The 144,179-nt window shown below is 40.9% G+C and overlaps 1 protein-coding gene across 2 annotated transcripts; it reads left to right on the forward strand.

Annotated features, from left to right (window-relative positions):
- Positions 1-38,600: 38,600 nt before the first annotated feature.
- slc38a11 (solute carrier family 38 member 11) lies at positions 38,601-94,971 on the forward strand. 2 transcript variants are annotated; one of them, XM_028806378.2, is made up of 12 exons: positions 38,601-38,915; positions 39,055-39,178; positions 39,671-39,745; positions 46,714-46,848; positions 48,616-48,681; positions 51,298-51,404; positions 68,227-68,306; positions 73,224-73,294; positions 76,875-77,036; positions 83,078-83,190; positions 87,700-87,831; positions 93,891-94,971. In XM_028806378.2, the coding sequence occupies exons 1-12, from the start codon at positions 38,865-38,867 to the stop codon at positions 94,179-94,181; spliced, it is 1,407 nt and encodes a 468-aa protein (XP_028662211.2). In that variant the 5' UTR covers positions 38,601-38,864; the 3' UTR covers positions 94,182-94,971. The 2 variants fall into 2 exon arrangements, with proteins under 2 accessions (XP_028662211.2, XP_051786875.1); XM_051930915.1 differs by lacking the exons at positions 38,601-38,915; positions 39,055-39,178 and adding an exon at positions 39,280-39,517.
- Positions 94,972-144,179: the final 49,208 nt, after the last annotated feature.

The following is a 144,179-nucleotide window of genomic DNA, read 5'->3' on the forward strand; positions in this document are numbered from 1 at the left end:
AGCGGCAGACCAGGTTTCAATTCTATTACTGGAAGGACCATTAATCCGAGGTGCAGACAACTCCAGATGTATTAACTTATAGAAGGAGGGCTGCCGCCAGTGCCGGATTAACCAATAGGCACATGTAGCATATGCTACGGGCCCCGCAATTTCGGGGGCCCCCAAATGGTGGACCCAATATTTAATGAAAAAGTGTAGCATTGAAAAACTGGCCTTTAAAAATATTATCTTTACGTTTTTAAACTGTAAATGTCTTACACAACAAAACTTTAGGGGCCCAACACATAAAATTCATATAAATATTATAAGATTCTTATTATAATCGAGAGTAAAATAATTATTTAGTCCGGTTTGAACTGTTCAGAATCTAAACTTCAGATGATGCAGACCAAAAGGACCCCCAAATTTGAAATGTGCTACGGGCCCCCAAAGCTCTTAATCCGGCCCTGGCTGCCGCACAATCTTTCATACATTTCTACATGCTTTGAGTTGCTTTTACGTTTTACTTTTCCAGACATGACCACCATGTCACATACCTGCTTCAGTTTCAAGGAGCAGGAGAAGTGAGCTGAGGTTGACTGAGGTTTGCGTAAGATGCTGTGAAGCTGCAGAGATGGGTGTGGGAGGCAGCAGCAGAATGTTAGCATATAACAGGACTTACCACTATGTTCTGGTACCATAAGAGATGATCATGAATAAATAAGTAATACAATACTTCATCATTATTAGAGAATTACATAAATAGTAATCACAGTGCATTTTATTTATATAAATACTCATCTAGCATTGTACCTTCCTTGTATGGTAACACTCATGTAAGAGCCAATCTTTGAAAGTTAAAGCTTTGAGTTAGTGTTTGCTCAATTTGAATAGAATATAAATTTCTTTTCATAGTCATAGACAATGGTATAGTCTTTTCCCCTGTAAGGTTAGTATGAGATAGAACTTTCTTGCTATAAGTAAGATACAGTGTGATAATTGAGTCAGTTGTTATTTAGAATAGGTGGTTCCGGTGCACAGGGGCTTAAAAGACCCATTTTCAGCATATAAATGGGATAGGCCTACAGTATTCGGATCGTTCTTAAATGGTTTTAGAAATGTTTAGAAGTGAAACAAGACTCAAGCTTTGAACAGAGCTTTTCATAACAAGAACTTTCCTTTTTTTTGCTATCAATTTCCCGTTTTACTTTGGATTTGTACTGAAGCTTTTACAAACGAAGATGTTTTGTCTGTGGAATCATTTCGACGCGTCAGGCTTTTGCTGAATCCCATTTACAAGCTGGAGCAGCAAAAATTTGGTAATTTTGGGAAAACGCAGCTATAACTCAGTTATCCAAACATGCCTACCTCTGACTCCGCCTCCTATGACCCCACCCCATCCCATTTCCTGACACCTGGTGTGCTTGCTTTGGCATTCGTGACTGCAGGTGTTTCATCATTTTGCTGCAACTGGGTGGCTTTTGAAAGAGTAAAAGAACAAAATATAAAAAATATACAAGTTGAGGTAACTGCTCTCAAGGGAGAATCGAAGCAGTAGAATAGTTTGTAGTTTTTCTACGCAATCCGTGCTGTTTGTGCACAGAGAGCTTAAACAACTCAGCACATCCACATGAAAATGACAAGGGTAAGCTTTATATATAGAGTCACACACGGGTGCATGGGAGGCAGCTAAAGGGCTCAAATGAGAGTAATTCCAAACTACACCAGGGGGTGTCGGAGTGCACTATCCCTTACTCTCTTTCCTCTGCAGATCAGTTATGGGAGATCCCGCCTGGCCCCGATGACAACACTTTCGGTTCCGGCCTAGATGACCTCATTTCCAGTTCCGACTCTGCTGAACTCAATTCCTCTGTCTGACCATAAAACTGCCAAGTCAGTTTTGTTTTGAACTCAGTGACCATGATTGCTCATATTTTTGCAATTTGAACCCAATCTCCATTATACAGGGTGGCTACCCCAAACATTTTTGTGGTTTTTTGTCTGTTTTTTTAACTACTGTATATACTTGTGGATAAGTTCTCCCTCGGATAAGTTGTGACTTGATTTTACTGTATAATTTCTGGTATTTTATAATATCGGTTGTATAAGTTGAATGTGGAAAACTAACGCTATTGGTCCAAGAGATTATAATATGCTAACGCCCTCTTGAGAAAGTAACCACGGAGCACACTGCCTTTTTTTTCTATGTGGGTACGGAAATGCGCTGTATCAGCGTGTGCTCCTAACCTCTCTTTCTCTATTGTGCCTATGTGACCACACGGTAACACCCAAACTATTCCGAAGCAACGTTTGCACTGATTTGTGTTTTTTGTATCTCACACCCTCATACACCTTATCTACGATGGAGCGTTCGACCAGAAAAAAATATAAAGCTGGTTTTAAACTAAACGTTGTTGAAGTAGCGAAAGAAATTGGTAGCTGCGCTGCTGCAACAAAATTTGATGTGTCTGAGAAACTGATGTGGGATTGGAGGAGGCAAGAAGATGTAAAAAACAAAAAATGAAGTGCCACATTTTTGAACAGGCGTATAAGTCAGGGTCTGATTTTATGATCGATTTTTTGGGTTTCAAAACCTGACTTATACATGAGTATATACGGTATATTCTTTTTTATATTTATAAATATTTAAATATACAATTTTCTTTTATTTTGCAGCCTTGTGATTTTGATTTGATTTCAAGCACACTTAATCCACCTAAGGTTAAGGTTATCTGGAAAGCACTGGGCATAAGTCAGGAAGCAGCTCTGATCAGTCAACCAGTCCGTCCGTCACAGACTCACGTATGTACACCCTCACGTTTGCACAGGGCCAATTTCGAGTCACCAGTTAACCTAATCTGCTTGTCTTTGTAGATGTGAGAGGATAACAGCAGCTTAGATACAGGGAGAACAAGCAGACTCTACACACAGAACAAGCAAATGAGGATTTAATAGGCAGAGGACTGGATCAGCCATCATTGTGCTGAGAGAATTGGCAGCTGTGATGATGCATTATTCATTTTTATTATTTTCTTAAGCTTGAAGGCTCCCATTCAAAGAAAGCTGCTTAATGCAGCCAATGTTTATTCTGTGTTCTAGGGTTTTCAGATTTACTGCTGTAAATTCTTACACAGCCATCCATGGGGTGAAGAAGCTCAGGTAGTACCAAAAAAACTAGCTGGTCAAGAAAAGATGACACCAACCACAACTAACACTTTTATGTATAGAGCATTACAAATAATAGTGTCACAACTATTACCGTGTTTCTTCCATTTAAGCACCTTCACAATATATACACCTCATTGGTGAGGATGAATGGAAAAAGCCTGACGTTTACAGTTCAGTGCTTTAGCCTCAAGGTCAAGGCCTGCAGTCTTGTAGTGAGGTATAATGTAATGCCTACCAATTGGATGGATTTTCTCCAGTTTGGTGCATCAGCGTTAGGTCAGAAGAACCTGGTGGTTCACATTTATCCTTTAGGATTCTAATTTTGTGCTTGTAAAAACAAAACCTCTGGCAGTTGCTTATGGTTAAGTTCATAATTCATAAAGAAACAGGCACACAAGTGACTTTGTTAAGGCTGGAGATGCATGCAAATAAATGATAAGCTGGTGTCATGTTGAACACTAAACTCTATTTTGAACCAAGCATACTAATCGGGATGTTCTGGGAACAGGCAGAAACATCTGACAGAAAGAAAAAACACAACAGTGAAAGTCCCCTGAGGAAAGCATCCTCTTAATGCCATATGCCATAAGTTTAATAAAGAAGAGTCTGTCTGCATCGGGAGATATTTTAAGATAAAACAAAGATGTATTTTTATATGACTGGATGCTTAAGATAAGGTTCCTTTTTTAACGAAAGAAATGTTGTAGCACAAAGCTAACCAAAGATAAAACTGGGAACCAAAATACAAGTGAACCGATTGACTCCCAAGTATAATTCAGTGTTGGGCACTATGACAGAAACAGTAATGAAAAAATGAAGCAAAATATGAAAAAAAAATGACATTCAGTTTGATCAGGAAAACTTCAAATTGTCTGGTAGGGTGAGGAAAAGGTGATTCAAAGTCACAGATAATTACTAAGTGGGTTCCAAAAAAACAACACAGCTTTCAAACTGTTGCATAAGTAACTGAGGCCACAAGCAGGGGTGAAGTCTCTACACTGCCACATGATAAAATATCTCCATGAGGTCTACAAGAGCAGCAAGGACATGGCATCAATTTTAAAAATAGGGATGGCTCAGACTGGAGATGCAAACCTAGGACTGTTTTACCAGCTTTACATTTTCTGGACTTCTGAAGTGGGCACAGCTGTCATCAAGAAGGTTCACCAGTGCCTTTTGGTCGTCTGAGGAAATCCTCAATGTCTCTATCTGGGCTCACCTACATCTATAGGTGCACAGTAGGATTCACACCCTCAGGCTGCTTTATGTACTGTATGACGCTTTGCATAGAATTTACACTAAAAAATGCTGTATGGACAAGATTAGAATTGTGCGTACACATAAAAAGATTCAGATGCATAAAACTGTGCATGAGCAAAGTTCTGCACACTTTTCCTTTATAAATCCCAATCAACATGAATTTTAACTTGCATGCATGTGCCTATAGCCCCACCCCAATTCCTCCCAGAATTTTACCTATTTGCATATGCAAATCAATATAAATAGTCCCTTCTGTTCAGTGTTTTGTTAAAAGACAATGACAAAAGTATGTGTAAAAAAGAAGAATTTCAGAGAACGTGAAATGGAGGTCTGCTTAATGAAGTGGAGGCAAGGAACAATACACTATTTGGTGGCTTAAGCAGTGGTATAAGCAACAAAAGGAAACTGATGGAGAGGCAGATCATGGTGGAGGCACTCAAACGTTCCAAGTTCAGAAAGTCGCACAGTGCCCGAAATATAAAAGAAGTGGTCAGATAACAAAGTCGACATGCAGACACGAGTCACAGCCCCCCACTATCTAAGTATCAGCACCACAGCAGGAGGTAATGGAATTCCGGGGCTCACACCAGCAAGACACTTATAACTGCCATTTTAACTTCACCCGAGCCAGAGAGTGGAGGTCATTATAATGTCGCCCTTGTTCAGCCAGTGGGTTAGCAAATGAGGTGAGACATCACGTCCTTGGTCGGGTACCCGCTGTTACATCATACAGTTTGACCAAATGGGTAATATTAAATGTCTTATCTTACCAAGAACCTAGCCATTACACACAACACCATTTTCAAGTTTGTTCCCAACACTACTGTTTCTCATATTGAATGTATTATGATTTGAGCCAGGCTGTCTCTCCACTATACCATTAATGAGACGTATTTTCTCATCACATCTAATTTGCACATTAATAGAGTGGAAATGCTTTCTGTTTATATAAGCAAATTCATTCTCTGAATGTGGCTTTATAGCAACTTGTGTGCTGTCGACTGCTCCAATTACATTTCAAAGCCCGACATTGCTGTGAATTGCACTTTGATGTTTGCCCGTTCAACCACAGTGTAAGGAAATCTTATATATCTGGATGACAAGCAAATAATACCATCCCATACAGCTGGCATGGCTCGACTCAGTGATGACTGAGAAATACCTGATCAGACAGCCAGTTCACATTGAAAAGCTCCTGTGGCAGGTAGAGCACAATTCTTCAAAGTCTGCCTTTGTAAGGCTGGTGCCAGTTCAGCACACAGCTCCAAGAGGATAGCTCATGGAAATCTAAATTGACTGAGAAGCCAGTCATCATCATGGGACAAGAACAACAACAACATTTATGTATATAGCACATTTTCATACAAAAAACGTAGCTCAAGAAGTCAGTATAATCTCTAACAACGTTGTAGCAGCTATGGTAGTTGGAATAGTTTGGCCATTCCGTGCACTGTAAAATTGTTACAGATTGATTACAATCAAGTGCCTTACATTTGCAAATGATATGCAATTAATTTAGATGTATTTGATAAAGCTCGCATCATGTATGCAAATCTAAAAAAGAAAGGTAAGTCACACAAAAACAGTAGCACTGCTTTGATGCTGGGTGTCGCCCGTTTACAAAACCCAGCAGAAATGTGTTTATGCCTGGTCTCAGGCTGCTATGAAAATGTGCATACCATTAGGCCAAGTTTTGTTTTTATATATTTCGAAGTAAGTGTGGAAACTGCCGTAGGCAACATTTTTATGCGTACGCACTGTTTATACATGAGACCCCTGGTCTTTATAATGTCACACGCATACACATGAGAGACAATTTAAAAGCTCAGGAGATGAACAGTGCTGTGTGATAATGTTCTCTCATTTCCTTCTTCTGCAGAATTGAAGATTGGAAGCTGTCCTCCACCAACGTCAATTCTGGTGTCCATCCACCTGGACCCACCTCTTCTTGCCCGGTTGCCATTATGACTTGGGTAGTCACAACAAGACTCCAGTCGGAGAAGAATCAATTTTTGCATTTTCATGAGCTTTACCTTGGAAACAAAATATTTTTATTTATATGAGGTTTACCAAAGGGTGCCCCAACACTCTGGCTGTCTCTGTTATATTATTATACTGTTTACAACTGGCATGCTTCTGCTGGGAGCTGTCATTTGATAACATAACATTTATTTTATATTCATATGCAAATGATATTCAGTTATACCCTTTTTTTAACAAATGATGTTTCTATTATGGTGTCCATAATTAATTATGTTAGAGTGGACACATAATAACTATTTTGTTCTGCAACATTGAAATGAAAACATTGAAATGTTATTAAGTGGGAGGAATGATTCAGCCCACAACAATATTCTCTCACTGTTTAACTCAGTTGGTCTAAACATTAGTTCTACTATATGGACGTTCAACCTAAGCCCTATTGAGGTGGGATAAGCTTTCATGACATATGTCCGTAATGCCACTATTACTGCAGAACGTCAGTAATTTTTACAACAGATTTGCATGGGACAAGATAGGTCTAGAAAAAATACAACGATAGATGTGCCTTCTATGATTATGCAATGTTGTCACCTTAAAAGAGCCACACACATTGCAGCTACATAACTATTACTCCTCTACATAATAAGGTCTTTGCCCATAAACTCATCCACTTGACTGATGTGGTATCAATCAGTTTGAAATGGTTAAATGTGGGTTTTTGTTCTGTGAAAACCTCTAAAATACCCGGGGAAATGCCATTTTTACACAAAATGACAGGATTTTACGGACAGGTCCATTCACACAAAACTAGTTTAATCTGAGATTATTTTTTACAGACTTTTTATAGAACATAAAATGTTGCAAAATCTTTACTGATAGATTAACATCCAGACAGGACTAAAATCACAGCAGTCCTCTGGTAATAGTTACTTTACCCAACCTCCTAGTGTAAAGTTAATCCTGTCCAAACATGGCTTACCCCATTACCTTTGACACCAGTATGTCAAACCTGTTTTTTAGGCCTAAAAATATTGGAAAGATGCTAAGAATTAAAAAAAGGAGACACAAATATTGCCTCCAAAAGTGCTACAGAAAGTAGGATCTTCACTGACCAGACCAGAAGAAGCTCACCCCAACCCGGTCAGTCCGCAACTGCTAGCTAAGGCTTTCAAAGGATCCAAATTGCTCACAAAGGTCTCAAAAAATATATAAATGCTTCACAAAAGGGAGAAAACCATGAAAACTCTGGCTTGTTACAAAAAGGCAACAAGGTTCTTTATTAGTTAATATTTATTTACAAAAATTAAGAACAACAAAAAATAAATCAAAATGAGTAAAAAGGAGATTCTAAAAGACAATCCTAGGCAACCAAGTCCCAATGCACAATCCAGAAGAATAATCCATAAACCAGAGCAGAGAGTAATCAAGAAACTAGAATAACTGAGAGTGTGTTCCATAATTGAGTCTGCCTTCTTAATTAGCTTGTTGATTCAGTGGACCTCTCTTGAAGTGATGCTACCAGCCCAGCACACCACAATGGCCTTCAAAGAGTTGCAGAAGTGTGAAGGATGTCTCTTCACACATTAAAGGAACACAGTCTCCTGAGGAAAAAGAGCCTGCTCTACCCTTTCTTGCATAGTTGCTCTCTGTTAGGAGACCAGTCCAACCTGTCATTGATGAGGTGAGTTTAACAATGTTCTTCTCTTGGTCACCTCCAATGAGCTCCTGCTGCCTGTTTCAGTGTTAGGTATAACAAAGTTAAGCTTAGTGTGGTTTCCAAAATGCTCCTCCTTGCATATAAAACTTGAAATGGCTAAGGCCCTTCTTACCTATCTGAACTTATCATTTATTACAAAACAGAGCGCATGTTAAAATTTCAAGATGCAGGCTTACTAAGGACTCCCGGGCCACTCTGAACAATCTATATAAGAAAAGCCCTTTTGGTCTTCTCAACTTTAATATCTGGCTGAAGAATCAGAGTTTAGTCTAGAATACCCTGATTAGAGCTGCTGATTAACTATGTATATTACATCTTTGCTTATTAGGCATTTGTACAAAAACATAAGGAATACTATAATTATGAACTGTTACTAACCCTCCTCTATTCTGTTTCTCTTCTCAGTGTCCTACTGTGGCATTTGTTACTACTGATATACTGCAATGCTGTTATGTTGTCCATCACAAAGACATCTGAGATAATGGGAGCCTTGGATTCCAAGAATGAAAGAACTCTCTCCACTTAGTAGATGGCCCAGCTCAGACTTTACTGAAGAATGGCCAGGAGAGGGTGGGTGACCAGTTGGACAAGGTCTCCAGACTGTGGATGTGACTGACTTTGTCTGTTATAACTGACCTTTGACACCCAGAGATTTATTTTTAGTGACACTGCCAAATGGAGGTTATTTGTTTTCCTATCCTCCTTTGTCAGCTGGCTGTAGCTCAAAAATAATAATAACAGACAGATATTGTTAGGATTGCTTTATGTTAATCACTTTAAATTGTTTTGTTTTACTGTGTGTTTAAAATAAACCACCTCACAATAAAAACACAATAAAGAAAGTGATAACTTTATGCAAGCTACTGAATCAGGTCAAGTCAAATCTCGTTATTGTCACATCACTTAACACGAATATACATATGAGCGAAACCTTACATGCAAGGTCCACAGCAGAAGAGCAAAATTAATAGGAGTTCCAATTTACACAGTTGAGTATGCACACAAAAATACATTTCAATATTATTGTCACACTTTGTACAAAATATACTCATTACATAAGTAAACAATTAGACCTACCGATACGCAATACAATGCACCTTCTTCTTGCTCTTCTTTTGGCAGCTCCCATTAGGTGTCACCACAGTGGATCATATATTTCTATATCTTCCTGTCCACTGCATCTTGCTCTGAAGGAACAGCAGCACTCTTCAGGCAGAGGGGTGTGGTGATGGTAAGGGTTAGTACCAGTCATTATCCAGAGTTCATTATCTTAACAGCTTAATGGAAAAAGCTGTTATGGAGACCACTGGTTCAGATCCTAATATTAAGGTATAGTCTTTCTGAAAGTAATGACCACAATAGTTCAACCACCACATTGGGATCATTCATGATATGTGTCTTGTAGGATATGAATGTCACCTCCAATTGAGTTGTTGTGCGGAAACATAAGAAATTTGACAAACAAATTGAGATCATTCAGTCCATCTAGCTCTTTTGTTTAGCTAATACAGTAAGCTTTCCCAATATCTCATCCAGATTCTTCTTAAAAGTCATCAAGGTTTCTGCTTCAAACTACGTCTATGTGGTTTGATATATCAATCTATCTATCTATTTATCTGTTTGTCCCAGATTCCCACAACTCTTTGCATAAAGAAGTCCTTCCTAGTCTCAATCCTAAATGTACTTCCCCTTAATTTTCACTGGAAGTGCACACTGCCCTCTGCAAGGCTTTGCAATTGAAAACAGTGCATTTCCCATACCAGTAGTGATGAATCCACTTAGGATGCTTTCAAAAGTACAGGAGCAAAATTATCTTTGGGTGTGTAGGCTCTGGCCAAACTTTGTTGTTGAGACTTCTTCACCATTTTTTCAGTGTGAACACTTCATGTGAGATCTTCCTGGAGATGCCCACTGAGAAATATCTGTAAAACTGCTCACCCTCTCTCCAGTAATCCCATTGATGGTAATACGCCTCCTTGCTTCCTGATTTCTACTACTATCTCTTTGCCCTTGGACACATTGAGTGTGCCAGGGCTCTGATTTCCTCTCTGTACTTAGACTCATCGCTGATGGAAATAAGACCCACCACCATTTTGTCATCTGCAGATTTCTCAATGATGATACACCTGTTTCTAGCTGTGAAGTCATGGGTCATGGGTGTAGAGGGAATACAGCAGAGGACTTGGTATACATCACCAGGAGGTTCCTGTGTTGAGAGTGATTGATTATAGAGGAAGAGAGGAAGTTGCTTGCTTTTTTCTGGAATGAAAAATTGCAAAGGAAATCAGTTATATGTTGTTAGTTACTTTAGCTAATATTTTAAGACTCGGTGAGGACTTGATTCTTGTTAGTAATATCCTGATACTGAAAACCATAACAATTAAAAGAAGGCCTTTATAGTGGCTCAATAGCACCACTGCTTGTTTCAGTGAGCAATTTGCTTTGGCCAAAAGCTCTCAAGGTTTTTTTATAAGAGACACTAATCTTCAACAGGTCTCATCACATTAATTTATGATGTCCTCTTACAAATTCTCCTACTATATCCCCAATATTTTTACATATAAGGAGCACTTATCTACCACCATTTATGGATTACTGTATCTTAGTTAGCCAGAGGTGGTCAAACATCAGGAAGCAGTTAGTGGATCTCAATACATGATAATGTATCCTGTATCAATCAGGACGAGCCACCATATTCCCTGAGGATCGACACATTATAAAATCAGTCACAAAGCTGCCATTTGGTCAGATGCATCAGCACAGCCAAATCATCCACTATGATTCACTCTGTTAGCAGATTTTGCCATTCCTATTTCAATCAAAGTTTGGGGGTGCAATGATACCAAGCTTTTCAACATGGAGTTGGCATATTTTTCTCATACTCCTGTTGTTTTCCTGTGGCCCAGACATTTAATGGTTATTAGCCTCAATGAAGGACGGTGAGTTGGAGTGACTGGTGACTGACAGAATTTCCTAATGGGATGGAATCATCTGCTGGGTGGAGAAGTTACTTTAGTGAATGCATAAACGGCAGAAGAGGTGCCATATGCAATTCATGAATTTTATGAATTAGTGGCTTTTATTCAAAGCAATTTACAGTCCAGTTAATTTGTAGGAAGTATAATATCTTGAGAAAACTGCCATAACACATTAACATAAAATACCATATTCAGAGAAAGGACTATAAACAGAAAAACTGAACTAAAGAGATCAGAATATCATACTGGAAATTCTTATTATTATTATACATGCATCTGTATGCTTTAAGCTAAAAGGGAAGCCAAAGAAGTTGGAAATGGTATCAGAGAATGTGAAAGGAGTGGACTTTACCCCAAAGGATGACCGGGACCTTCAGACCAACAAACTAACCTGGTAAATCCAAAAACTATGTGCGCAACCAATGATGATGAGGATGCTTTACTTTTTGCACCAGTTACTAATAGTTAATGCCATCTAAGTAGACTTGGTTGAGTTGTTACTATCAACAGCAACCTTACATAATAACATATTTCCACAATAACTAATGTTCACCATATTTAAAGGAAAAGTTTGGGAGATAGTGAGACGATGCTTGTGGAGGAGGGCCAAAGAAGAGGAACGAATTGGTGTGTGCTTTATTATTAATTTGACCCTTGGAAAAGGTATTGTTGTTAATAAATCTTTATTTATAAAAACTTGGAACTGTGTGTGGGTGAATTGTTTCTTAGGGTAGGGCAACGAGTCGCCCCCTGGTGGTCACTATATATACATACATATACGTACATACATATATATATATATATATATATATATATATATATATATATATATATATATATATATATATATATATATATATATATATATACTAGGGGGCTGTGCCCCCTACTCGCTTCGCTCGCACACTCCACAACCCCCACCTCCGGGGGCGCACTTCACGCTAGCCACTTTGCATCTCTGCCGCTCGTGTTGTGAAGGGGGGGGCTGAACACATGCTAACGAGATACGGACGGATCAGCTGCTGGCTTGCTGCTAGCTGCTACCAAATTGTGTGATCTGCATGTCGTGCTGCGCGTCGATCATTTAAAAGTCTGTACAGCAGCTGTCCTTTTGTCTGACTTCCTTGTCTCACGGGACTTCAAAGTGTCTCTCAGAGATGATGACGTCTCGACCCAAGATTTTTTTATATAATAGATATATAGTATATATATATATATATATAAATACAGTATATATTGTGGAGCTTTGGAGCGGACACAGACAGGCAGACACCAATGGTTACAACACACATGCATTTTATTTACAATATTTACAGTTCCAAACACAGTCCCGCACAGCACACAGTGCCCCTGCACTAATCATCCTCAAAGTCCGGGCCTTCCAACGAGCCTTCTCTTGCTTTACTGTCTCCACTCCTCTCCTCTGAGTGTCGTCTTCCTCCTCCTGACTACGGCTCCTGACTGGAAGGAGGAGCTTCTTGCGGCACTTCCTGGTGTGGCGGAAGTGGCTGATGTCCAGTACTTCACAGTCGTCCGGGCGCCCCCTGGCAGTAATCATGGGCCCCTATAGGGTTGAGCTTCCATATAGGACCCCTATAGGGTTGAGGGCGGCTGTCCTCTCGTGGTCCGGGGGAGGCGTAGTCCCTCTCCCGATCCTTCTAGACAGGCAACGCTCCCCCCATTGACCGGCACCCCGGCACTCACCACGTCGGCACCCCCTCCGAAGTCTCTGTGCCTCCCAGACCGGGACAACTGATGGGACCACTTGTACCCCTGTCTTCTCAGCTGCCTTCGGGGCTTCCCTCTGACACTGCAGAGGACAGCCTGTCACCGGACGTGAGCTCCCAGCCTCATGTCTTTCCTTGCCAGATGAGCTGGCTTTCTTCCTCTGGATCATCTGCTTTCTCTGGGGCACCCTGACAGTCTGAGTTTCCCTATGGGAAAGGAAGAGACCCCGCGCCATCTGCATCCCTGTAGATCAGCGTGAGACAGACGCTGGCTCTGGGCGTAGGGCCCTTTGACACCCGCCACACATCAGCCAGTGTCCTGACTGCCCTCTTGTTCTTTCTGCCCTCACCACACAATCGGCCCTCATTGCCGCATCCACTGTCGGAGGTACGGCTACTCGGTACCCGGAACCGACCAGTACCAGGCCCCCTTCGCACGATCCTCCTTTTCCCTTTATGGCACAGGTATTACTTACCTGCTCCAGCCGGAGAATCCAGCGTTGCGCTACTTCGTCCACTGGCGTAGAATCTTCAGTGACGCAATCACCTTCTCCTCCAGCTTCTCCACTGTCTCACGGAGGACGCACATTGCCTGGATGAGCGTCTCTGTGGGCTGAAGGCAATCATCCAGCACGCGCAGAGCCACTATACAAGACAGAATGTCAGCCGGCAGAAGACTTACCCTTTGATCGATTCTACGCGCCAGCTGCGTGCCGTGGAGCCTTCCCCCCCGGCTCAGTCAGGTCCTCCCCTGGCTCAGAGCAGGCATTCGTTCAATATATATGTATTGTGAAAAGAATGAGTCTCCAGACATTATAATGGTTTGGGGAAGCCACCCATATATTATATCCCAGCTGCAAAGGTTTGAAATAACTGAACAGAGATGTTCACAAGACTGAGTCCAAAACAGAACTGAATACTTGGAGGTAAGATGGCAGTTTTAAGGGCTGGGGAAGGAAGTTATGTCATCTATGCAGGAACCGGAACTAATGTCATCAGAGGTGCCAGAGCCGGAAGTGACATCATCAGAGGTGCTCGGACCTGGTGAGATTTCCTGGGAATGGTCTGCAAGAAACTGAGAGAGACAGTCAGCACACTCTGCCACCCCCTTGTCTGGTGTAGTATTACATTTACTCAGGCCCTTTAGCTGTCTCCTACTCACACGTGTGTGACAATATACATTAGCCGTTCCCTGCGGTAGTGGTGAAACAGGACAAACTTTAAAAATCAATAAACACAAAAGTATTGCTAGATAAGCTGAGGCAAGTTACGCTCTAAAACACAGAAGCAGACCGACTCCCCACTCCTGACGTCACACTTCCCCCTCCCCTCGGCCCGCAGCCTCTGTCTCAGATTAGCGGGAATATATCACTCCATCAAGCGAACTATGATTCATAGCACGATGAGAGAAGTCACAAAATCAACTGGAATGTTCAAGTGAATTCAAGAAAAATACCTGATCTAAATCTGTTAGTAGTTCTCTCATGAAAAGCAGACAGACATACAGACAGACATCAAATTTTATATATACATATATACTGTACATATATATTGTGGCAGATTGCCGGGGTCATTACCTGGCCGGGATGCCAAAAAGGACCGGAAGGTGGCAGGAATAGCTTCTGGGCCACGAGGGGACAACCGCCCTGGAACAGGAGAGGACCACGGGAGAAGAACAAACAGCTTCTGGCCTGTTGGGACCCGTGGCCACGGGTGCGTCCGGAGGAGTTTTTCTGGAACCGTGTCAGTGGCAGGGGTGTGCTTATATGGTCCGCGAAGCCGGGACAGTGTCGCTAGAGGAAGGGGAGAATCCGCCATGTCTCTAGAAGCCGAGGCAGAGTGGCTGCAAGGAGTCTCACAGGCCCCTCAGGAGAATGGAGAAGATGGCCGAAGACTGGAAGTCCCGCCCCATGACAGGCGAGGGATTGGATGGTGTGTGCCATGTGCCTGTCAGTAATTGGCTGAAGACGGGACAGGTGAACGTTCATCTCGAGCGAGGGGAGGGTCTGGTGGAACCCGGAAGAAAGCTCCAGTGCGTACAGCTGGTGAGTAGGACCGAGTTTAAGGTAAGTCCTCCACTGGCTAACACTGTATTTATACCTGCAGATCAGGACCTACTGGGGAGGATACTTCGATTAAGGCAGATGGTCGAGCAGGTAGAACACGACCTCCGAGTTTGTATGGATAAGAAGAAGACGGCGGTCGCGTCACGTCAGACGGGACATCACAGGGCGGAAGAGCGCGATGCTGGAAACTTTGGCCGGGGGTTTGTGGCGGTAAAGGTGAGTAAAACCGATACCGTAAATGAAAAAGGTGCGAGCGAATTCGTTCCAGGATCGCGTGGTTCCAGGGACTTAGTAGCTGCATCTCCGACAGTGGGAGCGGCGCGAAGCGCTGATCGCTTGGAAGGGGTGGAGCCAGGACGCCAGCTGACGAGTGCCGTGGGTCCTAGTGCTCTACCGCCAGAGCCAGCATCAGTCTCGCATCATTCTGCAGGGGCGCAGACGGCAAGGGGTCCTTTCCTTTCCCGTAGGAAGACCCAAGCCGTCAGAATGCTCCAGAGGTACAGGAAGAATTGAAGGAGGAAAGCCGGTTCTTCCTACAAAGGGAGACGTGAGCCCATGAGCTCACGCCGCATGATAGGTCGTCCTCTGCAGAGGCAGAGGGGAGCTCTAGATTCAGCAAGGGCGATTCCCCTAAGTACCCGGATGAAGGGGAGTGGATCAAACTGGAGCGGGTGCTGAGGTTTTGGCGACCAGGGCGCTGGTCAAAGGGGGGAGCGTTGGCCCTATTTCAGAGAGGGAAAAGCCAGACAGTGGCATCAGGGCAACGTCTCCGCCCCGTGTCTATTTTATTTTATACAGGACCAGGCCATGGAAGACAATCAATTATGCCCGCTTTGTTTAAATTATACACTCGCGGGACAGGCCGCTATGAAGGACTGTTCTTCACTGGTGATGGGGCACTGTGGCAGATTGCCGGGGTTATTACCTGGCTGGGATGCCAAAAAGGACCGGAAGGTGGCAGGAATAGCTTCCGGGCCACGAGGGGGCAACCGCCCTGGAGCAGGAGAGGACCACGGGAGAAGAACAAAGAGCTTCTGGCCTGTTGGGACCCGTGGCCATGGCCAGGGGGCGCCTCAATCCTCGTAGCACTTGGAAATAGTTACTTCCGCCACACTCTGCAAGATAGCGGAGGAACCTGCCAGGGACACCCGGAGTGCTTCCGGGGCAAAGGGCAGCACTTCCGCCACACCAGGAAGTGCTGCCAGATGGACGTCATCAGACACCTGGAGCACATCCGGGCAGGGATAAAAGGCGCCGCCTTCCTACAGTCTGGGAGCCAGAGTCGTGAGTGGGAGCAGGATGAAGCTCCCAGGAGGAGAATAGAGGCGGTCAAAGACTGAGACAGAGAGATATTTGGGGTGATTATTGCTTTGTGCATTGTGTGTAGTGTTGGGAATGTCTTTATTAATGTTTAATAAACGTGTGAAATTGATAAAGAAATGGTTTCCGACTGGTGGTGTCCGGGCAAATCTCACAATATATATACATATTATATATATATATATATATATATATATATATATATATATATATATATATATATATATATATATATATATATATATATACATATGTGTATAATTGTGCATATGATGTTGCATACGATGTACTTTTGGGGGGTTTGTGTCTTTTGTTGGCATTGTATGATTATTACTGTTTTAAGGAAACATGTAAGTAAGACTCTTATTTTTCTATGTATGGCTGACAATGAAGTTGAACGCCCAAGCATGCTAATTCAAACATTGTCTTCAATTTATTGGTTGACCCTGATAAACTAACTTAACTTTCCTGTGTGGCTGCTGCAGAAATATGGAAACAGCTTAAGTAAACTAAGTGTCCACTGTATTAGGGATACCTTACATTATGCTGAGTTGGTCACCTGTACAACCTCAGAACTGTCTAAATTCAGTGACCATTGACACAACAAAGGGTCCAAAGTGCAAGGATCTTGCTTCATGCCTTCTCCAATGTGTGTGAGTTCCACCATTTCAAAAATTCTGTTTGTTCCATCTTTTATTTGAGATGCTTAAAATGACTGTGGTTTGTTGGCTGGGGAGGCCATTGCTTTAAGCCAAATTCACTGTCATATTCTTGATTTTTCTGGCCTTGTGGTATGAAGTGTTCTTCTGCTGGTTATATTTGTTCATGGCTGTTACAATGGCCAGAAACCCTGTGGTCCTGCAATGTGACACTATTTATTTCAAGGGACCCAGTTTATGAATTTAGAACACACCTTAAGCTATTTCAGCAACATCATAATTTTGCATCGTTTACATACCAGAAGGTTTAATCCATGGGCTTATGGAGTGTTGTTCAGCATTCTATTCAGTGTGAATCACAGGGAGCAGTAGACACCAGGATTCGTCAGATGAAGTGACATTTTTCCTCTCCTTCAGTATCTATGTTTGTTTTGTTTCAGCCCACTGTGACTGCATTCTCTTGTTTTGTGCTGACAGGAGTGTCTGCTGGTTTGTTGGTTGTCATCCTCCATCCATGTCAAGATGGCAGCACGGCGGCTTTTTGTTTTGATATGCCTCTTTCAGCATCAATATAGTGCACAGTTGCTTGCTGCCTGTCTAAATTGTGTTCACCTACAGCATCCATTTTTATCAATGGATAGCTTTTGACTTCAGGCCTGCTCTTTGCAGAATGCATTTTAGAATGGTGGCCCATTTTCAATGCCTAAAATCTTGAGAAGATTTGCTGTTCCTGATACAACCATGTTGGCACACTTGCTGGAGCCTTCTACCAAACTATGTTAAAAGCCACAAAAACTTTCAGTTTTTTTTCCATTTCTGAATTGCACAGAGACATGATCCTTTGGTACCTGCTAGTGTTGGACCAATACTAAGTTTGGTATCTATACCAGCTCTCACGCCACAGTACTGATACCAGAACAATACCAAAGCCAAGAATGAATACCTTCCCCGACCCACAACCCATTCCTGGCTGCTTTGTTCCCCTGGCCTACATACACACACACCATCCAGCTTTGCTGCATTCCGCTCACCCAGGAGCTTTGCCCCATGGAGTTCTGACAGCGTGGATTTGCAGATATTGCTACAAACAATGATCTTCTTGGAGTTTCGAGATTGATGATATATGCATATCATAATGTGAAGTGAGAAAGCAGGGATTCCCCTTTAGAGTTTTTAGCATGCTAATATACAAATACTGCTTCTTGAAGTTGGGGGTTGGGTTAGCTGAACAGGAGGCATGATATGCCAGTATGTAACCATGAATTTCCAGTACCAAATTTATCATAACACTACTACTATACCATTTTAAAAAATAGTATTTTACTATTTTTTTACTGTTATACAATGCAACACTAGTATCTGCCCACCAACTTAAAATTACAATATCTGCAAACTCCATATAATCCTGCCACTGATTGTAATATTACTTATATGGGAAGAGCAGATGAGGATATTAAGTGACCACTTAAGTGTATAATATAATTAATGGTGGGATGGGTAGCAATAGTGAGAAGAGAAAGTAGACACAGCACAGTGAACACTCATTATATACAATAGTATAATACAGTATTGTAGTCTCAAAGAGACCCCTCATCAGATCTACACAACACCAATCACAAAAATATATATTGGACCATTTCCAAGCATCAGATGTTCCTTTAACAAAAGGTGCAAATATTATTAAAAAGTTTAAGGTCCATGGGACTGTAGCCAACCTCCCTGTACGCAGCCGCAAGATGAAAATTGCCCCGAGAATGAGCAGAAGGATAGTGACAATGGCAGACGAAAGCCAAGGACAACTTCCAAAGAGATACAAGCCAAACTCGAAGGTCAAGGTCCATCAGTGTCTGGTTACACCATCTGTGACAGTGAGCTCAACGGAAGAAGACCCAGGAGGACTACACTATGAAAGAAAAACAAAAAAAAATGCATATTGACAATCCAAAATGCTTCTGGGAGAAAGTCCTTTGGATAGATGAGACAAAACTGGAGCTTTTTGGCAAGTCACATCAGCTCTGTGTCCACAGATGAAAAAAAGAACACCATACTTAATGTGGAACATGGAGGAGGCTCGGTTAGGTTTTGGGGGTGTTCTGCTGCATCTGGCATGGGGTGCCGTGAGTCTGTGCAGGGAACAATGAAATCTCAAGACTGTCAAGATATTCTGGGGCGAAACTTATTTCCCAGTCCCAGAAATCTCTGTCTCAGTCACAGGTCATGGATCCTTCAACAGGATAATGAGCCAAAACACACAGAACAAAACCTTGAACTATTCTGAAGTGGCCTACTATGAGCCCTGATTTGAATCCTGTCAAACATCCAGGGAAGGAACTGAAACATGCAGCCTAACACAGCTGGAGCAGTTTGCTCAGGACGAGTGGGCCAAATGACCTGTGGACAGGTGCAGAAGTGTCATTGAGAGCTCCAGGAATTGCCTTTTTGCAGGTTGTGTGACAAAATATTAAGTTAAGTCTTCTACCATTTTCTTCCATGTCATTTTTTTGTTATTATTTGACAGATTCAAATCAATTGAAACTCTAAAGCAAAGTCTGATTTTTGTTAAATAAGAAGTAAACAATGATGGGCACCAACTACTTTTGTCGATTTGTTATTTCAGAGACAATTTTTCGTGAAGAGGTACCAACAAATTTGTCCATGTTTGTATAGCATAGTACATTGTAATACAGTATAGTAACCTGAAGGAAATGTTTGAATTAAACAATCAACATAACAATTTAAACGGCTCCAGACTTATTAACATACATCTGTGATGAACACAGAACGGCGAATGAAGAGGGCACCTGACAGATTTCACCCCTACCAGGAGTGCACTGCATTTGTCCTCCCTGTTAATTTGGTTTCCCGTCCTGTCCAAAGTCACGGCTGACTGCTGATTCCATGTTTCCCAGTGTATGAGTGATGATGTCTCTGACAGATAGTAATGGACCGACAGAATTTTTGCATTCCTCCCATTTCTGTAAGGAGAGGATTCCAACCTCCACTACCCTGAAAAATTCAGTGAAAGATGGTGTATGATTAATGAGTTTTGTTTAGCATGTATTTAAATATTAATTAATGTGTTAACATGTCAGAGAAAATAAAGTGTAATCTAGAGCCCTCGCTGAAAAAAATACATTAGAGGAGTCATAAATTATTAAGGAAATTCCATTTGTAGTCACGTTTTTGGAATTTGTGACCTGGTGTAGAAATTTGCACTTTAGCTGCACATCGCCTTTTATCTCCCAAGAGATCTCAAGTTATCTTACAGAATCTGGAATGAATCGAGGTACATCAGCCATTGCTGAAGAGTCACGTGGATTTCACAACTGGTAAGGCTGATGAAGCATGAAAAATTTTAGCAGCTTTTTCCACTGGCATATAATGAGTCCGAAAGTTTAAAAATCATATTCTGACTTTTATATTTGGCCAGGACATCCACCCGTTTCTGAAATGGATTAAAAAAGATGAATACAGTAGATGGAAGCCCCATTCTTCTGGCTGATAACACATTTCTAATTCATAGTGGTCATATCCCCAGAGCAAGTTTGTTTGCAGCAGCTTCAGGATTTCTGGAGCTCTTCTCATACTAAAAAAAACATGTGCAGCATTGTCTCAGAGAGCACAGCCAATGTGTAAAGGTGTAATTCTGTATCTTATACACTAAATGACCCTTGAGGAATCTCAAAAAAAAAGAGTCCAGCAGAAGCTACAAGTGAAGAAGAGAGAAATCTGAAAGGCTGCATGGATCAAGAGCAAGATGTCAGAAGCAGGGAGACAGGGGCATAGAGTCTTCCAGTCTTCTATTATGTACTGAAGATCAGAATAAGTTATTATTCCTTAGTACCTGATACATGATATCAATATCCACTAGGGGGACGTGCCTTAAACGTAAAGTTAACACATTTAAGTACAGCCCTAATCATCTACTCTATATATATAAGTAGGGGTCTCCGCCCATACACTCGCTTTGCTTGCCAACAACCGTGTTTGTATTTTCCTTGGAATTGTTACATATGCTTTATTTTTACTTTTCCTTTACAACTTCAGTAAAAACAGTCTTTGGAATTAACTTTTCTTCAAGATTGAATTGAATTTTGATTCCTTGTTTGGTCTTACATGGACATAACACAACGTATAACTGGCCGTGAGTGAATATTGTTTCTTTCTCTAATAAGACTTCTCTTACTGGTAGATTTTGAATTTGAAAGTTTCCAATGTCTAGTAGCCAAGTGGTGAAATAATCCGAATTTTGACTTGCTCACATATATTTTTTTAATTTGAATTGTTGGAACAAGGACCATAAAGACCCACTCTTTAGACTTGCATCGTAAATCTGCTGTCGGCCTCCTTTCTTGACTACTGGTAGATAATTCAGGACAGGTTTCTCTGTTTGGAATCTCAGCACAGACAAACCCATCTACATCATCAGCAGTTAATCATTTTTTTGCAGAGTAATCAATAAATTCATGTGAGGCAAACCCCATTTTTGAAATTCAATCGTGTAAATGTATGCTCTGATGTGACCAAACACCGTTTCTAGTTCATTGAATAAAAATAAGACTTTCTGATAAAACAATCTCAATATGAAAGTGGGAATATCCAGAGCCAATGTAGCAGGTGCCATTATTCTCAAGAATCTGCGTATTTCTTGCCATTGTGGATTGCACGTCATTGTAATAAATAAATCTGGCCGACCGATATTTTGGTATATTCCCATCGCATCACACCTGATTTCTTCTCTTGTCTTCAGTGCACGTCACTCTCTCATGCTATCCAACCACACACTCGGACATCACATCCTCTCACAAAGCCTTGTTCTCAAACTTGAATGAAACCTGCTTCCTGCTCTATTTTCAACACAATTCACTGATGAAATTTGTGCATCCATATACACTTGTGTGTAATTACTACAGTGCCGTGACATGCACCTGTGGTACAAGACTGAGAACACTCCAGCCACCATAAAAAACTTCATGCAGCTCCGAAACAGCAGACAGGACTTCTTTCTGCTCTTGGTGGGAGTACCTCTGCTGCACCCACCCATAGGAAGGCTACTCTCATTATGAAGGGGATGGGGAAAAGCCCTTTGGAGCCCCATCCCTGGAAGAGTCAAAACCCCCATGCGTCAATGGGGTCAAGCCTGTTGGAGAGCAGAACTGTAGTGGTGCTGAGGCATTGCCCGCTGTACAGCAGCACTTGGGTTCCAATTTGAGACGGCTCATCCAGGTAGGCACGATGAACGTCTCGTCTCTCCGGTATGATGACCATCTTCCTCTGCTGTCTGAGGAGCTTCTTAAACTCTACATTTCAGTGGCAGCACTCCCTGAGGTACACAGACCTGGGAATGGCCACATTACTGTTGGTGGGTACACCTTTTATTGGTCTGGTTGCTCTGATGGCTGTCATGCTCAGGGTCAGCTGTTGTTGTGGCAGCCCATCTCGTTCCGATGGTGTCCAATGTCACTCCTTTCAACGAGCTAATAATGAGACTCAGATTACGGCACTCTCTGGGTGCTTTGTCTGTTATCTCAGTGTATGCTCCGAATGCGGCGAGTGCCGTCTCGGTGATGGAGACATTTTATTCGCAACATTGCTCGGTGGTTGAGGAGTGCCCGTGAGGTGACACTCCTCTGGTTATGGGTGACTTCAATGGGACCACTGGCACTGACAGGGGCTGGATATGAGGAATATCTCTGTCCCCATGGGTCTGGCGACTGTGGTGAAAGTGGCTCCATGTTCCTCAACTCTGCAAAAGGTCAGGGGCTGTGGATTGCTGGATCTCGGTTCCAGTGCCCTGAGCCGCACTATTGGACTCAGTACTCCAAAACTGGAGGTACAGATGCTGGAAGCTCTTCAAGAACAGAGGCTCTTGTGAATTCTGATGACAGATTTATTGTTGATACTCTGAGGATCCAGCTTAGGTCCAGTAGGCTATCAATCAAAGTGATCGAGAGAAATGGTAACTCCTGGCGGGTGTGGAGTAAATGAGCCAAACCTGCATGTCTGTGAGATTTGGGAGAAAAACTACAAAAAAAATCAGCACAGATGTTCAAACTCCACACAGGCAGTACCAAGCGTGGGACCCTGGAATCTTTAGATGGCATAAGTAAAAACTTCACTTTATTTTGTATTTCTTTGTGTCTTTTGATCTTCTACAAAGCCACATTGTTCATTCACCATCTCACTTTGTGTCCACTTTTACTGCCTGCAGGCAGTCCATGCTTATGCACGTCAGCTGACTGGTAACCCTCGAGTGCATGCCACTTGCTAACTTTCCACCAAATTACTGATAAGTTTTTTTAAAGAATACAAAGCGCCATTAGATTCAAAGATATTTGTATCCTTGGTCACATTTAAAGTGTGAATTTCCCCCTGGGATTAATAAAGTATCTATCTATCTATCTATCTAATCTATCTATCCATGAAATCTCTCTAAGTTATCACTCAGGATTTGCCATTAAGTACAAAACTGCTTAATCAGACATTTTTCTGTGTTTTCAGTGACTTATGGTTTATTTTTGGAACTTTGATCGGGACCTAAAACAATAGAGTTTACATACCAGGGTGTCTTGGTTAAGAAAAGCTTCTAAACATATTACATAACATTTTTTCCTTGAATTATTTTACAAGTTGTGCCAGGCCAGTAAACATAATCAGATGTACTGATTGGCTGACAGAGGGATGCTGCAGCAGACGTGGCTTGTGAAGAAGACATTAGCATCACTGAAGATGGCCTAATAAAAGTTCACAGAAGCAATGGTAGGTGTGGCACACAGCTGGGGGTGGTACCCAGCCGGGACGCCCAGAAGGACAGGAGGAGGGCTCATGCCTCCTCCGGACCGCCAGGGGGCGTCCCCATGCCTGGAGGACTTGGGACCTCAGCACTTCCGCCACACCAGGAAGTGCTGGGGGGAAGAAAAAAAGGAGACACCCGGAGTGCTTCCGGAAAGACAGCCGGCACTTCCGCTACACAGGGGCGTGTCAGGGGAAGATTGCCGGGAACCACCTGGAGCACATCCGGGTGACTATAAAAGGGGCCGCCTCCCTTCATTCGAGGCTGGAGTCGGGTGGAAGAGGACAAGGTCTGAGAGTGAGAGTGAGAGTGAGAGTGAGAGTGAGAGTGAGAGTGAGAGAAGGAGACGGCCTGAAGGCATATTGTGGACTGGCCTGGATTACTGGGGTGATTGGTGGTGTGGCAGTGGGTTGTGCATATTTGGACTTTGTGCATAGTGAAAGTAAAAGTGTGTTGGGCCTTTAAAATGAAGTCTGTCTGTCTGTGTCCGGGCTATTTCCCACATAGGTTAGATAATGAAAGCCATGATCTGAGTGCCTACTCTGCAAGACATTGGCATCTGGTCCAAATGCATCTTGTTTCTGTTGATGATAGAAAGTGCTGACATAGACTCTGTGATTGACCTGTAACAATGTTGTTCTTCTTAGAGAGTCAAGGCTAGGGGTTGTCAAAAGGCAGGGCCTGTTAAAGCCCATTGTGGCATTTCTTGTGTGATTTTGGGCTATACAAAAATAAATTGTATTGTATTGTAGTACTGCATTATTACAGACAAAAATTGAATAGAAAAAAAGAAAAAAATACAAGGTGGCAGATTTTCTTTTTTCTATAACACCACTCAAATTCAATCAAATAAGCCAAAGCGTTCTTCAAATTTTGGGACATTTCGTTTTTCTATTGGGGGTTAACCCAGAGATTTTGAATCATCAAGATGTTCTTTCTTAGTGGATACCTACTGCTTTAGATGTGCCATTCTGTGAAATTGCAACTTTCTAACGAAATGTGAGACGGTGTTTTTGTTGATAAGTGAGTTAGCCAGTCAGTCAGACAACTTTACAATACAGTATATGCGTATAGACTGCTCCAATTTCTAATAATTTCTTGCTTTCAACATTACTTTAGTGCACACATTTTTACAGCTCATTGACTGCACTGGGCAGGTATCACTCATTCTTTTGAGTTTAAACTGATTCCATCTCTGACATCACTTCCGGTGTCCATTCACCTGGACACACATCTTCCTGCCTGATTGGCTTTTAACTGGAAATGTCACCATCTAGGACAGTCGAATCTGAGACTGAAAAGCGGCATTTATTGTTTTGCCTTTACAATATACAGGGTTGTGGTGTCACACCAAATCTTAATTTTTGTCTTGTCCTCTTTTACATAATACATATTATATATATATATCCATCCATCCATCCATTTTCCAACCCGCTGAATCCGAACACAGGGTCACGGGGGTCTGCTGGAGCCAATCCCAGCCAACACAGGGCACAAGGCAGGAACCAATCCCGGGCAGGGTGCCAACCCACCGCAAGACACACACAAACACACTCACACACCAAGCACACACTAGGGCCAATTTAGAATCGCCAATCCACCTAACCTGCATGTCTTTGGACAGTGGGAGGAAACCGGAGCGCCCGGAGGAAGCCCACGCAGACACGGGGAGAACATGCAAACTCCACGCAGGGAGGACCCGGGAAGCGAACCCAGGTCCCCAGGTCTCCCAACTGCGAGGCAGCAGCGCTACCCACTGCACCACCGTGCCACCCTATATATATATATATATATATATATATATATATACACACACATATACACACACACACATACATACATACATACATACATACATATAGTGAACTGGACGCTGTATAGTGCCCGACCCAGCACAGACTGACACAGAGGCACGTGTAAAATCCAACCAAAGACTTTAATTTCTCTTCAGCTGGAGGGCACATCTTCCCCGTAAACCCCCCAGCCACAACACAGTTCCAAGCACAGTTAAACACAAACCACAACCCTTCTTCTGGCACCACCACTCCTCCCAGGCAACCTCATCCTCTTCCTCCCAATTCTGGCCCTGAGTGGTGGTTGCTAGTCTTTTTTATTGCCCACCCGGAAGTGCTCCAGGTGCTTGATCACCTGTTGCTAATTGCACTTCTTGGCGGGGCTGTAGAGGTGTCCAGGTTGGTTCCGGGATCCATGTGGCACTCCCTGGCGGCCACCCCAGATCCCCACAGGGTTGTGAAGAACTCCATCTCCCATGGAACCCTGCGGGAAACTGAGGCACCATCGTCAGCCAGGAAGGCTGCCACCAAGCGTCCTGGGGGAGGTACTGAGGAGCCCATGGCTGCTCCCCCGGAACATAAGTAGAAGGGGCGGGCATAGGACCCGGCTGCCACAATATTATATATATATATATATATATATATATATATATATATATATACATACACACACACACACACACACACACACACACACACAAAATAATGTATGAATTAACAAATTGTTTCTAATATTCAGGTACCAAGGAGGACAGACAGGACTCCCCCAACAGGAATAGACAGCGATTTCTTGCCCGGCTGGTACACCACAATGGAAGGATGTTGAGAGAAACAACCTGACCAGGATGTCCTGCAATCTTACTCTCAGTTGAAAACAAAAATATTGGATGTATTGGAGGGAAGGTAGATGCCAGCAACAGCTGATTCCTCCACATGGCAGGTGGCAGTGTTCCTCTGGGCTGAACCCAATTAGGACACCCGCAGGGTGGTATCGGAATTGGAGTTTGGAAGCACAGCCCTCTTGTGGTCCTTGTGTGCTGGCAGAGGGCGCTACGTGTGGAGGATTGCCCTGGTTTCCACACGACCCATAAGTACTCTGGATGACTAATACTGTGACACTGTTGTTTCAGGTCCGGTTTAAAAGAAGCCCACAGTACTAACCTCGGAGAGTCAGAGTCGGGAGGTAGCAAACACTATGGAAGAATAACTTTAGAGCAACATGGCATTCATCTTAAAGAAATAGCATAAAGGGTTAATAAATGTCAGAAATCTGTTCAGGCACACCAGGAAACCAGATAAAGGTCAAGTGAACAACAAAATGTACACTGAAATATAAGAACTGGTTTAGGAAAAATACTGAGATGGGCAAGTAAATAAAGAATGTACCAGAAGAAAGGTTGATGTAATTTATAAAATATACTGAAGGATGACTAAGAAATCAGCAGATGTACTAGAAGCAATGAGAATGGACAGTTGTTTACTGTATATGCACAGAAATTTCAAGGGTGGTGGCGCAACTCAAAAGGTATAAGAAGAACCAGAATATAATCTAACAGACTTTTATTTTATATAAATCATTTGGGTGTAAACCAATGAACCAACAGAGTAAATGTATGCATTGATTGATACTGTATGTAAATTCAATAGATTATAAAATTACCTTCTATTCTTTGTTTCACTGATCATTCTGTCCATGCCATAACAGACTGCTTTTGTAGAATGCTCCCTCCAAGGCATTTTGCTGAGGAGTAATTAAAAGATACAATGAACATCTCCTCTCCTGCCTGATTACTAATTTGTCCTGTTAGGGGATGCTTCTTTCTTTAATAAGATGTTAAATTTCTACCACAACACTCAACAGGAGGAGCAGAAGGAAAGGAAGAGGATTCACTTGTTTTGTAACTGCGGCTTTGGAGGGGTATTTGGTACATAAAAATCCTTTATTAGGACCTGGGGCTCTGTTGAAGGACATTGTGTTTGAGGTTTGGGGCCCAGTGGTGCCCCATTGTGGTTACAAATAGCAGAAATTAACACAGTGAGCAACACAACTCTTAACAGGAAAAATAATGATAAAAACAAAGTGTAAATATAGTCAGAAAATATACAAAATCACATCATGACACTTACTTTATTGATGTGCAGGCTTATAGTATTGGTTTGAATCTGAATTATTGATCTGCATACCCACATTATTGGTTTCACCACTTACATTATCGTATTGTTCACACAGATGTTGCTTTAGTCCCTTTCCTGCCTCTCTGCATGACATAAAGGAAGCTGCCTTAATCTGAAATATGCAAACAATGAAATACAAGATAGCATTTTAATAAGCGTGTAATTTACAAATCTATTTAGATTGTAGAGTCATCTAAGTAATTAAATGGCAAGTTCATGTAAATGGTTCCATATTAGTTAAGGATTCCAGGCACCCTAAAAGAGGGACACTGTGACCTAACAAATTAACAATGTTTTCTTTTCTTGAAATGCATTGGCTTCCATCTTGACAACTTCTACACAACAATAGTTAGTGACTTGCATATTATTGGGATGTCGTGCCACCAGCTGCGCTCATTCACACTCGGCACTCAGACGTCAAAGGCAGTGAATTACATGTAGGCCTCCCTACTATGTGTCACTGGGGCATTGTGCGGCAGAGCTGGGGATGGCAAGCAGCACATAACACTCTTTTTCTGGCCTTTCTCTGCCAGCTATTCAAAAATAAACAATGAAATGTCTTCCACGTCTGTGATGTGTGCATAAGAGCTACTGATCACATTTTTTCTAACTTCTATTGACATCTGTCCTTTTATTTCTAATTCAAGTCTTGAAACATTATCTGCCACAATGTGACTCTTGGTGCAGAGGATCTTTCAGAAGACTAAGATGAAGACTGCTGCAGGCCTTTTAGCAATGAAGCACTGCAACATTACCACTTATGATGACAGTGAGATACTGGGGGAGTGGGGGTGGGGGGGGAGCGACTAAAGTCAGGAGCTTCCTCGTCTTCCGAGACGCTTCAGGCATATCTGTTATGGTGACAGAATTGCTGTGTGCTCCTGTTACTTCACACCTTCGCTGGATGTGCTTGCCTCATTATATGCCCTGCATTGCTGTGTATCAGACTCGCTCAGATCCTTCCTACCAATTTTGAATGAGCCCTACAATCTGACTAATGTGACAAGTACAAAATAATTGCAATCAAAATAAAAAAAAAAAAACGTAATACAGCCATGACATGCCTTTCTTTAAATTTACAAAATGAGTACAGGTGCCAATTTATGAAAAAAATATGCAAGATACACTACCACTATTGCACTGGAAAATTTTGGACTTTAAAAGTGCAATGCTGGATCTGTGCATTGAACTCAGAATTCATCAGTCTTTATTTAAAAAAGTCTTAAATTCATATGCCACATTCTGTCATTTTCTGAACATATTACAATCAGGGTTATTTCCCTGGCTTGTACTTGTTGTCTGTTTTTCTATCTGTATATATAAATGTTAATGGTTATATGCAGTTACACGCACTGTGGCTAGATCCTTCATCTTGGTTTTGACCAAATACAAACTGGGGAAGCAAGAAATTTAGGTAGGCTTCCACAAAGTTACCAGGGTTAGCATCATTCCTTTGGTAAACTACTCGCAAACTGCTTGAGAAGGTGACATTGCAGAAAGGAAAAAAAAAACAAAAAAAACACCACAACAGCAACATCTGCTAAGCCTGAAGAGCATTGCTAAGGCCACTTATAGGCAGAAGAAGTAGAGCAGCAGTGCCATCTACTGGATATAGAATGCATACATGACAAAGACAGACAAATGGCTGCACAAACTGACCTTCGGCTCGTATCCTCACAGCAAACTGAGTGTTTCGATCATAAGATACAGTACTGCATACCACGATGGAACGAAGAAGAACTCTGGCGGTGAGATCTGCTGAGCAACAAGTCAAATGCAGGAGGCACTTCAGAAAGAAAGATTGAGAAATAATAAGACAAAAAGACACTGAGGCGCATAGCAAACCTGAATATGAGCAGCTGGCTAATACTGTGTCTCATCAGCATGCAGACTCTCCCCAAAGTACAGAATCTAAGAATAACAACAGCTTGTGTATCAATAGGAGTCTCTACCCTCAGAACATGGTGCATACACGTTCACAATTCATAATCAAGCTTCTCATTATATTGGTGGACTGCAGCCATGCAGGGGCCAGCGTTGAGCCTACACCAATCTTTACATAATAGATTCTGAACACTGAACTACTTTCAAGGCCTAATAATATAGGCCTCTCTACTCACGGACTTAAAAAACAATAGATTTTATACAGTAGATGCATAAAGTCCTTAAGCATAAGCCTTTAAAACTATGAGGCAAGTTGAAGAACAACTAGAAACACAAATGGTGAGCAGACAGGTTCAAGGAGTTAAAATGTACTTCTTAACCAATTTCATGCAAGAACAACAATGTTATACTTAATTAGATTAGATTAGATAAAATGTATTAATCCCACGGGGAAACTCAAAAAGGTGATAGTGTAGAATGAAGACAAGGTCCTCCAGGACGCAAATGTGGAGCTCTTCAATGCCAGGCAGCAGCGATAGCTCAGTACCGCCATGAGTTCTCCAACATCAAATGATACAGTAAGAGTCTTCAGGTATGAAGACATTGCAGTCTGGATAACAGACGCTTCTCTTCAAGGAAAGGTCGATGACCATTTTTACACAAGCAGTGTGGTACGGTCAATCCGCAACTGTGGCAGGAGTTATGTTCGTAGAAAACGACACAAAAGTCGAAGATGTGAATGTTAATACATTGAACCTATGGGCAATAGGAGGTTATGGTCCCACGACCACCAAAAACTGTAACCTTTAGCTAGATTGCTCAAAATATACTTTTCTTCCTGGAATTCTTTTTAATATGCACTTTTCATAACACAGAGGCCATGTGAAAAAAATAAATAAATAAAATGCAGCACACAAAATTCAATCGATAACATGCATACCATTTTTTTCTCAACAGTCATTTCCTAGAATTCTACAAGCTTTTGTGCCAACATCTCAATGGAAAAACAAAGAAAAAACTTTAGTCGCTTTAGGCAAAAGATGTCTAGACTGGCAAGGACTCGAAATCACCACTGGCACTCAGTCCTTCATGGCTGGCGGAAGTCGATGGAGATTGGGAAGGACACACTGGCTTGAAAAAATACGTCAACAACATCTACTTTGCGCGCTGCTCGAGATCCTTAAGGGTCTCGGCAAATAGGAGCACAGCAGAGGGAAGATGACGGGATTGGTAGCCTTGATGTCTCTAGCCGACATTCCAGGACAAAGTGCTTCTCACTATAATGCATTACAGACGTTGCATGCTTGGGCTTAGAGGCCAAAGGACTTGCACTACACTTTGATACCATAACGGCAAGAAAACAAATGAATGCAGCACTTTACTCTACAACAGAAGGGTGAACAAGACCAGTGAAGCAGCTATTAGGATGCTAGCTGCTCCCCAAACTTGAAAGTGTCGCACCGCTTCATTTTTTAATATTTTGCTCATAGTTGTAAAAGTCCGTGAATGTGCGAGACTGCCAACATGAAAGTTAAAACAAGGTTACAAATAAAACTGTGCAAATGCTTATAAAAGTTACATGTTGTGGACGATAGCGGGTGCTCCAACCATCCCAACCCGACACAGACAGACGCCAGAGGTACAAGTCCAAGCACACCGATTTTATTTTTGGTTTTGCTGCCCTTTACAGCACAGTTCCAGCAAACACAACACTCTCTTTCTTTTCTTTTGTCCTCCACTCTTCCCCAGCAAGCTTCGTCCTCCTCCTCCTGACTCTGACTCTCCGAGTAGTGCCCACTGGCCCCCTATATAAGACAACCAGAAGTACTCCAGGTGCTCGGTGATGGACTTCCGTGTGTGCTAGAAGTGCTGTGCTCCAGGGCTCAGCGTCTGCTGCAGCACCCCTAGCAGTGCCCACAGACCCAAACTCCAGCCATGGAGCCCTGTGAGAGCCCAGGGCGGCTGCCACCTAGCGTTCCGGTGGAGGTAATGTTCTGGCCACATCTCCTCCCCTGCTTTTTCTGGCATGGAGGCGTCCGGCCATCCACAACAATGTAAATATTGAGGAAGAACTGTGTATAAAGATTTTTTGTAAATATTTCTGTGTTCTGTTTTGTTTGACTTGAATATTTTTACAGCAACTACTTGATTTCTTTTGATAGTTATTGTTTCATGCATTATTTTGTGTTTGTATTTTTCATGCGTTTTTGGTTGCTTTCAATAAATCAGTTTTTTTCATTTTGCCATTTCACGGACCCTCCCCTCTGTGATTATGTTTTCATTTCCCTTTTATTTTAGGACCAGAGGTCTGTGTGTTCCACTAGTTATTGTTAAATTTGAATTATTATTATTTTTCTGATCTTAATGCAGGGTAGAATGGTGGTGTAAGGGCAGCATAGCTGCCTTGCAGTAAGGAGACCAGGGTTTGCATCCCAGGTCATTCCTGCATGGAGTTTGCATGTTCTCCTCCGGGTGCAAAGACATGCAAGTTAGGTAGATTGACAAGGGCAATTTGACCTGCGAGTGTGGTGTGTGAGAGTGTTCATCCTGCAATGGCTTAGTGACCTGTCCAGGGCATTGTTCCTGCCTTGCTCCCTATGCTTGCTGGGATAGGATACAGCCTCCCATGAACCTGCTAATGATTAAGTGGTGTCACGGATGCATGCTTAGAGACCCTCTAGAGCAGGGGTCCTCAATCACAGTCCTGGAGGGCCGCAGTGGCTGCAGGTTTTTGTTCCAACCCGGTGGCTTAATTAGAAAGCAATTCTTGCCAATAATTTAATTTCATGGCGTGTTGGTGCTTTAACTCTGCTATGTCAGGCCATTCTCATTTCCTCGAATTTCTTCCCCTTTTTAAGGATATCATCCAAATGATTTGAAGGCTAAAATGGAGGAGTAATTCTCAGTCCTTCACTTATTTCTCTTCACTTTCCGTCCAAGTATTTAATTAAACCCAATAGTGCCTGATAAATACACACAGATGTAAATGGTGAAATGCTGGTCTCTTGTCATTTGCATGTTATTGCTAATTAGGAGCAATTAAAAACCAATAATACAGCTGTTTATGACTAAAATAAGCAAAAAGGGCTCAAAATCTTAACGAGTGAGACAGATAAAGTGAAGCAGAAGTGCCACTTGAGCAATAAGTGCTTCTTATTAAGCAACTGGGTTGGAGCAAAAACCTGCAGCCACTGCGGCCCTCCAGGACCGTGATTGAGGACCTCTGCTCTAGAGAGCTCAACTAAGCTAAACAATCCCACCCCAAAACAGAGGAGGACATTTTCAATAACTGTGATTTCTCCACAGAGTCACCCAGTGACCAGGAGATGTCCCTTAGCCCTGTCCCCTCTTGGCACTGCAAGGCCTGGGCCAGAGGAATATATAAGCTGCATGCCTGATTATGGAAATCATCTTTTGACCGGTTGCGATTCACAGAGAATTTGCATCCATGCCAATATGATATTTGATGAGCATGTGAAGCTTTATTGAGTTAATAGCTTGTGTTCCCCGTGGGACTGATTTTTGCTTAAACTTTTCATTTTCTCTGTCATTAAATAGGTGTGGTCCAAGGAACTAGAGACACATCAAAGAACCCCAAAGACTTCAGCATTCCTCGCTTCACAATGGGCTTAGAAAATGGTATATCTTAGTTATTTTATTGGATTCGTTATCCTCTAATTATGTACTGTCTCTTGAAATGTGCTAACCTTTCATGTGTTCTGTGGTGTCACCATTCCAGAGACCTCCCTCTGCTTTAGTTTAGTTTTATTGTTTCTTTTGGAATTACTGGCTTTTCAACTATTTTTTACTCTGAAAATTTGTTGAGGACAAATTTCACATAAAAGGTAGAACATTTTTCTTCATAGAAGGAACTACAGAAATTACCAAGTAGTGTGGTGGACAGCAGGTCTTTAGGGAACTTCAGATCTTAACGATGTTATTTAGGAAAATATCCAGGACGAATTGGATGGATGAGCTGTTTGGGCTGAATGGCCTGTTCTCTTCACAATTGTTCTAATGTTCTAATAAAAAACTAAAAGTCTTGACTCATAGAGTTTGTCATAGCAAACCCAAAGAAGTTACTTATTATCTTAACATCAGACTTAATGAATAAATAAACCCCACCATGGCAGTTCAACTCATTTTAGTACTCTTGGTTGAAGACTGATGCAGTTTATATTGTACAAAGTGGAAATCAAGCAAAGGTCAGAATGTGTTGAGCAAGGAGCTGTGACAAAATTGTAAGATAAAGCTATTTGAAGGTACAGACAGGGGACAAGGCGGCTTGAAGAAAATGTCTAATGTCTTTGAATATATCCCTTGGGGCACTGTCAGGTTCATCATTGTCAAACAGAATTTGTTTGGTACCACGAGGACGCTGCCTCAATCAGGCCATCACCTCAGCATCAGCAGCTGGGGCCAACAGTTTGTTTAAAAAAACTCCTGATATTTCTGCACAGAATTGTGAAAAATAAAGCCTGCTCAATAATTTTGATTTGACTATTATGTTGTAATGTCAAGATAAATGTTAAAGTAAAGCATTTATAATAAAACATGGAGCTACCGCATGCATGTGGTGGTTGGGGACAATACAAATGGATCTTTTTGTTGTCGACGTAAAGCAATGTGTGCAGCATAAATCAAGGCTGACGCAGCAGGCTTTTGACAACATCCATGCAATAAAGCCAGGTGACGGAAGCATGATGCACGGTGCTAGAACAAGCTTTGCATTGGGAAAAGCAGGAAAAGGGTGCTTGGAGGAAAAACTGTTTCAGTCACTCTTAGTATAAGGGCTGGGGAAACAATTCAGCTTTCACTGGGATGATGAGTGAAAGGAGAAAGAAAAATAACAATATAGTGGCCAATCAACTTAAAAAATCCTAAACTATTACATCTACAAAATTAAGCAGAAATGGCACAGTCCTCACCAAAAACCTCTACAAATGTCTCACCAATATTATGCAATTGACAGCTTTTCGGCATCTGACAGACAGACAGATAGATAAACATTTCAGCTAAGTAGCCACGCAATCGATGACCACTGTCCAGCTTCCTTTCAGCATCTTCATTACAGACATAGCATAACAATACTAGTGAATCTGATTGGAGTTGCTAAAGACATATACAGTAGAAGGCTGAGACTAGAATAATGAAGTAGATAGCCATACCCACGTGCAAGGCCCACAATGCTACACACAAAAATGTAGCATTGCCAAAATTTCCTTTCTTTCAACAAAAGAAATATATCTGTATCCATGCCATGCCATAAGAGTCAAGCCAGGTTATTGTATGGGAGTGAGGGGTCAAGGAAGGTGAACAGTCGGAACTGAATTTAAAAAATATTTGTACAAAAACCGTTTCAAAATTGCCAAGAACAACACAGAAAGAGAGAGAAACATAAATTAAAAGAGTAACAAGGAGTGTTAAAACAGCCCTGACAAGGCTGTATTGTTAACCTGCAAAAATTAGCTAAATTATGAAATGTTTTGAGATCAAAGCTGCATGGGCCTACACAGGCACACTAAATCTTTCAAGGATGGATTTTTGTACTTTCCTGATACTAACTAGCTCCTAAAGAGCAAATAAAAATGGCAAGATATTTCAGTAAAAACACACAAACGGGAACACAAAAAAATAATATATTAGCAGAAAATAAAAACAGAGTAAAATGTAACTTATGTTCAAAATACACAGATACATATTGTCAATAAGGCAGAGTGTATCAAATTCCAAAAAGATGAATAGTGCTGTCAGTCTGACCTGTACCCCAGATACTCTTTTCCAGGGGGTAATGGCCACCATGACATCATATGCCAGCGTATGACCATAGATGTCACGTGATTTCAGTGTCCCATAGCCAACTTGGTCTCCAGAAATAAAAGAAAATTGTCAGACAAACCAACTCTGTTAATAAAGATGACAATAGGCAGGAAATATAAGTCACAGCAATATATTAACAATGATAAACAACAAAAATTGAGAACAATGATATCTTTATAGGCAAAAGCAGTGATCAACAATCAGTTAACACATAGAAAAAAAAAATAGATTATTCAGTGCTCCAGAATGGAGAAAGCTCAAAAGCAATATATTTAAAAATAATAATAAAGAACATTTGCCAATTATGCTATCCTCATAAAGAAGCACAACAATCATTTAACAAAGAGAGGAAAATGAAAATACAGATTAAAAAACAAACATTCAATACTACAAAATATAAAAAAATTAAGAAAAAGGGAGAAACTGGTATTAAAAAAATAAAAACGTATATATTAGTTTTAAATATATATACACACAACTATATAGATGAGCTCCTTTTTATTATGTCTTTCTCATTTTTATTGTTTCACCAAAAAAAAAACTACAATGCTTTACAATTTCTAATCACCTTTTCTATTATTGCATTTACTAGATTAATCTCTTATGTAATGATCTACTTCAGTATCCCGGACCCATCGAGTTTGTGCCACTTATATTACTCCTACAAGATATTCTTTGCTTAAAAAAAAAGGTATTCAATTTCAATGTTCCCTTTCTCGATTTCTATTTTATCTTTTTTGCCTCTTACAGCATTTACTTCTTCCTCATTTAGAAACAGGTCTACACCCAGCATTAAAGAGGAGGGTTTTCTCTTTGAAATGTGTTGGCCTTCCCCTTTTTTTGATCACTGCACCCCCAGGGCTGCCAAAAAGGAATTGGACATTTCCATTCCACCACTATATCTAGAAGGAATACATACATATAAATTTGTATATATTATATACCTGTTTTGTACATACATTTTGGTGATTATTATGTTACTGATATTATTCTGTTGGATGCATACAAGGACTTATCAGTATTAATATGTTTCGGGTTAATAATCCATCTTTTGTGTATTTCTCATCTTCTATTCCTCACAGGTGGCACAGTGGTAGTGCTGCTGCTTTGCAGTAAGGAGACTGTGGAAGATTGTGGGTTCACTTCCTGGTTCCTCCCTGTGTGGATAGCGCTTTGAGTACTGAGAAAAGCGCTATATAAATGTAATGAATTATTATTATTATTACTTTTTCCTTTATAGATAATGTAGGTAACGTTCTCCTGGCATCCTCTAACCCCAGATTGGTCGATCAGTCTGCTAGAGAGTGAAGCGTGACTAATCACCCCAGAGAACATGTTTCCACTGCTCCAGAGTTCAATGGCGGCATGCTTTACACCACTCCAGCAGACAGTCTTGTGTGCTGCTTGACTATGAAAAGACATTTCTTGCAGCTCCTGATGCACAGCTCTTATGCTGATGTTGCTTCCAGAGGGCAGATTGCAACTCTGTTGTAAGTGATGCAACAGAAGAGAGAAGAGGCGATTTTTATGAGCTTCAGAGCTTGGTGGCCCTCCTCTGCGAGTTTAGGTGGTCTACCACTTCATGGCTAAGCTATTGTTGATGCTCCGCGACACTTCCACTCCCCATTTTAGCACTTGCAGGTGAGCAGGACAGATCTAGCAGTGAAGTAATTTCACATACTGCCTTATGGCAGTGCCATGAGCTCTTCAGTGTGGCTGGTGATGTTTGTCAGTGGAAACTGCTACTGGATTCTATGCACGTACTAACAATAAAATCACATGAACTCAAGAATTTGGAGGGGTGTCCACATACTTTTGGCCATAAAGTGTAAATGTAACTATGGGAGGGAGATCTACAATACAAATGTTTGGAGGGTGGGATTAGACCACATGTCTGCCTGGGGGATTGCCAACTGGGATTCCGAGCTATTTCGTCGTGTGGTGGGTTCAGCAACACGCTGTACCAGTGCATGCTCCCCAACCTGATCTGACCTGTTGGCAAGTGTTTGCTGTGAGGAATGGTGCCCTGCCCACACTTTTGTTGTTGTCTTGGTCCCAATTCCGTTGGGAAATTATGCCACCCATATGATCTTGAATTATGCTCCATGCCACCCTGACCTAAATTAAGTTAGTCTGCGAATGGAAGAGTCTGTGCATAATATTTATAAGCAAGGAAAATTCGCCAAACTACAGTAGTGTGAAAACAAGCAGTACAGAATAGATGTCACCATTGGCAATTTGGTCTAAAAAGTGACTTGCGGAGTACATAGTGATTCGAAGAACCTGAACTCAGTCATTTGGCAATGTTTGACCATAAACATTTTATGATATCTTTAAGGAGGAGGTTAAGAGCATGCATTGATACAGCACATTGCCACACACACCACATGTCAAACCAACTCAGGACCCCATATTAGGACCCGAATGCCGTCAAGCAACAGGAGACACCTCCGCACCACACTAGTTCAGATGGAATAGAAGAACATTGTGAGGTTTTTGTTTATGGTGGCTGGAGTGCCAAATCTGCTACCGACCCCCAGGTTTTTCCCAGCAGGTTGGAAGGTCTACATGCAAGGCTGGATGCAGATTAACGTCATACTCAGGATGGTGCAATTGCCAGTTAAGGGTTGTTGCTCAAGGGCCCAACGAAGTAGAGTCACTTTTGGCGTTTTACAGGATTCGAACGGACAACCTTCTGATTCCAGTGCAGATCCCTAGCCTCAGAGCCACCACTCTGCCCTTCTTTTAAATTTAACAAAAATAAATAAAAAGTTATTTTAAACTAATGAAAAAACGTAAAACACAACTGCTGATGTCAGAATGTTTTGTGATAGTAAAATAACAGAGTAATTTTGATATATCATGAAGTGCACTGAGGTGCCTCAAATATACTTTGTTCGTTTTTTAAATAATATTTTAAGTTATGTTTTCGATGTCTTAAAATGAACGTAAAAATACATTAGCATATTTGCAAAGATATAACAAAGTGGATGATAAATGATTTCAGAATATGCTGAAACGAATAAATGCTTGATAATGCACTTCATGCTTCTTTAAATTAAAGTATTACATGATCCAATTCATTTGAAGATATTTTAAAATTCATTCCAATATACCATAAAAATGAATTTTTTCCCTAAAATAATCTGAATAGCAATGTTTTCTAGGAATGTGTGTGGTCTCGTTTGACGTCATTTTAGATTTCTGAAAGAACTTCACTCGTGGTCTTCCAAACTCCGCAGGCATTAAAGACTGGATAGAGTAGTCACAGTTCAAGGATGGACAGCCAGCGCTATATTTAAATTCCGTTCATTAACACCATCGCTCAATCATACGATTGTTTTCATCCCGTCCCGAGGCCCCTGCAGAGTTCTTGGAAAGGTCATTCCGTGCACTCCTGCCTTATGGGCGGACCTCGCCTGGAGAGCTCATAGCCACCGAAGCCCTGGAGATGAAGGCACGGCGTAGCGCACTCCGTGGGATTGATGCTGCCCTTCATTGGCTACTTGCACAGACCTTTGCAATAATCTCTTTTCAGCGAAATGGAGGAGACGCCAGATCTTAAACAACCGAATGATTGCACCTCGTACCAGGTAAGCACTTGAACCCTGCACTGTTCGAGGCTTCGCCGCATCTCCGCTTATTTGTGACTCCGAAACTTCCGCAAATCGCGCATCACTGTCTATCCTCACATCGTGTCCTTTCTGGCTTTTTTTCCAAACTGTGTTTTAGGAAGAAATGGGTGACAAGAAACCGCTTCTTCCATCCCAGGACGAAAAAGGAGAAAGGGGAAAAAGTAGTTTATCTTCGGCCAGCTTTAACGTCATTAATTCAATCATTGGATCTGGAATTATAGGTAAATAGTCGCTAAAGTTGAGCAGAGCATCTGACGAAAGCACCGAAGCGGCCTCTGCGATTGCCCTGCCGTTATCATACCTGAGATTGTAAAGAAATGCTGCTTCTGTTTGGGACTCGTTGATCCGGTCGGCTAATCTCGCCATCATGTGATCCGGCCGGCATGTGCAAAGAAAAGAAAAAGTCTCACCTCGGCCGATCTGCTTCTTGCGACCACGCTTCAAGTTAACCCAGGGGCTTTCCTTACATGTGTTAGAACAAATAAGGGAGCAGGTGCCGCTTTGCACATGCGAGGCAGGGTGGGGGAAATTAGAAAGAGATGGCGTGCCGGAGAATGGCGGTATGGACTGCAATTTGTAGCCGTGACATTTTTGCTTTGCTAGAAAAAGTGCGGTTTATTTTTTACATTTAATTTTTGTGTCCGTTTGATATCTCAGTAAATGCAGAAAAAACTGATAGGTTCATCTAACATGTTATCCCTGCCCATAATTAGGTTTACCTTACGCAATGAGACAAGCTGGATTCCTTTTGGGGATGATGCTCCTTCTAGCGGTTGCTCTGATAAACGGTGAGTGATTCCTCCTCGGTTCAATTAAGGTGAAGTCGAGGACTATTTATGTCAAAAAAGACACCAGTGCTCAGTTTTATTCCATCTGTTTTCTCCGCCTGCATAGGGCATTTTAGTCGCAGTTGGTAAATTACAATGTATAATAGCAAGTACAGATCATAAAAGAACTGATTGAAATGTAAAATGTTTCTAATTTGGACTGTATTCACGTATTTTACCATTCATACGCGTCGTGAACCTTAGCTGGATTAGAACAAAGGGAAAAAGAAGAAATGTGACAAACGACAGAAGACTATTTAGTCCATCAAGCTCGTTTTGTTTAGCTAATAGCTAAGCTTTCCCAGTATCTCATCCAGATATTTGTTAAAGGTTGTCAGGGTTTCTTCTTCAAATATGTGTTGTTTCAGGTTCCCACAACTCTTTACATAAAGTAGTGTTTCCTGGCTTCAGTCTTAAATGTACTTCCCATTAATATTCACTGGTGCCCTGAAGAATTCTGCTGAACCCACATTATTAATGCCTTTAAGAATATTGAAAACCTAGATTAGGCTGTCAAGCATTCTCCTCTGCTCAGACCTAAACAAGTTTAATTCTCCCAAGTCTGTCACAGGAGGACATGTGCTTAGGTCCCTAGATGCACCTCCTTGCTCTCCTCTGCATAGCTTCAGGTTCTGATTTGTCTTTCTTGCAGCCTCATGACCTGAAGTGCACACCATACACCAGATGTAGTTTTCTACTAAGACATTACACTATATATTCTAAGCATAACTTTCCTTGATTTATATTTAAGTTTTTACTGTATAACCAAACATTTTTTTTGCCTTTTTAATCACTTCTGCATATTGCTTAATGATGAAAATGTGTCAACATAAACCCCTAAACCCTTTTCAGAGGTTCCTTCCTGTTGGACGGTTTCTTCCATCTTGTATTTATAATTGATGTTCCTTTTGCCCAGGTGTAGCACTTTGCTCTTTTCTACATTAAAGTGCATTTTCCAATTATTTGTCCAGTTCTGAAAATGATCCAAGTCTTTTGAATTGTTTTAACTGTCTCCTCAGTGTCTGCCATGCCTCCAGATTTTAGTGTCATCTGTAAATTTTGAAGACCTGGATTAGGTCTCCACAGAGTTGCCTCTGCTCCGTCACACGGCACATTTGCACTGAGGCTGCTTATCATTTTAACTTAAGGTTCTTAAGCTTGGTTCTTCATTCTAGCCACTTTCTTAATTAGTACCTAATTACTGCTGCTAATTGAATGTACCCTGTTGCTTCGATTTAAATTGACTTGCATATTACAATTCCAAAACTACTTGTTTTTTTTTGTTTTTTTTTCCTTGTCCATCTCTCAGTTAACAATAAGAAGTTAGCTGCTCCACATGAAAAGTTGTCTAATCTCAGAAAAAGAAAAAACTGAGTTGTCAAAATGAAAGCATTGCCTGGCACTGGGGGTCTGCAATGGCTTTAGGTTCTCACGACATCCAGTTTTATAATTCAAAGGCAATTTTTGATGCTAACAATCCATGCATGTAACTTTTTATTCTCTTATTGACCCGCAAGTGAAAGGTATGTTCCATTAGCAGCAGTGATTGTCTACTAAATACTGTGAACAACTAGCTGGAATGAAAACCAGCAGACCCAGTGACCCACCAGGAACAGCTATGGTTGTAGATCTCTAGCCAAGCAGATTGTTACTCTGGGGATGGAAACCCACCCAGCTGTATACAGTACATGGGGAGAATAAATAGAGAACACTTTAGATGTGCCATGGGCAAAATAAAAAACAAATTTGTTTTTTTGTTTTGTTTTTTTTACCGAAGCTCAATAATTTTTTTTTAACTGTTATTTTTATTATGACAAACAGAAACCCCCACTCTCAAATTCACACCAGTGTGACCAAACGGAAAGAGAACTAAAAAGAAAGAAAAAGTCTGGACTTGGGTAATGATAAAAGAGCAGTCCTAGTCCCAGTGAAGCACTATAGAGGCATATTGCCATTTTCATGAAGGAGCCCCAGCAGTGTTTCTTGATACCCTTCTGCTGAATAATTTGGAATATTCAGTTCGCACGTTATTTATTTCAATTGTTATTTCATTCTTAATAATGTCTCCATGTGTAGTTCCTCATAGTGAGTTCTTTGTTACAAGGAAATATAAGTGCAACCAAAGCTAGCAGGCTGGTGTGGTGGGGAAAGCTAAGGCCTTGCTCCCGAAAATTGGTCTTGAAAACCCCCACAGATTCTTCTTAATATGTCTACAAACAAGCATAGAAGTGGGATTGGAAAAGATTAGGATTTTTTTTCTTTAAGAGACACTGTTGTTTACATCATTGCTGATTCGGTCTTTTTTGACATTTTCCATTGAAAATAAACTGGGATTAAAATTGCAACTGTTACAAAGTTAAATGAACTCTTAAAAGAAAATTAAAATGCATTAAAGGGTAAGTTTTTCAAGTCAGTTATTTGTTCTCTGTCATGGTATGTATTAATTTGGTACAATAATCTATGTTCTAAGTAAAGCATATTTCAGAAATTAAAAAAGTACGGTAACTAGCTTGGCCTTAAATTTCACAAATGGACAACTGGGTTCCAATGTGAAAAAGGCCTTAAAACTTACTGAATACGTTCATTTTCTTGAGATTACAATTATATTGCAGAACAGGGTGTCCATATCTTTTTAGGAAGGATAAAAAGCCAAATGTTCTTGTGAGTTTCAGCCATTTTAAAAGCAGGCCAGCTGTGCACGTCACTTAAGTGCTCATCTCCCACAATAGCAGCCTTTCAGGGTGGTGTAAATTCACCTCGGAAAGTCAATATAAACATTTATTGTTGATGCCCAGAGGACAATTATGGGCTCTGCAGTTATTATTGTTGAGTTGTCTACAGAACAAAGAAGTCGCACGATAGCTTACATTTTTTTCACTACATGGTCGTTTATTTTATTATTTTGCAATGATGATTCCTGGTGATGCCTGTATGATAATACATATACGTGCTTTTGTGGTCCAGCGAGAGAAAAATTGAGTGCCTGCGTCACATTCAGTCAAGTGACAAGAACTGAACAGACGTTATAGGCATACATGTACTTTTAATAGGGTTGAAATTCAGTAAGTGTAGTACAGATGTTTTACAGTAGACACCGTGGTAGCGCAGTGCTGTCTTTCCTGCTTCATAGTACCTGGCTCTGCATGGAATTTGCACATTCTCCCTGTGTATTTATGGATTATTTGGTTTTGGTAAGTGTCAATGAGATTACTCTCTTAAAAACATTGTCCTCGGCTCTTTTATTATCATACTAGCACAGCAAATTGCCTGTTTAGTTAAAAGGACACAATAGTACAATGGTAAGTTGGTTTCGTTCACATTATGCATTTAGGAACCTCTGTTCACTGTGTATGCTGGCTGTTATGTCTCTTTCTATATGCATCTTGTTCCCTTTGTTGTTCTGACATTCTCACCCTTACATCTGTCTTTCTTGTTGCCTTTTTTTTTTTTTTCCATCGGACATTCCATCCCTCTTGTGGACACTGGGCAATTTTATTGTTATATATAGATCCTCATCAAGAGCAATTCATCATGTCTTTAAAAAATGTGATAATTAGTTTGATAATTGTTAGTTTCTTTGTGATTGGAACTTTATTGGACACTTTGCCATGAAAAATGTAACATGCAGAGGGCTTGGGATTTTCGAAAATCTAAAGCTTTATTAAAAATACAATGCAGTGTAATCAGTTCAATTCAGATTTATTATAATTTATGCAAAGTACAATGCTAATTATACACACTTTTCACTTTGCTTCCACTTGGCATGAATCTTAGTTTACATAGCAGGCAAACTCCACAAAGCAGGTGCTGTTTTGTACAAAATAATCATATGACTTGAGGGTACATCTATCTGTTATTGCAAACCATGGCAGAACAAAACCACTGAAGAAACAGAATTGCCAAAGCAAAAATAGGATAATAAGCCGAATATACATTAGCTTGGTTAAGGGAGGGTTATTATAACTCAACCACTGCGAGCAGATAAATGACTTAAGAAATGTGTCTTTCCCTCAAGAAAATAGTACCAAGAATCCCTAACATTTATTATTTCCTGTTTGGTTTTCTTGTTTCTTGAGGCCTGCCTCAGAAACACAAAAGGTATGTTTTCTTAAATCAAAACCATTGCTACTTCAATGTTACACGCTGCATAAGTTTGATAAGTGAGATTGCGGTCTTTTGGACATTCATTATTTTTTTTTCTTTTATTAAAACACACATTGGGACCATGTTGCTGATTAGGTCCATTATAAATACACAACAGGGAATGTATTTATTTACTAAAATGTATTAAATAAGCTTTACTTTAGAATGCATGTGTGGTGTAGCAGGTCCACAGCTCATGTCAAAAGGCCACTTTTAAAATAAAAAATCGCCGCACTCGCAGCTTAGCGAGGGGGCATGGTGTGTGTGTGGCTGAGCGGTTCCTGGGGAGTTTGTGATGCAGGTGGTTCTCACTTAAGTGCACAGGTGAGGAGTCGTCCGCATCCGTAATTGTTCCCGGGAGCTGCTGATTGCCACAGCTGATCCACGTCTCCGTGATATATAGAAGCGCAAGGCAGCTAGTAGAGGGAAAAAAAGAGATGAAGCAAAGAAAGAGACAAAGGTTGAAAGGAAGAAGGTGTCAGGGAAAGGATAGCTGGTGAGAGAGAGCGAGCGAGTGAGCCTTGATGGAGCAGAGGCAGCTGGAAGGAGAGCCCCAAGAAAGAGTGTTAGGCCGACCCTAGGTGGGGCTGAAGGAAGCGGTCACTCCAGCTGAACGATGAAGGAGGTGGAGTGACCGGTGATGAAGATGACGGGCCGTCGAAAGGCAGCAGCAGTCGTGGAGGCTTTGGGCTGGTTTAGCCCCAGCATGAGCGCCCTGGCCGCTGGGGAAAGAACCCAAGTCTCGGTTCAGGTGGAGCTCAACATAGCCAGGGATCGGAGGGCTACCGGACCAGTGTGGAAGGCAGCTGCACCAGCAGGTAGGGCGACTCCTCTGTTCCAAAGCCCGATGGGAGAAGCAGGGGAGCCGCCAGGTAGAAAGAAGGCACCGTGCTTTGGATTTTTTAGAGACTGCTTCATGTCATTTTTTTTTAACCTCGTTGTTTTAAAGGATGTTTTTTTTTTTTTTCTATTGTGTTTTTTTAACCTCCACCCTTTAACTTGTTTTTAAAGATTATTTATTTAATGGAGACTTTTGATACACTGCACTTTTTTATTTTGAACACTTGTTTTGTTGGATTTGTTTTTAATAAAAGCACTTTTTGCACCATTCTCTTGGTTTCATTTGTTGTGCCTCACTGCCTAGCTCATCGGTGACATTACCAATGGTGTCGGGTTCAAGGGCTCCTAGAAGCTGAATGTAGTAGAATCCACATGGTCACAGCATGTTCATGTGGAAATTAATATATACCATGATTGTGAAGAAATAAATTCAGCTTGCAACATACCAAATTTAACCTTTTTTAGAGCATCTGTTTAAACAAAGGAAGATTAAGTGGTGATACGATTGAAATTATTAAAATTCTGAAAGGATTTAATACAGTGGATCTAGGCTGTCTCTTTAAAATGAGTTCACAAGAGTAAATTTCGCACAAATTTTAGAAAGGGAACCATAGAGACCTGGAATAAGTTGCCCAGAATTCTTGTAGACAGTAGGACTTGATGATATTTTTGTAAGAGTTAAGTGAACTGACTGGTTTTGTTGGGCTGAATGGCCCGTTCTTAACTTTTTTTTTCTTTTTCAAATGACAATTCATCCATCCATCCATTATCCAACCCGTTGAATCCGAACACAGGGTCACGGGGGTCTGCTGGAGCCAATCCCAGCCAACACAGGGCACAAGGCAGGAACCAATCCCGGGCAGGGTGCCAACCCACCGCAGGACACACACAAACACACCCACACACCAAGCACACACTAGGGCCAATTTAGAATCACTAATCCACCTAACCTGCATATCTTTGGACTGTGGGAGGAAACTGGAGCACCCGGAGGAAACCCACGCAGACACGGGGAGAAAATGCAAACTCCACGCAGGGAGGACCCGGGAAGCAAACTCAGGTCTCACTACTGCGAGGCAGCAGCGCTACCCACTGCGCCACCGTGCCGCCCATGACAATTCATTGTATGTTTTAAATGTCGTACTTGTGCCTATTATTATGATAATAATACAATGATTGATCATTTTCTATGTCGTTTGATCTTATCCTGATAGCTTCTGGTTTGCAGAACTTCATATAAAAGTTCAGCAAACACTGAGACAGAATGAAAACAGAAATTAGAGAGCCAGTTAAGTCTAGACTTCAATTAGCTGCTTTGAATGATCTATGACATAACATTCGCAAACCTGCTTAATCCAGTTCAGGGTAGTGCCAGCCAGAATCTGTCCCAGCAACATAAGGTGCATCCCATCCATTGCAAGCCCCACACTCATAATCAGCAAGTTAGAGTTGCAGCTTAGCCTAACTTACTCCTCTCTAGCGAAAAAGGGAGGAAAATTGGAGTATCCAGAATATAACCCACAAAGACAAGATGAGAACAAATAAACAAACTCCACACAGGAGGCCACAGTTTGTGAGATTCAAACTCAGGATGCTATATCAGTGAGATGACAGAGAAGCAGCTAAAGAGGAAACGCCCAGACCAATTTTAGAGGTAAACATTGCAGACATTGAGTGAAGGTGTTTGGTGCAGCACAGTGCACTTTCTGGACAAATGCTGGTCCAGTGGGCCTTCCCCGTGGCTTTCTCTTATGAAAATGTTATATATACACTGTGTATATATAACTGTCAATTGCTTTTGTGTGAAGTGAACAGTTGTACATTGGATTTCTAAGTAGTAAAGCCTTGATGTTAACTCTGTTATTCTGTATTTAGCTGAGCTTGTCACATTTTCATTTGACAAAGTGAGAAAACTGCTTGACTGCATTTGTATGTTTTTCATTCAGATTACTCCATTATTCTGCTAATCAAAGCTGGGAATTTGTCTGGAACCAACACCTATCAAGCACTTGTTCGTAAAACATTTGGTCTAATTGGCTACATTATCCTCTCCATTCTGCAGTTTATATATCCTTTTCTGGGTAAGAAGCTTGGGGTATTAAATGTGATGATATGGATTGCATATAATAATTATTAATTATTTAATTAGCTCTTTTTCTAACCTACTGAAATAATGTTTATAACAACAGTCTCGGACCTGCAGAATCCAGTTCAGGGTCAGTGCTGTCCCTGCAGCATTAGCCACAAGATCATAAAGATAACGTTGATAGATAATATTGGTTTTCTTGATTTTAATCTCAGTTTGCTTTTTTAGGAACACTCGAAATAAATATTGAAAGAAATGAAAGATAGGCAGGAAAATTTCAGTCTTTAAAGGTTTATGGAAGAAACTTGAATTCGAACAGATTTTTTTGTCAAGGTAACAGGCTTTTCAGCTACTTTTAGTTTAGAGTATTTATACAGTGTGTGTATAGTAGGAATGATCACATCCTGCTGGGAGGGTCACAGTGGGTGCAGATTTTTGTTCCAAATTATTCCTCCATTAAATGGGCTCCTATCCTAGATGAACCTGCAGATACTTGCCACTTTTTGTCTTTATTGTAAATAGTAAGGAATATGTTTTAATTTTCAGTACAGTGTAGTGTTCGTATAACCTCAGGAACCTGTAACTCTGGATTACACAAGTGTGATAGTAGATGGATGGATGGCATTTCCATATTACAGAGCTTTACAAGGACTGATCCATAATACAACTGTCTTGTGTATTGGGTGGTATAGTGGGTAGTCTGGCAGAATGGGCTAGGATTCCCCAGCCCGGCCCAGTCTTTGTCTTGCTGGAGTTTGCATATTCTTCCCATGTCCTCATTGGCCAGTATCAGTGTGCTTGGTGAACAATCTTTGAGTGGACTGTCCTCCATTTTCTTGCCTTGGTCCTGATTCTGTTGTGATAGGCTCTGGTTCAGTGCCACCCTGAAGTGGATTAAGTGGGTCTGAAAATAGAAGTGTTTATGCATTATATTTATAGGCAGGCTGAATTGTCAGCATAAATGTTAAAATAACCATTAAAGGGGAATATATGGCTCAATATTGTACATACTAACGATTTGTCCTGAAAAAGCAATTGTTCAAAGTCGCATTGTGAGTCAGTGGTGGCTGCCACTCAAGCCGGCCTGAACTCCTAAGCAGGCTTTCTTTCTTTTGGAGTTTAGAAAGTATGCATACAGTTTTCTGATCTTACCTGTTATGATTTTAAATCTCATTTATTATGAAACATCTTATTTTAACCCATTGATCTTGAAAAGAGCATACACCTACAACTAACAACTAAAGTATATCTGTTCTTCAACTTCCATTTGTGTGTTCTTTATATTTGTTACTATTTGAATTTGATTAATAATGACGAACTCAGTTGACCGACAGTTCTTCTCCATTCATTCTATTATGTAAACAACACTTCAATTTGTATTTTCTGATTTTAATCCATGGGAGTTTTTCTTTTGTTTTTAATTTACTGTCAGATAATGAGTAAAACACAGCAGGCAGAGATATAAACCACTACAAATTATGAAAAGAAGCACCAACTTCGGTGTAAGTGCCACTTGTGTTGTCATTAGCAAGTAGGGCTTAAATATCTGGAACAATAATTGATCACAGTGCAAAGTGTTAATAAGGAAGATCAGAAAAACGTAACTGGCTAGGTGACATTTTGTATTGACACATAAAATGCAAAAAAATGTTTTTAATTCTGTATACAGGCAAATATTCACAGTTTATTTCATGTGTGATGTCATTCATAGTCATTTTCTATTATTGTATAATCTTTTCTTTTTTTTCCTTCATGTCCTTAGCCATGGTCAGCTACAATATCATTACAGGCGATACTTTAACAAAGGTTTTCCAACGACTAGCTGGAGGTACTGTATAAAGAACCATTAAATATTTTTTTATTTAAAGCACAAGGGAATTTAAACATAAAGGCACTGCGGTTTTGGAGTTTTGACCCCATGTCCCCATCCCCCAGTCCCAAATGTTACAAGCTCCCTTCCCGATGAAATTTTAGAAGCACAGTGTAGCCGATTTTAAGTTTGTTCAGTTTTATTGTACAAGCAAAATGTATTTAAGATTGATATTTTGGAATAACACACAGTTTTTGGGATAACCCCCCATTACATACATATTCCTTCTGAATTTTTTGCAATGCCACATAGGCTATATTTTAAGTTAGATCAATGGCGGTCTACATGCAAAAGTTTGTGAAAATCAGTTTTGGCATGATTTGCAAATGGATAAAATGCAGTCTAAGGGCTGAAGCAAAGTTCTTAGCATGCCAAAAAGATAAATAAAATCAAATGAAGTTAAGAAATTCAAAATGCAGGCAGACGGTATTACGATTTTATGTATATATAGACACATTTTTACATTAATGCAAGGATTTTGGTGGTGAGCCCGACACAAAGTATTTCACAAAACATTTAAAGATGGTTTTGCTGAAACAATTGGGATGATCCAACAATATTAACATACAGTCATATGAAAAAGTTTGGGAACCCCTCTTAATTCTTTGGATTTTTGTTTATCATTGGCTGAGCTTTCAAAGTAGCAATTTCCTTTTTAATATATGACATGCCTTATGGAAGCAGCAGTATTTCTGCAGTGACATTAAGTTTATTGGATTAACCGAAAATATGCAATATGCATCATAACAAAATTAGACAGGTGCATAAATTTGGGCACCTCAACAGAGATATGACATCAATACTTAGTGGAGGCTCCTTTTGCAAATCTAACAGCCTCTAGACGCTGTCCTCCTATAGCCTTTGATGAGTGTCTGGATTCTGGATGGAGGTATTTTTGACCATTCTTTATACAACATCTCTCCAGCTCAGTTAAATTTGATGGCTGCTGAGCATGAACAGCCTGATTCAAATCATCCCATAGATTTTCGATGATATTCAAGTCATGGGACTGTGATGACCATTCCAGAACATTGTACTTCTCCCTCTGCATGAATGCCTTTTGTAGATTTCAAACTGTGTTTTGGGTCATTGTCTTGTTGGAATATCCAACCTCTGCGTAACTTCAACTTTGTGACTAATGCTTGAACATTATCCTGAAGAATTTGTTGATATTGGGTTGAATTCATCCGACACTCGATTTTAACAAGGGCCCCAGTCCCTGAACTAGCCACACAGCCCCACAGCATGATGGAACCTCCTCCAAATTTGACAGTGGTCAGCAGGTGTTTTTCTTGGAATGCGGTGTTCTTCTTCCGCCATGCAAAGCGCTTTTTGTTATGACCAAATAACTCCATTTTTGTCTCATCAGTCCAAAGTACTTTGTTCCAAAATGAATCTGGCTTGTCTAAATGAGCATTTGCATACAACAAGCGACTCTGCTTGTGGCGTGAGTGCAGAAAGGGCTTCTTTCTCATCACCCTGCCATACAGATGTTCTTTGTGCAAATTGAGCTGAATTGTAGAACGATATACAGATACACCATCTGCAGCAAGATGTTCTTGCAGGTCTTTGGAGGTGATCTGTGGGTTGTCTGTAACCATTCTCACAATCCTGCGCATATGCCGCTCCTGTATTTTTCTTGGCCTACCAGACCTGCTGGGTTTAACAGAAACTGTGCCTGTGGCCTTCCATTTCCTGATTCCATTCCTTACAGTTGAAACTGACAGTTTAAATCCCTGAGATAGCTTTTTGTAGCCTTCCCCTAAACCATGAGACTGAACAATCTTTGTTTTCAGATCTTTTGAGAGTTGCTTTGAGGATCCCATGCTGTCACTCTTCAGAGGAGAGTCAAAGGGAAGCACAACTTGCAATTGACCACCTTAAATTCCTTTATATCTCATGATTGGACACACCTCTCTAGAAAGTTCAAGGCTTAACAAGCTAATCCAACCAATTTGGTGTTACAAGTAATCAGCATTGAGCAGTGACAGGCATTCAAATCAGCAAAATTACAAGGGGACCCACATTTTTGCACAGCCAGTTGTTCACGTTTGATTTAATTTCATAAAACTAAATACTGCTTCACTAAAAATCTTTGTTCAGAAAACGCCCCAGTACTCAGATGTTCCTAGGAAATGAAAGACATACCACTGTTATCTTTTTTTGTTGAAAGGAGAGTAAATTATTATGTAGGCTGAGAGGGGTTCCCAAACTTTTTCATATGACTGTATAAAAGATATCAAAATGAGCATTGTATTGACTTGTAAAACTATTTTCTTTTCATTTGAAAGTGTTAAGAAACTTAAGATTTTCTTAAAAACATTTATAAGGGTTTTAAACTGCCCTGTTTTTCTTTATTCTACAGTTGTGTTGGAGAGTGAATTCTTTCAGAATAATTAAATCCGCAAAACAAAAATATAGGAATAAACCGCATTGAGCATTCTCTCAGGGTTTAAAAATGTTGATTTACTGCAGAAAGAAAGCATTGGTTGCTTGTCAAGCAAAACCTTATGTTTGACTATAAAATGTATTTTATACATAGTCTTTAACGTATTTCATATCATTCTTTTCTAGTTGGTCCTGGGAGTATTCTTGCAAATCGCCATTTTGTCATTGTGATCACCACGCTCCTTTTTACACTTCCTTTGTCTCTTTATCGGGATATATCAAAACTTGGCAAGGTATCTAATTTCTTCTTTTACTTTTTTTTTATGATCAGCATCCTATAATAAAAATTCTGTGCCTAACATGTTTTTGAAAAATATAAAAGAATCTGTAGAATTATTTTTTTTGCTGCTTCAATTAGCAATTTGAAATTGGGGCTAATAGTGCTTATTAAGCTGGTAATAGAAATTAATCATTTTAAGAAGACATTCTCAAACCTGAGCAGTCTAGCTCATGGTCATGGGGCCAAAGCCCATCCTGACAACTTTGGGTACAAGGCAGGAAACGGCCCTGGGTGGACCAGTCTGCTGCAGGGTTCATGCACCTATTCATCCCTACTCACCCAGGACCAGTTTAGGATGTGTGTCTTCACAGATATGGAGGGTAAACTGAGGCACCTAAATAAAAAACCCACACAGACACAGGAAAACATGCCAGCTCCTCACCCACAAAGACCAGCCTCAGGGTTAAAACTCGGGATGCTAGTCCCACCAGGCAGTAGGACTAACCACCCCTGAATAATTTTTTAATAATGTTTTTGTGAGGCTCAATTGTTTTAATCTGATGCAAGTATCAAGCAAATGGGAAATTCATTGTCATCTACGTGAAAAACTGATTTTTGCAACTATAGTCCGAGTTCATTGGCAACTTACTTTTTACTCCAAATTATTTCACATGGCATCTGAAATGAAAGATAGCTACAAAATGAATTTGCAATCACCAAGGAAGCACTTTTCAATATGGAACAGCTGGTAATCTTTTAACGCAAGAAGAGAAAAGCAGAATTCCTCTGTAGCAGCGGCAGTGCTGTGACAGGATAAGTCACTTTGAACATTGGCACAGCAGATGGAGATACTGAGGATTCTGCCAAATGTGGTAATGGCCCAACAGTGGAAGCAAATTTGGATGACTGAAATGTAAAGGGCATTCAGAATGATGTAGAATTTGATTGTGGCTTTGGGAAAGGCCAGGCAAAGGGAATCAAGCGAGTTTACTGTTGTATGCAGAAAGAGCCGAGGTTGATGATGTAACTCCTTGTGTCCATCCTAAATCTTGTTCAAAAGCTCTGTTTTTGTGTTGTCTGGTGATGACAAATATTCTACTGTCCCCTGATTCCCATTAAGAACTACTGGTTTTTATGATCACGTTTACTGTGTTGATAAAGAAAAGTGCAACAACATGAGTATATGTGTTATATACTAACAAGAAAAACACTTTGCCACCTTCATCCCCATACCTTACCCTACTATACTTTGAGGTGTCAACAACATTAAATAATATGAGTCATACTGTACCAGACAACAGGCTGATCACCTCCATCACAGCAACAGAGGGCTAGAACAAGATGGACTCCAAGTAGAAAATGGAAGACTAATGAGACATCTGAGCTACCAACCAAGTGACCATGTAGTAATTTTGACAGTAGGTGCCCTGGCCAGCTGCAACACAGAGAGAAGGTGCCCGTGAAATTTGGCCTTTCAAAGAATAGGAGAGATGGACCCCAGGCAGTTCCTTTAGAAGGTTAGCAGGAATTCAGCTGCCAGCATGACCAGGACAAGGAGCAGACTGGAGAGAAGAAAGGGCCCTTCAGGGGATGAAAATAAAAAAAAGAACATTAAATTCAAAATAGACAGCTAAAAAATACTGTATAACGGCAGGTAAAGAATGTTAAGTATGTTTAAAAGCTGCCTGTATTTAAGCAGACTATTTGCACCAATTTACTACTTCAGTGATAAGTGCCAAACCTTGGTTTGTGTCTCACTTTTCTTGTACTTTACTCTGTCTTCACTGATTTCCCGAATCTCGCCTCATCATGTCTTTGCCTGCTGCTTGTTTTCCTTTTTCGTCCACCGTCACTTTGTTGACCTTTGATTGTGCGTCCATTTTCCTCTCCTGGTAGGGCAAACCTGCAAGTTCAATTAATCTTAGGATACCAAAGAGGGAGTGAAGTCCCTGCACAACAATATTTATTTGAATAGCACATATTTATGCAAAAATGTAACTCAAAGTGCTTTATAAGAAGTAAAATAAAGAATTACAATTACTATTGGAGAGAGACTAATCTACAGAATACAAATAGTGTTAGTAACAAATGGAAAAATCCCCCAAGTACAATCCATCCATCCATCCATTTTCCAACCCGCTGAATCCGAACACAGGGTCACGGGGGTCTGCTGGAGCCAATCCCAGCCAACACATGGCGCAAGGCAGGGAACCAACCCACCACAGGACACACACACACACCAAGCACACACTAGGGCCAATTTAGAATCGCCAATCCACCTAACCTGTATGTCTTTGGACTGTGGGAGGAAACTGGAGCGCCCGGAGGAAACCCACGCAGACACAGGGAGAACATGCAAACTCCACGCAGGGAGGACCCGGGAAGCAAACTCAGGTCTCACTACTGCGAGGCAGCAGCGCTACCCACTGCGCCACCGTGCCGCCCATGACAATTCATTGTATGTTTTAAATGTCGTACTTGTGCCTATTATTATGATAATAATACAATGATTGATCATTTTCTATGTCGTTTGATCTTATCCTGATAGCTTCTGGTTTGCAGAACTTCATATAAAAGTTCAGCAAACACTGAGACAGAATGAAAACAGAAATTAGAGAGCCAGTTAAGTCTAGTTTTTTATGTCTCTAGTAGTTCTAGACCAAGTCCAACGCTATGGCCAGAGGACCAGGGTGGATAGAGGAAAATGGAAACTCCAGCCAGCCGAATGTTGGAGAATGTGAATTTTTAGGGGATCCAAGAGCAAAAGAACACCCAGCCATAATTTGGCTTTCTGCACAACATAACTGTGATTAAAAATGCCATCAGTCCATAGTAGCCTAGCAGGTTATATTTCTCTTGCACAGAAAATAGGAAAAAGTTTTGCAACATTAAAGTCGGCATTTAAAGCATATGATAAATATAATATTGCGTACAAAAATGTTACAAAGTATAAATAAGAAAATGTCCGATCTGCATGTCATTTGGAGATCTGGTTAGCTGGTTTAAAACATGGATAATTTTTACATTCTCTAGTGACTTCATCAAAGTGCTTATTTTCACAATTTTGTTTATTGCATTTTTTTTGTAACTGTGAGTCATGTTCAAAAATAACAGTGTGTGGTCCGAGTGACAGAACTTGAAAGACTCCCACAATAAGTAGGGGTGCTAACCCGGCCACCCAGTTTAATGCAGGCAGCAAAACCAAAGAGAAATAAACAGGTGCCCGATGTCGGTGCAACACGGCTTCTCAAAATAAAGTGGATCAGGCTTTGGGGAAAGCTCCGTTCTCTGAGCTCATCTTGTCAAGAAATGCAACGCTACCTTCCAGGAGCATCCAATCTTTTGTATTGTCTGGTTCAGAAGGGGCAGGGCTTCTCTGGTTTACGTGCCCTCATTGGGCAGCTTCTCTGCACTGTGAGGGGGGAAAAAGGAGACAAGACTATTAGTAACAGTCCCCAGAATGATATAGTATACCTCAGGTGAGCCCAGAAGCCAATCCTCTGCTATGCATGTGTGACAAGTGATAAAAGAATGTATAGTCGTCCCTTGCGATTGGCAGGTTTACAAGTGGATTTACCTATTCACAGATTTATCATCAATAATTAAATGGAAATTATTTTGCCATTTTTGTAACCTATCTTTGGAAAATCGCAAACAGCATTGTAGCAACGCTCCTTAAGTGGACTCCAGATTCCAGCAGCCCTGGGAGTGCTGCACCATTGGGCAACTTTGGTGTTTACAGGAAAGGCTACAGGATGAAACAAGATGAGGCACTACTGTTAAAAGGGGGCCTTAACAAGCTGGCAACATTGCGATCATCTGGGGCCTCATGCATAACGCCGTGCGCAGAATTTGCACTATAACATGACGTAAGCACAAAAGCTGAAATGTGCTTACGCACAGAAAAATCCAGATGCAGGAATCTGTGTGTTCACCAACTTGCACGTTCTTCAGCTATATAAATCCCGCTCAGCGTGGAAATAAACGCACATGCACGCGCTTGCTGTCCTGCCCCAACTCCTCCCAGAATTACGCCTCTTTGAATATGCAAATCAATATAAATAGCCCTTAAGCCCAGCGTTCTGTGAAAAGGCAATGGCAAAAATACGAGGACAAATAGAAGAATTTCAGCGAATACCAAATGGAGCCAAAGAAAAACGTACTCTTTGTTGGTTTAAACAGTTATATAAGCAACAAAAGGAAGCTGATCGAGTGACATAGCGTGTCGGAGAAACTCGAAAGCTCAAGTTCACAAAGTCGCACAGTGCCCGAAATAAAAAAGTTGTCACATATCAAAGTCGGCGTGAAAAAGGCGAGTCGTAGCCCACCGTCTGAGTGTCATATGAAAGCTTATTAGGGTACAGTGGGGGAAAAAAAGGCACACAGTGTGAAAAAAGCACAAAATGTCAACTTTAATCTCGAAATTTCCACTTTAATCACGTAGTTTATTTTGTCATTAAAGTAGAACATCATAAACTTCATCTTAAAATCGTTTAATTTACTAGTTTCTCAAATCCCATCGTAACTAAAGTAGCACGATAAATGCTTTGTTTTGTATTTGATCTTATATGTGCTCTATGTGCCTGAATCACTACATGCTCTTCCTCCAACATGACACAGAATCCATTACACTCGTAATATTACAGCTCTCTGAGTAATTAAAATATTGAGAAGTATACGTGATATCCTTTTCATGATGATATGAGCATGTTATTAAACATGGGAACACGGTGGCGCAGTGATTGTTCATGTCTTACAGCAAGATGCTTGCTGCGCCATGCGCGACCTTCAATGAAATGCTTTATTACAGAAGTACTGTCTTTTTCAAACGTACTAACCTCCAATTCCTGTCCTTACTTTTCTTTCTCTAAATACCCAATCACCACACAATCAGCTCTGTAATAGACGTTAAGCCATCTGTAAGCTTAGAACGCAGATTCTTCAAAATGTTTAAGGAACAATGAAATATCTTTGTAATGTTTTAATTATTCTATCCATCTATCCTTACAGTGTCGCACCAGCCACAGCATGAAAACAGCGCAAGGCAGGAACAATCAGTGAACAAAGCTTAAGCTCGCTAGCGCTGCGGCACCGTGTAGTTAAAGTATTTTATCTGTATAATCAACATATTTTGCTGCATTTCATCTTAAAAATGATATCGTCATCATACGTAAATACGCACTTTATAAAGTGGCTCAGGATGTGCAATGTTATAATTGTCTCATAAGTACAATTACCTCACGGTAACTTGCAAGTACAAACAGTTCTACAAGGAGCACTTGAGCCGCCGTCATGGATGTGGATCTAAGAAAGGGTAACCACACAGGAACAGTAGCACTGCTTTGACGCTGGGTGCCGCCAGTCTACAAAACCTAATGGAGAACTTGCGTACAACAGGGTATGAGGTAACGTGGAAACATGCGTGGCTTTACACCAAGTGTAGGTTTTATACATCGCAATTTGAACGTGGAAACGTTCTGTGCGTACGCAACGTTTCTGTGTGTACGCACCTTTTATACATGAGGCCCCTGATGTCTTTTTGTTTTAATCTTTCACTACACAATTACTTTACAATTATACCGTTGGATTACAGTTTTTATGTTCTTGTCCTGTGCCTGACTGTTTATGTGATTTTTGCCTGGGTTAGGAAACACCTTCGTCTGGAAAGCACTCCCGTCTTCTACAAATGTTCACTTGCATCCGCATCAAGGTAGGACAAAGCTTTACGTAACTTTCAGGAGGCTGTTCACAAGGTACTTCATAACTAAGGTACTTCATAACTACACGACCATGATCTGCATCTGGGAAATTGGACTGTGTTAAGAGTATTTTATTGTTTATCATTTTCTGCTTAATGTTTTGTTAATTTCTTTTGTATCTGTGTTTAGTTATATATTATTTATTGCCATTGGACTTTTCAGTGGGTTTCTGCATACGCGATATTTGTTTAATTGCGTTTGCGTCATTATTTATTCCATTTATTCTTTTTCCTATTGATTGAACTGCTATTTATTGGTCTCTGCAAGTTTGCAAACCGAGTCAAAGCTAGGTGTGTTCCTGGGGTCTCCCCAAACCCCCCATAAAATAAATAAATCACTGTTTTAGGACAGTTAGAATCTAATTTAGTAAGTCATAAATGCATAAAATATGTTGTAAGTAATATTAATCATTTTTATCATTTACTACCAAAAATATATACACTCATTTATTATAAGTAGTTCAGTTTTTGTTAAGAGTTACCGTTCTCTAAAGAGCTGTAGAACTACACACTTTTCTGGGTGATGCTATGCATCATTATCTCTGCAGCCACCCTCACAGATGTGATGTGCTTGCACAGTGATCATTCTGTGTTGAGTTTCTCAACTTTTTTGCAGTGATTTAGTGCAATAAACTTAGAATATAATTGTGAACCCATAAAGAATTTGAGAATTTTTGCATTAATGAGGGCCCTACACCACTGACCACTGTAATACATGTACTAGTTGTGGGCATAATATATACAGTATATACTCTGTGTGTGTGTGTGTGTGTGTGTATGTGTATATATATATATATATATATAGACCCCCGCAAAGTCGCAGTTCAGGGTTCACGGACTCAGTCGTTTGCAGATTTTTTCTTAGAACCTAACTATTAATTGTTAGCAGAAAGCGCAAATATCCTCCGCAATTTTTTATGGTTTGGGATGGTGAAAGTAGCCAATCCTAGAGCGTTATTCATTTCTCCTTGCTGTTGATTGACTGCTGCCCTGTGACACGTCTCCAATTGAGTGTCCTCGTGTTTTCCATTTTGCTATTATATTCATTTTGTTCTGCTTAAATGCACAAGATGTCACCGAAACACCCTGCACATTCTAAGGCTTCTGGCACTGAGCCTAAGCACCAGAAGAAGTTTAAAACACTCCAGGAGAAGGTTGAACTACTGGACTTGCTTCGGGAACTAAAACGTTATGCTGCAGTAGCGCGCCACGATGGCATTAATGAAAGCACCGCACGCTACATAAAGAAGAACGAAGCAGTGATCTGGAGTACCATTTCTGTGATAGTGCCAAAAAGGTAACGACTGTAAAGAATAAAAATATCGTCAGGATGGAATCTGCCTTGGCATTGTGGATCACCGACTGTAGGAAGAAGAACATCCCCTTGGACGGTAACATCATCCGTGAGAAAGCACAGAAATTGTACCAGCAGTTCGCTCCAGGAGACAATGTAGCAACTTCCCATCACAATGTTCCTGAAACCTATAAAGAAAAGCCAGCACGAAACCCCACCAGAAGAAGACCCGTCCAAAGATACGACTCCTCCTGAAGCACCTGAAGAAGAGGCGCCACCCAAGGAGTTTTAAATCCTTTGCATCGTACTGCACAGCTACTTCATCATCAATATCATTCATCATTGGTGAGTACCCGTACATTTTACTGTATTTTAATTAAATGAAATTATTATGTATTTACTCTGCTTATAACAAAGAAAACGACAGCGCATACCAAAGAGAATGCGCTTGCATGAATTACAGTACGTATAGCAGTAACATTGGTATTTTACGTTCTAGCACCGCGGGAGACCTAGCAGTACAGTACTGTACAGTATACGGGTTTGCCTTTACCTTCTGTTTTTAGGTCATGTATTGAGAATTTTTTAGGTAATGTATTAATGTAATAAGTTGAGTCTGCAACAAAATTAAAGGCATACTGTATTTAGGGTTTAAACTATAAAAATAGGCATTTAAAAGGCATTTTTTAACCACATCCAAAAGTCACGGTTTTTCACAATTCGTAGGTGCTCTGGGAACATAACCCCCATGAATTTTGGGGGTGTACTGTGTGTGTGTGTGTGTGTGTGTATGTATATGTATATATACAGTATATATATAATATACCATTTTACAATATCATGTGCCTAAAACTTTCAAACAAGTACCCAATGAAGATTTAAAATTTTGTGTTGCAGTTTCAAGCTGAAACTGTTGGCTGCATCCAAACATGATAGTGAATCATTGTAACATTTTGTCAATAAATTGTGTTCTCTGAGAAATGTTAAATCATTATTATCTTAGGTAATGCAGCCATGAGGTTGTTTTTAGTGTATTATGGGAATCCTGAGTGCACATTTAGTCATAGCATAGCGTAAATTGTCACTGAGCCATCTTTCACACATTTCTACATAAGTTCAGCTGCTTTTATTTTTACTTTTGTTGACATGTCACTTAACTGCTTTGGTTTCAAGGAGGAGAACTGAGCTAATGTTACTAAGGTTTGTGCAAGCCATGTAGCTGCAGAGAAATGGATCATTATCACGAGACCTACTGCTGCATTATGGTACTGTAACTAACTGTGATGAATAAATATTATTATTGCCACTGGAATAGTATGGTGTTGTACCATGTTAGCCATTATGGATGCAATGAGAAGTCCTGCAAAATGACACCTTTGATTAGCTAACTGAATCAATTACAATATACAAGCTTTTGAAGCAACGGATGTCCCTTACCACCTGCCTGAAGAAGGGGTCTCAGTTTTCGTGAAAGGTTGTATATTGTAATCAGTTCAGTTAGCTAATAAAAGGTGTCATTTTGTTTGACAGTTTTAAGATAGGCAAGCCGGTAAATTTGGCAATGCTTTCTAATGGGAATTTTTGAAATTTCAAAGCTGTGTGCATAGCGCTGTAATTGTAACGTCCTGATGAAAATTAAACTTTCCTAACAAATTTCTTTGAAGAATACGAGCTTCTTTGTACTTCCCATATGAAGCCTGCACGCTGACCACAGGGCAAAGCACACACAGTCAGAGACCAAAACACATTCTTACTTGTTGCCGCCTGTTCGATCAGCATGTTAATATTTTCCTAGTCCGTAGATGACTATATTTGATCGATGCTGCGCTCCTAATATATCACAGCAGAGGAAGTGAGACTCTGCTGATGGAAGAAGAGTTTTGCTTGTTATTACCGCCTTTAAACAGGAAAAAAGGAGAAGGTGGCATGTCCAGAAGTGACAAAGGGAGGGCATGTATAACATTCTTGTGAGTATGTGAGCTAGATGATGAACAGATGCACTTTAGATATTTTTGCATGGCCATCTTGTGCTTTGATGATCAGTTGCATCATATTCAGCCATTCATTCATCATTCTGCGACCTACGTAACCACCCTGTCCTAGAAATGGACATTTTGGATAGATGGTACTGAATGCACATCACGGCATAGATAGAAAAAAAAAATCTGTGTGCAGATCACGACAAAAACCCAGTCAAGTCTGACGTCATCTTCACATTGTAACCCTCATGCCCAGTGTTGGCACAAAGTATAAGCTTGCCTTAGTGTGGCAAGTTTCAACAAAATCAGTTCACTGAGAAATCATGCATGGACGGACTTACAGACATACATGGCTTTCACGGTGGCTGCTTTTTGCATTATTTGTGAATGCGCCTAACGAGCAAATTTTCTGTTGACCTCTGCATACGACTCCAGACTAAAATGAAAATAGAAATAGCTGTCGTTAACTGTTTAAAAAAAGTTGCTCATTCAACAAATGCAAAGTCTTACAAAAACACCAAAAAAAAAGAAGAGGAGACTTTCTGAACTGCTTTAATAGTAAAATAAATCCCAGATTTCAAAGTCCTCTTTTAGGCTAATATCATATTGTCAAACCCTGTCTCTCCTTGTGTGCGCCATTTTAGTAATTTTAACTTTAATAACCGAAAAGAGAATCATAGTTTTTCAGAATGAAAAGACCAAATAATAATAAAAGCCATTATTATCAATAATAGATCGTTATAGACTGGCACAGTTCCTAATGGGCTAAAAGTGCCAATTATCAGATCATTTTAGGGGGAAAATAGAGCTAGATGATTAATGATTATAGACCAATTTCGTTTTTCTTTCAAAAGCACTTTGAAACCATAGGAGCCCCTCCACTTTAGTCTCACCTCACACAGTTTACATGAAAAGTTCAAGTCCAGCCTTCACACTGCTCAGTACGGAAATGGCACTAATTAAAAAACATTATAATATCTTGTGAAATTCTACAGTGATTATGTCTTTGCTGTAGATTTAAGAGCAGGTTTGAACACTGCTGACCTATCTACTATGTTACACTGGCTTAAAAGCTCTTTTGGGCTCTCATGATTTGCGTGATTTAGTTTCTTATCAGATCAATTTTTAGAATGCACAGAAGTATAAAGAGAGTACTCAGTATGAAACAATGTGTTTCTTCTATTGTCTGCTTAATTAATTGTGTCAATGATTTAAAGAGCTAGGTGTGTGTTTACAGTGTGTCTATTGAAAACAGAAATATGACTACCAGAACACTCTAACATTATGTTTTTACTTTTCTGTTCATTTAAAGCTTCATATTTTACAAAGAAGATTTTGAAATCAGCCCAGTACTTAACTGAAAGCCAGTATAAGGACTTACTATACGTACAGGGGTTATGTAGTCCCACTTCCTAGTTCTAGCAATGATTCTGATGGTTACAAATGGAACAATTTGAGTGTGCCATAAATGCATTGCAGGTGTCAGTTATACTGTGAATGAATGCATGAATAATACATTATAATAAAACGTTAACGGCTTTTTTCAGGATAAAGAATATATATAGAAATTATATTTTTTTAGCCTAATAAAAACAGGTTATCAATAGTATGGTAATGTGTGTAGTTCTCTTATTTGGCATTAACACAGAGTATGACTCGGACTCAGAATTCTATGCAAATATGGTTAACCATGAGTCAATCTCAAGGTGACATTAAATGATCTGCTTTACATTTGTAAACCTGAATAATGCTCAGGATAGTATTCTATTGCTCTCTAATGGAAAAAATAACATCATGCTGTAAAAAAGTTATGAATATTTCTATGCATTTTACCTCTATAAGGTTTCTCATCAATATTTATGAGTAAAACACAATGGCGTCTAAATGAGAGACTATAAAGTAAATTTTAAAACAACTGAAACTGAGCCATTATTTGAATCAAGTAATAGTGTGTCTGAATTAGTCATCAGATGTTGACACTGATAATGAAACAGATGTACAGTGGAACCTCGGTTCACGAGCGTCTCGGTACACGTACAAATCGGTTTACGACCAAAACGTTTTTGCCAAACTTTTGCCTTGGTTCACGACCGCACACTCGGTATACGAACAAGCCAGTTTCCCTTTCGGTTTGTACATGTTCAGTCTCTCCCTGTGCATTTCCTGTGCAGCGAGCAAGAGAGCGTGACACACACACACACACAGGCAGCGCGAGAGAGAGAGAGCAGGACGCGTAAGGTAGGAAGGCAGTTAAAGAATGCACTGGGCTTGGTTTTGTTTTCACTTCTGTTTACAGTAATCGGTTCGTAGAGTACATTGTTGCAATGTTACTTTTCTTGGTGGTTTATTAAATTACAGATTTTTTCAAATGTTCATTTTTTTCCCTGTGCTTAAAACTCGTTAAAAGAAAGTGTTTTTAGCCAGTGGTTGGTAGCGCTATAGCGCAAACTATTGCAGTATTCGTTTTCTCTGTTGTTCAAGGTTTTCTCAGTGTTATTCAATGTTTTTACATTTAGTTTACTATTACGATGTGCATTCTATGGTTTAATTAACTATATTTGTGCTTAAAAACTTAAAAAATATGTATATTTACATACAGTTCGTATGGTCTGGAATGGATTAATTGTATTCACATACAATCCTATGGGGGAAATTGCTTCGGTTCATGACGAAATCGGTTTACGACCAGAGTTTTGGAACGAATTATGGTCGTGAACCGAGGTTCCACTGTATATGGCACTATATGACTGAACCGCCGTGATATCCCTGGCAACTTCAGTCACGTAACACTGTAGGGGGGTGTATGACAAAAAGGCAAAATGATCGTGATCAAGTAGAATGACAAGAAAGACGCTTGAACCCTAATGCGGCAACCGTTTGTGTCAGGGAAATGTGGAAATCACTAAGCCGTACACTGTGATATGTTGATCATGAGGGATTAGATGCTGACATTCCACCCTCTCATGCACAAACAATAGAAATTAATATTATAAAAAAGTGCACAAAGAAATGCACTTCAACTGTCCTGATTGTGACTCCAGGCCGTGTGTTAGTGACTCGGACTCAAAGGATGGGTACTAAATCTGCATCAGTACAGCACTGGACACTAGACGTACCTTTCCTACTGTTGATATTTTGGTATTTGCAAGTTTGTTACACATTTTTAATTGTTGAAAGAAATTGTTTTGACTTGTGTTGTTTTTTGTATTTAGTTCACTGTATTAATCCCGAGGGAGAAGTTGTATTTTGCATGACCTGTGGGTGATCACAGTGCAGGGTCAGCCATTGTACAGTGCCCATGGAGGAATTTCCAGTTAAGGGCCTTGTTCAAGGGCAAAATGGAGTAGGATCCCTTCTGGCAGAAACTTGATTTGAACCAGCAACTTTCCAGATACCAGTGCAGATCGTTCAGTTCCAGTGATAACAAATATGTTAAACTTGCGCTGGGTAAGAGTGTTTTGAAGCACTTGCACACTTGCAAAGAATTATAGGAAGAGCTTGTTGGCTTGAGATAATTTAAATTGTCACAGCAGCTAGATTCTGAACACCTCAAGCCAAATCAATCTCTGTGTAAGACTTTACTATGGCTGAGAGGATGGGATTACCAAGAATACTAAAGTTCATCAACAGATTGACAGGTCAGAGTAGGGTTGCCAGATTAGAAAATTAGAAATATGGGACACTCTTAAAAAATCTCTATATATATTATTGTATATAGATTTATACATGCCCCCTACACACCCAGACCAATATATTATATAAAAGTAGAGACATAAGTTAACCCATTAAAATCCTTGCTTTATGTTTTTATGAGGAAAACAAAAGTAAAATCATCTGAAATTATTTAATACAAGCTTAAAAAAATTCTGTAAAAGTGAAATCATTTGAAAATATTTATTTAATACAGACAACAGAGAAATATTATTATTTAATACAGGCAATTAGAAAAAAAGTGGGCCGTGGCAAGTAGTAACAACACACTTCGTTGCCGCTGTATGTTGCAATGCTGATCTAGAACTGCACAGCAGGGCGGCTGGAGAGCAAAACGATAAGAGTGTCGCTGTCCTCAGCCAACCATAGAAACTGAACGAGTTGCAAACAGGCAGCAAACACGAGTTTCCTCGTTACATTTGGGTTATTTTCATCAAGAGAATCTGAGAAAAGAAAGTATAATTACTTATAATGTTACAGCTAAATACTGTAAGAAGTTAGTAACAATATATTTTTATTACAAAATTTGATAATGAACTAAATACGGGTCATTTGGGTGTTGCTGAAAGATCAGTACAAGACAGGGGACAAAATGATCGAATATGGGACATGTCCAGTATATAAGGGACGTTTGGCAACACAGCTAAGGGCACTTTGCAAAACAACTTAAGTTTATAGTACAAGAAAAGGGGCTTTGGCCAAGTGTGTTGTTAATCCACAGATTTGCACCTTTGTTGGTGATACCTTTGCCTTTCTATGTGAGCGACCAATAATACCCCACAGAAATGAATAGTCGGGAGCCATTGATCTAAATAGAGAACGTGTCTAACTGAAGCAGAGTATGACTTCTAAGGCTGGCCTTGAAGAGGCCAACTGACCTAATGTGTGTCCACATATCTTTGCCATACAGAAGTGATATTGGCGCAGTTCTTTTAGAAAGAATCCAGCAGATGCAGAGAAATGATAATATGGGATGACAGACTCATCATGGGAGAGACTGGTGCTGCATGTACAAGAGCCGAGTTAAATACTATTTTTCAAAAAGCAATGCACTGATGTGGTCTTTAAACAATAAATTATAAATAAACTGAGTACCTTGCATTTTCATCTTACTGTGAAAATGGATATCGTAGTCGGACGTGGAGGAGAGTTCCTTTCCCAGGACTTCAGCATTCTTACAATCAGCAGAAATACAAAATGATTCAAAGGATGCAGTTGCTTTTTAAAAGTATATTTACTCCCGGATGGCAAGTAGAAAAGCACTGCTTTTCCTACGACACAACATATAGTGAGGATTTGATTTGACACGTCAATTCAGTATTTTGTGGCAATAGGCGGTGATACCAGTGACGAGCACCTTGTAGCAGCTGTATTTCATAAAACTCTATATGCAGTGGGTCAGCTGTTAATTGATTTATCAAATAATTTTGACTTGATTTGTCCCTACCGTCAACATTGTTTCCATTACCTGCAAAGACAGAGTGCACTCTATTGATTTACAGAGTAATCACAGCTTCCATTACAATGTACACACCCATACAGCTCACCCTGGCCATAATAGTCCTAGTTAGTATTGCACAAGGACCTCGTACAAACAATGGTGTGTTCTCGATAACATTTGTTAGCAGAGGGAACTAGAGCTGCAAGAGTCATGGTTTGGGGTCACATGGCAGGTCACCTAAGTGATTCATTAGGAGCAGTTTGACCATTGGAGATCTTGTGACCTATGGAATAACCTTTAGTGACCGGTCTGCCTGGTGCCAGTTTTCAATACAACAATATGAAGCCACACTAGTCTGCAGCCTCTGCCAAGTGTCACGTGATGGTTAAGGGTTTAGACTTCAAACCCTGAGGTTGTGAGTTCAAATCCTGTGAACCCGAGCAAATCGCTTAACTTGCCTCTGCTCTAATTGGGGAAAAACAAAAGAAATATAACCACTTGTATCATAAGTGCTGTAAGTCACCTTGGACAAAGGCATCAGCCAAAATAAGTTAATGTAATATAATCTCTCTGGTGCTGCCCGGCCATGCACCCAGACCTGTTTCCAAAAAAGTGTATGCAATACTCTGGACATCTGGTACATTCCACACTGTCCACAAATTGTTGCCTTCCTATAGGTGCTGATGTTGGATGTGGTGTCATGATATTTTCAAATATATATTGTTGTTAATATATTGTGTATTGAAGTGTGTGAATAAATAAACACACACAAAGTGAATTCAGAAAGTATTCAAACCTCTTCACTTTCTTGCACACTCCTGCACAGTAATTGTTGTAGATTTAATTTTAAATTAATACATTTGAAATTTTGCCTATCAATCTCCATTCAATAACCCATAATGACAAAGTGAAAGCATGTTTCAGAAAGGTGTGCAAATCTATAAAAAAACAAAAAACTGGAGTCTCTCAGTCCTAGAAGTATTCAGACCCTTAATTCAGTGCTTTGTAGAAGCCCCTTTGGCAGCAATTACAGTTTCATGTCTTCTTAGGTAAGTCTCTACAAGCTTTGCTTCCCTGGATTTGGCCAGTTTATCCTATTTTTCCTGGCATCTCCTCTCAGGCTTTGTTAGAATGGATTGGAAGTGTCTACAAACTGCTATCTTCAGGTCTCATCAAAGATGATCAATGGGGGTTTAAGGTCTGGGCTTTGGTTGTGCCACTCAAGGACAGTCTGAGACTTGTGCCAAAGTCATTCCAGTGTTGTGCAGAAAGGTGAAGTGTCACCCCACTCTAAGGTCACCTGCACACTGGAGCAGATTTTCTTCAAGGACCACTCTGGTTTTGACTGCATTCTTTCAATTTTGACCAGTCTCGTTGTCTATAGCATGATACAACCATTTCTTTTCTTCACCGTAGGGAAGGCATTAGGCAGTCCGTAAACGGTACCTGGTCATTGCTAGACATAGTGCTTGGAGTTTTGTCCAAAGAGTTCAGTTTCTGTCTCATCAGACTAAAGAATCTTTTTTTCCTCATACTTTCAGAATCCTTTAAATTTGTTTTACTCAAGAGTGCCTACTGTGTGCCCACTCCACCATAATCACCTGATGTTGACATTCCAACATGTTCTCCCAGTTCAGCAGAGGACTTCTTGGATATCTCCCTGACCAAGGCCCTTCTTTCTGCTTAGTGTGACCAAATGGCCATTTTTAGGAAGAGTCCTGGCAGTTCCAAATGTCTTCCATGTCACAGTTATTGAGGCCGCTGTGCTCCTGGCAACAGTCAAAGTTGTACAAACCGTTTTATAACCATGCTCTGATAAATGCCGCAGCACATTTCAATTGTGTAGACCTACAGAGATTTCCTTGGATTTCATGGCATGGCTTTGGTCCTGACATTCACAGGTGTGTGCCTTTCTAAATGATGTCAATTCAATTTATTTGTGCAGGTGGACTCCAATCAAGTTTTAGACACCGCTCAAGGAGAACTAAAAGCAAACGGGATGCACCTGAGCACAATTTGGAGTACCACAGCAAAGGGTCTGAATACTTCTAGAAATGAAAGATTACAGTTTTTGATTTTTTCAAAAATTTGCAAAACTTTCAGAAAACATGATCTCACTTTGTCATTATGGGTTCTTGACCGTAGAATATGGCAAAAATGTTACGTCTAACCATTTAACATTAAATCTGCAACACAGAAAAGTGTGCAAAAACTGAAAGGGGCCTGAAAACTTTCTGTATACACTGTACACATATATTTATAATGTTGCATGCCATGTATACATGTATATGTGTGTCTCTTGTTTGTATTCTATTATTGCTCCTCTTCTGAGGGGAACTGCAAGTAAGAGTTTCATTGTACTACATGCACATTAGAGTTGACCAGAATTTGAACTTAAATCTGAGCCTGATAACATTCTGGTCCTATAACTTGTTCCTTTTATCTGCTTTTTAAATTGCCTTTTTTCTTTCTCAGATTTCTCAGATTAAATGAAAAGTGAAGCCACTGCTTCCGCGAGTAACAGTTTATTATCACTCCTTCACTATGAATTTTAGATTTGTAGATCTGGCTTATAAGTTAATCCAGCGACACGTGTTTATATATTTGAACATGCCTACTGTATAACTATACCTGCCTCTTTTTCCGCCACAGGTTTCTTTTCTTTCTCTCCTGCTTACCTTGGTGATTCTTGTGATTGTGGTGGTGAGAGCTGTGACATTCGGGCCACAAATGTAAGTCGGAAGTAGCTTTATTCTTCAAGCCTTCAAAATCAAACGCATCTCCTTTCAGTAAAACTTGGCATCTTGTGTGCACAGTTGGGATTCTTGTATCAAAATAGAATTCATTGAGGAAATTGACATTTTAGCCTAAACTTCTTTCCCCCACCAAAACTTTTTGATGACATAATTGAAATCTTGCTCATTAACATCTTTAATAAGTTGAAATTGTGAAAATGTAAAAAAAGCACAGCTGACCATTTGGCTGCTCTGGCCATTTGCACACCTTGGCCCAGGGCCATTTGATTTGGCCAAGGGAACCATTGTTGAGTGTCTGCTTTATTCTCCATAGTCTGCATAGATTTTCCTGTAAATAAAGCAGCTAGCTTTTAAATTCATGTTTTTTTCCATTAAGAACATCTTACACCATTTTTCATTATATATTAAAACATCCTTTTTTTGGGGGGGGGGGGGGCATTGTGAATTTGCAAGCACTTGGATTTTTGTAGTTGTGACAGTGGACTGGGGGCCTCATGTATAACGGCGTGCGTAGAACTCACACTATAACATGGCGTAAGCACAAAAGCGGGAATGTGCGTACGCACAGAAAAATCCAGATGCAGGAATCTGTACGCACGCAAACTTTCACGTTCTTCCACTACATAAATCACGATCAGCGTGAAAAGTAACGTACATTCAAAGAATTACGCCTCTTTGAATATGCAAATCAATATAAATAGCCTTCTGTGAAAAGACAATGGGAAAAGCACGGGGGAAAATATAAGAATTTCAGTGAATACCAAGTGGAGGCAAAGGAAAAACGTACTACTTGTTGGTTTAAACAGTGGTATAATCAACAAAAGGAAGCTGATCGAGTGACAGAGTGTCAGAGAAACTCGAAGGCTCAAATTCACAAAGTCGCACAGTGCCCGAAATAAAAAAGAAATCACATATCAAAGTCGCCGTGAAAAAGCGAGTCGTAGCCCACCGTCTGAGTGTCATATGAAAGCTTATTAGGGTACAGACAAAAAAAATAGGCACACAGTGGGGAAAAAAGCACGAAATGTCAACTTTAATCTCGAAATTTCCACTTTAATCACGTAGTTTATTTTGCCATTAAAGTAGAACATCATAAACTTCATCTTAAAATCGTTTAATTTACTAGTTTCTCAAATCCATTGTAATTAAAGTGGCACATTAAATGCTTTGTTCTGTATTTGATCTTCTATGTGCTCTACATGTGTGAATCACTACCTGCTTCTTAAACGGGCTTTCTCTTTCTCCGACAGGACACATAATCCATTACATTCGTGATATTACAGCTCTCTGAATAATTAAATACTGAGATGTATACGTGATATCTTTTTCATGATGATAGGAATGAAAGCATGTTATTAAACATGGGAACACGGTGGCGCAGTGATTGTTTATATCTCACGCAAGAGGCTTGCGGCGCCATGCGCGACCTTCAATGAAATAATTTACTACAGAAGTACTGTCTCTTTCAAACGTACTAACCTCCAATTCCTGTCCTTACTTTTCTTTCTCCAAAAACCCAATCGCCACACAATCAGCTATATAGACGTGAAGCCATCTGTAAGCTTAAAATGCCGATTCTTCAAAACTTTTAAGGAACATTGAAATATCTTCGTAGTACATGTTTAATTATTCTATCCGTCTAGCATTCCAGTGTCGCGTCAGCACCAGCAAGAATATAACGCAATGCAGGAACAATCCCTGAACTAGCTAGCGCTGCAGCACCGTGTCCTCACATGTTTAATTATTAACAATACAGATTATTTAAATGAAGTTAAAGTTGTATCTATAATATAGTCAGCATATTTTGCTGCATTTCATCTTAAAAATGAATACCGTCATCATATGTAAATACGCACTTTATAAAGTGGCGCAGGTTGTGCAATATTATAACTGTAGTGCACGTTTACAGTGAGGTAATTGTACTTATAAGTAAACAGTTCTACAAGGAGCACTTGATGGACTGATTGAGTGCGTTTAGAGTTCTTGGGATGAAACCTTTTCTAAACCGCGAAGTCCGTACTAGGAAGTCTCTAATGTGTTTTGCCGTGGCTCAGGCAGCGTCTGCTTCATGCTGTATACCGATATTTCTCTTTCCGATCAGCTGCTGCTGTGACTCCTTACTCAGATACAATGATATAAATACTCCGAGTGGTACAGTGAAAGTAATATGGAAAAAGATGATCTGCTGTGGCAACCCTTAACGGGAGCATCTGAAAGAAGAAAAAGATGCAGTGAGAGTTACAACGCTAAAGCAGTTATGGTATGTGGAATACTATGGCTATTCCCTGGACCATTATATTGCTGCAGGTTAATTACAATCAGATGCGTTACACTAATAAACAATATGCAGTTAGTTTCAGTGTATTTTATAAAGTCGTGTCAGGAATGTGGAGCTAAGAAAGAAAGGGTGTCCACGCAGGAACAGTAGCACTGCTTTGACGCTGGGTGCCGCCAGTCTGCAAAACCGAGCGGAGAAATTGCGTACGCCAAGGTATGAGTTACCGTGGAAATGTGCATGGCTTTACGCCAAGTTTGGGTTTTATACATCGCGATTTGAGCGTGGAAACGGGAGTACACAACATTTCTGTGCGTATGCACCGTTTATACATGAGGCCCTGGGTCAGGACTGAGACATGAAGTCCAGCAATAAGACGTCCTGCTAGGGTGTGTACTGGTGATGACAGTATTTCTGATAAAACGTTAGTTTAGGTACTGCAAAAATGCATCTATTACTCATTCATTCTTATGTAAGAAGACCTTAACAAAGGCTTCTTCTGGTCTTCATGAGACTTCGAAACATCAGTAGACTGGTTATTCGTCTCTGTGCAGTGTGGCATATTGACATGATGATAAAATGACTTCTTAATATGAAGGATTCACAGGTCTTGTACTAAATACATAATATTAAGAGAAATATCTCCGTTAAGCCCCCTCAGACCACCCCAAAGTTTTGTTAGTAGGAGTCATTGCAGAGATGAAGAAACATTTTATTTTAAGGTGAAGTGGTGGCCATAAGGCTAAGGATCTGCACTGGTAACTGGACAGTTATCAGTTCAAATCCATTTTGGCCAGTAGAGATCCTACTCCATTGGGCCCTTGAGGAAGGCTGTTAACCTGAAAATTGCTCCAGGAGTGCTATACAATGGTTTGAAACTGCACTCTGACCTCCAAATGTAATGCAAAAAGATAATTTCCCCTCCGGGAAAAATTATTAATTATTATTATTGACATGATGATAAAATGACTTCTTAATATGAAGGATTCACAGGTCTTGTACTAATACATAATATTAAGAGAAATATCTCCGTTAAGCCCCCTCAGACCACCCCAAAGTTTTGTTAGTAGGAGTCATTGCAGAGATGAAGAAACATTTTATTTTAAGGTGAAGTGGTGGCCCTAAGGCTAAGGATCTGCACTGGTAACTGGACAGTTATCAGTTCAAATCCATTTTGGCCAGTAGAGATCCTACTCCATTGGGCCCTTGAGGAAGGCTGTTAACCTGAAAATTGCTCCAGGAGTGCTATACAATGGTTGAAACTGCACTCTGACCTCCAAATGTAATGCAAAAAGATAATTTCCCCTCCGGGAAAAATTATTAATTATTATTATTGACATGATGATAAAATGACTTCTTAATATGAAGGATTCACAGGTCTTGTACTAAATACATAATATTAAGAGAAATATCTCCGTTAAGCCCCCTCAGACCACCCCAAAGTTTTGTTAGTAGGAGTCATTGCAGAGATGAAGAAACATTTTATTTTAAGGTGAAGTGGTGGCCCTAAGGCTAAGGATCTGCACTGGTAACTGGACAGTTATCAGTTCAAATCCATTTTGGCCAGTAGAGATCCTACTCCATTGGGCCCTTGAGGAAGGCTGTTAACCTGAAAATTGCTCCAGGAGTGCTATACAATGGTTGAAACTGCACTCTGACCTCCAAATGTAATGCAAAAAGATAATTTCCCCTCCGGGATTAATACCGTGTACCAAAATGTGAGGTAAGATCTAGAAACATAGAGATAGTCAGTTACTGGAATGGTTCATGTTGTCTAAGTCAGAACATAAAATATAATTTAAATTTGAGGAACAGAAAAGAATTTGTGACCAAATATCTTGAACAATAATAGCACTAGGGTTTTATTTATGGTTTGTCACATCCGCAATCTTGGACAACTAGGAAACCTTTATGCAGTCATTGTAATGGCATCACTTCTAGTTGACCTTCCGTGCAGTTGCCTGGCAGCCCTACATAAAAAACATCACAAAATGGTGGTGCCCATGCCGAAGACAAAATGACAGGAAGGCGTATTTCATAATGAACACCTTCAAAAACATCTTAAAACAAAAAAAAAAAAAACCAATCTGACAATTAAATTATTTGGCCATCAAAGCCACCAAAATGATATTTCACTTATCTTTTGAGGCCAAGGAAAGGCTGTAAAAAATTGAAAACATCTTGCTATGTTTATAAATCTCTATAAGTGAAAAGTGCTGCATAAAAATCAACAAAATTACATTGAACTCCACACTCACGGCTCCAAAATCCTAAGACTCTCTGGCTTGTTATTCCCTGGTTTCCTTATTTTTCCCTTCCCATATTCCCAGAACATATATGTGCCAGGTTAATTGACATGGTCTCAGTTGGACTGTGCAGCTGTGCACTAGTGTGCTGTCTGATTAACTGGCACCCCATCTAGGATTGGTACCTGGCTTGGCACGTCAAGATAGTTGCTGGCTCCCTAATGACTTTAATCTGAATTCTGTATATATGTTGGAAAATTAACCAATCGGCATTTTCTTGCCATACATGCTTTTATTTTTTCCATTTACTATTCAATATTGTGTGTTTCACGGTGTCTCCCATCTGTTATTGTCTACATGTATTTCTTTCAGACCTCCAACAGTAGACGCATGGGACTTTGCTAAACCCAGTGCTATCCAGGCAGTTGGTGTCATGTCATTTGGTAAGTGTGGTGTGCATCACTGCTATAGTTCACCACAAATATCCAAGTTTATTTAAAAAAAGGGTTTGTAAAACAGTGGAAGGTCAATGTGTCCTGTTTTTTCATCTTTTTTTTTTCAATTCCAGTCCAACTTCTATAAATCAGAATAACACATTACATGTAGACCTAAGAATATTATACAATGGGGGGCACTTTGATATGAATACGTGCAGATGTATTTCTTTCATATTTCTAAATAAAGACCACTAAAATATTTTCCCTACCATTTTCTTAATAAGAAATTCTACACCTTAACTTACTGGTAGTTTTATATGAATAGCAGGATGGAACAGTGGTCAGCAATGGTGCCACTAACCCCAGAAATCTTGGGTTTAAACCTGGCCTAAATAATGTCTCCCTGGACTTGGCACGTTCTCCTCATGTCCTTGTCACTTTTCTCCTTATATTCCAGTTTCCTGACACATCCCAAAGTGCTAGTACACTATAGATTATTTGTGACGTATATTGACATACATATGAGTGCATGTACAGTATGTGGGATGTCTATTCCAGGGTTAGTTTCTGCATTGTCCCTGTCTCCCCATGACCAACCAACGAAACAAAAAAGATCCTGAAAATGGATTAATGACATATTTACTTTGTACCATAAATAAATCCTGCTGCTTTTACCTCTTGTTAGTAAAGGAGTGACCACTTGAGTGTACAGAATAATGCTAAGAAAACCCAAAATATTTAAAACATGATGTTTTGTTTACTTTCTCACATAATACATTCTCAAACCCTCTTAGTCCAATTCAGTATTATGGGGAGCCGGAGTGTATCCTAGCAGCACTGGGCATAGAGTACAAGAAGAACTTTCAGCCTCCATACAGTAAAACCTGGCACCAAGTAGATTAGTCTTCTCAGGTCCTTATTCTTGACAGTCCAGTGGGTTTTTGTAACCCATTTTCACATCTCTCAGTGTTGCACAGTTTCTTGTTCTCTCTTTCACACTGTTCAGACCCAAGTCTTTTTGTCCTCCTGCCAGCGAGATATTGCCCAAAATGCCTCATGTCTCTTAACGGGCTAGATGTTGTGACACCTTAGAAATAAGAAATGGGTGCTCACAAGAGTCTTTTTGAGAATATCCCAAGTTTACATACTGAGCATTTCATGATGCTATGTTCTGTCGAATGACAAAAAGGCATCCTGCTATGCCTCCAAGGCCTTACTCTCTCTGTTGGGGGTTCATACATCCTTGGTATGGGCTTGTGCATTGGCATCTAGCATTCTAATAACCACTGCCCATCCTTTTCTCTCTGTCATATACCCCAGAGGATTTACTTCCAGGGCACTATTCATAATGATAGCATATATTGACGACTGGTGGTTTGGCTTTTTTTTTTTTTTTTTTTGTATGTATGAAACAAACAGATGTAAAATTAAGTTTTCTGCCTGCCTCCCACATATATTCATTTTGAACAGCAGATACTTTGCATCAGCCAAGGAAGTAGTGGAGAGAAAGCTATTGGAAGTTTTTTCTGAGAAACGTTTGACTTTATCTCAAGAAAAATAAGTCAAGTTGGACTTGCATTATTCAGTTTTCTCAAATGTTACAACATTGGGAATTTAGGTGATTTTTCATACTTAATAAGTCATTTGTCCTGATAACCAGTCAGAGGCAGACCCATACTGTGTAATTTTACTGTCTCATAAAAGGTTGGAGGTCTCTTGAATAATCTCATACAAGCAGTGTCAGTGCTGGGTTATTTTGCACCCTAGGCCAAGCTTATTAGTGCGCCAAATGACTGTTCGTTTCCCCCCCCCCCCCCCCCCCCAATGATCTGCGCCTTAAACAAATGCATAATTCACCTTAGTGGTGGCGCCGGCCATGCATAGAAGACTGCGTGATAAGACCATTGGGTTAGACTTGCAGTGCCCGTTCAATTTGACACTGTGAGGAATCTGTTTTTAGCCTCTGTTGGCTATCTGAAGCTAAGCTTGAATAGCCTGTAACTTATGCCTAGCAGACTATGTTACTTATGCTTATCTGGTTAAAGCACAAACCTGCAATGCTACCAGGAATTCTAAGATGCAGGGCAATGTCTTTGAAGACTTGATTGTGACGTAGTGCATTGTTTTCTTGCCACAACTCAACCAATTTGTCCTCGTGCATCCACGAACGCCTTGCAGCCATGCTTACAAAAGCATAACCGTAGAGTCGATGCCTGATTGGTCAATGAAAATTGACATGTAGGATTGGACCATGTGACTTCTCACACCTGACAAACTCAAGGCAGCAGTGCCTGTAAAGTGCTGGGATCAGGAAAAAATGTGGCTTATACTTTTGAAAATAGCAACTTTATGATCTTCGATGACTTTCTTGCAATTGAGTGCCACTTTGAAAAACCGCTCGAAACTTGAAACTCTGAATACAATTGCGTAGTTTATATCCACCCTTACATGACTGACGGCCTGATGCTCACTCTCTGTTCTAAGCCGCTCCATTATGTGCCTCTGAGAAAAGCTAATTGGTCCATCAATGCCACTACCTATAACACCAACAACATTTCTTTCTGTAACGCATCTTCATATAAATGATGTAGCTCAAAGTGCTTTACAGGATGAAGAAAGAGAAAAAATTAAAATTCGGCAATATTAATTAGCATAGACTAAAAGTAAGGTCCGATGGCCAGGGAGGACAGAAAAAACAAAAATTCCAGATGGCTGGAGAGAAAAAAGATAAAATCTGCAGGGGTTCTGAGGCCATGAGACCGCCCAGCCCCCTCTAGGCAACATTACACTATAACATTACAAATAAGTTCCCCAATTGATGGCTGCTCCATTAAGGTATGGCATTAAGCATAGAGATATTTAGCACAGGTTTGTGAAAAAGATAAAGGTTTGAAATGGATGAAAAAAATACTCACGTATAAGTCAGGTCTTGAAACCCGAAAAATCGATCATAAAATCAGACCCCAACTTATATGCCCGTTAAAAAATGAAAGTAAAATTTTTTTTTTTTTTTTACATTTTCTTGCCCCCTCCAATCTCGCATCAGTTTCTCAGACGCATCGAAGTTTGTTGCAGCAGCGCAGGTTCCAATTTATTTCGCTACTTCAACGACGTTTACTTTAAAACCAGCTTCATATTTTCTTCTGATCGAACGCTCCATCGTAGATAAGGGATACTCTTACGATAAAGGTGTAGGAGGGTTTGAGATACACAAAACAGTGCAAATGTCACTTTGAAATAGTTTGGGTATTACTGTGTGGTCACGTAGACACAATACATAGGGAAAAAAAGGCTGTGTGCTCCGTGGTTACTCTCTCAGGTGGACGTTAGCATATCATGATCTCTTGGACCAATAGCGTGAGTTTTCCGCATTTGACTTAGACGACCGACATTATAAAATACCAGAAATTATACAGTATAACCAAGCCCTGACTTATCCGCAGGAGAACTTATCTGCGAGTATATACGATATTTCAAACTTGTATGACTTTCATGACTATAACACACCAACATAGCCCATGAAGTGATATTTGTGTGAAATATGTTTTTTAAAATATTTATGTCTGCTTTCCTTTTGTTGTTACAGCTTTTATATGTCACCACAACAGCTTTTTGATCTATGGCTCACTGAGAGATCCCACAATGCAAAACTGGTCCAATATTACCCACGTGTCGGTATCCTTTGCACTTCTGGTTAGTTTAGTTTTTGCTGGCTGTGGATATTCTACTTTCACCGGATATACACAAGGTAAGCTTTTTCTTTTATTTTCATTTTTTATATGAACCCTATAATTCTGAAATCCAAATGTTATGCTGATTTTGTGCTTATTATAGCACAGGTGGAGTTTTATACAAAATGCAGATTATTCTTAGTTTTTCTTTTTAATTTCTTAAAACTACTTAAAGTGTCAATGGTGAATTTCTACATTTGCACTAACCTAACATTTTGAGTGTTTACATGCACTTCAATATCCTGTTTCTAAAATGCCATGTAAACCCTTATTCCAGTTAGAAAAATCAAATTATTGGCCTTTGAGAGATCTGATTAACAGAGGTAGATTGTTTTTTTTCATGAATAGCCTGATTATGTGACCACGTAAACCCATTACCAGGTTACTTTTAAGGAGTTTGTATTCCTTTGCACTTTGTCAGCCTGCGCATGGATTTGCTTTGCACGCACTTTCGGTAGCCACAGACAGTAGCATTATTTGTTATGCTGGCTGAAATACTCTGTCTCATTTATTTCAGAAATCACTAAATTTATGTTGATGAGCTGAGCATGCAGTGCTAATCTCTGCAGCACAGTTTCGAGAACAGTAGGGTAACCAGGTTAAAGTGGCATGTGTTAGGTAGTCCAGTTTACTTTTTAAAATAACAAGTAACTTAACGCATATCTTCCTGATATAAAAATACTTCAATATTATTAGTAGTTTACCCGCACTGGGTATAAATCCTGAAGCCCACATAGCAGTATGCCGTTCCTTTGCAGGACGTAATCGCACAAACAAGCAGAAAAGAATTTGCTGCATGCAATCCGGTAGCAGAAACCTGCAAGTAAAGCATCAGTTTGACTAAGTAGATTTATAGAACACAAGAAAATGATCACAGGCCTGATGCTTATTTTCAGATTCACGGTGGCTGATGATGACATTTTACTACTTTTTGCGTACTTAAAGACGTTGGAGCAGCTCAGCGTAATGTTACTGATTAATAGTCTGTTCACAAGTTTGTCATTCTCAAAAAAACACGATTATGTGATACTTCCATGCTATTGCCTAATTCTGGTCATATCTGGGCCCACCGTGTATGGTTAAAAATAATAATAATAATAACACCACCCTACAAGCAAAAATAAACAGATTGTAAGATTACTACCACCATGCAATAAAACGTGTTATGGCATTAATTAATTTGCTTACCTAACCTCTTTTGAGCTCTGCTAAAGAGCAGAAATGTGCATAGTTTATTCCCATGCTCTCGATACTTTGGAAATGTGAAACTGTGCCGGAAAGTCATTACAGAATAATTTGACAAGTCCAGCATTTCTTAGTCATGTAATCTGACAGCAACGAGTTCAGCACCTGTGGTAGTCAGGCTTGACATCTCCTGTAACTAGAAGTTGTGTATTGTGACATCAGCTTAATGAGCTACCATGATGCAGGGTGGGGAGCTGTGGAGAGGCCTTGTGTAATTATAATTTAGAGGATTGAACGTGTCAAGTCTATTTTTGGAAACTTAAACAGTACTTGGCACAAAAGCATAGCATACTGGCATCCACTTAATCCAATTTAGTGTCACTGGGAGCTGAAACCTAAATAAGCAGTATTTGGCATAAGGTGAGAAAATATTGTTTCCTTAAAACTGTGCACCCTGAGGCACTTCTCTCCCCTTTCCACTCTCCAGTTCAGGATTTCCTTTTATAAATATTGTGTCATTTTAGGCGGTTGCGTGGAAACATTTTTAAAAAGTGAAACACAATCGTGATCTTCACAATTCAAGACTCCAGACATGTACTGCACAAGTGACAAGTGTAAGCCAACCACGCATTTACTTCGCCATTCTTTGGAAATGAACAACAGTAATGCAGGCAGCCGGTTGTGTTTGGTTACTAGCAAATAAAGTTATAACCCCAGGAAAAATCCCCGTGGTTAATTAAAGCCTCCCCTCACTCTCGCGGTCTCTTTTACCAGCCTGGCAGCCTTTTTATTGCTGACGCTCTGTTTTCTAAAACCACGGCTGGTCCTTGTTCATCTGCTCTTCTTACCAAGCTGTTTTCTCCTCTGTTTTTGTAAACCCGCAGCAGGGAGATACTGACAAAGCAGAAGTGTAAATGATGTACAGTCACCAGTTAATAAGGTGTGGAGTTTAGCCTATTTGTTTAATAACTGCTTCTGACGTCAGAAGGCGAGTCATCGGGGATTTCCAGCCTTGCCATTTTTCCAATAGAATCTCTTCAGGGATGTAGGCTGGGCGGCGAGCACAACATTAAAGCTGTTTTACAAGTGCTTTTTAAAAGCGGCATCCTTTACAGAAAGAGGGACGCTTTTGTTTTACACAATGGAGAAAGCTATTAATGCATTTTCAATTATTGTAACCTAATCACATTACTGCTCAATTACTCTTAGGGACTTCAACCCACAACGTCAAGTGGACCTTTGTATTTCCAAAAGTGAAAACTAGGCATATTAAGGCTCTGTGGGTATGGCTGAACCCTTACAAATGCTGGGGTGGCTTAAAAATATTCTAGAACAGACCTGAGACTTATGGGAACATGACATCTGTCGGTGATAACATTTTAGATTTTTCTGTGTGCACTTTTAAAAGTTGAGGAGAGCGGCTCCTGGGCAAGTAACTTGGTCGTCTGATTTTATCAAGTTCTGTTAGATATCCAAACCCCAACCTCATTAATACTTGGTAACATCGCAGTGAGTCGTGCCATCCAACATGGACCAGAAATTGTACACCAAAGACCTACTGCTGTGACACAGTGCTAACTTTGCACAAGTTATTAAATCAGTCTTCTCATGTTCATAGAATGCCTTTTTTATTGTCACTATACACATGTACAATGAGATTAAAAGCAACTCCTCCAGTGCAAACATATATGTAAAACACAACAAATAAGTAAACAAATGGTGCAAAAAGTTGCAAAAAAAGTTCTGCAACGCTATATACATATGGAAAGAATAAATAACTATTGGGTTATTGCACATTATTTAAATATACAGTGGTTAGTAAGATGGGGTCCTGATGTTAAATATTCTGAGGTATGTTTTGTGGAAATAAAATAAAACATTTTACGGAGGACACAAAGAAATGTAGATGTCGTGATCTTGCTTGAGTTTAGAAAAGCACAACTGTAAAAACACTTCCAAGGTTCCCCACTAGAGGAAGAAATCGCCGTCGAAATACCCCAATTAGGAACCCAAAGGGATGAGACAAATGCTGATAAAATAAATAGGTTTATTTTAGCAAAAACAGGCTGTGCAAGCCCCAAAGTTCCAAAGAGCACAAGGAATACGCCTGAAAAGGCAAGGCGATACACAGTAAACAAAGTCCCAATACAGAATCCAAAAATCAAGGGTGAAAACAGAGCAGAGGTTCAAAAATAATAATAAACACAGCCCCATTCTAAAGTACAGAGGCAAGAGTCCCAAAGTGAAATCCAAAGAAGAAGCTGAAAAACAAAGCAAAGAGTTGAAAATCAAGAAAACACAAGCAAGAGCAATAGCATCAGCAAAGCACAGAAACTCTCCAAAACTCTCCATTTCCTAGAGCAGGGGTGTCGAACTCCGGGCCTTGAGGGCCGCAGTGGCTGCAGGTTTTCATTCTAACCCTTTTCCTGATCTGTGACCAGTTTTCATTGCTAATTAACTCCTTTTCCTTTCCTTTCAATATCCCCATTTTTAAGAATTCAGTGCTCTGAATTGATTCATTCCTTCATTAAATGGCAGTCAAACAGAAGTGAGATGTAAAACGAGCCAACAGATGGCCAGCTAAATTGGGGCTTCAAACTCCAACCAGTTTCACTCCAACCAATCTCGTAATGAGAAGCCAGTTCTTGCTGTTAATTAAACCCGTTATTTAATTCCAAGGCTTGTTGCTGCTGTCATTCTGCCACAGCAGACATTTCCAACACTGTTGATTTTCTGTTTTGGTGACCTGAGAGATCAACCGTACTGAGACCATTCACTTTCTTTATTTTCAGATATTGTGTGATGGGCACAGGTGAACTGGTCATGTGATGGCTCGTTTTGTGTCTCATTATTGTTTGGCTGCTAATTAAGGAAAAAGAGACAACTAAGGGGCCTGAGTCAAGTTAATTAAAACTAAAGAAAAAGAAGGTAATTAGCAGCCAAAACTGGTCACTAATGAAGAAGATGGTTAAAATGAAAACCTGCAGCCACTGCGGCCCTCCAGGACCGGAGTTCAACACCTGCGCCCTAGCGCATTTGATAAACTGCAAGGTACTACTGGAGGCTCTCCCTTAAATAAGGTAAAGGCCGTTCCTGGTGGTGATTGGCAGGTGGCCCCACCCCTTGGGGAGCCACCCATAAAACACCTAGGCCAAATATTAATACAAACAAATGATATAAAATTAAACAAAACGGACAAGAAACACAACTGTAAACACCAGGCAGGGAGGAAAATACTGGTTGAAACAAGACAGTGGACTCCATCCACGTTAATGTAATGTTATTCAAATATTTTAAAGGCTAGGGTAAAAACAGCCCATTTGATGCATTTCAGTGAAGGTTATCACTATGTTCAGTGTGTCTTTGTAATGATGCAGCAACACAAAAATAGAAAAATGGGGTGAAAAAGCCTCAAACAGTTTGACCAGGTCACTGCTCAGCGTCACCCCAGGCAACCTGACTCAAACTCCAGGGCTCAAAAATCCAATGGGGAGAAAGAGAGAAAAACCCGTAAAACAATCAGTGGCCAAGTAAAAACAAGCAATTTCCTTAAATGTAAAAAAAATTGATGACAAAAAGATGATGTACATACCAAAGAAACAAAAATAGGTAAACAATATCAAGGAAACCAATGTAGACACTGTGCTACAGGGGTCAAAACCAAAAAATCGAAACAAGAATCATCAATTGGAAAAATCGGGAATGAGAACCAGAAAAAAGAAAAAATGGATATGTGTAAAAAGGTAAACAACCCCCAATTTGTAACCCAGTAAACTGTAATCCCAGAACACAATCAATAAAGACCAGAAAGAACTACAAAGAAATGCAATTCTCCCAGCACCCCTACATAAGCTCAATGATCCACTGCTGAGACCCCTCTCTCTGACTGAATGTGCAGGAAATTGAGTCAGGTTGTACAGAAATAAATGAAAAAACAACATAACAAATTACTTAAAACATGAAAGTATTTTTTCAAAAATGAAAAATACAATAAAACAGAAAATAAATACAACTTTGGGAAAAATCCCTTGCTCTACCACAACAGTATCATTTTGATTGGCTTATGATTTCATTTTTTTTTTTCTTTTCAACAGTTCCATGGCCTCTAAATTTTAAATATGGTATTCATGGTTTCGGAGGCCATGGAATCTAGTGGTTATATATTTTTTTTTTCTTTCCTTGTGTTTTTAACATTATTAAAAATGGTTCCCGATCTCTTACAATTCCACCTAATTTTCTGTATGGACACTGCCATGTTGAAGACTGGTTGATAGGACTCCACTCCTCATTGCTGGGATGCAGCTCCTATAGATGCTGTGCTTTGAAAGCTGGCATATTACGTTCTTGGCCTTCCAAGATTGCATTCTTAAAAGAAAAAACCTTTTGCGTCATGTTGTACAATTAGTTTTGAATTAATTGGTTACATTTTTTTTCTTTGTGCCGTTGATTACAATTTACATCTCAAGTTTCTTGATTCTGGTTGTGTGAGATTTTTTTTTTTTTGTCTTATGACTGCTGTGTTCTTAGACTACGATTCTGACTGCACTCCCTGAGCTTTATTATTTATTTGTTGTGTTCCCAATTATGACCGCTTGTGAATTTTGCCATCAATCTTAAAGCTGGTTTCTCCTGGCACAAGCAATAAACTTAGACTAAACCGACTACGAAGAGTGACAATGCTCCGAATTATACAAGGCTCTTTAACCATTGTTAAAAATGAAGACTAGCAGCAATGATGGGTCATCCAGCAGTGAGTTTGGAATCCCTGACCTATGATTGCATGCATCACGTTAGATGTCTCTAGTGTCGCTGATGCTCAATTAGTAGGACTTTTAACAATAAACATTTTGTCTGTGATGTGTGTTCATTTTAGGAGACATATTTGAAAATTATTGTAAAAATGATGACCTGGCAACATTTGGAAGACTGTGTTATGCAGTGAGCATTGTCCTGACTTTTCCTATTGAATGCTTTGTGACAAGGGAGGTAAGTTTACTTTCCTCTGTTAAGTGGCTTTGCTTTGTGTTAGAACACTGTAAATGCAACGTGAATTATATCATGGAGCTTGGCAGATGGTTGCCATGTCTGTCTTTTTTTTTTTTTTTATTCCCCCCTTAACTTTCTTCGTATGTAGCAAAGTAGAAAAAACGGATTTACACATCTTAGGTACAACTGAACACAATGTGACCATTTCCAGCCTGATAGTTGCAATATGTGTGCACCTCTGACATGCATAGCATCAGAATGGATTAATCTGTTAATTTTTCAGGTGTCTTGCAATCCTGAAATGCTGGACCCATCTGATAATAAACATAATCCATGACTCCCAACAAACTTTAAGGGAGCCTTCACCTTCTAAGAGTTAGGAAATACATGAAACCCTGTGAAATAATAATAATACCGAAAGATTTTATTACTATTTACAAGGTGTTTCTGTCTTCCTAGTGGAAGAAGGAAGCACACAGCATCTGCACAGATGGATCAGAAACAAAAAAGATGCGCCAGCTGGAATGAGCTAATCCCACACGGACAATCAGTACCCCGAGGAGTGGAATTCTGAAAGCACAATATTTTTTTTTTTCTTGTTGCTAATTTGGAGCCATCTGTTGCATTTTATTTATGGTTATTGTTCATATGGTGTCTTTCATTGTTTGAGGCACAGTGGTTTGCACTGCTGACTCACAGCTCGAGTCACATTTTCGCCACACTAATTAGTCTGGCATACTTGATAGATTCTTGTCCGGCCCTTGGGGCACTTAAAGACCACTGCACCTTTATAATACATTCAAAACTAGTTCAGTTCCTACTTCCCCACTCACGTTAATACATTTCATTGAGTTTGGTGAAACATTTTTTCAATTTTGCTGAACTCAAAGTGAAATGAACGGAGTGGTGTTCGCGTATCATTAGTAGAGATTTTCATTGTGTTCGACCAATCTTTAGTAGAGATTTTTAACATAAAATAGGGTCTGTAGTTTTTTATTTTAAGTAAACATCAATAAATCCATATAAACAGTCCTACACCAGCCATCTGTCCCACTATAGCCATGTTGCATTGCACTATAGCACAGGCGAGCATCTGTGTTTCCTTTGGAATACAAGGATGACCTGGCAGTGGATCCACTAATGGTGACAAGATATGCGCTAGAAAGACCTGATGGAATATAAAGAAGATGAACTTTATCAAAATAGCAGTGACATCAAGTGCCACCACAGGAAATGAAAAGATAAAGAAAATGAGAAGATTAAGTAAGAGTTGATTGAAGCAGCAATAAATTACTTTTAAACATTTAAAACATAAAATAAGATAATCTGAAGAGTGTTCACGGCACCTCTGAGGGTGTGCTGTGTTTTATGCATTTCCCTTATTAAATAATAATTATTGTTATTATTTGAAAACTGTTTGACACTAAGGCTCAGCCTCCTGTGCTTTATTTTTCCCATGTAATTATAGAAAAGAATGAATTTTTTGATCAAAATGTACACAGTGAGGTAGTGGGGAAAAAATGAACACCGCTAAAACTGATCTGCAATGAAGATGCTAGTAAAGCAATATGACTGGCCTCATTATTTGCATGTTATAAAAACATAACATTTTTAGGTAATATTAGGTCAAATCAACACCCACCTTAGTAATGTTTACAGTATACAGTGGTACCTCTGGTCACGACTGTAATTCGTTCCAAAACTCTGGTTGTGACCTGAACGTAATTTCCCCATAAGATTGTATGTGAATACAATTAATCCGTTCTAGACCGTACGAACTGTATGTAAATATATACAGTAGAGTCTCGCTTATCCAACCTTCGCTGATCTAACATTCTGTATTATCCGATGTCCCACCGCAAAAAAAAAACCAAAAAAAAAATGCATCAATCGGCAACAAGAACTGCAAGTTGCAAGCGTGAGCGTAGTCTATTTTTTGTTGCTAAGTTCATTTTTTCAGTAAATTTTTTCTGTTGTTTTGTTGTAAAACATGATTACAGTGGATTATGTGGCTGGCCCTCTCTGGCGTGCGTGTCTCATGCGCGTGCGTGTGTGTGTGTGCATGCAAGTGTGTGTGCGTCTCTCTCGTGTGTGTGTGTGTGCGTGTGCGCATGTCTCTCTCTCTGTCGCGTGCATCTCTCTTCCGCATGTGCGTGCGTGCGTCTCTCTCGTGTGCGCGAGCGCGTCTTTCTCTTGCGCGTGTTTCTCTTTCTCTCGCACGTGTGCATGTGTCTCTCTCTCTCTTGCACGTGCATGTGTCTATCTGTGTCTCTCTCTCTAACGCTCCACAGGGAATGCACAATGACAGACTGAACACGTGCGGAAATCATCGGCGCGCACAAACCAAAAGGGAAACTGGCTTGTTCCTATACGGAGTGTGTGGTCGTGCACAGAGGCAAAAGTTTGGCGAACGTTTTGGTCATAACCCGATTTGTATGTGTTCAGAGATGTTCGTGAACTGAGGTTCCACTGTATTAGGCTCGTAATATGTAAAATTATAACATAGTTTGATGTTTAATAGGCTTTTTCTTAACACCTCCCATTATCTGACATTTTCGCTTATCCGACGTTCTGCCGGCCCATTTATGTCGGATAAGCGAGACTCTACTGTATATATATTTTTTTTAAGCTCAAAAATAATTAATTATAACATAGAATGCACAGTGTAATAGTAAACTAAATGTAAAAACATTGAATAGCACTGAGAAAACCTTGAACAACAGAGAAAACTAACATTGTAAGAGTTCGCGCTAGACCCTTACAAACTGCTCGCTGTAAACACTTTTTTTATGAGTTTTAAGCACAGGGAAAAAAAATTAAATGCCAGTTCTCTTGCGAAACTTTTCAAACCATCCTCTACTGGCTTTAAATTCCTCACCTCGCCACTTGAAAAAGGATTTTTTTTTTCAGCAAATAGCCATGAATCTCCCTGGCTTTCTCACATATGATCGGCTCGCTTATGCTATCCCCTGCAAGTTGCTTCTTGTTGAACCACACTAGCAACAGTTTTTCCACCTCTCCCAGCACTTGAGGCCTCTGCTTGGTTAACATTATACAGTGGAACCTCGGTTTGTGAGCATAATTCGTTCCGGAAACATGCTCGCAGTCCAAAGCACTCATATATCAAAGTGAATTTCTGCATAAGAAATAATGGAAACTCAGATGATTTGTTCCACAACCCAAAACTATTCATATAAAAATGATTAATACAAAATATAAAGTAAAAATACATAAAACAAATTATCCTGCACTTTACCTTTGAAAAGAATCGTGGCTGGTGTGAGTGAGTTTCTAAACTCTTGTGGGGTTCCACCCAACGGGACGACACGCGGAAGAGCGTCCCAAAGCAATCGCAGTCTCCCAGCACTGTAGCAGTTCGCCGTAAAAGCGAATCCTAAAAGATCGTGGACATGCTATAAGCGCCTGCTGTCGATGGGTGATACAAAGAACAAGGGACATTATAAATGCGCAGGGCACAGTACTACTTGGCCACGACCCTGCCCGACTGCTGTGTCTGTGTATTGGAGAGTGGCAGATCCCGCTACAATAAATAACCGCACTGTTGCTGTTTTAAGATGAATAATGCTGGTGTTGCTAAAGTACTGAGACTCGGCTTCGAGTTTTGGGGTGCAAGACGGGGACTCGCAGCACACACACACACACACACACACACAGTCACAATGCTGTAGTGAACAGTATTCGCTCGTACGGATGTTGACTATATGAGTGAGGCACGCCGACTCAGACAGAGAATAGGAGACGATTGCCCACAATCCCGCAGCGAGAGAGAGAGAACCATCAGCTCAGTTGTGATCACATGATGCTCAGCAGACAAAGCATATACATACTACTCGTATTGCAAGACCTCGCTCGTTTATTAAGTCAAAATTTATTAAAAATTTTAGCTCGTCTTGCAAAACACTTGTAAACCAGGTTACTCGCAAACCGAGGTTCCACTGTAACTCCTTTTGCAACATCAGCTGCTTTGTTAGGCACTGTATACGTAATCATAGCTTACAATCAATATAGCAATTAAACTAATATAACAACAAATGAAACAACAATTTAAAATATCACAGACAAAGGTTTTTCCCATCAGTTTGACAGGTATTCACAGAACAGATGGGTTTTCAATTGTTTCTTGAATACATTGAGGGATTCAGCAGTGCGGATGGAGGTGGGCAGCTCATTCCACCAGCTAGGAACTACACAAGAAAAGAGTCCGAATTGTAACTTGATACCACACAGAGGCACTTCTAGTGTTTGATTTTACCTCCTCCCTCTTTTTTAAGCTTTTGATTTTAAAGTATTATAATCTGTACTTGCCTTTTAAATTAGAATTGTTCACAGCACTCTGTGCCTGCAATCAGTGAAAACCGTTACACAAAAAATAAGTTGTGTTGATGATTATTGTCTTGGTTTGTCACCGTATTAACAATATGTTGTAGTAAAGAAGGATTTTTTTTTAGATAGTGAATTTTGATTCTAACCGTTTTCTTTAACCTGCAGGTCATATCAAATGTGTTCCTTAAGGGGAGACTTTCAATGGTTTTCCATATCTTTTTGACTCTGCTTATTGTCGCAGTGTGTACCAGCTTGTCACTGATATACGACTGCCTGGGCATCGTCTTGGAACTGAATGTAAGTTGATCTGCTGTGTCCTTTTGTTCTGCTACTGTCATACTTCCGGGCCTCTCAGATTTGCCACCCAGATTTCTCAGTTGTGTCATGTACTTTATAAAATTAAACAAGGTTCCTGGTTTGGGTCTCTCCATCTCATTATGTAATGGTGCCAAACCTTGTGTCCCTGTACAAGTATGTTTCTTCCAATGTTTTGCCATGAAAGGTTAGTATCTTTAAAAAAACATGAAAGTGCTGCCAGTACCTGTATCCTGTAATTGTTCGTTAAATTACTGGTGATCTAATTGTTCCAATATACCCAACAAAGGAGGATGACATGGTGGTTCGCAGATTATTTCTGCTGCCTCATGACTTCAAAAGAATAGATTTGAATTCTGGCCTGGACACTGTCCACCTCAAGTTTGTATTGTGGCGGACAGCCAGGGCCCATGCCCAGTCGGGACGCCCCTTCAGTATATGTTCAGGGGGAGCAGCTATGGACAATTCAATATCTCCTCCTGGACGCTAGATGGCAACCTCCTTGGGTTGGAGCGGTGCCTCGGTCTCCCGCAGGGCTCCATGGGAATTGGAGTTTGGTGCAGCCCTGTTGGGTCCCGCAGGCACCACCTGGGGGTGCAGCAGGTGGGACTCCAGAGTAATGGGCAGTGTGTTCACCATACCTGGAAGTACAGCCAGAACTCGGCAATCAAGCACCTGGGGCACTTCCGGGTGGGCCATAAAAGGGGCCAGCAACCACCAGTCAAGGAGCCAGAGTCAGGAGGAGGAGGATGATGAGGTTGTCTGGGAGGAGTGGTGGTGGAGGAAGAAGAGTGTGGTGTGCTTTATTTTGGTTTATTTTGGTGTGCTTGGGACTGTGTTAGGGCTGAGGGAAACAGGGAAGACATGGACCTCAGCTGAAGAAAAAATACATCTTTTGTTGATTTTATACGTGCCTCCGTGTCAGTCTGTGTCGGGTCGGGCGCATATATAGTGCCTTTTACAGCATATTCTCCTGATGGTACTTGGGAATGTGGGAGGAAAATCAAAGAAATGTGTGTTATTGGAATAGATCTATTTAAAAAGTGTATGTTCTAAGACACCCCCATAACCTTGCACCGGTGAGAGCAGGCTCAGAAAAAGGATGCATTATTTCAAGCACTGAAATTTCTAAATGGATTCTGAGGTGTCTATGAAACATGAGAGAGGCGGAGTGCAGGATCTGCAAGGAGCCAAAATAAACCAGTTTCATAATGGAGATAACTACAGTAAATGGTAACGGGATGCAGATGCCAGTATGCAGGAGTAGGAAATAAAAAGAAGCGGGAGATGATGGACATTTTGCATGAAAAGATGGACAATCTGCTGTCAACTGTTTTATATGACATCCTGTAATCTGTACTGTACTCATAATAAACCATTAATTCATTTCAAAATGTTATGGCCCCTCACTGAAAAATGCCATTTACTGTCATGGCTTTACTGTATGTATCAAATTTCCATTTTCAACTAATCCTGTTATGTTTTGGAATTTTTACACAATAATGTCTTATACTTTATTATGTAGTTTCCCTACATAACCATCACAAGTTACAACTGTGCACATCCATACCCAGAATCGCTCCTACAGCATTAGCTTAGGGGTTCCAGTTACCCTAACATTCATGTCTTTGATTTGGAGTACCCAGAGAAAAAGTCAAGGAAACATTAAACGCCTGAAGAAGGGACCTGAGTTGCCTCGAAAGCTTGCATATTGTAATCTTTTTAGTTAGCCAATAAAAGGTGTCATTTTGCTTGATTTTTCACTACATAAAACTTTGACAGAGAAGAGGAGACAATTCAGTCCGTCAAGCTCGCTTGTTTAGGTCTTAACTAAGCTGTCTCAATATCTCATCCAGGTTCTTCTTAAAGGTTGTCAAGGTTTTTGCTTCAGCTCCATGTCTCAGTAGCTTGTTTCAGATTCCCACAGCTATTTACATAAAAAAAGTGCTTTTTGGCTTTGGTCCTTAATGCACTTCCCTTAATTTCCAATGGTGTCCTCCAGTATACGAGTCCCCATTTAGTTTAAAGAATTCATCTGGATCTGCTTTATCAATGTCTGAGAATTTTGAAGACATGAATTGGGTCCCCATGAAGTCTCCCCTGCTTGAGACTAAAGAGTCTGTCACAGTAGGACATGTCCTTCAGTCCTGAGATGTATTTGGGTACTCAAATGTGGCACTTTAAAGTCATCCCTGATGGAGGATCGCAGGAATCATGGGAAGAAGGGGTCCTTTCATCGGATTGGCTGGCCCAGCGCTGTTTCAGCCATATAATGGCCAAATGGGGGAGGTAGCCTGATGGCTGAGGTCTCCAGGACTCTAAATATATCCAAATCTTCTTATGTGATATCATCTACTGTTAACTTCTGCTCCGTACTTCTAAAATTTTTATTTTTATACTGTATTGAGGATTTGTTCTGTGTATTGTATTGTATTGAGCCCCTTCTTTTGACACCCACTGCACGCCCAACCTACCTGGAAAGGGGTCTCTCTTTGAACTGCCTTTCCCTAGGTTTCTTCCATTTTTCCCTACTAGGTTTTTTGTGGGAGTTTTTCCTGGTCTTAGAGAGTCAAGGCTGGGGGGCTGTCAAGAGGCAGGGCCTGTTAAAGGCCATTGCGGCACTTCTTGTGTGATTTTGGGCTTTACAAAAATAAATTGTATTGTATTGTATTTGGTTGCTCACATCTGGACAGCTTTAAGTGCTGCTATGTCTTTCTTGTAGTGTAGTGACAGTAACTTCATGCGGACTCACCAGTGCATTATTACACTCTGAGCATAACGTCCCTCTAAATATGTTTAACTGTTTTTACACTATAAACTAACATTTTATTAATCTTTTTATCTTCAGCGCATTGCTTAGATGATGAAAACCTTGCATCAACATAAGCCCCTAAATCCCTTTTCAGAGGTTGCTTCCTGTAGCTCAGCGTCTCCCATCTCTCACTTATAATTGACGTTCTTTTTGCCCAGGTGTAGCACTTTGCACTTTTCTACAATAAACTGGATTTTTTTCAAGTTTTCACCCACTTCTGAAGATTATCCAAGTCTTTTATTTCCTTTTGCTGCCTTCTCTGTGTCTGCCATTTCTCTAGTTTATGTATCACTAGCAAAATACCCGCGCTTCGCAGCAGAGAAGTAGTGTGTTAAAGAGGTTATGTAAACATATATATACATATACATATCTACATATACACATATCTACATATACATATATATATACATATATATATATATATATATATATACACATATACACTTCCACATATATATACATATATATCCATCCATCCATTTTCCAACCCGCTGAATCCGAACACAGGGTCACGGGGGTCTGCTGGAGCCAATCCCAGCCAACACAGGGCACAAGGCAGGAACCAATCCCGGGCAGGGTGCCAACCCACCACAGGACACACACAAACACACCCACACACCAAGCACGCACTAGGGCCAATTTAGAATCGCCAATCCACCTAACCTGCATGTCTTTGGACTGTGGGAGGGAAACCGGAGCGCCCGGAGGAAACCCACGCAGACACGGGGAGAACATGCAAACTCCACGCAGGGAGGACCCGGGAAGCGAACCCGGGACCCCAGGTCTCCCAACTGCGAGGCAGCAGCGCTACCCACTGCGCCACCGTGCCGCCCCATACATATATATATATATATATATATATATATATATATACACATAAACATATATATATATATATATATATATATATATATATATATATATATATATATATATATACACACACGTATCAACATATGTATACACATACATAAACACACATATACATATATACATATACACATACATACATAGTGCATTGTAACACGGGCTGTGATTGTTACATGGGAGGGAGACGACAAATCACAGCTTCCCGCTTTCTAATCAGGCCTGTGATTGGTGCTTTGACTGATGCCTAAATCCCACAGTATCTCCCCTTAGGAGAGGCGTTAGGCAAGTGTAATTGAATAGCGGCGCTGCAAGTTTAGCTTTACACCTGTTTTTAAGGCTTATTGACTGAAAGGGGCTTTCTTGAAAAAACTTAGGGCTTTGCTACAGGATACACCCTCCACAAGTTAAGGAAGTAAAAATAAAGGTATACATTTCTGTTTTATTTAAACCTTTTAAGTTTGTAAAGATACTGACAATAAGCTACGCAAACCCACCAAGACATGGAATCGTTTAAATCAAGGCGCTGCGCTACCTTCTTCCAGATCGGCCCCAAGGTGTTCATATTTTTCCAAAGCAGTTCTGGTCTTCATCGGCATCTGTAGCCGAGTCGAAAAACACCATCCCATACTATTAGTTAACGATTAACACATTTCTATATGTATTGTAAGCATACAATACAACTGATAATATGTTGCGCTTATTTATCTGCTGTACTGACATTTTTGCGCGTTTCACGGCTGAAATCCAACGTGGTTTGTGCTCTTCAGAATGAAAACAGTTTGCATTTACCTTTTTAATAAAAGGCAAGCTTTTAAGCCTGAGAAATCACCCCGTAAATGCACACGTTTAATTGCACATGTGTTAATATGTATGCTTACACAGTATTAAAAGACACTCAACAATTAACGTCATTTACCTTCGTTCCCATGTTTGAGTCGTGCTGTAAATTCTTACTGTGAAATATAATTGACAAATAATTTGGTGAATGAACTTGTGAAAAAGGTGGAGCTGAAGTATTACGTCACTTCATTAACGAAAATGCCATGATGTGCGGAAGAGCGGGGGGAGTGTGGGGGTTGATGGAGAATGTTTTCTTCAGCGCTCTTTGGAGCTCTTCCTTGTTTTCAGTTCACGTGATTACGTAGGAGGCGTGATGATGTGATATGCGACTCCGCCTCCTCCATTACAGTATATGGACAAAAAAGAGGTTCCAGTTATGACCATTAAGTGTAGAATTCCGAAATGAAACCTGCCTAACTTTTGTAAGTAAGCTGTAAGGAATGAGCCTGCCAAATTTCAGCCTTCCACCTACACGGGAAGTTAGAGAATTAGTGATGAGTGAATGAGTGAGGGCTTTGCCTTTTATTAGTATAGATCCGTGAATTTCACAAGTTTACTAATTATACTGAAACCTTTGTCATTCATATAAATTGTTAAAAAATTAGAGGTCCAAGAAAAGACCCCAGAGGCACTCTGATGACCCTACTGCATGTGGAGCATTCACCTCTTTATCTGTATTTTTGGTCTTTTTGAGTTCCAGTTTTGTAGGTTACCTCTGATGCTAACAGCTTCTAGTTTCAGAATTAATTGTCAGTGTAGGACTGAGTCAAAGGCTTTTTGAAAGTCTAAGCAAGTTCTGTCGTATGCTTTGCTTTTGTCAACTACTGCAGCAGCCTAAATAAAAATGGTCTGGAAAGATCTTGCTTTCAAAAATCTCATACCAAAAGTTATTTAGTATGTTATTTTCATGTACAGTAGGTGCTTTTCTAATGTATTTCTTACTATCATTTCCATAGTTCTGCATGGTACAAAAATAAGTCTTACTGGGCTGTAATTAGCAGGACCCCTAATTTTGTCTCCTTTCTTGAAGGTTGCAGTCACATTTGCTACTTTCCAGTCCTCAAGTTCTTCTCCTTTCTCAAGTGACTGCTCAAATATGGCTAATAAGGGTTTATAGATGATAGCTTTCATTTCTTTCAGTATGGGAGCTCCACGCAGACAGCAGTTAGGCACAGAGTTTGGAGACCAATCTCTCCATCTTTTTGCCATATTGATAACCTCTTTGCCCACATGCTGCCCTCAAGTCCAATTGTTATTATCTAACCAAACGAGACTGAGGAACTGAATGGTCGTCTCTAGTTTTGTTGAAATATTTGTTAACTAAATTCACTCTTTGATGCCCAAAGCTAATGGGTCCCATGGTGTATCCTGGCAGCAGTCTTTTGCATCTAATTTTTAATTTTATGTGCACTCTGTATAAAATGTGCATGGCTGACCCCAGTATTTTATACAATAGAAACTTATAATAGAAAATTAAAGTTATAAAAAAATAATGTCCTTGCCTTTGTGTCTTTTGCAGGGTGTTCTGAGTGCAATTCCTTTGGTGTTCGTCATACCGGCTGCTTGTTACCTGAAGCTCACCGACAATCACTGGTCCCACCGAGACAGCCTCATTTCTGTTTTCCTATTTGTCACTGGTGTCTCTATCCTAACAGTTGGTTTCACCATGACTGTCTTGCACCCCCAACAGTGTTCACATGGAAAGGAAATGTTTTACTGCCTGCCATCAAATTCATCCATTACGAATGTCACGTTTCCCACAAATGTGCCGCAAGCTGAAACTGTTCCCACCAGCAGTAGCTTGTCTTAAGTATAAAGAATTGACTGTGGTATGTGCTGTCAGAAAACTACTCATTTTACAAAGGTGTTTTACCCCGTAAATGCAGTTACTGTTTGTATTTTTTAGTATTCAAAATAAGTAGGCAGAACTTCTACCATTTCTGTCCTTTGTTAAATTTGATTTTTGTTAGATTGTTTTGGAACAGAGGTTTTGGCTTCATGTTGAAATAAGAACAAACATACAGAAGAGCGAGTCCATTTTTTTTTTTTTAATAAACCAGCATCTTCTTGTAATCAGTGCTGTGTTTGTGGAATTGTGGCATTGAGCTCAGAGGCAAATGTGAAGAGGGCAGGAAAAGGCTGAATGTGAAGAAAAGTTTGATCTAAACAACTCTGAAGGGCCTCCTCTGTAATAAGCCATTCATTTACTTAAATCCATAGCAGACAAGAAGCTGATCATTTTTGAAAATTATTTTCAGGTTAGAAATTGCTGGAAGATCTTTAGTTAAACCCCACCAAGCACTTTTGGTTGTTTGGACCAACTCTGCTGTTTGTAAAATGCACTTTAATTCAGCTCCAAACTTTCTAAAGCACTGGTCAATAACACTAAATGACAATCTGGTCGCATTGTGCCCCCCATGTGCTTATTCCATCTGTCCAGTTTGTGTGTGTGTGCGTGTGTGTGTGTGTGTGTCAACCTTTATTAGAAGGTTTTAGAGGTCCTTGGTCTTTCATCGTTTTACAGTAAGACTTGTCTAAGTCTTGGTTATTTCTGTGTGTTTTTTCCACCGTAATAAGGCAATGTTTAAAATGAAGAGGCTTTATAAGTTTGCAAGTATAAAAAATGCAGTATATAGATTTGTTATATAATGTGTGTAGCTTTTTATTCCTAAAAATTATTTTTGGGTAATAAAAGAAAGAGTTGTCAATCCATAAAGTGTGTGTTTTTTTTTTTTTGGCTATCCTCATCCATCCATCCTCTTCCGCTTATCCCAGATCTGGTCGCGGGGGCAGCAGCTTGAGCAGAGATGCCCAGACTTCCCTCTCCCCGGCCACTTCTTCTAGCTCTTCCGGGAGAATCCCGAGGCGTTCCCCGGCCAGCTGGGAGACATAGTCCCTCCAGCGTGTCCTGGGTCTTCCCCGGGGCCTCCTCCCGGTTGGACGTGCCCGGAACACCTCACCAGGGAGGCGTCCAGGAGGCATCCTGATCAGATGCCCGAGCCACCTCATCTGACTCCTCTCGATGCGGAGGAGCAGCGGCTCTACTCTGAGCTCCTCCCAGATGACCGAGCTTCTCACCCTAACTTTAAGGGAAAGCCCAGACACCCTGCGGAGAAAACTCATTTCAGCCGCTTGTATTCGCGATCTCGTTCTTTCGGTCACTACCCATAACTCATGACCATAGGTGAGGGTAGGAACATAGATCGACTGGTAAATCGAGAGCATTGCCTTACGGCTCAGCTCCTTTTTCACCACGACAGACTGATGCAGAGCCCACAGCACCGATCCGCCTGTTGATCTCCCGCTCCATTCTTCCCTCACTCATGAACAAGACCCCGAGATACTTGAACTCCTCCTCTTGGGCAGGATCTTGCTCTCAACCCTGAGAGGGCACTCCATCCTTTTCTGGCTGAGGACCATGGTCTCGGATTTGGTGGTGCTGATTCTCATCCCACCGCTTCACACTCAGCTGCCAACCAATCAAGAGGAAGCTGAAGATCACAGCCTGATGAAGCAAACAGGACAACATCATCTGCAAAAAGCAGTGACCCAATCCTGAGTCCACCAAAACGGACCCCCTCAACACCCTGGCTGCGCCTAGAAATTCTGTCCATAAAAGTTATGAACAGAATCGGTGACAAAGGGCAGCTCTGGCGGAGTCCAACTCTCACTGCAAACGGGTTCGACTTACTGCCAGCAATGTGGACCAAGCTCTGACACCGATCGTACAGGGACCAAACAGCCCTTATCAGGGGCTCCGGTATCCCATACTCCCGGAGCACCCCCCACAGGATTCCCCGAGGGACACGGTCGAACGCCTTTTCCAAGTCCACAAAACACATGTAGACTGGTTGGGCAAACTCCCATGCACCCTCCAGGACTCTGCTAAGGGTGTAGAGCTGGTCCACTGTTCCGCGACCAGGACGAAAACCACACTGTTCCTCCTGAATCTCATTTTTCAACGACTTCTATTTATTCGGCTGACACCTTTCTCCAAGATGACCTACAACATTTATGATAGAACTGGCTCATTTTCTATTAGTTTTCCAATTGCAGCACATGCAGGTCAAGTGACTTGCTGAGGGTCACACAGTGTCAGTAGTAGGATTTGAACCCACAAAGCCTTAACCACTACACCACACTGCCTGTCTGCTGCTCATTCTAAGCTCGTTCAACAAGTCATTTTAAACGTTTTTAAAGATTATGAGGTGAAGTGATTGAAATGTTTTAAAATTATGAAGGGAATTGGTACAACAGATCCAGGCTGTTACTTTAAAGTGAGTTGAACAGAAACTCCGGGACACAGTTACATACTTAAGAGTAAAGTCCACACAAACGTTAAGATGTTTTTCCTCACACAGAGAACCATAGATACATGGAAGCAGCTACCAAGTAGTGTGGTGGGCAGAAGGAGTTTAGAGACCTTCTAAACTTGATTTGATGTTATTTTGGAGGAACTGTGTGGGGTACGATTGGTGAGGTTTGTTGGACTGAATGGCCTGTTCTTGTCAGCTTTTTATTCCTAATGTTCTCTCTCATTTTAATGTGACCTGGTGGTACAGTGTTCAGCTCCGCTGCCACCCAGTGTCTGAGGCTCACCTTAGCTTTGATCTAATTTTCTCCTGGTTAAGCTTAAATTGCCCCTTGACCCCAAATACATTTGAAGTGTGTTAGGCGCTATAGGGCAGTGGTTCTCAAAGCATTACAGACTGAGAACCACCTTGCCAAAGAAACGGAGGACCACCTTCATCCAAAAATTAATTCATAGGGTCAGCATTGACACATGTGTGCTGTATGGTGAAATTCTTTCTTGCATTTGATAATCAATATGCAACCTTTTTCTCTCATAACAAACCAGTGTGTTTCTTCGTGCCAGGCCCAAGCCCGGATAAATGGGGAGGGTTACGTCAGGAACGGCATCCGGTGTAAAATTTTGCCAAATCAATATGCAGACAACAATACAATTTTCCACACCGGGTCATTCGAGCCCCGGGTTAACAACAACCACCACCAGTACTGTTAGTCAGCAGGGTGCTGGTGGAAATTGGGCTACTGTTGGCCGAAGAAGAGGAGGGAGACGTGTTCGGAGGCAGGAGGAGAGGAGAAAGGTAAAGAGAGTGGAACTTAGGGTAGGAACTTTGAATGTTGGCAGTATGACTGGTAAGGGGAGAGAGTTAGCAGATATGATGGAGAGAAGGAAGGTTGATATATTGTGCGTGCAAGAGACTAAATGGAAGGGGAGTAAAGCCAGATGGATCGGAGGTGGATTCAAATTGTTCTATCATGGTGTGGATGGGAGGAGAAATGGGGTAGGAGTTATTCTGAAGGAACAGTATGTCAAGAGTGTTCTGGAGGTGAAAAGAGTGTAAGACAGAGTAATGATTATGAAGCTGGAAACTGAAGGTGTGATGATGAATGTTGTTAGTGCATATGCACCACAAGTTAGGTGTGCAGTGGGTGAGAAAGAAGATTTTTGGAGTGAGTTGGATGAAGTGATGAACAGTGTACCCAAGGGAAAGAAAGTGGTGATTGGAGCGGATTTCAATGGACATGTTGGTGAAGGGAAAAGTGGAGATGAGGAGGTGATGGGTAGGTATGGTGTCAAGGAGAGGAATGAAGAAGGTCAGAGGATAGTGGATTTTGCCGAAAGGATGAACATGGCTGTGGTGAATATGTATTTTAAGAAGAGAGAGGAACATAGAGTGATATACAAGAGTGGAGGAGGATGCACACAGGTAGATTACATCCTATGCAGAAGAGTCAATCTGAAGGAGATTGAAGACTTCAAAGTAGTGGCAGGGGAAAGTGTAGTTAAGCAGCATAGGATGGTGGTCTGTAGGATGACGTTGGAGATCAAGAAGAGGAAGAGAGTGAGGGCAGAGCCAAGGATCAAATGGTGGAAGTTGAAAAGGAAGACTGCAAGGTTGAGTTTAGGGAGGAGGTGAGACAGGCACTGGGTGGCAGTGAAGAGTTACCAGACAGCTGGGAAATTACAGTAGATGTAGCAAGAGTGACAGCAAGAAGGGTGCTTGACGTGATGTCTGGACCAAGGAAGGAGGAAAAGGAAACCTTTTGGTGGAATGGGGAAGTACAGGAGAGTATACAGAGGAAGAGGATGGCAAAGAAGAAGTGTGATAGTCAGAGAGATGCAGAAAGTAGACAAGACTACAAGGAGATAAGGCGCAAGGTGAAGAGAGAGGTGGCAAAGGCTAAAGAAAAGGCGTATGATGAGTTGTATGAGAGGTTGGACACTAAGGAGGTAGAAAAGGACCTGTACAGATTGGCTAGACAGAGGGACCGAGCTGGGAAAGATGTGCAGCAGGTTAGGGTGATAAAGGATAAAGATGGAAACTTACTCACAGGCAAGGAGAGTGTGTTGAGCAGATGGAAAGAGTACTTTGAGAGGCTGATGAATGAAGAGAACAAGAGAGAGAAGAGGTTGGATGATGTGGAGATAGTGAATCAGGAAGTGCAACGGATTAGTAAGGAGGAAGTATGGACATCTATGAAGAGGATGAAGAATGGAAAGGCCGTTGGTCCAGATGACATACCTGTGGAAGCATGGATGTGTTTAGCAGAGATGGCAGTGGAGTTTTTAACCAGATTGTTTAATGGAATCTTGGAAAGTGAGAGGATGCCTGTGGAGTGGAGAAGAAGTGTACTGGTGCCAATATTCAAGAATAAGGGGGGTGTGCAGGACTGCAGTAACTACTGAAGTTATGGGAAAGAGTAGTGGAAGCTAGGTTAAGAAGTGAGGTGATGATTAGTGAGCAGCAGTATGGTTTCATGCCAAGAAAGAGCACCACAGATGCGATGTTTGCTCTGAGGATGTTGATGGAGAAGTTTAGAGAAGGCCAGAAGGAGTTGCATTGCGTCTTTGTGGACCTGGAGAAAGCATGTGACAGGGTGCCTCGAGAGTAGTTGTGGTATTGTATGAGGAAGGCGGGAGTGGCAGAGAAGTGTGTAAGAGTTGTACAGGATATGTACGAGGGACGTGTGACAGTGGTGAGGTCTGCAGTAGGAGTGACGGATACATTCAAGTTGGAGATGGGATTACATCAGGGATCGACTCTGAGCCCTTTCTTATTTGCAATGGTGATGGACAGGTTGACAGACGAGATTAGACATTGACATTGTGATCTGTAGGGAGAGTAGGGAGCAGGTTGAGGAGACCCTGGAGAGGTGGAGATATGCTCTAGAGAGGAGAGGAATGAAGGTCAGTAGGAACAAGACAGAATACATGTGTGTGAATGAGAGGGAGGTCAGTGGAATGGTGAGGATGAAGGGAGTAGAGTTGGCGAAGGTGGATGAGTTTAAATACTTGGGATCAACAATACAGAGTAATGGGGATTGTGAAAGAGAGGTGAAAAAGAGAGTGCAGGTAGGGTGGAATGGGTGGAGAAGAGTGTCAGGAGTGATTTGTGACAGACGGGTATCAGCAAGAGTGAAAGGGAAGGTCTACAGGACGGTAGTGAGATCAGCTATGTTATATGGGTTGGAGACGGTGGCACTGACCAGAAAGCAGGAGACAGAGCTGGAGGTGTCAGAGTTAAAGATGCTAAGATTTGCATTGGGTGTGACGAGGATGGATAGGATTAGAAATGAGGACATTAGAGGGTCAGCTCAAGTTGGATGGTTGGAAGACAAAGTCAAAGAAGCGAGATTGCGCTGGTTTGGACATGTGCAGAGGAGAAATGCTGGGTATATTGGGAGAAGGATGTTAAAGATAGAGCTGCCAGGCAAGAGAAAAAGAGGAAGGCCTAAGAGAAGTTTTATGGATGTGGTGAGAGAGGACATGCAGGTGATGGGTGTAACAGAGCAAGATGCAGAAGACAGAAAAATATGGAAGAAGATGATCCACTGTGGCAACCCCTAACGGGAGCAGCTGAAAGAAGAAGAAATTCACGCCTTCCTTATCTTAGTGCAAATTCAAGCTTATAATGGCCCCCTGTAAACTACTACCAAATAATGTGAAAAATATTAGCATTTAATTCGATCCTTTCTGGAAGGCCAGTTACTTAAGGGGTATTCCACAATGTGCCATTAGCAAGTATGACTCACTTTAACTGAGGTGCCAGGTGTATCTGAGCTGGTTTTGGTTTCACCAAAGAGGATTAGGGGAAGTCGTGCTTGATAACCATAGCAAGTAAGCATCATGTCTTAACCTGGTCTGTATCTGTTATGTCCAGCAGGCACGACACTTCAGAGGGCGACTGAAAGATAAGGACATACTCAAAAAACTGGGGTGAGGGTCACAACCAGGAGAACAACCATCAGTAACCCAGGAAAACAACCATCAGTAACCCAGGAAAACAACCATCAGTAACCCACGCCAAGAATCGAGAGATAATATTGAAGTCAGTATGAGTGCAGAGTTCAAAAACCAGAGAAACAAAATGAGAAAATTTTTCAGAAAGGTTTAAAGGGTTTTCCAATCCAGGTAGTTGGATGGGAATGCGTACCCCCTGAATGACCTCTTATTCTATTGGGTCATGATTCACAGGCCACGACCTCTAAGGACACGCCCACTCTGGGATGGTACTAGCAACTGGAATCAACAACAGTGCTGTCAAAATGACAGGTGTAATTCAAAACCAAATGGACCCAATGGACATCTTAGGGTATAAAATCCCCCAACAGACACACACAATATTCAGAAAAGGAGTCCCAGACAGTACCAGGCTAAAGGTGAAGTTTTGCAGAGTGTTGTGGATTGAGAGTTTAATGAAATTTCTGCTTGATGAGAAACCTTGGAGAAAGGTTATGTGGTTGTTTCTGCATTCTCATTTAATTTATTCTTAAATGCTGTGGACCACCAGGGGGCGTGCCGCTCCCCAAACCCCGACACAGACAGGCTGAGATGCAAGTCTTCCCAAATAGCACACGTTTACTTAAGTGGGGAAGCATTTTCTTTTTCTCCCCACTACCTAGCAGTGTACATTAATAAAGTAGCTATCTATCTATCTATCTATCTATCTATCTATCTATCTATCTATCTATCTATCTATCTATCTATCTATCTATCTATCTAAAGCACCGAACACAACACAATACAGTCATTCTCTCTTTATCTCTCTCTTCCTCTGTCGCCTCCACTCCTCTTCGAAAGCTTTGTCCTCCACCTCCCGACTCTGGCTCTTCGACTGGTGGTAAGGTGGCTCCAGGCGTGTCTCACGCTTCTTCTGGCAGCACTTCTGGGTGTGGCAGAAGTGGTTCCTCCAATGACTCAGCACCTGTGGCACCCCCTGGTGGCACCCATGACACACAACAGGGCTGCTCCAAACTACAACTCCTTGCATGCATCACGGGAATCCGTGGTGCTGTAGAAAGACAGGGCAGCTGCCCTCTAGTGTCTTGGGGACGATAGTGACTCCAACATGGTCTTTCCCTTGGTCCTTCCACACTGCCGACATCCCAGCCTGGCAAGGGCCTTGGCCATCCGTTACACTGTTTGTTACAAAATGGTAAAGCATTGTCTCCAACAGAGGGCGCTTGCTTCATGGGATTGTGTTCTTTATTGAAATGCAGGACATACTCGAACTTATACTGTATATATATGGCAGATATAATCAGACAAGAGAAATATGGTACAAAAAGAGATATATATTTCACTTGCTATAACATGCAGCATTCATCCATCCATCCATCGAGTATCCAACCCGCTATATCCTAACTACAGGGTCACTGGGGGTCTGCTGGAGCCAATCCAAGCCAACACAGGGCCCAAGGCAGGAAACAATACAATACATCCATCCATCCATTTTCCAACCCGCTGAATCCGAATACAGGGTCACGGGGGTCTGCTGGAGCCAATCCCAGCCAACACAAGGCACAAGGCAGGAACCAATCCCGGGCAGGGTGCCAACCCACCGCGGACACACACAAAGACACCCACACACCAAGCACACACTAGGGCCAATTTAGAATCGCCAATCCACCTAACCTGCATGTCTTTGGACTGTGGGAGGAAACCCACGCAGACATGGGGAGAACATGCAAACTCCACGTAGGGAGGGCCCGGTAAGCGAACCCAGGTCCCCAGTTCTCCCAACTGCGAGGCAGCAGCGCTACCCACTGCGCCACCGTGCCGCCCCACTGCGCCACCGTGCCGCCCAATACAATACAATTTATTTTTGTATTGCCCAAAATCACACAGGAAGTGCCGCAATGGGCTTTAACAGGCCCTGCCTCTTGACAGCCCCCCAGCCTTCACTCTCTAAGAAGACAAGGAAAAACTCCCAGAAAAACCTAGTAGGGAAAAATGGAAGAAACCTTGGGAAGGCAGTTCAAAGAGAGACCCCTTTCCAGGTAGGTTGGGCGTGCAGTGGGTGTCAAAAGAAGGGGGTCAATACAATACAATACACAGAACAGAACAAATCCTCAATAAAAAATAAAAAATAAAATTTTTTTAGAAGTACAGAGCAGAATTTAACAGTAGATGATATGACATAATACAATTTAGATAATTTTAGACTCCCGGAGACCTCATCCATCAAGCTGCCTCCCCCTTTTGGCCATTCCACGGCTGAAACAGTGTTGGGCCAGCCAATCCGATGAAAGGACCCCTCTTTCCCACGATTCCTGCGATCCTCCATCAGGGATGATTTTACCATAGGCAGGCAAAAATCTTGGCAGGTGGGCTGTGGCACCGAGTGCCACATTTGAGTACCGAGAAGAGAAACAGAACAGGTGGGGGTTAGTATCCAATTCTAACTATCATGTTACTTATGTTTTAGTGCTAATGACTAACAACAGAGATGCAGTCTGTACAGTTAATACGCAGCTCTAGTCAGGGTGTGCTAAACTGAAGTAGTGAGTCTTCAGCCGGGATTTAAAAGCTGAGACTGAAAGGGCATCTCTTATAGTAGCAGGCAGACCATTCCACAGTTTAGGGGCCCTGTAACTAAAAGTTTGACCTCCCTCTGTTATTTTATTAATCCTTGGAACCATAAGCAGACCAGCATCTTGAAATCTTAATGTGCGCTCTGGTTTGTAAGTCATGATAAGTTCAGACAAGTAAGCCAGACCTCGGCCATTTAATGCTTTATATGTTAAAAGAAGGATTTTGAAATCTGCCCTAAACTTAACCGGGAGCCAGTGTAAGGATTTAAGAACTGGAGTTATGTGTTCGTTCGTAGGAAACAAACCCCGGGCAGGTCACCAGCCCACCACAGTGCAGCATTCAGTCCCAGTATATAATATAGTATAATCATTTATACTGTACATACATATCCAGCTATTTGATCACTACAATCATCATCCACTTCTTCAGTAGGGAATGCTGATGAAGGTACACTGAGTTTGGCAGAGTGCAGGGTGCCATTCTTCTTGCAGACTCTTGTAGACGGTCCCTCGCCATTATAAACACCCACACAATTTGCATATTCAGTGAGCCTTTTATGAACCTTGCCAGGTGTGGCTAACTACCATCTGAATCATGTTATTTATGGGCTGTGCTCTTCTGAGACCCAAATAACAACTTTCTCCCTATGTGGGCACAGGGCACCTGCTCTAATCACTCATGGCGTCTGCCTGAAGCTGATGAGTCAGGCCTGCTTTAATCAACCAAAATCCCTTCCTGAAATAACTGCCCTTACATCAGCTGTGTATGTGCTACACGATTAGGCTCACAAATCACAATTATCAAATACTTATTTTTCATTTCAGATTACAGCATTATAACTTAATCCTCTGAAAATAAATCACTTTTAAATGATGTCATTTGTTACCTCCTTTCTTGTCAGGGACATTATTTTGTAGCATATTTAATGCTGCATTCTTAATTACACTATCGTTTAAATGAATCTGATATATGTTGCAAAGTGGTAAAACGTTAAAAGCTACACTGTTTATTGAAAAATGCCAAAATGAATAATATACTAAATTTAAATTATTATGCCATTCATTCCCATTGCTCTTTTTTGTCAGTAAGAGATGAAAGGAAAACATGTATAAATGAAAAAAATAATTAATAATGTTAAAATGATGTAATGATTATATAATTTCTAAGCCAGTAAAGCAGTGCAAAGATGAGATGCGTATAGTAATGTAATGCACATTAAAAACGGGAAACTTGAAGACCTTCTAACAGTTCCAGTCAAAGCCCATTTGGAGCCATGGGGGGGGGTGGTCCCTCTGTGTTCATTCATAGCAAAAACAGGGAGTGGGGTGGAAGGTCCAGAGCACACAGGCCACTTGAGTTACATAAGCAGCACCCCCATAATGCCCATTCAATATTATTAGATTTTGAGGTGCAGCATGCACCCTTTGAGTTATCAAAATGGCGCCCCTCGGTGTCCAGAGGACCTTGGGTTGGGCAGTACTGCTTTAAAAACAGACACGACTCTATAATGGAAATCACTGCATAGGTTCAGGAATGGTGTGGAAAACCATTGTCTGTGAACAGAGCTCATCGTTGCATCCATAAATGCAAGTTTAAACTCTACCATGCAAAAGAAGGACCACGATATAAACAAGGTTCAGAAACACCTCCACCATCTCTGGTCCTGAGTTCATTTAAGATGAACTGAAGCAAAGTGGAAAACTGCTCTGTGATCTGACGAATCAAAATTTGAAATTCGGTATGTCCTCCAGGCTAAAGAGGTGAAAGAACATTCAGCTTGTTATCTGCCCAGTTCAAAAGCCAGTATCCGTGATGGTATGGAGGTGCATTAGAGCACACGCCATGAGTGGCTTGCACATTTGGGAAGGCATCATTAATGTTGAATGCAGGTTTGGGGCAACATATGCTGCCTTCCAGACGATATCTAGGCAATGGAAAACAGTCCGGGTACTAAACTGGCCTGCCTGCCTGCCGTCCAAACCTATCACCCACTGAAAATACATTAAAAGCATTATGAAATGAAAAATACAACAAAGGAAGTCCTAAGTCAAAGAATGGAGCAACATTTGACTCTTAAAACTACAGCAAATGGTCTCCTCAGTTCCCAAATGTTTACAAAGCGTTGATGAAAGTTGAAGTGACGCAACACACTGGTAAACAAAACTTTGTCCCCAGTGCTGGTTGTAGCTAATTTGGCGCCATAAACGGGGTTGACTGTTGTCGCCCCTTGTTGTCCATAGTGAGTAGTTGATATTATTAGACTACTCTGACCTGTGGGTGGGAATTAGACAGAACTCACCCTCAGTGTCCAGAGCATGCGTTTCTTAACTTTCATACATTTAAGAAAGTCAAGGGGTGCGCACTCCAGACACGGAGAGGGAACTCTGATAATTCTGAGTAGGTGCTTTTACCCACTGTGCACTATTTATGAAAGTAAAATTGTTAATGCACCAAAGGGCAAACACGTCAAAATCCAAGGGAAACCCCTCAGGTCATCAAAGTCTAATAATACTGTTTACCTGATAAGTACAACAAAAGGCAATGTCTGTTCACCCTGCCTAGAGCTCCAAATGGGCTTTAGCTGGCACTGCCTTCAGATGTTGGCACCCTAGGGAGCTGCCTATGTTGCCTAATAAATTCACCAGCTCTGCCTGTCTCAACTTTTTTGAAACGTGTTGCTGGCATCAAATTCAAAATAAGCAGATATATACATATATAATCAGATGTTTGCCGACTAACCCACCAACCACAAGCGTTACCTGGTAGGTAGCCATCCAAATAATCAGATTGCGATTCAGACCTATGAATGTAATACTCCAATCTTCACCCTGTCAAATAAGCGAACCAGCCACCATGGCGCAACGTCAGAGGCTTCGCCTCAGGCACTGATGTCCAAAGCAAAGATACGTTCACCTGATGAGCCCCTATTTAGGCGAAATACATGTCATGTTGCAGGCTAAGGGCCTTGTTCAAGGGCCCAACAGAGTACAGTCACTTCTGGCATTTACGGGATTCAAACTGGCAACCTTCCGATTGCCAGCACAGATCCCTAGCTTCAGAGCCACCGCTCTACATTTGAAATGTTGTCTTTGCACTATTTTCAATTATTTAGTGGGCTCATATGATTTGCAAATCATTTTCTTTACATTTTAAACTTGTTCCAACTTTTTTTGGAAATGGCTTTGTAAAATACTTGTTTTTTAATAGAATTATGTAATATCATGTAGTTAAAAATCAAATCCAGATAAGCTGGTGGTGGCTCAATAGCTTTCATAGATATCTGATTCCAATTCAAGTGATCGCATGAATTGAAGTCATGTCGCTAGTTGTTGGCCCTTTGGCTAATGATAGTTCTTGTTTCTTAAGCATTATTTTTGAAACAAATGCACAAAGTAGAGTAAACATCCACCTCTGCAAGCAGCCAAGGTGACCGACTGATTTAACTCTTTATACTTGTAGAAAAAAGTGATATTCCTAAAACTGATGTGTAAAACCATAATGATTCAAGCATATCATTATAATGCATTAAATGCTTTTGCTTAAAATGCAAACAAAACATATCTTTCTGTTGGCAACACAACTCCAGGGACAAAGGTATTTTTTCCTCGCTATTTGCCATTGGTGTGGTGTTTGCACCTTCTCCTATGGTGATTTTTTTTTCCCAGCCCTGTGTTAGGCTGATGGTACTGGCAACCTGTCCAGTGTTGGGTCCTGCTTTTTGCCCTCTTGTGCAAGGATGTTCTGCAAAGCAGGTTCAGCAAATACATGCATCTTCCTTTTTCTCTTCCTCTTTTCCAACTTCTATGTGGGGTCAATGTGCCTGGTCAACCTTCTCCATACAGCTTAGTCCTGCACCTCCTTGCCAGTCAGGCCCTTTTCCTTCATATCTTCTTTCATTTTATCCATCCACCTCTGCTTTGACCTCCCTCTCCTTCTCTTCCTCTCTACATCCATACCTGTACATATTAATTGTCTCGCCTCATCGCATGTCCATACCATATCAACCAACTGTCCTGTACTTTCTTAGTTATCTCTCCAATTTTTGTTGTACCTCTGATTGTCCATCCATCCATCAATTTTCCAACCCACTGAATCCAAACACAGGGTCACAGGGGTCTGCTGGAGCCAATCGCAGTCAACACAGGGCGCAAGGCAGGAACCAATCCCAAACAGGGCGCCAACCCACAGCAGGACACACACACACACACAACAAGCACACACTAGGGCCAATTTAGGATCGCCAGTCCACCTAACCTGCATGTCTTTGGACTGTGGGAGGAAACCAGAGCACCCGGAGGAAACCCACGCAGACACGGGGAGAATATGCAAACTCCACGCAGGGAGGACCCGAGAAGCGAACCCAGGCCTCCTAACTGAGAGGCAGCAGTGCTACCCACTGCGTAACCATGCTGCCCACCTCTGATTGTCTCTTTTCTTATTCTGTCCTTTTTTGTAGCTCCACACATCCATCTCAACATTTTCATTTCTGCCACATCCAACTTCTTGTCCTGCACTCCCTTTACTGTCTATGTCTCAGCTCCATACAGTGCATCCGGAAAGTATTCACAGCGCATCACTTTTTCCACATTTTGTTATGTTACAGCCTTATTCCAAAATGGATTAAATTCATTTTTTTCCTCAGAATTCTACACACAACACCCCATAAGGACAAAGTGAAAAAAGTTTACTTGGGGTTTTTGCAAATTTATTAAAAATAAAAAAATTGAGAAAGCACATTTACAGAAGTATTCACAGCCTTTGCCGTGAAGCTCGAAATTGAGCTCAGGTGCATCCTGTTTCCCCTGATCATCCTTGAGATGTTTCTGCAGCTTCATTGGAGTCCACCTGTGGTAAATTCAGTTGTTTGGACATGATTTGGAAAGGCACACACCTGTCTATATAAGGTCCCACAGTTGACAGTTCATGTCAGAGCACAAACCAAGCATGAAGTCAAAGTCAATTGTCTGTAGACCTCCGAGACAGGATTGTCTCAAGGCACAAATCTGGGGAAGGTTACAGAAAAAATTCTGCTTCTTTGAAGGTCCCAATGAGCAGAGTGGCCTCCATCATCCATAAGTGGAAGAAGTTCGAAACCACCAGGACTCTTCCTAGAGGTGGCCGGCCATCTAAACTGAGCGATCGGGGGAGAAGGGCCTTAGTCAGGGAGGTGTCCAAGAACCCGATGGTTACTCTGTCAGAGGTCCTCTGTGGAGAGAGGAGAACCTTCCAGAAGGACAACCATCTCTGCAGCAATCCACCAATCAGGCCTGTATGGTAGAGTGGCCAGACGGAAGCCACTCCTTAGGAAAAGGCACATGGCAGCCCGCCTGGAGTTTGCCAAAAGGCACCTGAAGGACTCTCAGACCATGAGAAAGAAAACTCTCTAGTCTGATGAGACAAAGATTGAACTCTTTGGTGTGAATGCCAGACGTCACGTTTGGAGGAAACCAGGCACCGCTCATCACCAGGCCAATACCATCCCTACAATGAAGCATGGTGGTGGCAGCATCATGCTGTGGGGATGTTTTTCAGCGGCAGGGACTGGGAGACTAGTCAGGATAAAGGGAAAGATGACTGCAGCAATGTACAGAGACATCCTGGATGAAAACCTGCTCCAGAGCGCTCTTGACCTCAGACTGGGGCGACGGTTCCTCTTTCAGCAGGACAACGACCCTAAGGACACAGCCAAGATATTAAAGGAGTGGCTTAAGGACAACTCTGTGAATGTCCTTGAGTGGCCCAGCCAGAGCCCAGACTTGAATCCGATTGAACATCTCTGGAGAGATCTTAAAATGGCTGTGCACCGACGCTTCCCATCCAACCTGATGGAGCTTGAGAGGTGCTGCAAAGAGGAATGGGCGAAACTGGCCAAGAATAGGTGTGCCAAGCTTGTGGCATCATATTCAAAAAGACTTGAGGCTGTAATTGCTGCCAAAGGTGCATTGACAAAGTATTGAGCAAAGGCTGTGAATACTTATGTACATGGGATTTCTCAGTTTTTTTATTTTTAATAAATTTGCAAAAACCTCAAGTAAACTTTTTTCATGTTGTCATTATGGGGTGTTGTGTGTAGAATTCTGAGGAAAAAAATGAATTTAATTCATTTTGGAATAAGGCTGTAACATAACAAAATGTGGAAAAAGTGATGCGCTGTGAATACTTTCCGGATACAATACAATACAATACAGTTTATTTTTGTATAGCCCAAAATCACACAGGAAGTGCCGCAATGGGCTCCAACAGGCCCTGCCTCTCGACAGCCCCCCAGCGCCGACCCCCCAAAAAGACAAGGAAAAACCCCCCAAAAAAAACCTAGTAGGGAAAAATGGAAGAAACCCTGGGAAAGGCAGTTCAAAGAGAGACCCCTTTCCAGGCAGGTTGGGCATGCAGTGGGTGTCAAAAGAAGGGGGTCAATACAATACAATACACAGAACAGAACAAATCCTCAATAAAAAATGAAAAATTTTTCAGAAGTACGGAACAGAATTTAACAGTAGATGATATCACATAATAAGATTTGGATAATTTTAGACTCCTGGAGACCTCATCCATCAATCTGCCTCCCCCATTTGGCCATTCCACAGCTGAAACAGTGTTAGGCCAGCCAATCCAATGAACGGATGCACTGTACATCATTGCTGGTCTTACGACTGTCTTAAAAACTTCACCTTTGACCTTCACCTTTGATCACACAATACTCCTGATACCTTCTTTCAGTTGTTCCATCTGTTCTGCACTCTGCGGTTTATCTCTGCTTTTAATTCTCCATCTTGGGCTACCACTTATCCTAGATATTTAAATGTACCCACTCTTTTAATTTCTCTGCAGGCTAACTTCTGAATCCTAATCACCATTAAACCTCACGTATTTTGTCTTCTTCTTCCTATTTATTTTCAACTCGGAATCTTCCAAAGCCCTTGTCCATTTCTCCAGCTTCCTCTCCACTCCCTCTTTCAGGTGCTACACAACAAATGTCACCAGCAAAAAGTCTGCACCAGAGGGATTGGTGTTTTACCCCACAAGTCATCCATCCATCCATCCATCCTCTTCCGCTTATCCGAGGTCGGGTCGCGGGGGGCAGCAGCTTGAGCAGAGATGCCCAGACTTCCCTCTCCCCGGCCACTTCTTCTAGCTCTTCCGGGAGAATCCCAAGGTGCTCCCAGGCCAGCCGTGAGAAATAGTCCCTTCAGCGTGTCCTAGGTCTTCCCCGGGGCCTCCTCCCGGTTGGACGTACCCGGAACACCTCACCAGGGAGGCGTCCAGGAGGCATCCTGATCAGATGCCCGAGCCACCTCATCTGACTCCTCTCAATGCGGAGGAGCAGCGGCTCTACTCTGAGCCCCTCCCGGATGACTGAGCTTCTCACCCTATCTTTAAGGGAGAGCCCAGACACCCTGCGGAGGAAACTCATTTCAGCCACTTGTATTTGCGATCTCATTCTTTCGGTCACTACCCATAGCTCATGACCATAGGTGAGGGTAGGAACATAGATCAACTGGTAAACTGAGAGCTTTGCCTTACGGCTCAGCTCCTTTTTCACCACGATAGACCGATGCAGAGCCCGCATCCCCACAAGTCAACACATTCTTATTAAGCAGATCAAACAGATAAGGATTTAACGAAGACCCCTGGTGCAGACCTCCTCTAACTGGGCTCTTGTCTTGATACCGCGACACTGATTTTAACCCGAGTCCTCACTCCTTTATACATGTACTGGACAATCTTCACCTACTTCTCTAGTCCTCCTTACTCTCTCATTCACCTCCAGACCTCTTCATGTGTCACTCTATCATAAGCCTTCTCCAAATCAATAAACGCCACATGCAGTCCTTTCAGTTTTTCTCAAAGCTTCTCCGACAGCTATTTCAAACCAAGAACTCCATCAGTTGTTCCTCCCCCTGTCATAAAACTAAACCACTCCTCCCCTATGGTGATCTCTTCCCTAAACTTTCTCTCTATAACTTTTTCCTAAATGTTCAAAGTGTGTAACATCATCTTTATCCCTCTATAGTTTCCACAGGCGGCACAGTGGCGCAGTGGGTAGCGCTGCTGCCTCGCAGTTGGGAGATCTGGGGACCCGGGTTCGCTTCCCGGGTCCTCCCTGCGTGGAGTTTGCATGTTCTCCCCGTGTCTGCGTGGGTTTCCTCCGGACACTCCGGTTTCCTCCCACAGTCCAAAGACATGCAGGTTAGGTGGATTGGCGATTCTAAATTGGCCCTAGTGTGTGCTTGGTGTGTGGGTGTGTTTGTGTGTGTCCTGCGGTGGGTTGGCACCCTGCTCAGGATTGGTTCCCTGCCTTGTGCCCTGTGTTGGCTGGGATTGGCTCCAGCAGACCCCCGTGACCCTGTGTTCGGATTCAGCGGGTTGGAAAATGGATGGATGGATAGTTTCCACAATGCTGAACAGCATCCTTCTCCTTATATATGGGTACCAAAAATATATAAATAACTGGATTAATGTTTCTTACCAATCCTGTTTTTTTATCTAATATTTACTTCTAATAATTTCATATACCTCAAATATGAATGTATGAGAATTAGATCTGTAATTGATTTTCAGTTTTCAGCCCTTTTTTCACAGGAGCTGAATTTGTACAGAGACTGTAATTCTAGTTTTGGCCACTAGATGGAAGAATCAAAGCATTTTCTGCACTCTTCAGTTTGCCGGCTGGCTGTATCTGTGCATTCAAGCTAACAACAGTCAGCCTGTGAACAACTGCTACATGACATCCTGTCCTGAATAATTCCTGATTTGTGGCTCTTCAGCACTCGTGAGTTTGACAAAGTGTGGACAGAATGCAAGAGAGTGTGCAAATCAGACCAGGGGGAAACATGGCCATAGAAAATATAAGGAAAGATAGCTGTTGTGTGTAAAGAAATTAAAGCAATAGCAGTATCAGTAGCATTGTCTTATTTGCAGGTCTAACAAACATGCAGCATTTACATAACATAACTACGTTTTATCCATCCATCCATCCATCCATTATCCAACCCACTATATCCTAACCACAGGGTCACGGTGGTCTGCTGGAGCCAATCCCAGCCAGCACAGGGTGCAAGGCAGGAACAAACCCCGGGCAGGGCGCCAGCCCACCGCAGGGCACACACTGGTGGCTCTGAGGCTAGGGATCTGCACTGGCAATCGGAAGGTTGCTGGTTCGAATCCCATGAAATGCCAAAAGGGACTCTGCTCTGTTGGGCCCTTGAGCAAGGCCCTTAACCTGCAATTGCTAAGCGCTTTGAGTAGTGAGAAAAGCGCTATATAAATACAAAAAAATTTTATTATTAAATTATTATTAATTATTATTTATTTGTGTTTCATTGCTCCCATTTCCTGAAACCTTGTGGACAAATGAAAATATGAGAAAAACAAGGAGTGTACAGTACTCACAGCCAGTACTCAGATTTTAGTAAAAGGGACATCTAATTTATCTCAAAACATACCCACAAGCTCTCCTAAATGCTGGTGAAGTTAGGAGTAGTTTACTAAATTAGCAAAATAGGTAAAATATTTTTGCTTTTCCTTCTAATACTAGGACCAAAATTGTGTCACTCTGAGATTTTTGGACCAATATGGTCACAGAACAAAAATACACAAAATAGCACAGAGTGCATTACCAGAAGACAGAGAAGGGGATTCTTGTCTCAAGCATATTCACAGAAAATTGCCCTCAGAGAAATGACCACGCAATGTAAGTGGGCAACGACGATGTGAATGCTGAGAATAAGGATGTTATGTCCCCAAAGTCATAAAATGTCTGTTTTTCCTCATGGCAACTGTAGCCTTAGGTTCACCAGGGCTGGGATGAAATGGTTGCATCATTCTAGAGGTTTTTGAACTGACTGGAGGAGAAAGAGGAAGATAAAATCTCATTATCTGGTGTGTCAGGCTGTCTGTTGTGAGGGTATGCCAGGCAACTGCAAGCCAACTATGTTCAAAGTAAATGACCAGCGCAGCAATGCCTGAGTAGGGCAGCCAGACCTTTGTTATTTGTTTCGCCTTTCCCTTGTGAGTGTCTTTCTCTGTATTTTTTAGAATCAAAGCCCTTATTTTTCTGCATTCTTGTGGTCTGGCATATTTATGTTTAGGATCCTGGGCAACAATACAGTGACACTTAACACACAGAACACTTCTGTTTAGAGTGCTGGGTGCCCACACAAGACAAAAATACAACAAGTATTGAGGATGCATGCACAAAAAATACAGAAAGATCACATGGGAGGAGGAAACTTCTGCAAGCTGAACTCAGAGGGATTCACAGGCTTGGTAGACTTGGGGCTGTGGTGTGTCATGTCTCCAGAAGAACAAATCACATTGCCAATAATGTTAATAAAGGAAGAAAATTTAATTTATTAAAGTAAATTGATTCCAATTTAGACTTATTCTGGAGTAGAGAAGTCTATCCGTCCATTTTAGACTCGGCTTTCTTTGATACTAGGATGTGGGAGCCAAAGCCTTTTCTGTATGACCTTTCACTCCATCAGTTAGTCAGTCTATTTTTTATGGCATAATTATCCATCCATCCATTCCTCCATTTATTTTCTATCCTAATTAATTCATCTTAGGGTCAGGAGGGTCCACCAGGGGAGGATCTATCATCAGGGCCTTCTGGTTGCGCATCCAGGGGCCCTTGATGGGAAGGAGCCTTTTCATCTTTTGATGAAACAACGATTGTCCAAACATTGAAGTCACCAATGGGTATTCCAAAAGCTTGATGAAAAATCAAGAGTGTCGACAAGTGCACTGCATGAAACGACCAGGTGTCCGAGCTCTGAAATGAATTGTTTAAAGTGAGATGAAGTTTCTGTATTGGAGCTCAATTTATTAAATCTCCTACACTGGATGTGGGAGTCTTAAGCTGACCTTAGGCGCCACTACCTTCACTGGCAGCATTGGCTCAAGGTGAGTAACCGCACTATATGGAATGACAGTCCATTGCAGGACCCAGTCACACACACACACACACACACTGCGAGACACTCACAAAGGGCCAGATTACAGTAACCTAACAAACATATCATCAGAATGTCAAAGGAAAGGCCTACACAAACACAAGGGTGTTACAATTAATCAAATACTTTCTGGGCTAAATAAATGCCTCACAGGTTTCTGCCAAACCTTTTCCGAGGTTCTGAATAATAGATAATCGTCTGGAATTATTATTTACATGTCAAATATATTTTTAGTGTTTTTTTATTTTATTTACCATTATGTTTTGTAAATTCTGTAATTTTTCTTTTCAGTGGGTGCTGCCATTTCATTACTTATAATTGGGTAACCTTTTAATTTTATTTGCCTTGAGTATACAATAGTCCTGGTCTTTCTCATGCCTAATGTTGTTTTGAGATATGAACAATTTATTTCTGCACTGTAAATATTTATTTGTATTATTTTTCAAGACATTTATAAGTGAATACGTCTTCGTCTCAAACTCCAGTCTTAGAGGGCCGCAGCAGCTGCAGGTTTTCATTCTAACCCTTTTTCTTAATCGGTGACTGGTTTTTGCTGCTAATTAACTCCTTTTTGTTTCATTTTGATTGACTTGTTTTTTAGGATTAATTGCTCTGAATTTCTTGATTTCTTTTCTTAAATGGAACCCAAACAGAAATGAAATGTGAAGTGAGTGAGCCAACAGAAGACCAACTAAGTCAGGGCTTCCAACTCCAGCCAGTTTGACTCTTACCAGTTGCTTAATTAGGAGCCGATTCTTATTGTTAATTAAACCTGTTCTTTAATCCCATGGCTTGTTACTGTTCTCATTGTGCAATGGCAGACATTTTCGAAATTGATGATTCTCTCATTTCTAAGAGCTCCGTTAAAATGTTTTGTGGACCTCAGCAGATCAACATTCCTGAGACCTTCACCTTTCTTTATTTTCAGATATTGTATGATGGACACAGTTTGCTGGTCATGTTTTGACTCATTTTGTATCTCATTATTGTTTGGCTGCCATTTAAGGAAAAGGAAACAATTAAGGGGTCTAAGTTTTCAAGAGCAAGTCAATTAAAATTAATTCAAAAGAAGTTAATTAGCAGCAAAAACAGTCCACTAATTAGGAAAAGGGTTAGAATGAAAACCTGCAGCCAGTGTGGATCTCCAGGACCAGAGTTTGAGACCACTGTTCTACACCATTTCTGTGTTCCCCAAATATGTTGCCATTCTTCAAATCTTATGGTCGCAAAGTTTTTTATGGTCGGCAAGCTAGTTGGAATATTTGAGCAGTAACCGGGAGAAAAAGGTGAAGTCAAAACTGAAAGGTTAGTTTGAAAATGAGAAGTCAGCCGCACTTTTACCAAGGCCAAATCACACTACAGTATTGAAATTAAAATTCAAGAAGCAAAAGTTATAGGATTTAAAGCAAAAAAAAAAAAAACGGTCATTTTAAATCCTCCAACTTGGATAAGGAAGTGCCTCCAAAGAGGTGGTGTCATTTAGCAGAGGTCATGACCTCTGAGGACACACCCCTAACAACAAGAAGTTAAAATTGTAAATAAATATGTGACAGAAATAGTATAAGGTAAATAACAAAAACAAAAGTCAAAATGTTATTGTCAGATTCAAAGTCTAAGGCTCAAGAAACCATCGAAACAAGTAGTATATCAGATAGATAGATAGATAGATAGATAGATAGATAGATAGATAGATAGATAGATAGATAGATAGATAGATAGATAGATAGATAGATAGATAGATAGATAGATAGATAGATAGATAGATAGATGTGAAGGGAACTATATAATAGATAGATACCGTATATACATATATACCACATATAAGTTGGGATTTGATTTTATAGTATAATATCTGGTATTTTATAATGTTGGTCATATAAATCGAATGCGGAAAACTCATGCTACTGGTACAAGGGATTATGATATGCTAATGCCCTCTTGAGAGAGTAACCACAGAGCACACTGCCTTTTTTTCTATGTGGGTGCAGCAATGCGCTGTATCGGCGTGTGCTCCTAACGTCTCTCTCTCCCTGTCCCTCTATTGTGCCTACGCGACCACACAGTAACACTCAAACTATTCCGAAGCAACGTTTGCACTGATTTGTGTTTTCTGTACCTCATACACCTTCATCATAAGAGCATCCCTTATCTACGATGGAGCATTCGATCGGAAGAAAATATGAAGCTGGTTTTAAATTAAACATCTTTAAAGTTGCGAAAGAAATTGGTAACTGCGCTGCTGCAACAAAATTTGATTTGTCGGAGAAACTGATGCGAGATTGGAGGAGGCAAGAAGATGTAAAAATAATTGTGTTGTATTTTTGAATGGGCATATAAGTCGGGTCTAATTTTATGATTGATTTTTTGGGTTTCAAGACCCAACTTTTACGTGAGCATATACAGTAGATAGATAGATAGATAGATAGATAGATAGATAGATAGATAGATAGATAGATAGATAGATAGATAGATAGATAGATAGATAGATAGATAGATAGATAGATAGAGAATAATGTGCAAAAATTTTAATGATTAGCCCATTTAAAACAGTTATCAACCTGGAGAATATGGCAGGTGACCTTACCGATGCAATACATTAATAAATCAGCGCCATACACTCCCAGGTCATCTGAGATTTGATAAAAAAAGCCTTTGAGTAGCCTGTGCATTGTATTGTGTTTTGAATTACAGTTAAAAATTTCTTGTTTGAATTGAAGATAATGAATATTTGGTCTGTAAGTGGGTCTGAAGAAAGATAGTACAGATATTTTAGTTTCGAACTTGTTCATAAAGTCTTTTATACCAGTTACCACACCTAAACATAATAACCCATTTCTAGGGGGACATAGTCACAAATATCACACATGATGATGTCATCAGCACAACCACATAAAGCTTAACATCTTGGAAGGCACTTTGTCCAAGATTGTGGATTTCATTTACAAAGCCTCTTCACGTGTTTTGCATAATGAACTTCATGCAATAACTTAAGGCTTTGTTTTTCGATTAGCATTTTGAGCTTGACCCGTGACCCTGTGTTTGGATTCAGCGGGTTGGAAAATGGATGGATAGATGGATTTTGAGCTTGATTCATTTAAAATACCCAGTTCTTTCGCTTTAGCTTTCCTTTTGTGTTCACTTCATCCCCTTCAGGCCCTTAAAACTTTCATTAGCTGCCTTTTTCTTAGAATAAGGGGGGGGGGGCTTTAAAAGTGCACTCAGACACTGCCTGGATTGTTCAAAATATTGCATTCTTTAATTATTAACTTGCATGTTTCTCTTCATTTTTTTCATTGCTGCTTTTATGTCAGCAATGTAACCAACACAACTAAATAACACACTGGAAAGGTATCGGCCAGTGTTTCTCAACCATGGGCTACCACCGCAGTGAGTCACCACTTCCACGACTGCGTTCAATCACCCCAACTCTGCCCCCTCCACACTCCTAACAATCTCACTCGATTCACTAAGGGGGCCATGAAAACACATAGCAAAAAGTGATCAGCAAGAATGATGAGACAGCCTGCAGGAATGAAGTGAAGTCATGATGACAGCTTGGATCTGAATGCCATCAAAACAAAGGCACACATTGTGGTCGGTAGCAGACACACCCTTATCAGCCTTGATAGAGCAAAACTGAAAACTGTTGGCTGTTCAGACTACAAGGGCGATAAATGTCAGATGGTCTGTAATCACCTCACAGAATGTTGCAAAATTATATCAGTGTATCCATTTACTGGGACTTCTTTTAAAGTGAATGAACATACTCTTAAATTGTTTTGTTCCTGGCTTGTACAATCATTGTCATGTGTAACATTGTGACAACTGCAAAAGAACTCATTATCTTTGAACAGCAGAGACCTACTCCAGCTGTTTTTAATAAAGCATATACCATATTCTTTACACCTATTAATCATATGTCTCCTGTGCAACAGATGAAACCACAGCATCAAAGTTCATAAAAACAGATTTCAAAGGCTCACATGAATTGGTCGGTCATCTGCTCAGCACACTTTTTTGTCATTAATATCAGTGTGTGACATGGAAACCAAATTCCTGATTGGAGAAAAACAATGATAACCTGTTGTTAGGCCTGGGTTAAAATATTGATTTTCCGATTATTCATTATTTTTCATTTAAACAATTCAGTATTGATTCTCAGTGTCTCAGGATCAATCTTGTGATTCTCTATCCTGCTCAGTTACTATATGGAGATTTTTGCTTATCTTCGTTTTTGGTGTCCGTTCCAGTAGATGTCGCTAATGCACCTGTTAACACTTTCTCTGGGAATAAAGCTTTACTACATGTACTACATGTACTTCACACAAAGTGGCACATCCTCCTTACCTGAAATCAGTGCCAGTAAAGCACAGCTGGATAAAAGCAAAGTCAAGATGTAAGTAAGATGTGCAACACAACCAATTTGAGAAATTACTTATCCCGATGTCACACAGAAACGTCTTAGTCATTATCCAAATAAGTACAGCCTAAACAATCGACACTGGAGACAGAATTTTTTTTTTTTTTTTTTTTTTTGTTCTTTATTTCATCTTATACGATTTCTCGTATTAGAAATTTGTTAGTTTTCGCATACCCCTTGGGGTCAGAGCGCAGGGTCAGCCATTGTACAGCGCCCCTGGAGCAATTACAGGTTAAGGGTCTTGCTCAAGGGCCCAGCAGAGTAGGATCTCTTTTGGCAGTGACGGGGATTCGAACCGGCAACCTTCTGGATACCAGCGCAGATCCTTAGCCTCAGAGCCACCACTCCACCCCAAGCTTAATTTGTCTCATGCCCAAAAATAACAATCTATAGCAGTTTTATCTGTAAAGATATGAGGTCCTATACTGTTGTTGATAAAGAGGCCTTTTACAAATGTTATAAGTTTTGGAACCGCTGTATGCTGCACCAACAGGAAAGCAAATAAGTAAAATCATTCTACCTAGGCTTTATGAAGAACTTAAGAAAAGCATCGCTATGTCTCTCAAGTCAGTGGAGAGAGTAGGCCTAACTTCCAACAGCTGGACATCCAGGGCAGCAGTTTCCTATGTGACAATTACACATTAATAATGACTGGATGTCTGTGGCGGATATCTTGTAGACAAGCGGACTGCATGCCAGTCACACCGGGAGCAACATCTCTGCCTATATTCATATGCAGAGCTGCACAGATGCTGGCCGCTGTTCCAAAAACCTTTCTAGTATCTCCAATGTGCCATTTTTTTGCATGATCACATCAGTCACAAGTCTGAGTGTTGGCAAGTGAAATAAACATTGCTTCTCTTTTAGCATGTGCATACAGTAGCTGTACTGCTATGATGAAAAATGTTTGCAACGCGCATCACCAAACATGCAGGCAACTGTGATAACTAAGTGGCCTTGTGCAAAAAGCAGCCAACATAAAGTAGCTCTATAAGCTCTACCACACAGATCAAATTAGCGAAGTTATCATTCACGGTGGCTGGTTGTCTTTTACGTTCCATTCGTCCAGCACTACTGTCAGCAAGCCTCAGTACTAGATCCTCATTTACAATGCTACCATTTTTTGGTCTGAGGAGGAAGTGTGAGAACACATTTTCGAGACTGAGTAACGCAACAGTTACACATGAGAAACTGTACATGTAACTTGTAAAATTAGAGAAGGTCAAGAATCTTCCTGCTGTATTTTTAATTACGACTAATTCAAGGTTAGTTTAAAATTTAGAGTAGTGGAATATATTTGGCTAATAGAGAACTGAATAAAATATTTAATATTTAAGAATTTTTTAATGATATTGTTTGCTAGATGATATAGGTATTTTATAAAGTTGATACATTAAAACAAGGAGCCCCCCATAATATGCGTGAACTCTGTTGTGGCGATATATATGTTTGCTAAACTATGCTGAATTTTGAATGAATGCAGTGCTGTGAAAAAGTTTTTTTTTAAGAGCAATGATATTTTGTTCTACATCTTCCAATTACTAATGGTAACTGATCATTACTAATCGAGTATTAATGCTTAGGAATACAGTAATCCCTCCTCCATCGCGGGGATTGCGTTCCAGAGCCACCCGCAAAATAAGAAAATCCGCGAAGTAGAAACCATATGTTTATATGGTTATTTTTATATTGTCATGCTTGGGTCACAGATTTGCGCAGAAACACAGGAGGTTGTAGAGAGACAGGAACGTTATTCAAACACAGCAAACAAACATTTGTCTCTTTTTCAAAAGTTTAAACTGTGCTCCATGACAAGACAGAGATGACAGTTCCGTCTCACAATTAAAAGAATGCAAACATATCTTCCTCTTCAAAGGAGTGCGTGTCAGGAAAAGATAATGTCAGAGAGATAGAGAAAAGCAAACAAATCAATAGGGTTGTTTGGCTTTTAAGTATGCAAAGCACCGCGGCACAAAGCTGTTGAAGGCGGCAGCTCACACCCCCTACGTCAGGAGCAGACAAAGAGAGAGAGAGAGACAGAGTTTGTTTTTCAATCAAAAATCAATACGTGCCCTTCGAGCTTTTAAGTATGCGAAGCACCGTGCAGCATGTCGTTTCAGGAAGCAGCTGCACAAAAGATAGCAACGTGAAGATAATCTTTTAGCATTTTTAGACGAGCGTCCGTATCGTCTAGGTGTGCGAACGGCCCCCCTGCTCAATCCCCCTACGTCAGGATCAGAGAAAGTCAGCGCAAGAGAAAGAGAAAAGTAAGCTGGGTAGCTTCTCAGCCATCTGCCAATAGTGTCCCTTGTATGAAATCAACTGGGCAAACCAACTGAGGAAGCATGTACCAGAAATTAAAAGACCCATTGTCCGCAGAAACCCGCGAAGCAGTAAAAAATCCGCGATATATATTTAAATATGCTTACATATAAAATCCGCGATGGAATGAAGCCGCGAAAGGCGAAGCGCGATATAGCGAGGGATTACTGTATGTTTTGTAGACACTGTGTAAACACCATTCAAATAAAATGAAACTGAAATTTGTCACATTACATTATTGTTCTCAATGCATGGGTGAGTGATTCCTAAAAAAGCCAGCACTTCTATAATATATCATCCATCCATCCATCCATTTTCCAACCCACTGAATCCAAACACAGGGTCACGGGGGTCTGCTGGAGCCAATCCCAGCCAACACAGGGCACAAGGCTGGAACCAATCCCGGGCGGGGTGCCAACCCACTGCAGAATAATATATCAGTGCAAGCTAATTAAATGAAAATAGAATTGATATTGCATCGAATCGGGACATCAGTGCCAATACCCAGCCCTACCTGTTGTCTCTGTCTGGCAGCACAAGCCAAACTGTAAGGGTGTATCAGTACTACTTAAAATTGCCTACAACTCCCAGCAGACTGACAATACACCATAAGGATGATTCAGAGAACTCAGGGGATGATGGGAAGAAGGATAATTAAACAGGCACTTTCAAAAGGAGCCAAAAGACACAGAGAAAATTGTGATCAATTGATTATATTTGTTTCTACTCCTTACTCACACTTTTGGATTATAACTACAACCACCATGGATTACATTTTTTTTTTTCTGGATATATGAGCTGTCCTGTGCTTGCTTTTCCGTGTGATTTCATCTTGGTTGGATACTTCTTCGTTTAGGGTTGCGCTCCCAATCTCGCCAAATCTTGACATTGCAACTGGAACCTGGTAGGACAAAACTTTACATTTCATTCAGAGGGCAGTTCACGGGGTTATTAATTCCACATCTGCCGTCATCTGCACCTGCTGCATTGAACTGTGTTGCACTTTATTGTTCATGTTAATTGTGTACTGAGTAGTGTCAGTTGTTTCATTCAGTTTCATGTATGTAAATCATTTTTGCCAGCAGGGAATCAGTGAGAGCTTATGTGTAAATATTGTTTGTTTAATAATTTTTTTTTCTTTCCTTATTTGTTGAGTATATACTTTAATATTTAGTGATTCGTTGAGCCGCCCATCAGTGTCTCTGTGTGTGAGTGTGTGCATGCCTGGTCAAGGATGGGTGTGTTCCTAGGGTCCCTGTGATAAAATAAACAAATTGATATCTTTGGATGGTGTGAATCTAAGCATCCTCATACCTGCTACAAGGGTAGATCTGAATGACCATAAGTAATGAGAAGATGTGATGACTTTTCTGTTGCAGAGTTATCATTATACCTGCATCAATTTGTGATACAACAGATGACCAGTTATTTAAGAATGAGGGTTTGCCAATAGCATCATTATAATGAATAAAGGAAGGATTCTTCACATTTCCTAATAAAAATTATTAAAATAACTCAGTTCAGGTTTCTAACTTTAAAAAGCACTCAACTTTCAGTTTCAGAATTTCTTGTTAACGAACATTCATTTTAACACCAGTCCTTTTCATACTTCTAATTTCTGGTTAGCTATTTCAAAATTCGGCCACTTGGTTTATTATCAGCTAATGCTGGCTATTTTCAGGATCACTGTATTCCATGATCACAATTCTTTTGTAAATTCTGAAAACTTAACTCTAAATGTTACACTCCCATCTAATCAAAGGTTTCAAAGTCAAAGTGAACTTTATTGTCCTCTCAACTATATACAAGTATACAGATAGACGAAATTGCGAAGCTCAAAGTCCACAGTGTAACAACATGACGGGCAAATAATAAATTAAAAATAGAATTAAAATTTAAATTTAAAATTAAAACACAAACAAGACAAAACATTGTGCAAAGACAAGACAAAGAAGTGTGTAAGATATGTAATATAATAAATAAATAATAAATAATAGATATAGATAATGCAGAAATTATCAGTGTATGATAAGTTGTTTAAGACGTGTAAACAATGACAGGTCAGGATATTTTACAGCAGAAGGATATCAAGAGTGTCAAAATACTTAAAGGTCAGTATGAGATTTTCAGTTCTTTTCTACATGCACACTCGTCTTTGCAGGACAGTGGCTCGCATGTATAAAAGTTCTGTTTTTAGAGGTGGTTGTGGCAGTGTGGAAGGTCCCAGCAGACAGCCTGGTGTTAAGGAGTCTGACAGCTTGGGGGGTAAAAACTCTCCTGCAGCCTGGCAGATCTGGCTTTGATGCTGCAGTATCTTCTCTTGGATGGCAGAAATGTGAAAAATCCATGTGAGGGGTGTAAGGGGTCCTACACAATGCTGCAGGCCTTGCGGACACTGCGTTTGTGAAATATGTCCTGTAGTGAAGGGAGAGGCACCCCAATAATGTTCTCTGCTGTCTTCACTATCCTTTGCAGGCGCTTGCGGTCGAATATGTTGCAATTGCCATACCAGACAGTGATGCAGCTGATCAGAACACTCTCAAAGGTGCCTCTGTAGAACATGATGAGGATGCAAGGGGGAAGACTTGCTCACTTCAGTCACCTCAGGAAGTGTAGTCTCTGCTGGGCTTTCTTGATTAGTGATGAGGTGTTATGTGTCCACGTAAGTTCCTCAGTTATGTGCACACAGAGGAACTTGGTACTCCTAACAGTCTCCACATCTGAACCGTTGATGCTGAGTGGGATGTGGGCAGGATGTGATTTTCTGAAGTCCACGATTATCTCTTTTGTCTTGTCGACATTGAGAGATAGATTGTTGTCTTCACACCATGCGACACGGGACAGCCGTTCCACCTCATCTCTGTATGCTGTTTCATCATCCCTGCTTATCAGTCCCAGCACCGTTATATCATCCACAAACTTGATGATGTGGTTGGTGTTGTGCGTGGCTGTGCAGTCGTGAGTCAGCAGGGTGAACAGCAGTGGACTAAGCATGCAGCCCTGCGGTGCTCCAGTGCTCAGTGTGATGATGCTGGAAGTGTTGTAACCCATCCGAACTGACTGAGGGCCTCTCTGTCAAGAAGTCCAGAATCCAATTGCAGAGGGTGGTGTTCAGGCCCAACCTGCTCAGTTTTACAGCCAGCTTTGGAGGGATGATTGTGTTGAAGGCGGAGCTAAAGTCTATGAATAGCATCCTGACATACGTTATTTTGCATGATAAAAGATCAGTGATTATTAGAACATTAGAAGATTGGATGAGAACAGGCCATTCATCTCAACAAAGCACACAGTCCTATCCACTTAATTCTTCTATGAAAGTCCCTAAAGTCTTAGTGTCTACCATGCTACTTGGTAGCTTATTCCATGTGTCTGTAGTTGTCTGTGTAAAATCTTCCTAATGTTTGTGCGAAACTTACTCTTAACAAGTTTCCAACTGTGTCCCCGTGTTCTTGATGAACTCATTTTAAAATAACAGTCTTGATCCACTTTACTAACTCCATTCATAATTTTAAACACTTCAATCATGTCTCCTCTTCTTCTTCTTTTGCTTAAACTGAAAAGTCTCAGCTCTTTTAATCTCTCTTCATAATTCATCCCCTGTAGTCCAGGAATCAGCCCAGTTGCTCTTCTCTGGACTTTTTCTAGTGCTGCTATGTCCTTTTTGTAGCCTGGAGACCAAAACTGCAGACAGTATTCCAGATGAGGCCTCATCAGTGCATTATAAAGCTTCAGCATAACCTCCTTAGATTTGTACTCAAGATATCGTGCCATATAACTGAACATTCTGTTAGCCTTCTTAATGGCTTCTGAACACTGTCTGGCAGTTGATAGTGTTAAATCCACTATGACTCCTAAATCCTTCTCATAAGGTGTACTCTCGATTTTCAGACCTCCCATTGTGTATTGACACCTAACATTTTTACTTCCGATGTGTAACACATCACATTTAATAATATTAAATTTAATCTGCCATAAATCTCCCCAAGTCTATATGCTGTCCAAGTCCTTCTGCAATGATTTAACGGATTTCAGATTATCTCCTAATCCACCTATCTTGGTATCATCTGCAAACTTAACCAGCTTGTTACTTATATTCCTATCTATCTAATGCTCCCCTTTTTCTTTCCCATGTTCTGTGAGATTTTTATAGCCAGCTAATTGTAATGTTTGATTTTTTTCTTATATTTTTGTTTTTTATCTTTTCCAGCATTCTTCTGTCCCCTCACGACAGTGGACATCAGGATGGTGCACATGTCAGAGTACTTGCACTTGTGTACTGGCTTAGTTATATTCAGAGGGCATTAGCTGGCATGTGCCAATGGGGAGATCATCTTCCACTAAAAAGATACTTAAAGTTGTTATGATTAGGATTTAGTTTCTTATTTTTATAATTTTTTTACTCAGTTGTTAAAAATAATCACAACACTTTGTAACTTTCTAGTCCTCAGGTATTTCTCCCTTCTCAAGTGACTGCTCAAACGTGCCTAAAAAGGGTTTATAAATTATGTTTTCACTTCTTTCAGTGCAATTGGCAAAATCCCATCAAGCCCTTAAAGCACTTCTGACTCTTTCATTTTAAAATATTTGAACTCTGAGCTTGTTTTTATATCTGCATAGGGCCTTCCACTCGATTCTTTATTTACAAATATTTGTTCAGTTCATTTGCTAAGTGGTTATTAGTTATTTTTGTTTTGATATATCATTTGATATATCTAATATTAGGACTTTGTGAGGATTAAAAACTTACCAGTCACATCCCCCAAAAAAAAATAACAAAGGGTGACCTGAGCAATTTACTTAATCTGTTCTGTGATCAGTTATAAAGTATTCTGATCTTGTAAGTCCACTTGGGCAAAGGTGAATGCCATGTGTAAATTGATAATAATAAATGCTCCTTCAGATGACTGGGCAATACATTAAACCACTAAGTCATTGTTCTACATATCCAGAACTGTCTGCAGGAGAAAGTGTATGTGCCACCTTATACTTCAAGTGAGTAAGAGCACAAGCTACGAAATTACTTGATTCATGGGCTCCCTGCTTAGCCTTCTCATTGTTAGGTTTTGCGTTGCATTTTTTAAATCTCCATTTCAATATTACCAGCAAGATTCCGTAGCACTGCCTTTTATTTTTTAAATGATTTCATGTCAGCTAAGCCCTGACACCTCCTATCAGATGACTGATGTTGCTCGTCAACTCCATCAAACAGATAAGGCTTGAGGCAAACTGCATGTGAAAGGAGTGTCTGGAGGCAAAGCCCAGACCCCTTCCTGATACACATGCTATGAGCGATGACGAGTAACTAAATACTGACTTACAGATTGCTATCCAGTTACATCATGACAGATGAACGTCACATTTTTTACTGCATCCTGTACATTGTTGTACTCTGTTGTGTGTTGTCTTCAATACTGACCGTAACATACACTGAATTTTGAGGCCTTTTCACAATACTTTTACACTCATTTTATTTACGGATATTTTTAACTTAGCTTTGTGCACTCACTGGGCAAATTATTAAAAACACCTGTACACCTGCTTATCTATGCAGTTACCTAATTAGCCAATCAAGTGGCAGTAGCACAATGCATGCAATCTCACCGAATCAGGTCAAGAGCTTCGTTTTAATGTTCACATCAAACAATGGAATGGGGAAAATTGTGATCTCCATGCCATACAGGCTGGTCTGAGTATCTCTGTAACTGCGGATCTCCTGGGATTTTCACTCACAACCATCTGTAGAGTTTATTCAGATTGTGGCAAAAAAAATAAACATTTGGTGAACTGCAGTTCTTTGGACAGAAACACCTTGTGAATGACGGAGGTCAGAGGAAAATGGCCAGATAGGTTTGAACTGACGGAAGGCGATGGCGGCCTTAGGGGTGTGGAGGGGCTAGGGCTGACCAACCCCACACAGTGTTGGTTACATCAAACGATGTTACCAGTATGTGGGGACCGTATAAACCTGCACATGAATTTAATAAAGATAATGTTAACATACACTGGATTTTCTCACTACAGTATTCAGCTAAATTTTTGCAAGATAACATGCGGAATTTATCAAAATATAACTGGAGAATATAACTTGACAAATCGGCTCAAATGGGATACGCGGACCTCAAAAATGGGGCCTCCTTAGGCACAGGGACTGGAGCGGTTGCCCCACTTTGCCACACCTAAACGCCACTCTTGACAGAAGGGCTACTGTAACTCAGATAACCACGCTGTACAGCTATGTTTAGCAGAAAAGCATTTCAGACTGCACAACACGTTGAACCTTGAGGTGACTGGGCTACAACAGCAGAGGATCATGTCTGGTGGCGCAGTGGTAGTGCTGCTGCTTTGCAGTAAGGAGACTGTGGAAGATTGTGGGTTTGCTTCCCGGTTCCTCCCTGTGTGGACAGCGCTTTGAGTACTGAGAAAAGCGCTATATAAATGTAATTTATTATTAAGTTAAAGACTATAAAAACGTTGGCTGGTCTGATATATCTTGATTTCTACTGAGGCACACAGATAGTAGGGCCAGAATTGGGTGCCAACACCATGAATCCATGCACCCAACCTGCCTTGTGGAGACTGTTTTCATGGCACACTTTTCATTCTGTTAGTACCAATCAATCATTGCTTGAATGCTACGGCCTATTTGAGTATTGTTGCTGACCATGTGCATACAGTACCTTCATGACCACAATTTACCCGTCCTCTAAGGGCTACTTCCAGCACGATAATGCACCAAGTCACAAAATAAAAAATCATCTCAGACTGGTTTCATGAACGTGACAAAGAGTTCAGTGTTCTTCAATGGCCTTCCCAGTCGCTGGATCTGAATCCAATTGAACAACTTTGGGATGTGGTGGAACGGGAGATTCCCAGCATGAATGAGAGCTGACAAATCTGCAGAAACGGTATGATACAATTGTAACAACATGCACCGGATTCTCAATGGAATGTTTTTAAGATCTTGAGGAATTGTGATGCAATGAAGAACTGAGGCTGTTTTGAGAGCAAAAGAAGGCCTTACCCAGTATTAGTATGGTGTGTCTAAAAATGTGCTCAGTGAGAGCATACTGTGATAATAAGCTCATTCATCCTTTAAACCAATACAGTTTCATGCCTAGTTTTCAGTTCTTTCATTTTAGTTCCTTCCTGGCAGTACAGAGTTAGTGGCAGAAAGCAGGTCTTGATGAGATGGACTTAGTCATTAAGAATTCCAGTCTCTGTGTTACAAATAACAAAAAACAGAATGATGTCTGATCCCGGATATTTATAGTAGGGTCTAAACAGCAAATGAGAAGTTTTTAGGTAGGATTTGAAGATGCTTAGTAAGAGAGACAAACATAAACATAGACGTGGAGCAATGTAAACTTAACAGTTAATGTCATGGCGTGTCTTTGAATTGTGGGAGCAAACCCAGAATCCAATCAAAGACACTTGGGGTTTAAGTGCTGGGAGACAATCATATTGTTTAAATGCACACACATAATGGGATTAAGGTGAATAACCCGGTTAAGGCAAAAAGATGGTTTCTTAATAATCTGCATTTACATGCACAAGTAATCTTCTGGAATTCTCCTTTGTCAAAATGCTATGATGTCATTAAAGTGTACAAAAAAGAGTTAGACGTCATCCCTGGCCACTGTAAATCCAAAAATAGGTATGACGCCTGTTATAATTCTCTTGTGTTTTATGAGATACATTTACTCAAATTGATGCTTTATTTATAGGCTTCTGTTATCATTTCTCACACAGCAAACTCTTTTGTGCTTGGCTGTGTGACTGAGCCCTACAAAGGGCCGGCATACCGCTACGTGGGCTTCCTGCCTTACGCCCAGTGCTGCTGGAATAATAATAACTTTGCAGGTATTTTTATTTCAATAAATATTGCGGTAAGTTACTTGTTACTTTAACAAGTAATCAGACTACACAACGCACGTTATTTTCAACATGTTACCCTACTGCTCTCGAGATTGTGCTGCTGAGCTTAGCACTGTATATTCAGCTCATCAACATAAATTTAGCGATTTCTGAAATACTTCTTCTTCTTTCGGCTGCTCCTGTTAGGGGTTGCCACAGCGGATCAATACTGAGGCAGATTATTTCAACCTAGGAGAAGGAATAATGTGATCCTCCAACATTTGCCTCTGGACGTTTATTTTGTGGACGCTGCTACCCACAGCTGCTGAAGGCGTGTGCAAAGCAAATATGTGCGCAGGCTTGACAGAGTGCAACGGATATGCATGGAACACAAACTCGTTAACAGTAAGAACCCAGTTAAGGATTTACATGGCCACATAATCACATTTTTCACTGAGAAATCTACCTCTGTTAATTATGTTTCTCAGAGGCCAATAATCTGATTTATTTAATCAGAATAAGAGTTTCCATTAAATTTTAGAAATTGGGTTTCTGTGAATAACATAAATAATGGTTCATGTACCACCATGTGATCCTATGAAATATGAAGTTCACATTAAAAATAGTATTTGTATAAAAAAAATTATAAATCTTCATAATAAAAATTACTGCGGTGGGTTGGCACCCTGCCCGGGATTGGTTCCTGTCTTGTGCCCTGTGTTGGCTGGGATTGGCTCCAGCAGACCCCCGTGACCCTGTGTTCGGATTCAGCGGGTTGGAAAATGGATGGATGGATGGATAATAAAAATTATTATTTGTACAATAGAGTTTAAAGACTGTGGAACATGGCCTGGACACAGACAGGTAGACATGTTTAAAAGGACCACTACACATTTATTTACACTATACTATACTATTATTTACAACAGTGCACACAACCCACAATACTCCCCAAAAGTCCAGGCCTTTCACAAAGCCTCTTTCTTCACCTTTCTTCGGGCCACCTCCACTCCTCTCCTCCAAGACCTCGACCATCGAATGGAGGGAGGCGGCCCCGTTTATACACACCCGGATGTGCTCCAAGTGCCTCCCGATTAGCTTCCGCCGGCACTCCCCAGTGTGGCGGAAGTACCGGCTGCATACCTGGAAGCACTCCGAGTGTCTCTGGTCTTCATCCCCCCAGCACTTCCAGGTGTGGCAGAAGTGCTGAGGGCCAGGGCTCCAGAGGCATTGGGGCACCCCCTGGCGGTGATCACGGGCCCCTATAGGGTTGAGCTTCCAAGCTCAGTTCCCGTGGTTCCCAAAGGCACCACGGCGGTCGCCCCCACGTGGTCTGGGGGAGGCGTAAGCCCTCCTCCGGTCCTCCGGGGCGTCCCGGCTGGGTACTACCCCCAGCCACCTGTGACAAGACAAATTAATGGAAGAAAGGATAAAAAGTGACATGGAAAAAGCTACATGCAGTCATACTTTCTTTTCGTGTTTCTGAATTGGCTCTAAAAACACTTGCACAACATCTTCCCAGGTGCAATTTTCAAATCTAGAGTAATATTTATGGTACATTGTTTTTTAAACACTTAAGAAGAACAACAAACCCCATAAAAGTACATGCAGCTGAAAAACCAACCTGGAGGTCCTCTATCTCCATATGTCTCTGAAATCCTTTGAAAAATGTCAGTGTGTTTATTGAGAAACAATGAGTTTATTAAAAACTATGTTGAGGAATGTCAGCTCACACCTAATCCTTGCCTCCTCTAGTATTTTATAAGCTGAAATATGTGAAATAAGACATGCTGCACCCCAGGCTGGGGCCTCAGGCTAAGCCCACAAGGTCCAAGGCAGCTGAAATGTGACAAAGAGCATTGTTCTGTTATCTGCCGCGGCTCAATGTGTGTTGCGCTAGAAATCACCTGGTAAATCATCTGTCATAGAAGTCGAAAGCAAGATTTATAAAGCGGGTTTTTTTTCAACAGCAAAGAAAAAAGTGTTGTTGAGAGCCAGCCTTTCAGATGTCTCTCATCAAAATGGCTTAGCAAATGCTAATTACTTAACATGTCTACAATGTAATATTCTGCCAGCATTCAAAGGTACACAACACAATGCTTAAAAGTTGTTTTCTAACATTTCTGTGACATTAAGCCTTACCTAAAAATCAGCTTACATTTCTCCTTTTGTGTCCTTAATGAATAGCTTATTTTAAAGAAAGAGATTATCCAGCGTCCAAAGCTCATTTGTATTTGCTGTCACTGTACTAAAGACACAACAGCACTGAAAAAGCACAGGAAAGTGCAGGAAAACTAAGGGGCAACAAAGAAAAAATAAAATTGCTGTTAATTTAGAGTTCAAGAAAGCAGAGAAGTGGACCATATAATTTAACAACGAGAATAAGTAAGATTGATGGTTCTATAATTGGCCACAATACATGTGAGTGTGAGTGTGGCTGCAATGGACTGCCATCATGCCAAGACCTGACTCATGCTTCATCCATCAACAATCTTCTGTCCATCCATTTATTATCTAATCACCTTATCCAGTTTAAGGCTCTGAATCTGACAGGCAAGTGTGCAAACCACTATGCCACCATGTGACCTCCTCAACAACCTTGTTGTGGAAAGATCAGAGTGAGAAGCAGCAACCATTTGTTCCTTTTAAGCAACTTCAAGGATCGTATTGAGTGCTTCATACACTATTGCATTTTGGACACTACAGGCAAACCTTTTCTCTTTTTGGCAAGGCGTCACAGACCACTTGAACATTTTCATATGGTGCTAACAACAATCTGATTCAGCGTTTAAACTGTCCACATAGGCTGCACAGCTTGTGTGTTGTATTTTCAACATGTAATACATAGCATAGCATTTCTGTTGAATTGGGGTGTCACAAATATGGAAAAAGGGGGTGAAAAGCCTTGAAAAGGATCACACCCCCGATAAGGACTTTAGCAAGCCTGCCTAGAGCTAGGCCTCACACTGTGCAGCCTGACCCCCAAACTCAACAGATGGGCATATTTCCTACTGTATTCAAATAGACCATAATAACACCTCTTCCTAAAAACCCCACACTTGACTCATCTCAAGTAGGTAATTACAGACCAGTCTCTCGTCTCTCCTTTCTGTGCAATGAACTTAAACATACTGTCTCTAACCAATTCTCTTCCTTTCTTCTATAAAGTAGACTGCTTGATCCTAACCAGTCATGTTTCAAGAGGTACCATTCCACCAATGTGACACATTACGGCTGGCTAGAGCTACTGAAATGTCATCTGTCCTCATCCTACTAGATCTCTCCTATGCCTTCGACACAGTCAACCAACAGATCCTCCTTTCCACCCCCTCTGACCTCAGCATAACTGGGACTGCCCTCAGGTGATTTGAGTCCTACCTCTTCGGCAGATCTTACCATCTGTTCTGGTGAGGAGAGATGTCAAGGGTGCATTAGACAAGCAGAGGGAAGTCCCAAGGATCAGTGCAGGGTTACTCTCTTCTTCTTTCAATAGAGCCCCATCTCTCAGTCCCATGGTTTCTCATATCAGTCCCATGCTGATCATATTCAGATGTACCTGTCATTCCTTCCTGAGGACCACAAGGTATCGGCTAGAATCTCTGCATGTCTGACTGATATTACAGTCTGGATGAAGGAGTGTCATCTCCAGCTCAACCTGGCAAAGACAGACCTACTTGTTATCTCTGCTCATCTGTCTGTTCAACAACCGATCTCTGTTTAGCTCAGCTCATTATCACTAACATCTGCAAAGTCAGTGCACAACATTGAGGTGGTTATTGATGACCAGGTGTCCTTTGCTGACCATGCTTCTCCATGGCTTCTCCAGACCCTTTCACGTGTGTCACATGTGCTCAGGGTGAAGCTGCTCTCATCTGTGAAAAGCACAGGGCACCAGTGGTGGACCTGCCAATTCTGGTGTTCTATGGCAAATGCCAATAGAGCTCCACTGTGCTAGGTAGTGAGCACAGGGCCCACTAGAGGACATCGGGTCCTCAGGTCACCCTCATGAAGTCTGTTTCTGATTGTTTCGACATTCACACCGGTGGCCTGCTGGAGGTCATTTTGTAGGCTCTGGCAGTGCTCATCCTGTTCCTCCTTGCCCAAAGGAGCAGATACAGCTGCTGATGGGTTAAGGACCTTCTACGCGGGGCCCTGTCCAGCTCTCCTAGAGTAACTGCCTGTCTCCTGGTATCTCCTCCATGCCCTTCAGACTGTGTCAGGAGACACAGCAAACCTTCTGGCAAAGGCACATATTGATCTGTCTGCCTGGAGAAGTTGGACTACCTATGCAACCTCTGTAGGGTCCAGGTATGGCCTCATGCTACCAGTAGTGACACTGAGTGTAGTCAAATGCAAAACTAGAGAAAAAAACAGATGAGGAGGGAAAAATGTCAGTGGCCTCCACCTGTTAAACCATTCATTCTTGTTCTGGGGGTCGTCTCATTGTTGCCCCTCTAGTGCACCAAAGCAGCTGAAACTGATTAGCAACCCCCTCTGCTACTTAACTGACCAGATCAATAGCCCAGAAGTTTCATTGACTTGATGCTATACTCTCATTTAATTTTTACTCTCCTTTAATTCGTTTGAGCAGTATATGTATGGAAACACTTGATAGGTCCTCTGTTTCTTTTCACGCACCCAGGTCTGCTGATGAACAGCATTTGGCAATGCCACCTCTGCAAGGCATCAAAATTTCAAATCAGGACTCTTTTCATGTGTAGCTGCAAGTCCACCTCCTTGTCTTGAGCTTGACCTTGCGCCAAACTACATCAGTGACCTTCTCCACCACTATGTGCCTGTCCACCCACTAAGGTCCTCTGATTCTGACAATCTTGTTGTGCCCCACACTAATCTACACTCCATGGGTGACAGCAGGGCCTTCAGCTGTATAGCGCCCAGACTGGAATGACCTACCGAAATTAATCAGGTCAGCTGACTCCATGAATTCTTTTAAAAAACAACTCAAAACTCATCTGTTCAGGAAGGCTTTTAGCTCTACTTGACTTTATAACCCTTCACTCAGTTTACCTCTATGTCAAGATGCTCATGTAACCTGTATGTGTGTGTGTGTGTGTGTGTGTGTGTGTGTGTGTGCGTGTGTGTGTATGTGTGTGCTAGACCATCAACTATGTTGTCTGTTAGGCTTTATTTCTCTGAATTTACTGTCTTAATCTTCTTTATTTATTTATCTGGTTTGTACAATGCTATATACAGTATACCCTGCCATTCTATCTTAAACTCTGTGAAGTGCCTTGAGCATGGGAAAGGCGCTACATAAATAAAATGTATTATTATTATTATTAGCTCTCTAGCTGATGAAATGAGCTGAACCAATCTTAATTTGAACTGCTGACTCCCTCAATGGCATAGAAGCATCTGGAACTCTCTTGTTTGGTGAATTTTGGTCTAACTGATATTAGGTGTTAGGAATTGTAATGGGCCTGCATTTTGTTTGGAGCTCTTCACTTGTGATGATCAATTTGGTCACCTTGTCCTGTCACACATGTTCCCAAACAGTCGCCCAGACTGATGCTTACTTGATTATGTTGACCTGTTTTGTAAGTTATTTTGGATAAAAGCATCTGCTAAGCAAACAAATGTAAATGTAGTACAGACTGTTACATAAGAACAGGAAGACTTTGTTTCACAAATATCAAAATGCTGACAACCAAAATCAAAGCACAAAATTTTCTTAAGTACAACCAAAGAACAACTGGATAATTTTTAGGAGGTTGTTTGTTATTAAACAAAAATAGGTTTTTACTTTATTTTTAGACAAACTTTAGACGTGAGTGAACTAGCTCCAGCATTTTATCACAGCAGGGCAATAACATCATATGGTCTCAAAAAAATTTGGCCAGTAAGAGGGTCAATATGGCAGCCTCCACATAAAATCCAGTCCAAAATAGTGGCAAAATAGTGCAAATAACCAATCGTCGTTCAAAAATCATTTGAAAATTCTAAAAAGTAAATAAAGACAATATCTAATGTGCTTCAAATAACATGTCACTGGGATTCAAGCCTAAACTATTATGCAGACATACAGTATAGTGTATATATACAGTATAGAACATTAGAACAATTGTGATGAGAACAGGCAATTCAGCCCAACAAGCTCATCCGTTCTGTTCACAGGGATTGTCCAAATTTACGTCAAGTTGAGTTCTGAAGGTCCCTAAAAACTTCACCCTAATACTTGGCAACTGCCACGTTGCACTTCATAGAAGCAAGATGTAGCTTATATTTATACACATATAAAAGTATTTTAGATTGTACTAGGAATATCAACGTCATATGACCTGTAGGACAAGGCCTTATTGAAATCTAAATATTCAGAAACAATTTACGAAACAAGCTGGCGCTCCTCTTGGCATTTTACCATCATATTTGCTTTACCCAGTACAAGACTGTGGGGGAATGGGAGCCTCACCTGATCTTAGCAGGTGAAAGGCAGGGGGCGACCCCTGAAGAAATGCCAGTTCATAACAAGGCAAATTCATGAATCCCCACATACTAACATGAGGGAAATTTGAACTTGCTGATTAGTGTTAAAATAAGCCAGAATTGCTTGAGAAAACTCATTAAAAGAAACCAGAGCTCCTTGAGAAAACTCATATGAACATGGAATGAAGGGCAATCAGACCAGATTCTATGAGGTGGCGATATTCCATGTTCTACCACTCTATGTGATGCCTGGGTGCCTGGAGACATTGGAGTCTTCCTTTTCCCAGGATATCGATAGTCCAGAACCGGGATGGACTGAGGAAACAAATAGTCATGGTGCATAAAAGTGTGTGGTGTGTTTATTCACAGCAATCCAAACTCCGTGTGGAAAAAGTGCAGTGAAGTTGAAAGTTCTTTTTTAATCAATAAATAATTAATTAAAAACAGTGCATACATGGAACTTAAAAAACTGAATTATTTTGATAAATACTTTAAAGCCAGGTACAAAAATTAAGATCAGAATCATAATTCTCCTTTGCTCATTCCCCCTGAGTCTTCTAAGCAAAGCTGAGATACCAGTAAAAGCGGTCCACTCTCCAACTCTCGTCTCAGCCACCTTGGACATCACCACTGCAGCTTTCAGAGCTGGCCTCAGTTGTCCTACCACCTGCCTTGGAGCACTCAGTTGCTTCTAGTTCTTCTATACATCAACAGGAGTTACCCCCTCATACCCCCCAAAAATGCCACCCTTTCGCTCCTTTGTGAGGCCACCCAACCACCTCGTCTCCCTTCCTGCACAACCATATCTGCACTTTCTTTCTTGTTTCTGGTGTTCCTTCTGCCCTCGTTTTCTATCCAGACCCCTTTCATTTTTGCGTGTGTAGGTACATTCATTAACAACCCACAAAGTAACAGTGAGAAATGGATGAGATGATTGTGCTTGCATGTGAACGAGCAATCAGCCAGTTTCTCCACTAAACACTCTGGGGCTGCATGGCTTTTCGCCAACACGAATCCACACGCAAAAAGCCTGAGCCACACTGTTATAAAACACCATCATAGTACCTATACGGACCACTGACACACCACACTACACACTACCAGAGTTGTTTCAATCTATTTAATGCCAGAAGTTAAGAAACATTAAATGTCTATTCTATGCATGTTATGCTCCCATTTTACATTAAAGTGATTAGGTCCAGCCAGATTACTACTACCATTATTCTGACCACCAGCAGTATTCTTTAGCTCATCTATGGTAATCTTACCTGGCAAGGCTGAGTCTGACATTTTGAATAATCTCTTTACCTGAAAAGTGCGATTGTTTGTTTTCTTTACAATGACATCATTCTATTCACTCAAATCTAGCATGGATTATGGCTAAGCCTTTAAAAGTCACTAGTTGTAGGGTCATGAAATAAGAGCATAGAAGTAGCTGTGTGTATGGCTCGTCTTTTCACCCATTTACTGTAAATGCTCAGTTTACTTTAAGAGTTGAAGAGCGTCAGAGCCTATCCTGTCAGTAATGGACACAAGGCCGGAACCAACTCTGGCCATCCCCACATTAACATTGGGACAATTTACAGTCACCAGTGACCTAAGGCTTTGAGATTTGGGTGAAATAATGAAGTACCTATAGAAACCTCCACAAAGGCATTAATGGGATGCACACATGAAGTCACTAGGTGTAAGCATACGTTTGATACAGTATTTCACCGTGTCCTGTGCAAATCTGTCTTATAAAGTCTTCTTTTTTCTGCTGACATGCACAGCTGACACATAGCCACATTAAGCACATTAGGCAGGCAGTATGACATGACAGATTGGAACAACAGGACAGCGTGCAGTCAGACTATGAGATGCTGTGTGCAATTTCTATTTGTTAAGTCAGCATGGAATTGTATTTAAGCACCGTTGCCTTGTTTGAAATTGCATGGTCGCCTAAGGGGGGCCCTGCACGTGAAGAAAGAGTATGAAGGCTTGGAACATTGCCCGGCACACCTTTGAAGCTAACAAACGGATGAGAGATACTGTGATCTGTTCCTGAAAATGCCTTCCACTGCACCGATGACACTGACAAATTCCACGCCTCGGGCCCCAACTCCTGGACCAGGTTTTGTCATTGACTTCTGATCTGCCGAAATTAAACAAAGCTAAGCTATTTCTCTTGCATGATTACTTACCGCCGTATCACTAGGGAGCGGTATCACCTTTTATGTTATGTCAATATAGAATTACGAAAGAACTCATTCCCAGGGAGCTAGCGCCCCCTGTTGGACACACCAGGGTAAGATTTGAACTTAGAAGTTTGGAGCAGCAAGGCAGCAGCACTAACACAAAAGTCAATGTCTGTGACCTACATACTGTATGTACTGTTTTAGTTTCTTTGCACTGCACTTATTATACAGCAGTTTACTATTATTTTACGGAATCTCAGCCTGTCACTTAATTACCACTTCCTAAACTGCTACTGTGATTACAACTCCTCATTTAACCTTTGTCAATTTAATCTACACTCCTCCTCTACCTCACCTTTACTGCTTTAGGCTGAATTTTGTTAGCTATTGAACAATATTTTATACTCTGTAGTTTACTATTCTGTGGTGGGCTGGTGTTTCCTGCCTTGCGCCCTGTGTTGGCTGGGATTGGCTCCAGCAGACCTCTGTGACCCTGTAGTTAGGATATAGCGGGTTGGATAATGGATGGATGGGTGGATGGATAGTTTATTATTTGTTTTTATGTACTATTACATTACTCTTCTGTACTTGCTTTAGTACCATTAATTTTCAGTTGATGGTTGTATTCTGAGAGGTAGACATTCAAATAAGGATTTCATTAAACTTTATAAATTAAACACAGAAACACAGAAAGAGTTGTGCCACCTTCAGACATACCCCATAAATTATGAGACCCAAATAATAAACATGACTTTACGTGTTGTGAGTGTAATGTCTTTTCAGACGTGAGTCTCTGATCAGACTGGAGAAAGATGGCGGTGATGCTAGTTATGAAGGTTGTGTTGCGGAAAGGGCACGTTCCGGAAGCCTGGAACCTGACATGATGTCAGTCCAAAAGGCAGGTCCAAGCCTTTCTGGGTCTTGCCAGATACTATTGGAGGTTCACAGTGCTGTTCTCCAAGAGGGCTGTGCCTTCAATGGAACTCAAGACAAAGCAGGCCCATGATATGGAGATAAGGACTCCCCAAACCGAGGCTGCATTCTGTGACCTAAAATGGCCCTTATGTCAGTTCTGGTATTGATTTCTCCTGACTTTATTTTACCTTTCCTCCTCCAGACTGATGCCCCAGACCCCGGCTTTGGTGCTGTACTGAGCCAAGTCATCAATGGAGCTGAAAACCCCATCATGTACTTGAGCCGGAATCTGCTGAACAGAGAGATGACATATGTGGTGATTGAAAGGGAGGCCCTTGGTATCAGATGGGCTGGGAGTTCACCCTTGTGAAAGACCACACCCCTCTCTAGTAGTTATACACACATAGAGACTCCAACACTCAGGTCTCCAGCTGGCTTTTGAGCCTTCAGCCCTACAAGTTCTCTGTCCAGCACTGACAAAGGACCCTCCACAGCAATAAAGGATGCCCTCTACCGGGTCCTCGACCTCATGGCTAAGTCCAACCACCCACTGGGAGATGGGCTGAGGGAGTGGGGGGGCAGGGGACACAACACATATGTGTGTCTGAGGTTTGCATTTCCGAATCTAATCCAAGAAAAGCACTACCATTCTGGGAAATGAAGGGGCATTGTCACTGATTATATCATCTCCATTTTCTCCCACAGCCATGAGAAACCACCCCTTCCCCTTCCAATCACTATAAAGCTCCCCCGTTCCTTCACTGTAAAACCAAGATGCTTCCGGCATGGCACATTTCATTCTAGAGGGAGCCTCATGCTGAATGAAGCTCCTGTTCAAATATTGACTGCTCGACAGAGCATTAAACCACCCTGAGTTTATTTTTCGCTTTGCTACGCTTCATTTTGTTACACCTTTACGCACCATCCAGAACCTGTTTATTTTGGGGATATTTTATATACAGTACTTAAAAGGGGGGACTCGGTTGGTGCCCCAACATTTTGTTTTATGGACTGTGTGTCACAGCAGTGTGTTTAATTAATAAAGTACTATGAAAGAATGACAAGGAACAAGAAGAAGAATAAAGGTTTCACTTCATGATAATTTTTGTTCTGCAAAATGTCAAGTAAGCGTCAAGTTACAGAAAGCCTACAGCGCTTCATCAACTTTGTGAAAACATTCAACAGTGTGCATCAACAATGCTTGTAGCAGATACTATGACATTATAGCATCCCAATGCGCTATATAAATAAAATATTATTATTATTATTATTATTATTATTATTATTATTATCCAAAAATACTTAATCAACATCTTTCAAGATCTAAATTACAACCAACATGCTGTGTAAGAACTAAACAAGGGTTTACAGATGAGCTCTCCATCGAAACAGGAGTGTGGCCATTCCTTTTTATCATTGTGATGAATTTTGTTATGCCCTGGGTGGCAGGTGGTGCATGAAATGGCATCCCTTGGACAACATAACCCACCTACTAGACCTGAACTTCACCAATGATGGGGCACTCACAGCTAAAACAGAAACGATACCTATAAGTTGCAATAGTAAAGCTTGAACGCGAAGTGGGGAAGATCAGCATCAATGACAAGCAGACAAATGTCATGAGGACCAATCGTACCACTGATCTACTTGTCACCATTGATGAAAAGAGAATTGAGGAGGTGAATAGTTTCACCTATCTGGGAAGTTCCATCACAGCCAACGGCAGGATAGAAGAGGATGTGTGATGGTGGACTGATCAAGCAGCTGGGAAATTCCAACATATGCATCAAATCTGGTCAACCACATCCATTGACTGCACTGCAAAAATCCAGCTTTACAATAGTATCATGGTACCGACAGCTGTATATGCTAGTGAAACATGGATGGTGAGAAAGAACATCACCCAGCACCTAAATGTATTCCACCAAAGGTGTCTCCAGTGCATACTTGGTATCTTATACCTCGACAACATTACCAACAAGAAAGTGCTAATGGCAGTCGACTGGCCTCCCAAAGTTGAAAGACTTCTAGCTGTCAAATACACCTAATGGGTCTTGTCCACAAGCCACCAACACATCAGATCTCCAAGACAGCAATAAATTGGGTGCCCGGAAATAAAAAAGGTGGAGGGGTGCCTTTGTAACCCTTGGTTTGTGTCTTCCCGAAAAGATCTCTGTTGACATCGAGTGGGAAGAAACTCCAGCGATTGTGTCCAATGGAATTTGTTGGCAACAGGTTGTTGCCCAATTCAATGAATTGCACAAGAGGAATTAAGTACTAAGGCATAAGTAAGTTCATGATTACTGTTATTGGTCATTTTTATATCTATTGATTTTCATAACTTGGTGGGCCAGAACACATTCCAAAACAGAGACAAAACTATACTACTGAGTTCACTCACTCACACCAGGTCACTTTATAGCTAGCATGTCTTTGGATGAGGGGAAGTGTCAGTGTTGGGAAACTTACACAAACATGGGGGCAACATACAAACTCCAAACATAAGGCTTTTGCAAAATAATATGAACATGTGAAATTAAATGGTCATTTGAAAAAATAGTTTCTTTGATGATCAGTTTCATGAAGAAATACTTGATGGTCTTCAACCATGAATTCTTTTTGTGTAATTTCTGAATACTTTTTACCACATAGTAAATAATGTGCGTATAAATGGCTTTGTATTGACAAAATGTGTTTTTCAAACATCTGCTAAGAGAAAATCTTGCTGCTAGTATCAAACTGAAACTCTTACCAATACCCTTAGGCGATTTCCAAGAAAAGCTTTGTATTTGTATGTAATATGATACATCAAATAAGCGGATGAACTGAACAAGCAAAACTTGTTTGATTAATGCGTGAAATGACAATTTTAAGAAAGAAGAGATGTGTAGAAAACTTTTCTGCATTGTAATTACTTAAAAAAGTGAATTTACAGTCAAGACTCACCCAGCTGGCATTCCGTTGCCAGGGTGAAGAGTGGCAATAGTTTGGCACAGAACATGGGAAAAGGAAGGCAAGAGTCTAAGCTCTAGGAAAAGCCACAGTGTCTTTGGGAGTGCATCATCATGTCAGTGTGAATAAAGACCACTGCTACAGGAAAAGAGGAGCTCCATGTGGGTACCTTAGTAAAGCAAGAGAAAGAGAAACAAAGAGACCTGTGCTTGTGGAGGATTCAGAAATGTTTTCCCAAGATGCTACAGAGGAGGTGACCAATTACACTGTTAAGACTCAACTTGGGAAGAGAGTGACACCAAGCAGGACTCTTGTAAGGCCAACATATGGTCCCAAATTTGCACAATTTGGACCATATGTGTTTATAGGTGTAAGAGTAAGGGCTGGAAGTACTTGCAGAAAGTAAATAACTATCCTCCAACCCATCAGCTGGCATCAGACTATCAACAACAGTATTGCCCTTTTCGCTTTGTTTGCTCTGTGTTTAGAGGAACACTTCCTGTTTGATAGACCTTCCTCGTGCCTTGGGAATAAATGTGATGTCCTTCGAAAGCCGCCTGAAAAGTGCTTCCATTGTTGGATCGGAGCAGACAAAAGAGAAATTTCCTAAAAGAGAATGGCATGTGGAATTAGAATAATTTGCAATGACCAGGACAAAGACAAATTGTGGTACAGGCATGACGACATATCAGCCCTGCCACTGAATGTGCTCTATTTCATACGGCCTTCCTTACCTGCATGAAGGTGTCCATCCTTTGGGTGCCAGGTAGCTGGAGTCTATTCCAGCAGCACACAGCAGAAGGTCAGAACCAAACCCGGATGAGATTCCACTTTAGCAGAGGTCACACTCTCCCTGTCTCTCATATGCACACACATATAATTGTCCATCTATCCATCCATTATCCGACCCGCTATATCCTAAGTACAGGGTCACGGGGGTCTGCTGGAGCCAATCCCAGCCAACACAGGGTGCAAGGCAGGAAACAAACCCTGGGCAGGGCACCAGCCCACCGCAGGGCGCGCACACACACACACACCAAGCACACACTAGGGACAATTTAGGATCGCCAATGCACCTAACCTGCATGTCTTTGGACTGTGGGAGGAAACCCACGCAGACACGGGGAGAACATGCAAACTCCACGCAGGGTGGACCTGGGAAACGAACCTGGGTCTCCTAACGGTGAGGCAGCAGCGCTACCCACTGCACCACTGTGCCACCCCACATATAATTGTAAACTCTCTAAATAAAAGCAGCAATTCATAGTATTTACAGAACCTACAGAAAGTATTCAGACCCTTTCACTTCTTAGACATTTTTTATCTTGCAGTCTTATGCTAAAATAAAAATTTTAAAATTTTAAAACACTCAGTACCCCTAAAATGAAAAAGCTAAAACAAGAATTTAGGGATTTATGCAAATTTATTAGAAATTAAAAACTGAAATCTCACATTAATACAAATACTTTACTCAGTATTTACTGACGGCAGTGATTATAATCTTGAGTTTGACACAACAAGCTTTTCTCACCTAGATTTGAGGATTTTCTACCATTCTTCACTGCAGATCCTCTCAAGCTCTGTCAGGTTGGATGGAGACCATCAGTGGACAGCTGTTTTCAGGTCTCACCAGAGATATATGACTGGGATCAAATCTTGGCTCTGGCTGAGCCACAAGGACATTCCCAGAGTTGTCCCTAAGTCACTCCTGTGTTCTTTGCATTGTGTTTAGGGTCATAGCCCTATTAGAAGAAGAAGATGAAGAAGAAGAAGAAGACATTGCATTTAAATAGAGCTTTTCAAGACATTCAAAGTGCTTTACATAGAGAGGGGGAAGCTTCTTCAGTTTCAACCACTACCAAGGTCAACCTTCGATTTAGTCTGTGGTTCAGAGAGTTCTGGAGCAGGTTTTCATTAAGGACATCTCTGTACTTTGCTCTGTTTAGTTTACCCTCAAATCCTGACTAGTCTCAAAGTCCGTGAAAAACAGCACCACAGCATTATGCTGCCACCACCAGGTCTCACCACTGGAATGACATTGCACAGTTGATGAGAGGTGCTTGGTTTCCTCCAGATGTAATGTTTGCAACTGAAGCCAAACAGCTCAGTATTGGTTTCATTAAACCAGAGAATCTTGTTTCTCATAGTCTGAAGGTCCTTTTGGTGTCTTTTTGCAAACTCCAAGCAGGCTTTCACGTGTCGTCTGACCACTTTACTATTAAGCCCATATCAGTGGAGAGTTGTAATGATGGTTGTCCTTCTGGACATTTCTTCCATCTCCTCATAGATGGCGCTCAGCCAGAATAACCATCAGGTTCTTGATCACCTCTCTTACCATGGCCTTCCTTGCCTGATTGCTCAGTTTGACCGGGAAGCCAGCACTAGGAAGAGTCATGGCTGCTCTAAACGTCTTTCATTTTTGAATTATAGAGGCTACTGTGCCCTTCAAATCCTTAAATGCTGCATATTTATTTATTTATTTTTTGTGGCCTTCCCCAGATCCATGCCTCAACACAATCCTATCTCTGAGCTCTACAGGCAAGTCCTTTGTTCTTCTATGGGACCTTCTATAGACAGGTGTGTGCCATTCCTATGCAATCAGTTACATTGACCACAGATGGACTCCAAACATTTTATCAATTGAATGTGATCCACCTGAGCTAAATTTCAAATGTTATAGCAAAGGGTCTTAATACTTGTGTCAATTGGATATTTCAGTTTTTTATTTTTAATCTTCTTCTGTTTTTGGCTGCCACAGGGGGTTAGGGGTTGCCACAGCGGATCATCTTCTTCCATATCTTTCTGTCCTCTGCATCTTGCTCTGTTACACCCATCACCTGCATGTCTTCTCTCACCACATCCATAAACCTTCTCTTAGGCCTTCCTCTTTTCCTCTTCCCTGGCAGCTCTAGATAGATAGATAGATAGA

Source organism: Erpetoichthys calabaricus, chromosome 8 (genome assembly GCF_900747795.2).
Source record: "Erpetoichthys calabaricus chromosome 8, fErpCal1.3, whole genome shotgun sequence".
In the NCBI taxonomy this organism is placed as follows: domain Eukaryota; kingdom Metazoa; phylum Chordata; class Cladistia; order Polypteriformes; family Polypteridae; genus Erpetoichthys; species Erpetoichthys calabaricus.

Bases quoted from the DNA above. Each gene is read 5' to 3' on its own strand.
- slc38a11 (XM_028806378.2), top strand. From the start codon at position 38,865: ATGGAGGAGACGCCAGATCTTAAACAACCGAATGATTGCACCTCGTAC. The intron at 83,191-87,699 runs GTAAGTTTACTT...TTTAACCTGCAG, and splicing joins AATGCTTTGTGACAAGGGAG to GTCATATCAAATGTGTTCCT. The intron at 87,832-93,890 runs GTAAGTTGATCT...TGTCTTTTGCAG, and splicing joins GCATCGTCTTGGAACTGAAT to GGTGTTCTGAGTGCAATTCC.